This window comes from Tachyglossus aculeatus, chromosome 24, assembly GCF_015852505.1.
Source record: "Tachyglossus aculeatus isolate mTacAcu1 chromosome 24, mTacAcu1.pri, whole genome shotgun sequence".
In the NCBI taxonomy this organism is placed as follows: Eukaryota; Metazoa; Chordata; class Mammalia; order Monotremata; family Tachyglossidae; genus Tachyglossus; species Tachyglossus aculeatus.
The window spans coordinates 24,040,051-24,146,201 of record NC_052089.1 but is presented as its reverse complement, the minus strand read 5'-3'; the positions used below and the strand labels follow the sequence as shown (position 1 = coordinate 24,146,201).

Below are 106,151 nucleotides of genomic sequence, written 5' to 3'. Positions count from 1 at the left end.
GAAGCTCTGTGTGTCAGAAACAACTTACAATACACATGCCCTGGAACAGAAATGACCTGTCAGCAATGACACGCGTGCCACAGGTGACAGATCAGAAATGACACACACACATCACATCTAGGGCCAGAACGACACTCGTTTCAGGACTAACAGACGTGGCGTGGGTGTCATTTCTGGCCCACCCAGCTAAGCAGAAAAGGAACAAGAGGGAATAACAGAGAATGGGGCTTCAAGGCGGGAGAAAGGGACGGGAGGGTGCGGGAAGAGAGGGGCGAGCGGAGGCGAGACCAGGGCTTGGAGGTGGGAGCGAGGGGAGGAAAGAGGCACAGGGACAAAGTAACAAGGGTGAACACACACACACACATCATCATCATCATCAATCGTATTTATTGAGCGCTTACTATGTGCAGAGCACTGTACTAAGCGCTTGGGAAGTCCAAACTGGCAACATACAGAGACAGTCCCTACCCAACAGTGGGTTCACAGTCTAAAAGGGGGAGACCGAGAACAAAACCAAACATACTAACAAAATAAACAGATATGTACAAGTAAAATAAATAAATAGAGTAATAAATACGTACAAACATATATACATATATACAGGTGTTGTGGGGAAGGGAAGGAGGTAAGATGGGGGGGATGGAGAGGGGGACGAAGGGGAGAGGAAGGAAGGGGCTCAGTCCGGGAAGGCCTCCTGGAGGAGGTGAGCTCTCAGCAGGGCCTTGAAGGGAGGAAGAGAGCTAGCTTGGCGGATGGGCAGAGGGAGGGCATTCCAGGCCCGGGGGATGACGTGGGCCGGGGGTCGATGGCGGGACAGGCGAGAACGAGGTACACACACATACAGAATGAGCCACATGTAAAGCAATCTTTAACAGGCAGCACAGTGTCAAAGAAAGGCTACAAGAGCACCTGGAGGAGGCGGCCAGGAGGCTTTGAACACTTACCTTTCATGGGTCTGTCCAGGCAACGTGGCTGCTGCCCTTTCCACGGGAACCAGCCGCAACATGGGAGAAGCGGTTGTTGGGCACAGGGGACGGACGGGCGGGCGGGCAGAGGGAGGGAGGGAATGAGGTCCTCACTGTCCCTCGTTCTCACCTATCCCGCCGTCGACCCCCGGCCCACGTCCTCCCCCTGGCCCGGAATGCCCTCCCTCCGCACATCCGCCAAGCTGGCTCTCTTCCTCCCTTCAAAGCCCTCCTGAGAGCTCACCTCCTCCAGGAGGCCTTCCCACACTGAGCCTTTTTCCTCTCCTCCTCCCTACCTCCTTCCCCTCCCCACAGCACCTGTATATACGTTTGTACAGATTTATTCCTCTATTTATTTTACTTCTACAGATTTCCTATTCTATTTATTTGGTTAATGATGTGCATTTAGCTTTAATTCTATTTGTTCTGGTGACTTGATACCCGTCCACGTGTTTTGTTTTGTTGTCTGTCTCCCCTTTCTAGACTGTGAGCCCGTTGTTGGGTAGGGACCGTCTCTAGATGTTGCCGATTTGGGTAGGGACCATCTCTAGATGTTGCTGATTTGGGAAGGGACCATCTCTAGATGTTGCCGACTTGGACTTCCCAAGCTCTTAGTCCAGTGCTCCGCACACAGTAAGCGCTCAATAAATACAATTGAATGAATGAATTAATGAGTAACAGGCGGTTCATAATAATAATAATAATGATGGCATTTGTTAAGCGCTTACTATGTGCAGAGCACTGTTCTAAGCGCTGGGTTATGCCCGGCCAACAGCAGATAGACCCCCGCCAGGGCTCCGCTTAGCCCAGTGCAGCCGAGTCCTCAGGACCGACCCAGATGACCTCCCGGGTGAGAGGGGCGGCGGACACCTCTAAAGATCAAACTTTGGGGACCTCAGGGGAGAGTTATTTGGGTACCCACCCCACCATTCATTCATTCAATCGTATTTATTGAGCGCTTACTGTGTGCAGAGCACTGTACTAAGCGCTTGGGAAGTCCAAGTTGGCAACATATAGAGACGGTCCCGACCCAACAACGGGCTCACGGTCTAGAAGGGGGAGACGGACAAAAAATCAAAATCACCAGAAATCAACGGTATCGCTTGAGGGCTTACTGTGTGCACAGCACTGTACTAAGCACTTGGCGGACACAATCCCCGCCCACAATGAGCTTACAGTCTAGAGAAGCAGCACGTTTTGGTGGCTAGAGCCCGGGCCTGGGAGCCGGAAGGTTGTGGGTTCTAATCCCGGCTCCGCCACCTGTGTGCTGTGTGACCTCGGGCAAGTCGCTTTCCTTCTCTGGGCCTCAGTTCCCTCCTCTGTAAAATGGGAATTGAGACTGTGAGCCCCACATGGGACAACCTGATCACCTTGTCTCCATCCAGCGCTTAGAACAGTGCTTTGCACATAGGATGCGCTTAACAAATGCCATCATTATTATTATTATTATTATCCACCCTGGCGCTTAGTTCGGTGCCTGGCACACAGTAAGCGCTTAACAAATGCCATCATTACTTACTATTATTAGAGGGGGAGACGGGACAGGGACTGTGCCCAACCTGATTTCTTAGTATCCACCCCAGCGCCTAGTCCAGTGCCTGGCACATAGTAAGCTCTTAATGAAAAAACATTATTATTATCAGAGGGGGAGAAGGGACAGGGACCGTGCCCAACCTGACTTGCTTGTATCCACCCCGGCGCTTAGTTCGGTGCCTGGCACCTAGTAAGCACTTAACAAAAAACATATTATTATTATTATTATTATTAGAGGGGGAGACGGGACAGGGATTGTGCCCAGCCTGACTTGCACCTAGTAAGCACTTAACAAAAAACATATTATTATTATTACTATTATTATTAGAGGGGGAGACGGGACAGGGATTGTGCCCAGCCTGACTTGCACCTAGTAAGAACTTAACAAAAAACATATTATTATTATTATTATTATTATTAGTGGGGGAGACGGGACAGGGATTGTGCCCAGCCTGACTTGCCTGAATGCATCCTAGCGCTTAGTCCAGTGCCTGGCACACAGTAAGTGCTAAACAAATACCATAATTAATTATTATTATCAGAGAGGGAGATGGGACAGGGACTGTGCCCAACCTGACTTGCCTGTATCCATCCCAGCGCTTAGTCCAGTGCCTGGCACATAGTAAGCACTTAACAAAAAACATATTATTATTATTATTATTGGAGGGGGAGACGGGACAGGGACTGGGCCCAACCTGACTTGCTTGTATCCATCCCAGCGCTTAGCCAGTGCCTGGCACCTAGTAAGCACTTAAAATAACCATATTATTATTACTATTATTATTATTATTATTATTATTATAGGGGGAGACAGAACAGGGACTGGGCCCAACCTGACTTGCTTGTATCCATCCCAGCACTTAATCCAGTGCCTGGCACATAGTAAGCACTTAACAAAAAATATATTATTATTATTATTATTATTGTTATTATTATTATTATTACTAGAGGGGGAGACAGGACAGGGACTAGGCCCAACCTGACTTGCCTGCATCCATCCCAGCGCTTAGTCCAATGCCTGGCACCTAGTAAGCACTTAACAAAAAACATATTATTATTATTACTAGAGGGAGAGACGGAACAGGGGCTGTGCCCAGCCTGACTTGCTACCAGCGCTTAGAACAGTGCTTTGCACGTAGTAAGAGTTTAATAAATACCATTATTATTATTTTGTTTTTGTATCCACCCCAACACTTAGTACAGTGCCTGGCACACAGGAAGCGCTTAGGACAGCCCGTAAGTCGGGGTGTGATGAGCAGGAGGAGGACGGCGGGAAGAAGCGGTGTGGCCCAGTGGCAAGAGCCCGGGCCTGGGAGTCAGAGGTCGAGGGTTCGAATCCTGCTCCGCCACCTGTCTGCTGGGTGACTTTGGGCAAGTCACTTCACTTTTTCTAGACATTTTCACTGTTTCTAGACTGTGAGCCCACCGTTGGGTAGGGACCGTCTCTATATGTTGCCAACTTGTACTTCCCAAGCGCTTAGTACAGTGCTCTGCACACAGTAAGCGCTCAATAAATACAATCGATTGACTGATTGATTGATTCCCTTCTCTGGGCCTCAGTTCTCTCTCTGTAAAATGGGGATGAAGACTGTGAGCTCCCCCCCCACCCCCGTCCCCCGGTGGGACAACCTGATCACCTTGTAGCCTCCCCAGGGCTTAGAACAGTGCTTGGCACACACTAAGCACTTAATAAATGCCACTATTATTATTATTATTATTCTCTGAGCTTCAGTTACCTCATCTGTAAAATGGGGATTGACTGTGAGCCCCCCGTGGGACAACCTGATCACCTTGTAACCTCCCCAGCGCTTAGTACAGTGCTTGGCACATAGTAAGCGCTTAATACATGCCATTATTATTATTCCCTAAGCCTCAGTTCCCTCATCTGTCAAATGGGGGATTAAGACTGTGAGCTCCCCGTGGGACAACCTGATCACCTTGTAACCTCCCCAGCGCTTGGTACAGTGCTTGGCACATAGTAAGCGCTTAATAAATGCCATTATTATTATTCTCTGAGCCTCAGTTCCCTCATCTGTAAATGGAGATGAAGACTGTGAGTGCCCCGTGGGACAACCTGATTACCTTGTAACCTCCCCAGCGCTTAGTACAGTTTTTGGCACATAGTAAGCGCTTAATACATGCCATTATTATTATTCTCTGAGCCTCAGTTCCCTCATCTGCCAAATGGGGGATTAAGACGGTGAGCCCCCCGTAGGACAACCTGATCACCTTGTAACCTCCCCAGCGCTTAGTACAGTGCTTGGCACATAGTAAGCGCTTAATAAATGCCATTATTATTCTCTGAGCCTCGGTTCCCTCATCTGTCAAATGGGGATGAAGACTGTGAGCCCCCCGTGGGACAACCTGATCACCTTGTAACCACCCCAGCGCTTACTACAGTGCTTGGCACATAGTAAGCGCTTAATAAATGCCATTTTTATTTTCTGAGCCTCAGTTCCCTCACCTGTAAAATGGGGATGAAGACTGTGAGCCCCCCGTGGGACCACCTGATCACCCTGTAACCTCCCCAGCGCTTAGTACAGTGCTTTGCACATAGTAAGTGCTTAATACATGCCATTATTATTATTATTATTGTTCTCTGAGCCTCAGTTCCCTCATCTGTGAAATGGGGATGAAGACTGTGAGCCCCCCGTGGGACAACCTGATCACCTTGTAATCTCCCCATCGCTTAGTACAGTGCTTGGCACATAGTAAGCGCTTAATAAATGCCATCATTATTATTATTATTATTCTCTAAGCCTCAGTTACCTTATCTGTCAAATGGGGATGAAGACTGCGAGCCCCCCGCGGCGCTTAGTACAGTGCTTGGCATGTAGTAAGCGTTCACGAAATACGACTGAATTACTCACGAGGCCGCTTGTCGTCGTCGTCGACGGCGCCGACCGGAAGTCGGCCCCCCTTCTGCCCCCCTCACGGGCCACGTGACTCCTCCCGCGCCTCCTATTGGCCGTCCCGCGGCCCCGGGGTCTGACGGGAAATGTAGTTTTCGGGCGTGGAGGCGCGCCTCGGGTCCCGCGCCTGCGCACAAACAGCCGCCTCAGTCCCCTCATCTGGAAAATGGGGATGGAGACTGGGAGACCCACGGGGGACAGGGCACGTGCCCAACCCCATTGGCGTGCATTCACCCCAACGCTTAGTACAGTGCTTTGTTATTATTGCTTTGTTTTCTCAGCGCTTAGAACAGTGCTTTGCACATAGTAAGCGCTTAATAAATGCCATTATTATTATTACAGTGCCTGGCACTCAACTTCTCTGGGCCTCAGTTACCTCATCTGTAAAATGGGGCTTAAGACTGTGTGCCCCCCGTGGGACAACCTGATCACCTTGTAACCTCCCTACCGCTTAGAACAGTGCTTTGCACAGAGTAAGCGCTTAATAAATGCCATTATTATTATTACAGTGCCTGGCACTCAACTTCTCTGGGCCTGTTACCTCATCTGTAAAATGGGGATGAAGACTGTGAGCCCCCCGTGGGACAACCTGATCACCTTGTAACCTCCCTACCGCGTAGAACAGTGCTTTGCACAGGGTAAGCGCTTAATAAATGCCATTATTATTATTACAGGGCCTGGCACTTAACTTCTCTGTGCCTCAGTTCCCTCATCTGTAAAATGGGTATGAAGACTGTGAGCCCCCCGTGGGACAACCTGATCACCTTGCACCGTCCCTAGCACTTAGAACAGTACTTTGCACATAGTAAGCGCTTAATAAATGCCATTATTATTATTGCAGGGTCTGGCACTTAACTTCTCTGTGCCTCAGTTCTCTCATCTGTAAAATGGGGATGAAGACTGTGAGCCCCCCGTGGGCCAACCTGATCACCTTGTAACCTCCCCAGAGCCTAGAACAGTGCTTTGCACATAGTAAGTGCTTAATAAATGCCATTATTATTATTATATTAAGCGCCTAACAAAGACAATAATAATAATAATAATAACATTCATTCATTCAATCGTATTTATTGAGCGCTTACTGTGTGCAGAGCACTGTACTAAGCGCTTGGGAAGTACAAGTTGGCAACATATAGAGACAGTACACTAATAATAGCATTCGTTAAGGGCTTACTCAAATAATAATAGTAATAATAATCATAATGATATTTGTTAAGCGCTGCTTGTCAGCTGTGTGACTTTGGGCAAGTCACTTCACTTCTCCGTGCCTCAGTTACCTCATCTGGAAAATGGGGTGAAGACTGAGCCCCCCATGGGATAACCTGATCACTTTGTATGCCCCCAGCACTTAGGACAGTGCTCTTCACATAGCAAGCGCTTAAAATCCAACTTGTACTTCCCAAGCGCTTAGTACAGTGCTCTGCACACACAGTGAGCCCACGTGGGGCTCACAGCCTTAATCCCCATTTTACAGATGAGGGAACTGAGGCCCAGAGAAGCGAAGTGACTTGCCCAAAGTCACACAGCTGACAAGTGGCGGAGCCGGGATTTGAACCCATGCCCGGGCTTTTTCCACTGAGCCGTGCTGCTTCTCTAATTGTTGCCGAACTGTATTTTCCAAGCGCTGTATTTCTCCAAGCACCCAGTGAGTGCTCAATAAATATGATCGACTGAATGAATGAATGATACTTTCCTCCCTCCTTCTTTAAACCGTGAGCCCCAAATGGGACGGGGACTGAGTCCAACTTCAGTAACTGGTATCTAACCGAACACTTAGTACAGGGCTTGGCATCTATTAAGTGCTTAAAGAATAGCAAAATAAAACAACAAAACAGTTGTGCCAGTCGCTGCACCCTCCAGGGTTACCTGGCCACCTCGGGGGCAGAACCCGGCATTCGTTCCAGAGCCCGCAACAACCCTCAGCTCACCGTTGAGGGAAGGATGCGGGGGAGGCGGCAAGCAATTATTTGCAATAAACAATCCTTCTCCGCATTTGTGTTGCCCGTTTCATCTTCAAAACCTGTTGAGAACATTAATTAATCATGACAACAGCCCGAGTTGAAACTGGAGGCAGGGTTTGAGGTATGCAAAGTGGAATTATCAAAATTAAAATCTGGCTGGGACGCGGGGGGGGGAGGGGGCTGGCCGCCTCCTCCTTTCATTCATTCATTCAATCGTATTTATTGAGCGCTTACTGTGTGCAGAGCACTGTACTAAGCGCTTGGGAAGTACAAGTTTTGGCAACATATAGAGATGCCTTGGGCCCGACACCCCGAGGGCTTGTCCCTGATGAACACTGTGGGTGAATAGTCTTCTAGACTGTGAGCCCGCTGTTGGGTAGGGACCGTCTCCATATGTCGCAAACTGGTACCTCCCAAGCACTTAGTACAGCGCTCTGCACACAGTAAGCGCTCAATAAATACGACAATGAATGAATGAGGAGGAAAAAGTTTTTAGAAGGAGACACAGGCCTTCGAGCCCCTGAAAGTAGACCGTGAGGGGGCCCGTGGCCTTCCTCCCTCTCCCTGAACGAAGAAGACACTCTGTTTCAGGGAGTGGTACTTGTCAAACTGTTTATTTGCCATCCACACTATTATAATATTGAATTTACAGAAGAGACGACGGCGGCGCGAGACCCAAAGAAAGGAAAGAGGGAGGGAAGGGATTCTCCCCGGCCGCAGGCCAGCCTCACCGCACGTTGGGATGGACCCTCGCTGGCGGCCACGGGGCCTCGCCCGGGGCCCGGCTCCAGCCGGGAAGGGTGGGCTCCCTCGTGGGAGCCGGGACCATCGTGCAGAGCGTGGTGGTCGGCTGGGAGGAGGCTCCGTCCGGCTCTTCGCTTCCCTTTAGTTTGGACAGGCCGGCACCCCTGCCCCGTCCAGCGAGAGTTCAGTCAGTCGGTGTCGGGGCCGTCCCCGGGCCTGGCCGCGTCCTCCTCTCGGCCCAGAAGTCAATCCCCCCTCCGGATACCGCAAACGACCCTCGGGTTTTTTTGCACGTGGATTTCCCCTCTAACCAAAGCGAACTGTTTTGAGATAGGAACCATGCTCGTAACTGTTTTCGAAAAGTGAATAAAAAGCCGTTCAGTTGGCATTCTAAAATAACCGAGGCGGAAAGAAACCGGTTTCGCTACAGTATTTGGCAGACGCGGGGAAAAGTTCCTCAAGAAGACATAAAACCAGGGCAAAGCGGAATAATTACAGGCACTAACCATGTTTTGCTAGGAAGCTTCAAGTCTATTTACATACATAAATACAATGAACTCTGCCGATGCAACTCCTCTAGTGTATGGAGAAAATCATCTCGGGGACTACCCTCCTCAATACCGACCCGATGAAATCCATCGGCGGCATACCGCACGGGGACTCTGTCTCGACACAAAACGGTACACTTATTCAGAGATTGTCAAAAGGGCTTTCGTAAGGGGAAAATGGGTTGAAACCGCCCTTTCCGGCCCTTCCCCACTGAAGGTCTCCAAAGAGTCGGAAAGAAGGTCCGGGGGAAACAACTATTTCTAGGGTATTTCGATTCCAAGGTGGCGGTTGCCTTGGTGAAACCGTTGGCTTCCTTGTCAGGCGGATCTGAGAGACGCCCTGGGCCGCCCTCTTGCCAATTACGGAGTGGATTGATCTCCTAAAACTTCCCGGGGTCGCCTCTGCCCAGCACGGCAGATTGAAAAGGGTTTTTGGTGTCTCATCCTGGCGGGGGGAGACTAGCCTGAGAAAACCTGGCGCCCCGAGAGTTCTTCACTTACCCGGAGGAGGGCCCGGGAGGTCCAACTGAGGCCCAGCGGCCGCCAGTCCCGGGGATGAGCTACCTGCCGCCACCGCTGTTTGCTCAGGAAGGGAGAGAGGAAGGGAGGAGGGAGACAGGTGGAGAAACACAGAGCCAGGAAATGGCAGAAAGGTAGAGACCCAGAGGAAAACCCTCAGTGTGATTAAGAGTGGTGCAGAGAGGCGGCCAAGAAAAAGAGTGAGCTCATTATTATACTGTACTCTCCCAAGTGCTTAGTACAGTGCTCTGCACACAGTAAGCGCTCAATAATTATGACTAAATTAATGATAAGGAGAGAGCAAAGCGACAATAGAGCTGGAGAGACACAGATGGACAGAAATGCGGAGGGAGAGAGAAACTGCGAGAGAAAGGGAGCAAGGACCAGCACAGAAACACGGCTCAGGAAGCTCAGGGTGAACTGACTCCATAAACGCTTTTGCTCTCTTTCACCTCTGACCACTCCCTGACCACCCGGGAGTTCCCTCGGGTGTCCGCTTTTCATGCTTCGTGAGGGGGCAAAAAGGATTTAAAGGGGGCCGGGGGCCGGGAAGGGACAGGCTTGAGAGCGCACAGTGGCTGAAAAGCAGCCATCTGGGGTCTTGATGCTGACTGGAAATGCTCAAGACTCACCAGGGAGTTGGGCACTGTGAGGTTAGGAGGGGTCTGGCTCAGAGGGCTTTGGGGTATATCACCTTCTCTGCCCCCATTGTTCTCCCAGGGACTGACCACCTCTTTCCCCACCCCTCCACAAACAACCCCAGCCTCCTATTGCTGCCAAAGGAGACTCCTCAGAGGGAAAGGTCTCAAGTCCCCCATCCACTTCAGTTTGGTTTCTTGCGGCCACCCCTCGGTAACCCTGTTTTCCTGGCTGTGGGGCTTGTCTGGGACACTTAGAGGGGCTACTTCCCTGGAAGGGGCCTACCAGATTTGGTCAGACCACGCTTGACCTGCTCAACCTGGGGCTAAACTTGCAAATACCCGTTGAAATTTTCTGCCTGGCCTGAAATCATTCATTTCCTATGGCTGCTGGAGGGAAGGGGAGGGCAGGGGCCATCTGCCACGGGGCACAGGGATCAGAGTGTCAACGCGACACACCCCAACTGGAGTCCTTCTAATGCCACCGCCGCCCACTCTGGGTGAGCAGAACCTGACCAAGAACGAGAGCGGCTTCCATTTATAACTTCCTACCAAAGTGCGACTGCATCTGAGTAAAACAAATAAGCAAAAAAAAAAAATATATATATATGCATATATATATACATATATATAAAAGAAACCTTGAAAAACACGTTGCTTTAAATAAGTCCAGCTGTTTGCTGCCTGCAGCCAAGGACTTTTCTAATTTGAATCCTTAAAAAAAGAACAAAATTATTTTTCCTCAACATCAAACATTGATCTGAAGTCCTGTTTTCCTCCACTCTCGGGTGCCGCCCCTCCTTCCTGCCTCCCGTTCTCAGAGGATCTTTGGATAATGATCCGAGATGGCCGGGCTTGCTCCCGGTCACCCCTGCCGGCCCACGCCACATCCAGCCCGTCCGTTAATCAAACGCGGCCGTCCAACCGCCAGACATCAGACACGATGACGGCGGGTGGCGGTGATGGGAAATACGGGCCTTAGGCAGGCGGCAGGCGAGGATCCCGGGTTTCCCCTCCGGTGTCCCGGGGCCATGGGTTACGCTGGCGCCAAGGAGGTGGGGTGCACAGAAGGGTGGGCTTATCCCGGGGCCAGGGGCCAGGGGAGGGATGGGGAGGAGCAGGTGGGTCCGGCCCTGTCCTCCTGAGGGGAGAGACAACCCACCTCACTACCCTGGAAGGAGCAGGCGGGCGAATATGGCAGGGAAGTGGTCGCCCAGCAACCCCCCCCACCAACCCCACAAGCCCACCGCCTTTTCCCGGCTCTTTCGACGGGACACACTTAACCCCGGCGGCCTCAAAACAGAAAACAACTCAAGCAGGCCTCGATTTCCCCTCTCCCTTGACATCGGTACATTTAAATAAGGAGAGTGGCGACCGGAAGGCCCGTCTACACATCGAGATCCATAAATACGTCGGAGGTCGCCGTGGTAGTACAGTAGTAGAAAGGGACCCGGGTTCCCAGGAAGCGCCCCGGAGCCTCCCCGCCGTTCCCCTCCGTCGCCTCGGCCGCGAGCGGGCGAAGAGCCGGTCCAGCTCCGTCCACCGCCACCCAGATACCGAGACGCCTTCCGCGGTTTCTGAGGTGCCGAGGAGGAGGAGGAGGTGCGGATGACACCGAGGCCGAGCGGGGCGAGTCGCAGCTCCAGAAACCCAGATTCCAGACTCTTCGGAACAGTCGAGTTGGCTAAAATGCTATGGGTCGAGGGAAGAAAACCTTTCTTTTTATTCACAGCATTGCTAAATCAGAAGCATTCACAGTTGCCCCCGGGGGACTCTTCCTCTACTTCTTGGCGGCAACTCCCCGGCCCGGGTGGCGAGGCGGGCCGGCCTAGGCGGCGTCTGGTCCCCTTTTCCCGACGTGAGGGCCCCCGTGGCGGGCCGGGGGGACGGAGGGAGTCTGCTGAAAGAGATGCATCGGCTTCGGGGACCGGCCGGCCGGGTGCCCCGCGCCCCGGCCCTTGGCCGCGTGGGATGGGCTGGGCAGCCGGATTCAATACGGCCGCCACACGGCTTCCTCCAGCCTGGCCGTGCTGCCCATGTTGGTCGGGGAGTTGCTGTGGCTGCCCTCGGCCTCGACCGCGTCGCTCTGGTTGGGGAGGTTGGGGTTGAGGAGGGTGGAACCCGTGGAGGCGTTAGTGCAAGGAGGGAGGATGCGCGGCGGGGAGCGGTCCCCGCCGGACATCACGGAGAACTGGTAGGACCCTGCCGACGTGCCGTAGTAGAGGTGGTAGGACGGCGAGCTGGTCTGGAAGGGGCTTCCTTGCGCCTGGGAGGAGCCCGGGTAGGGCGGGGGCAGGTAGGTGTGGTACCGGGTGGCCGTGGGCATGGCCGACATGCTGATGCCGATCCCCGAGGTGACCGGAGTCGGGGTGTAGGTGAAGGCTCCGGGGTAGTGCACGCGGGGGTCGGAGATGGAGGGCAGCGCGGGAAACTGGCGGTCGATGCCCACGCGGGGATCGCTGAAGGCCGTCAGGTCAGAGGCGGCTGCGGGAAGGCGGGGTGGAGAGACGGAGGGTGCGAGAAAGGAGACCTTTTCAGTCAGGTGACACAAGTCGCTGAGAGTGAGCGAGGGCCCGGTGGGGGGACTGTCTCACCACCCTGCTGGCCCGGACGGTGAAGGACCCTTGCGAGCCCCCTTAATAATAATAATGGCATTTATTAAGCGCTTACTATGTGCAAAGCACTGTTCTAAGCGCTGGGAATGTTATAAAGTGACCCGGTTGTCCCACATGGGGCTCACAGTCTTAATCCTCATTTTGCAGATGAGGTAACTGAGGCCCAGAGAAGTTAAGTGACTTCCCAAAGTCACACAGCTGACAAGTGATGGAGCCGGGATTTGAACCAATGACCTGTGATTCCAAAGCCCGGGCTATTTTCACTGAGCCACGCTGCTTCTCTAATAATAATAATAATAATAATGATGGTATTTGTTAAGTGCTTACTATGTGCAAAGCACTGTTCTAAGCGCTGGGGAGGTTACAAGGTGATCAGGTTGTCCTATGGGGGGCTCACAGTTTTAATTCCCCCTTCTAGACTGTGAGCCCGCTGTTGGGTAGGGACCATCTCTATATGTTGCCAACTTGTACTTCCCAAGTGCTCAGTACAGTGCTCTGCACACAGTAAGCGCTCAATAAATACGATTGAATGAATGAATGAATGAGAGGCGGCGGGGACACTAGGTTCCCCATGGAGCTGATGATCCCTCTGACCCTGTCCCATCCTGGGGTCCGCTCCGGGGTCTGCTCTGGACCCCGGGGCCTCCCGACTCACATTCTGCCCCCCTGCCCGCCTGCCCTGCCTCCTCCTTCCTGCTTCCAGCCCCGCGGATGCCCTGAGTCACGGATGTGGATGTGGACGGACGGGGGTCAAACCCAGTCACAGTCCATCTCACTTTCCGAGTTCCCTCGCGAGCGGATGCTCCTGGCGGAAACTCTCTCCTCAATGTGGCCCTACCCCCCAGCCTCCATCCCCTCACCCCGATCGGGTCTGGATCCTTTCGGCCAGGCCCGCGGGCCTGCAGGCCTGTGGGCCTGGCCTTCCTGGCATGGCCACATTCGAAACACTGTGGAAATGGCAGCAGGCGGGCCCCTCGGAGAGCTGATCCAGTGGGTAGGGGACGGCAGGGGGGCCTTTCCCATAGGAGTTCTCTGCCGGGGGGTTTGCAGCTGAACGCGTCTGGTGGGTTACTCAGGGGGGTGCTCGGCCCAGTGCGCTTTCTGCTAAAACTTTCGGTTGGAAAGGAGTTTGCAACAAAAGAGTCCTATTGCATTTTCACCCCAAAGTCACTGTTTTGTTCCTTGACAGCCTCGCTGGCCGTGAGGGCCCCCTAACTTGGATTTTCTTCCCTGGTCATTTGGATGAAGGCCAGTACTTAATAATAACGGTGGTATTTGTTAAGCGCTTACTATGTGCCGAGCACTGTTCTAAGCGCTGGGGTAGATACAAAGTCATCAGGATGTCCCACATGGGACTCACAGTCTTAATCCCCATTTTTACAGATGAGGTCAACTGAGGCACAGAGAAGCGAAGTGACTTGCCCCAAGTCACACTGCTGATAATTGGCGGAGCCGGGATTAGAATCCACAACCTCCGATTCCCAAGCCCGGGGTCTTATCTCTAAGCCACGCTGCTTCTCGCTACTTATTTTTCTGCTACTTAATTTTCTCCTGGCTCCCGGATGACCAACCGTCCAGGGGGAGAAGCGGGAGGAGCCTGGGCAGGGCTGGTGGCTCCAGGAACCCCGTGGCCACTGTCATCGCAGGCTCTGGGGCAGGGATTCAGTAGAGGGCTGAGCGTACCCCTATTTTGGGGGCAGGAAGCCCAAGTTCTCACCCCAGAGCCAGGTTTGAAGCAAATAAAACTCCCCACTGGAGGTGTGATGGACCAATTCTTCTGTCAACCGGGAGGGAAGAGCCACCCGGGGGATCCGACTGACACCCGACACAAGTCTTTCAAGGGTGGAACCTGGCCTGGGACGCTCCCATTTTTCCGGAGAGCCGGGGGCGGGCTCGGCTCCGACCTCAGCCGCCCCCGCAGGAGGCCGGTTGTGGGGGCCTCATTTTCGAGAGAGGTCCGGGCCTCGTTCTCCTTTAACCCCAAAGGCCCCTATGACACATTACATGGTCGCTTTCTGGGAGGCACCTAGGGCCCTGGGCCAGGACGGGGCCCGGCTCCCTGCCTCTGCTAGTGGCTACCCCAGGCACACTCTGGGCAGTGGGAGGGCGATCCGCCTCTCAGGGAGGGAAACCTGGGGCTGATGAGGGCCGGGGATTTGGGCTGGAAATGCTTCCCAACTGAGGGGGCTTAAAGAATGGGGCACCAGCTGAATCTCCCCTCTAGCAGCTTGGCACGGAGTAGGGGGAAAGATGCCACCCTGCTCTCCTTCCACCCTTCCCCTCCCTCTCCTCTGACCCCACTCAACCTCCTGCCCAGGCTCCCAACCCTCCTCCTGCCCCAAGGGTTAAACACGCTAAGCGGGCAATGGTCCCTATGAAAAGACTTTCTGCAAGGCTCAGATGAGTGCAGTCAGGGCTGGGGACTGAAGGTCCTGGAATGCCCTCCCCTCCGCACAGCCGCCAAGCTAGCTCTCTTCCTCCCTTCAAAGCCCTATTGAGAGCTCACCTCCTCCAGGAGGCCTTCCCAGACCGAGCCCCCTTTTTCCTCTCCTCCTTCCCCTCCCCGCAACACCTGTATATATGTTTGTACAGATTTATTACTCTATTTATTCTACTTGTACATATTTACTATTCTACTTATTTTGTTAATGATGTGCATCTAGCTTTATTTCTATTTATTCTGACGACTTGACACCTGTCCACATGTTTTGTTTTGTTGTCCGTCTCCCCCTTCTAGACTGTGAGCCCGTTGTCGGGTAGGGACCGTCTCTACATGTTGCCGACTTGTACTTCCCAAGCTCTTAGTACAGGGCTCTGCACACAGTAAGCGCTCAATAAATACGATCGAATGAATGAGTGAATGGGGCCATACCACCAGGCAGAGGGAGAGGGAAAGAGGAGGGTGAAAAAGCCTAATCATCTCCCACTGTCTTCAGACTAGGTGGGGAGTCTGCCTGGGAAGGAAAGAGAAAGAAAGAGAGAGAGCGAGCACAAGAAAGAGCAGGCGTGCCCAAGTAGATGGGGTGGTAAACAGATGGATGGATGGGAAGACAGGAAAGCAGTAGGACTGGATTGATGAGAAGAGCTGGCGCCATGTAGAGTTTTTATATCCTGTTGGGAAGGAGTGAGGGACGAGGGCTCCTGTCCCGGCCTCCCCCCGGCTCCCTGCCCTGGCTTGGGGGGCAGAACCCAGAAGAGTAGGACTCTGCGCTTGGTTTCTGAGAGGGAGGCCGGCCAAGCGGAAGGCCGCTGGGGCTTGCTTTCGGTCTCATACGCCCAGGCAGGGCACGCACTATGGGTCACACGCTGTACGAAGCACTGAAGTAGATAACGATCATAAAAATTGTGGTATGCGTTAAGCGCTTACTACATGCCAGGCACTGTACTAAGTGCCGGGGTGAATACAAGCAAATCAGGTTGGACGCAGTCCCTGTCCCATGTGGGGCTCACGGTCTCGATTCCCCTTTCGCAGAGGAGGGGACGGAGGCACAGAGAAGTGAAATGACTTGACCAAGATCCCACAGCGGACAAGTGGTAGAACCAGGATTACATTTCAGGTCCTCCTCATTTCAAGGCCTGTGGTCTATCCACTAGGCCATGCTGCTTCTCTGTCTCAATCGCGTATCAGATGTGTGCGACACGTGGCACGCCCAGGCGAGTCCATTGGGCAGTGCCATGCCCCTCTCTGATGAGTTCACCATGCCCGTACGTATCTCTCCAGACTCCTTGAGCCTGGACCAGTGTCAGTGAGACCCTCAGGAATTGTGCTTTCTGGACTACTAAGCCTCCGCTAAGCCCCTTGAGGCTGGGCTGGGGGCGGGGGGGAGGGGGGGAACCGATATTTCATTCACTCATTCAATCATATTTATTGAGCGCTTACTATGTGCAGAGCACTGTACTAAGCGCTTGGGAAGTACAAGTTGGCAACATATAGAGACGGTCCCTACCCAACAGTGGGCTCACAGTCTAGAAGATATCCGGAGCGAGGGGCTCTAACGCCCATCCCCGAGCTCTAAGTTCCTTTAGTGTCCGTCTCCTCAACTAGATTGGAAGCTCCTTGAGGGCCGGGTTCTAGTCTTCCTACTCTACTGAACTGTCCTTTCCCGGGGGCTTAGTACTGTGCTCGGCTCTCAGTAAGTACCATTGACTGCCTAATTGATTGGTCACTGTGGCAGAGAGTGCCATAGCTAATAATAATAATAATATTTGTTAAGCACTTACTACTTGCCAGGCACTATACTAAGCGTTAGGGTGGATACAAGCTAATCAGGTTGGACGCAGTCCTTGTCCCACCCGGGGGCTCACAGTCCCAATCGCCATTTTACAGGTGAGACAACTGAGGCCCAGAGAAGTGACTTGCCCAAGGCCACACAGCAGACAGGTGGCAGATCCGGGATTAGAACCCATGACCTTCTTACTCCCAGGCTCCCGCTCTCTCTACTACGCCTTGCCGCTTCTCAAATACATTTGTTAGAGAAGCAGCGTGGCTCAGTGGAAAGAGCCCGGGCTTTGGAGTCAAAGGTCGTGGGTTCAAATCCCAGCTCCGTCAATTGTCAGCTGTGTGACTTTGGGCAAGTCACTTCACTTCTCTGTGCCTCAGTGACCTCATCTGTAAAATGGGGAATAAGACTGTGTGAGCCCCACGTGGGACAACCTGATCACTTTGTAACCTCCCCAGCTGTTAGAACAGTGCTTTGCATATAGTAAGCGCTTAACAAATGCCATTAATAATAATAATAATAATAAATACAGAGTCCCTCGAGCCAGAGTCAAACCGGCGACCCAAGGATGTCTAAGAATGGATGACTACAGTCCTCTGCTCTACCAGTATCGCTGCAGCCCAGCCTAGCTTCGGGCCTGATGCCCGTTCTGGGTGGACTGGTGACTCCAACCGCCGTCCCGGGCAAGAGGGGAACGGCCCCCCAAGAGGCTGCGGGGTGAGACTTCACCGTCCCCGTTACACGCGCGCGTCGGTGGAAGTTGCTTACTGGTCAGTCGGCTGGACAACTCGGCGCTCAGAGAGGACATGCCGCTGGGCCGGCCGGGGGAGATGGGCGTCGCGGGATGCACGGGCGGGGACGTGATGGCGCCCAGGTACTGGTACGACTGGTCGTAGGACCACGGCGGGGACGGCTGGATCTGCCTCGTGTCTGCGGGATAGAAGGGACAGTTTGGGCTGGTCAGAAAGGAGCTCTTCCTCCTTCCTCCGCCTCCCCATCACCTCTCCCCCCTGCCCCGCTACCCCGGACTCCGACCAACGCAGAGACTCCACTTCAGGTAGAAACGGGCAAGAGTTACGGAGGCCTCGGGATCGCCTCCCTTCTCGCGTCCCCCTCTGAAACCAAGATGAGAAGGGTGGGCGCATCGTTGCTCATATCCATCATCGCCACGGTAAGTGCTTGCCAAATAATAATAATGGCATTTGTTAAGTGCTATGTGCAAAGCACTGTTCTAAGCACTGGGGAGGATACAAGGTGATCAGGTTGTCCCACATGGGGCTTACAGTCTTAATCCCCGTTTTACAGATAGGTAACTGAGGCATGGAGAAGTGAAGTGACTTGCCCAAAGTTACACAGCTGACAAGTGGCGGAGCTGGGATTTGAACCCATGATCTCTGACTCCCAAGCCCGGGCTCTTTCCACTGAGCCACGCTGCTTCTCCTGCCAAATCAATCAATCAATCAATCAATCAATCGTATTTATTGAGCGCTTACTGTGTGCAGAGCACTGTACTAAGCGCTTGGGAAGTACCAAATGTCACGATGACGATGACTGAAACGAACGCTGATACTGGCACCATACTAAACGCTGTTCTAAGTGCCGGGGTAGACACAAGGTCATCAGGTTGTCCCACGTAGGGTCCGTGGTCTTAATCCCCATTTTACAGATGAGGGACCTGAGGCCCAGACAATTAAAGTGGCTTGCCCGAGGTCACACAGCAGACAAGTGGCAGCGTGAGAAGCAGCGTGGCTCAGTGGAAAGAGCACGGGCTTTGGAGTCAGTGGTCAGGGGTTCAAATTCCAGCTCCACCACTTGTCAGCTGTGTGACTTTGGGCAAGTCACTTAACTTCTCTGGGCCTCAATTACCTATCTGTAAAATGGGGATTAAGACTGTGAGCCCCACTTGGGATGACCTGATCACCTTGTACCCTCCCCAGCGCTTAGAACAGTGCTTTGCACATAGTAAGCGCTTAATAAATGCCATCATTATTAAGTGGCAGAGCCGGGATTCAAACCCACATCCCCTAACTCCAAAGCCCTTGCTCCTGCCTCTAAGTCACGCTGCTTATTATTAACTGGCAGGATACCAATGGCCCTGTTTCCTTTCTGCAGAATAATCCTTTTCTACCACCACTGGTTTGGTCAGATATCTACCTGCGAGTCAATCACCAAGGAAATTTATTGAGCACTTCCTGCGTGCACTAAGCTCTTGGGAAAATGCATCGTAACAGAGATGGTAAGCACGATCCCTGCCCACGAGGAGCTTATAGTATACAGGGGGAGGGAGACGCGAACAAAAATCACAGATGGAGGCAATAGTAGACTATAAGGATATTTACACAACCGTACCGAATGGGAGACGAGATTTACGCACACACGGCACCCAGATATTATTCTTAATTATTTAAAAAGCAAACACAAGAGGTTTTATAATTGTCATAAACCCCCGCAGGCTGTGAATTGCGGTGGAGTTATTCACGTCTTGCTGTTCAGACAGCGCCCAGCCCCGAGATTCCTGCCTCGAACTGCACCGGGGTGTAAAGTCCCGGGCCGCGACGGCGGGCCCTGTCATGTTTTACGGCCGGGAAGAGGCGGTGTGCGGCTTTTCTCAGCCAGCGCGATGCCAGCACTGCATCGTGTTTCCTGGCCTCTGGAAAACCCGCTCTGGGAGCCAGGCCCCGGGGGGAAAGAAAGGCCAAGGACGAAGGCCTGGGGCCTCAGGATCACACATAGAGAAGCAGCGTGGCTCAGTGGAAAGGAGCACGGGCTTTGGAGTCAGACGTCCATATGTTGCCAACTTGTACTTCCCAAGCGCTTAGTACAGTGCTCTGCACACAGTAAGCACTCAATAAATACGATTGGAGGCCTTCCCAGACTGAGCCCCCTCATTCCTCTCCTCCACCTCCCCGCACCTTACCTCCTTCCCTACAGCACCTTTATATATGTATATATGTTTGTACGTATTTATTACTCTATTTATTTACTTTACTTGGACATATTTGTTCTATTTATTTTATTCTGTTAATATGTTTTGTTTTGTTCTCCATCTCTCCCTTCTAGACTGTGAGCCCACTGCTGGGTAGGGACCATCTCTAGATGTTGCCAACTTGGACTTCCCAAGCGCTTAGTACAGTGCTCGGCACACAGTAAGCACTCAATAAATATGATTGACGATGATGATGATGATTGGAGGCCTTCCCAGACTGAGCCCCTTCATTCCTCTCCCCCTCCTCCCCCCCACCTTCCCTCCTTCCCTTCCCCACAGCACCTGTATATATGTATATATGTCTGTACGTATTTATTACTCTATTTACTTATTTTACTTGGACATATTTATTCTATTTATTTTATTCTGTTAATATGTTTTGTTTCATTCTCCGTCTCCCCCTTCTAGACTGTGAGCCCACTGTTGGGTAGGGACCGTCTCAAGATGTTGCCAACTTGGACTTCCCAAGCGCTTAGTACAGTGCTCGGCACACAGTAGGCGCTCAATAAATGCGATTGATTGATTGATTGATTGATTGTGGGCTTGTGGGGCTGGCTATCGCTGGCCACAGATGGCCAGTAGATGGCACGGGTGGACTTCCGTGACTTGACGTCTCTCCTGCTGCAGCTCCGCCATGGTTGAGCCCGGTGGCCCGGCCGGCTTGGCCTTGGCCCAGACAGGGAGGGAATCCTATCTTCTCCCACCCTCCTCCTCCTCCTCCTCCCTCTCTTGGGCTCTGCCTTCCCCAAAACACCCAGACCACCTGGAGGGGTGGAGGGGGGCGAGAGAGGGGCCGCACCGGTTGCCGCTGGAGAATTAACAGGGCCCATCTCGGCTGTAGGACACGGCCCCCCGACAAAATACCCTTCGGCATCCCCGGTTCTTTCCCCTCAATTATCCGGATAGCGGCTTTATCCCTTGGCTCCCGTAGATGCCGAGAAGCAGTTTGGCCTCACAGGGGGCTGGGAGTCAGGAATCCCGGCCCCGCCGCCTGCCTGTTGGGTGACCTTTGATGAGTCACTTCACTGGGACTCTGTTTCCTCATCTGAAAAATGGGAATTACATATCCGTTCTCCCTCCTCCTTAAACCGTGACCCTCGAGCGGGGCTGTTGGGGTGATCTGACCCTCGAGCGGGGCTGTTGGGATGATTTTGTATTAACTCCGGTGTTTAGCACAGAGTGAGCACTTGGCAGACAGGACAATCACTATTATTATTACTGCAGTCCTGCCAAGGAGACAGCAAGGATGGCAGGGGTGAGGTGAGCCCCAGTGTGGCCTCATCTGACTGTGTCCAACCCGATTTGCTTGGGTCCACCCCAGTGTTTAGTACAGTGCCTGGCACATAGCAGGCGCTTAACAGTGTGGCTCAGTGGAAAGAGCACGGGCTTTGGAGTCAGAGATCATGGGTCTTCTGGACTGTGAGCCTGCTGTGGGGTAGGGACCGTCTCTATATGTTGCCAACTTGGACTTCCCAAGCGCTTGGTGCAGTGCTCTGCACACAGTAAGCGCTCAGTCAATATGATTGAATGAACAAATGAATGGGTTCAAGTCCCGACTTCACCAATTGTCAGCTGTGTGACTTTGGGCAAGTCACTTCACTTCTCTGTGCCTCAGTTACCTCATCTGTAAAATGGGGGTTAAGACTGTGAGCCCCCCGTGGGACAACCTGATCAGCTTGTAACCTCCCCAGCGCTTAGAACAGTGCTTTGCAAATAGTAAGCGCTTAATAAATGCCAACATTATTATTATTATTATCTGATATGACTGGGTTGTTTCTAGAGAAGCAGCATGGTTCAGTGGAAAGAGCCCAGGCTTGGGAGTCAGAGATCATGGGTTCTAATCCCAGCTCCGCTGCATGTCTGCTGTGTGACCTTAGGCAAGTCACTTAACTTCTCTGAGCCTGTGACCTCATCTGTAAAATGGGGATGAAGACGGTGAGTACCACATGGGACAACCTGATCACCTTGTATCCCCCCCAGCGCTTAGAAGAGTGCTTCGCACATAGTAAGTGCTTAACAAATGCCATCATCATTATCATCATTTACTCCAGAAGTGGCTGGCAGAGAAGAGACACTTAAATACCACCATTCCTGCTGATTATTTTTAGGTGAGGGAGGTAGAAGTGGATCAGAGATGCCGCCAGTGGGGTTGATCGGGGAAGGCTCCCTGGAGGCGGAGGGCTGGAGCTGTGCCTCTGGGCCAGAAGAGGAGGCCATGGCGTTCAGAGGGAGGAGAGCATCCCCTGCCACTCACAGCCTGGGGGTCTTGAAAGGCCAAAACGGCCCCTCATCCAGACTGGAAGTGACCGGTGCCACTTTTTCTGCCCTAGGGCTGCGAAACTGTGGAAGGACACACACACCTGGGGGCTTTTGGGAGGGGACCCGTGGTCAGGCCTGGTTTACCTGGCAGCAGCCCCCGGGTTGGATGGGACTCGGGAAGCAGAGGCAGGGATGGAGGGCCTGAGGCCCTGAGGGTGCTGGAAGCCCAGACACCCACAGGATGTGAGTCAGAGCCTGGAGCTGTGAGTCACTTTTCTGGGTGATGTCTCAGGGCGGGGGACGGCGGAGCGGGGAGGGAGCTCTCTACCCTCTCCCACTCCTTCCCCTGGAAGTCCCGGGCTCCCCTTGAAAACAAAGGGGATCTCCTCTCTCTCCGCCACCCCCACTTCCCCTCCGGTGGCTCCTGGATGGCTGCAGTGGGGGTGCCCCCTGCCACACTGACGGCACCCGGTTCCCCCAGGGTGGTTCCCTTAAGCACCAGCTGGTCTTCTGGAGAGACTGCAGCCGAGGGAGGCAGTGGGTGCCACGGAGGGGGCGGTGAGTGAGGGCACGGACCCAGAGCAGGACACCCGTGCAGCACCGAAGCAGCGTGGCTCAGTGGAAAGAGCACGGGCTTTGGAGTCAGAGGGCATGGGTTCAAATCCCGGCTCTGCCAACTGTCAGCTGGGTGACTTTGGGCAAGTCACTTCGCTTCTCTGGGCCTCAGTTCCCTCATCTGGAAAATGGGGATGAAGACCGTGAGCCCCACGTGGAACAACCTGATCACCTTGGAAATTCCCATGCGCTTAGAACAGAGCTTTGCACATAGTAAGCGCTTAATAAATGCCATTATTATTATTATTATTATTATTATTATTATTATTATTATTATCGACAGCCAGGCAGGGCAGGGCTGGGGCGTCCTCGCCAGGCCCATCACCTGGACCTCGACAGGAAAAGCGGAACAAAGAGCCCGGGTCACTGCCGGTGGGTCGGCTTCTGTGGGGCAGGAGCCTGGGGGCGTTTTGTGACAAATGCTGAGGCCCCTGAGGATGGGGAGGAAGGGATGAGGCTGGCTGCCCACCTGCACTGAAAGCCGGCCGGGCCAGGCACTCCTCCTGAGGAGATGAGGCCTCCTTATGAGGTCTCCTTATGTCTCTTTGCCCATTCCTCGGCACCTATACCCCATCCCAGCAGGGTCTTAGATCTGGTGCCCACAAAAACCCACTGGTCCAGAGACCCTTGCCCCACCCCACCCCCTCAGCCTGACCCCAGAGAAGGGAGAAAAGAGGGTGTTGAAGATCCCCAAGCTCACTGTGGTCCCGTGAGGGGGTGGCGGGTGGGAGGGCTGAGCCCATTGTTGGGTAGGGACTGTCTCTATATGTTGCCAACTTGTACTTCCCAAGTGCTCAGTACAGTGCTCTGCACACAGTAAGAACTCAATAAATACCATTGATTGATTGATTGATTGAGGGTGGGGCGGCGGACAGGAGGCCTGCCAATCTGAGGCAGAGCTGAAGCATCAGCAGGAACACCAGTGGCGGTCTGCTTGGGGAGGTGGGCGCGGGAGACCGACCAACCCCACTGGCACAGCCCGCTCCAGGCCAGCTGCCCGGGGCCCCGGGAGGAATCGATGTCTCGAAAGGTCCCGGGAGGAAGGGTCACTGCACCGGAACGGGAGTCTGGGCGGGAGAGAGAAGGCTGAGGGGGGTCGGACACGAGTGAAACAGTTATGGCCGATAAGGCCGAGGTGGGCTACGGAGGGATGCCGTTAAGCGTGACGGTGGAAGTCCGTGTGGGCTGCCATCACAGACCATGGGCCTGGAAGTCTGGGGACCTGGGTTCTAATGCGGCATGGTCACTTGCCTGCTGTGTGACCTTGGGCAACTCACACCACTTCCCTGGACCTTAATTTCCTCATCTGTAAAATGGGGCATTCAATATCTTCTCTCCCCCTTTAACTATGAGCCTCCTGTGGGAAAGAGGCTGTACCCCTCCTGATTATCTTGTCTCTTCCCCAGCGCTTAGAGAAGCTGCATGGCTCAGTGGAAAGAGCCCGGGCTTTGGAGTCAGAGGTCATGGGTTCAAATCCCGGCTCTGCCAATTACCAGCTGTGTGACTTTGGGCAAGTCACTTAACTTCTCTGTGCCTCAGTTCCCTCATCTGTAAAATGGGGATTAAGACTGTGAGCCCCCCATGGGACAACTTGATCACCATGTAACCTCCCCAGTGCTTAGAACAGGGCTTTGCACATAGTAAGCGCTTAATAAATGCTATCATTATTATTATTACTAGGCACGTAGTCGGCACTGAACAAACACTGCATTTTCCCCCTCTCTGCCCGGGCCCTGCCTTTTCCATTTCACAGCATGCGCTCCAACACGGATGCTACGTGTAACCGGCGCGTCCCAACCGATGAGGAAACGGGGGGCCCTGCCAAAACTCCCCAACCAGCCTCCCTGCCTGCTGTCTTACTCACGGGGACCTCACAGCCGCACTCTTTGTTTCTCCAGGAGGGCGCCTAGGATTGGTGAAACACTAGAATGGCTTGAAAAGTTCTAGAGTAGTTTGGAGCCCGGCTTCCTCCTCCCCGGCTCCCCTTGGGACCAGACGCTAATGCATCCTGATTGGATTTTGTGCCAGGGACCCTGGAGTTGAGGCATCAGTATGGTGAGCTCAGTTCTGTGGGAAGGCTGTTTAAAAGGGGCAAAAAAGACGAGAAGCAGGCTGACTACAGAGCCCTCTTTGGCCCCTGGACAGAGGAGGAGGAGGCAGAGGAGGAGGAGGAGGAGGAGGAGCAGGAGGAAGAAGAGGAGAAGGAAAACAGCCCAAAACATTCCTGAGATGGAAATCTCCGATCCGTGTTCCCATGTTTGACGCTACCCTCTGAGGGTTGGCCCCAGTCAAGGCAGGGCAGGGAAGTGCCACCTGCCCAATCTACACAAATGATCTGGATAATTGTTTCCTCCCCCCACTGCACCCCAATGCTTTGGCCTCGGCACGCTAAGTCCTACAGGACAACAAGTCCAAAAGAGCCCCAGTGGCCACGTCGATCCGGGGATCGGTTGCCCGTAAAACCCCGCTCCCTTTGTGGCGGGCTGGTTGGCGTTCCGGGAGGCAAGGAGGAAAAACAGCCCTCTCCGGATCTCAGCTCCACCACAGAAGGCAGCAGGGGTCCCAGGGGTCCCAGGGGTCCGGAGTCAGGACACCTGGATTCTCGTCTCAGCTCTACCACTGGCCTGCTGGGCAACCTCGGGCAACTCACTTCTCTCTGGGCCTCAGTTTCCTCTGTAAAATGGGGTGAAGGTAACTGGGCCTTCCTCCCTCTTGGACGGTGTGGCCCGGTGGGGGCTTGGTCGCGTCTCCTGATCTATCTCCCCCGGCGCTGAGTCCCATCCTGGGAATGCCGTTGAGTGCTCCATAAACGGTCCGGGCTTCTCCTACCAGGTGCCAGTCTCCCCCTCGGTGCCGGAGATGGGAGCGGGAATGACAAGGGGCACTTAACTGTGAAAACTGGGATTTCCCAATCAATGCATGCGCTGTTCTAGCAGGTTGGTACATAAGCCGCTCAGATGAAATATAAACCATCGCTCCCCGAGTAAGCAAGCATACGCCTTCTGGGCTGGCGTCATGGCCGCTTTGAAGAACTCGACGGCAGAACCTCTCATTGCCAGTGACACGCCGGAGTCGGGGGAGCTGAGTTTTGCGAAGTGAAGATGCATTGTTCTTTGTCTTGCGAGCTATGACTCACGTTGAACGGCAACAGTTATTTACCCAAGAGCCTCCCCGCCCTCGGCCGGAGAGGAATGTGAAGAAAGTGGGAAATCGAGGGTGTCTTCTTCCCACTCCCGGCTTCCGGGCTTCCCGGTGAAATGGCACAAGGAGAGAGTTTGCAGGCTCTCGCCCCAACCTCTGGGAGGGGAGGGTGGAGGGGAAGGGGAGGATCTATGCAGATGCCTGAAAAAACGGGATTGTCCCGGAGAGGCGGGTCAGCTTTTCCCTGGCTGCTCAGGGGCCCTTGGAACACGCAGTGTCCAGCTGGGACACGCAGTTCACATATTCCAAAATACTGGGGTGGGGGCTTTAGTCCCCTATTTTCATTCATTCATTCATTCAATCGTATTTATTGAGCGCTTACTGTGTGCGGAGCACGGTACTAAGCGCTTCGGAAGTACAAGTTGGCAACAAGTTTACAAGTTCACTTCTCCTGCTCCCTTCATTCTCAGACAGCGAGAGGAGGGAGGGGCTCGATTCTGGAATAGTGTCTCGATGTCCCAATCGACCAACCGACGACATGCGTTGAGTGTTTCCCGTGCGCGGAGCGCTGTACTGAGCACGTGGGACAGTTACACCAGAGTTTCCCGACAGAACAATAGTCAGCGGTGCAATACGAAGACCTCTGCCAGTTTGAATGGGTGCAAATACTATTATTTGAGGGGGACAGACAAAGTGTGTATATGTGTGTGTGTGTGCATGTGTGTGCGTGGGGGGAAGTGACAAAAATAATGTCAAACCAGGCCGGAGTCAGTCCCCAGTCTCCGTTCCCAAACCAAGCTGGGAAGCAGCATTGCCTGGAAGAGAGTACGGACCTGGGACTCAGGAGACCCAGGTTGTAGCCCCCGCTCTGCCATTTGCCTATTTGCCTACCGTGTGACCTTGGGGAAGTCATCATCATCATCATCAATCGTATTTATTGAGCGCTTACTGTGCAGAGCACTGTACTAAGCGCTGGGGATGTACAAGTTGGCAACATATAGAGACAGTCCCTACCCAACAGTGGGCTCACAGTCCAAGAGGTAGTCACAAGGTTTCTGCTGCATAGGGATGGGGCATGGGCCTGGGAGTCACAAGGTTTGCTGCCATTTGTCTGCTGCTTGGGGTTGGGGCATGGGCCTGGGAGTCATCATCATCAATCGTATTTACTGAGCGCTTACTGTGTGCAGAGCACTGTACTAAGCGCTTGGGAAGTACAAGTTGGCAACATATCGAGACAGTGCCTACCCAACAGTGGGCTCACAGTCTAAAAGGTAGTCACAAGGTTTCTGCTGCATAGGGACGGGGCATGGGCCTGGGAGTCACCATCATCAATTGTATTTATTGAGCGCTTACTGTGTGCAGAGCACTGTACTAAGCGCTGGGGAAGTACAAGTTGGCAACATATCGAGACAGTCCTTACCCAACAGTGGGCTCACAGTCTAAGAGGTAGTCACAAGGTTTCTGCTGCATAGGGACGGGGCATGGACCTGGGAGTCACAAGGTATGCTGCCATTTGTCTGCTGCATGGGGTTGGGGCACGGGCCTGGGAGTCATCATCATCAATCGCATTTATTGAGCGCTTACTGTGTGCAGAGCACTGTACTAAGCGCTGGGGAAGTACAAGTTAGCAACATATCGAGACAGTCCCTACCCAACAGTGGGCTCACAGTCTAAAAGGTAGTCACAAGGTTTCTGCTGCATAGGGACGGGGCATGGGCCTGGTAGTCACCATCATCAATTGTATTTATTAAGCGCTTACTGTGTGCAGAGCACTGTACTAAGCGCTGGGGAAGTACAAGTTGGCAACATACAGAGACAGTCCCTACCCAACAGTGGGCTCACAGTCTAAAAGGTAGTCACAAGGTTTCTGCTGCATAGGGTTAGGGCACGGGCCTGGGAGTCACCATCATCAATCGTATTTACTGAGCGCTTACTGTGTGCAGAGCACTGTACTAAGCGCTGGGGAAGTACAAGTTGGCAACATACAGAGACAGTCCCTACCCAACAGTAGGCTCACAGTCTAAGAGGTAGTCACAAGGTTTCTGCTGCATAGGGACGGGGCATGGGCCTGGGAGTCATAAGGTTTGCTGCCATTTGTCTGCTGCATGGGGTTGGGGCACGGGCCTGGGAGTCATCATCATCAATCGTATTTATTGAGCGCTTACTGTGTGCAGAGCACTGTACTAAGCGCTTGGGAAGTACAAGTTGGCAACATATCAAGACAGTCCCTACCCAACGGTGGGCTCACAGTCTAAAAAGTAGTCACAAGGTTTCTGCTGCATAGGGACGGGGCACGGGCCTGGTAGTCACCATCATCAATTGTATTTATTGAGCGCTTACTGTGTGCAGAGCACTGTACTAAGCGCTTGGGAAGTACAAGGTGGCAACATACAGAGACAGTCCCTGCCCAACAGTAGGCTCACAGTCTAAGAGGTAGTCACAAGGTTTCTGCTGCATAGGGACGGGGCATGGACCTGGGAGTCACAAGGTTTGCTGCCATTTGTCTGCTGCTTGGGGTTGGGGCACGGGCCTGGAAGTCGTCATCATCAATCGTATTTATTGAGCGCTTACTGTGTGCAGAGCACTGCACTAAGCGCTGGGGAAGTACAAGTTGGCAACATATAGAGACAGTCCCTACCCAACAGTGGGCTCACAGCCTAAAAGGTAGTCACAAGGTTTCTGCTGCATAGTCACTTCACTTCTCTGGGCTTCAGCTCCCTCATCTGCCAAATGGGGATGAATTTCCTGTTCTCCTCCCCCTTAAACTGTAAGCCCCATTTGGGACAGGGAATGTATCTGATCTGATTAGCCTGTGCCCACCTCAGTGTTTAATAATAATAATAACGATGATGGCATTTGTTAAGCACTTACTATGTGCAGAGCACTGTTCTAGCGCTGGGGGAGATACCAGGTGATCAAGTTGTCCCACGTGGGGCTCACTGTCTTAACCCCCATTTTACAGATGAGATAACTGATGCTCAGAGAAGTTAAGTGACTTGCCCAAGGTCACACAGCAGACATGTGGCGGAGTGGGATTCGAACCCATGACCTTCGACTCCAAAGCCCGTGCTCTTTCCACTGACCCACGCTGCCACGCTAATACAATGCTTGGCACAGAGAAATAACTAAACAAATACCACTCCTATTATTATTCACCAAGAAAGCCAGATCAAGCCCTGACACCAATTCAGAACAGAGGTGGAAATCCTCCCGGGGCCTTTCCAGCTCCATCCGAGACCAGGACAAGAAGTCCAACTAAATGAACCGCTGAGCTTGGGGCTCCTGACTTCGAGCAAGGGTATCACATGCGGGCAGCTTTCCCCGCTTCGCCACGTGAAGGGCTGAACCGGATGGGTTTGAAGGAGTGTTTCCTGGATCCTGGGCTCCCAGGATGGGCCGGGGGGCTTCTGGAAGCCACGGGGTCCCGGGGGCCAAATTCCCCCAGGGTCTGCGGCAGACCCAGTGGACTTGTAAATACAGCCATCCATCCGGCAGGGCACACCGTGGTCTCTGGCTCCTCCCCGGTAGTCACAGGCTGAGAGGTCAGAGTGGCTCATCCAGCGCCCGGAGCTCTGCCGGTCCCCTTCCTACCCCTGCCAGTGAACCACGGGAAGGGGCCTGGGCAGTTGATACCCCCAGATTGGAGAGCAGAACGGACTTTACGGGGGCACCTGAGACACGAGAACTCTCCGACACCCAATGTGAGCTGACGGCCCTCATTCTCCCTGAACTGAATCCGACCCCTGGGCCTGCACAGATGGGACACTTTGTCCCAGTGCCTCAGGATCCCCTTCCCTCCTTGGGGCCCGGAAGCCCATCCTGTGGGATGAGCTCTGAAATGGCCGAAGGGATGTCTGGCTTCATTGTCCACATCACTGGACCCCCGGGACCTTGTGCCCGCAAGGGGCTGCGGAAACTAAATTTCGATACCTTCGCTCTAAGCTAATGAGCCAGCAAATACACCATTCCACCCCAAGCCGAACAAGCTGATAAATTCGTTTCACCCCCTACACCAAATCACACACCCCCACACAAAACTCTACCCCATCACATCACAGCATACCCGAACAAAACCCAACCCGTCTCAATCAACCTGCCTGTCAACTAACTCAACCCAACTCAACCCATCCTATCCAGCCAACTCAAACCACCCACACAATCAACTCAACCCAATTCAATGCACGTTACGGAACCCAACTCAAACCGGCCAACCAACTCATCAACCCGACTCAATCCAACCACGCTGACCTAGTTCAACCCACCCTTTCCACCTACCGAACGCCACCAAACCCAACCCTCCAATCGACCCAACAAAACCCAACCCAATACACCTACAAACTATTCCAACCAGCCCATTTCACTGAGTAAAAAACTTTCCCTTTCTGAGCAGACACTGCGGAAGAAATGTTGGTTCCTGTAAATCCGGTAGTCTTCCTTCTCCTGACCTCGGCCTGTCGAGTCGCCCCCCTGTTCCACAGATGGGACTGAAAACCCCCTCAGATAAACATTTGTGATTGGCTTGGTGTAGCTACGTTTGCTTAAGAGGGAGTGAGTCTCTCAGGCAGAATAACTCTGTTATACTGTATTCTTTTCAGAGTATTTGTTAGGCGCTTACTATATGCAAGACACTGTACTATCACTAGGCTAAATACAAGCTAATCAGGTTGGACACAGTCCATGTCCCACACGGGGCTCACAGTCTTAGTCCCCAATTTACAGAGAGACACGGAGAAGTGAAGTGACTTGTCCAAGGTCACGCAGCAGCAAAGTGGCAAGCTGGGTTTAGAACCCAGGTTCTTCTGGCTCCCAGGCCTGTGCTCTATCCATCAGATCACACTTCGTCTTTTCTCCCAGGTGTTTAGTGCAGTGTTTTGCACACAGTAAGCCACCACTAGATACAACTGATCGATCGACTCCATCCCTGGGTTTTCCCTCTCTCCCTCCCTGCCCCTTCACAGGCTGTTGGCCCAGGTCACCTGAGCCTTCAGATTAATCTGAGGAGGAGATGCCAGACACCACTGAAGCCCAGGCAATTACCCAGGTAAACTTTTGAAGGATTCGAGCCCCGGGGCCAGCGCTGTTTACGAAAGACTAAAAGCACCATTTGTGCTGAGCGCAATCAGTCGCTTCTGAGCGTGCTGTTTTGGGATCCTGCCTGCCGCCGGGCCCAGGGCAGGATCCCTAGGGGAGAGATAAGATCAAACTCCTGTCTGCACCTCACCTCCTCGGGGTCCTCGCTGGCCCATGGAACAAGAAAGTGCAAGTACCGACAAAAGCCCATTATACCGTCGTCTTTTGTGTTCATCAGCACTCTCATTATCGGTTTATTTTGGTCTCCTGGCGAAAACTGAGCCGGAAGAGATCGCTGCTACCTCGGCTCTCCCCAACCTCCCCGCGTGGACGGAAAACATTTCCACCAGATGCCAGCTCCGTCTGCAAACTCAAGTCTCGTCAGCCACTGATTCCTAAGCGCCTTGCAGCCTGGTGGGCTGGTGGGGGCTGGAGAGGGTGAGGGAGGAGAGGTGAGGGTTGGGGAGAGAAGATGGGATGGAGGGAAGCGGGATCAGGAGAGCTTCTAGGGAGAAGAAGACATCCTGGCAGGGAGAAGGGCACTGGAACTAGTGGGGGTGCTTGGGAGATCCAGTTGAGAGGGAAGGGTGGGCATTCCTGGGCATAGAGATGGAAACTGTGGGCCCTGGTCAGGAGTAAGATCCTTGGTTTTCCTCCCTCTTAGACAGTGAATCCCTGTGGGACAGGAAGCATGTCTAATTTTATTATCTTGTCTTGACCCTAGCACTTGACATAGTGCTTGGCACATAGTGAGCGTGGCTTATTGGATGGAGCCCGGGCCTAGGATGAAGAAGGACCCGGGTCCTAATCCCAGTTCTGCCACTTGTCCGCTGTGTGAAGCAAGTCACTTCACTTCTCTGGGCCTCGGTGCCCTCATCTGTAAAATGGAGATTAAGACTGTGAGCCCCACATCGGTCAGGGACTGTGTCCAACTTGATTAGTTTGTATCTACACCGGGGCTTAGTACAGTGCCTGGCATATAGTAAGTGCTTAACAAATACCATTAATTAAAAAAAACCTGATACTATAAATTCTGTCAGTGAAAGCTGAAGGAGCATGGGGAGGGAGATGGGAAGGAAAGAAAGGGAGAGGCAGATTTGGAGCCCCATGGGAGAGCAGGCTGGCAGATCCACGAGAGGACATTGTGGGCAGAGGGAGTAGGAACACCCTCCATCAACACTGTGCTGGAGAAGGATGGACCAGGAGGAAAGAACCAGGAGCAGGACAGACGGATGTCCACCTGAGTCCGAGGATAGGGGAGGTGGGCAGTCAGCGGGGCCCGGAGCCACATGTGGGGCTTAAGGATACGCCGCAATGGCCCTCGGTGATGGGAAAACATGGGCCGAAGCAATGGATGTGGTGTGGGCAGACGCGCAGACATCTGTGGCAACAGCGATGGATGCAGAAGCTTCCACTGGGAAGGACGATGGGTGGTACCAGGGAGGGACTGCGAGCCGAAAGACGGACCCTCATCAAGCTGGAAGCCTCCAGCCCCACGGAGCGGAATGGGCCAGGATGAAGGGATCTTGGGGTCCCCCGGGCCAGGTGGCCGGCCGGCAGCCTGGGAATTATCTATGCCCCTCGCTTCTCCTCCCTGGCCAATGCCTCCCTCTCCTTGCAAGGACTCCCAGGGGAAGGTGGGCAGAAGCAGGGAGCAGAAAGGAAACACTAAACAATCCATTTGCTTGGGAGCCACTCAGTGAGAAGGTTCACTGGGGAAGGAGGCTTAATCCCATGACTACACTGGGGACGGGGGATTTTCTGAGAAGTTTTTCTGGGTGTGGCTTGGTTTCCCCGAGTAGAGGCACATTTGCATATACTGCATTATAAACAAATTTCACTTGGCACTTATCGCAGGTAACAAGACCTCAGGCTAGGTTCAACCCTCAACTGTGGCCCATTCCATCTAAATTCTGCCTAAATCCCCAATCCACAAATCGCTTTGCTCCCCGGATTGTAACCTTTGATCTGCTAAGCACATTTTTCTTCCTGTATGTCTGCTCTATAATAACAATAATAATGATGGTATTTGTTAAGCGCTTACTATGTGCAAAGCACTGTTCTAAGCACTGGGGATGTTACAAGATGATCAGGTTGTCCCATGGAGGGGTTCACAGTTTTAATCCCCATTTGACAGATGAGGTACCTGAGGCACAGAGAAGTTAAGTGACTTGCCCAAAGTCACACAGCTGAGAGTTGTTGGAGCCGAAATTTGAACCCATGACCTCTGACTCCAAAGCCCGTGCTCTTTCCACTGAGCCATGCTGCTTCTCTGCTCTAGTACTATTATTATTATCACTGTTATTACCAACAGTAATTCACTTACTATCTGTTTGAAGCACAGGGATCTGAGAGAGACCCTGAACTACAAGGGACTCACAGCCTAAGCAGGAAGGGGAATGGCTACTGAATCCTCAATTTACAGATAAGGAAACTGAGGTACAGAGAATCAGTCAATCAATAGTATTTATTAAGCGTTTTCTGTGTGCAGAGCACTGTACTAAGCACTTGGAAGAGTACCATAGAACTATATAACGGAGTGGGTAGACACACAAGTGACTTGCCTAAAGCCATGCAGTGACCAGCTGGCGAAGCTGGGATTAGAACTCAGGTCCTCTGACTCTCAGACCTGTGCTCTTTCAACTACATCATGTTGCTTCTACGGCTACAAACTATTCAACTGGCAAGTCTGACCCTACTCGACAAAGTCTGCGAACTCCAGTTTCTCAAAATAGCGGGCAGACCTCCTGGTGAGGGTTGGCTGGGAACAAATGCCTGCGGATCAGGGAAAAAAGTGTGGTCAGAGAGGGAGGGCAGAGATGGGAACTGGTCCTGGGATGAAGCAAGTTTCCTAGGGGGAAGGCCACGCGTGGTCAGGGCCACAACGCTCTATCGGACAGTGACACCAGAGGTTGTTCTCCTCAAGGTCACGGAGAGGCCCACCGACCCCACAAACCTTTCTCTCTGCAGTCCGTCGTGGACTCTTCATCCGCCCATCTGAACCAGTCTCCTCACGGACCTCCCTGCTTCCTGCCTCTCCCCCCCTCCGCTGTGTACTTCAATCTGCTGCCAGATCATTTTTCTCAAAAAAGCGTTCAGTCCATGTCTCCCCACTCCTCAAGAATGTCCAGCAGTTGCCCGTCTACCTCCACATCAAACAGAAACTCCTTAACAGCGGCTTTGAAGCACTCAATCAGCTCTCTCCCTCCTATCGTACCTTGCTGCTTTCCTATTACAACCCAACCCACGCGCTCGTTCCCCGAACGCCAACCTACTTGCCGTTCCTCAGTCTCGTCTGTCTTGCTGCCGATCCTTTGCCCTCACCCTCCCTCTAGCCTGGGAATCACAAGCCTTATTGAAATCCTATCTCCTCCGAGAGACCTTCCCCAACTAAACCCTCATTTCCTCTATTCCCTCTTCCTTCTCTGTCACTTGGGGCTGTATCCTTAATCACTTGATATTCCCCTGGCCAGCAGCCTCAAGGTACGGACGTACCTGTAATTTATTTTATTGGCTGTTTCTCCCTCTAGACTGTCAGCTCCTTATGTGGCCAGTGGACCTGGGCATGGGTCTGGGACTCAGAAAACCTGCTTTCTAATCTGGGCTCCCCTTCTTACCTGCTGGGTGACCTGGGACACATCGCTTAACTTCTGTGGGCCTTAATCTCATCTGGAAAATGGAGATTTAATACCTGTTCTCCCTTCTGTTGAGACTGTAAGCACCATGAGGGACAAGGGCTGTGTGTCCAGCCAAATTGCTTATATTTACCCTGGTGCTTAGAACAGTTCTTGACACAGAGTAAACACTTAACAAATAGCACAATAATTATAGTAATGTCTAACAACTCTGTTAAACTATGCTCTCCCAAGCGCTTAGCAAAGTGCTCCGCACAGAGGAAGCACTCAAAAAAACCAAGACTGATTGATTCTCTCCCCAAAATATCTTTGCTTGATTAACTGATTCTCAAGCCCACCAGCATTTTTGGCCTACGTGATGTCTTGGTGCTTAATAATAATAATAATAATGGCATTTATGAAGTGCTTACTATGTGCAAAGCACTGTTCTAAGCACTGGGGAGGTTACAAGGTGATCAGGTTGTCCCACGTGGGGCTCACACTCTTAATCCCCATTTTACAGATGAGGTAACCGAGGCACAGAGAAGTGAAGTGACTTGCCCAAAGTCACACAGCTGACAAGTGGAGGAGCTGGGATTTGAACCCATGACCTCTGACTCCAAAGCCTGGGCTCTTTCCACTGAGCCATGCTGCTTCTCATAATAATGGCATTTATTAAGCGCTTACTATGTGCAAAGTACTGTTCTAAGCGCTGGGGAGGTTACAAGGTGATCAGGTTGTCCCACGAGGGGCTCACAGTCTTAATCTCCATTTTACAGATGAGGTAACTGAGGACCAGAGAAGTGAAGTTACTTACCCAAAGTCACACAGCTGACAATTGGTGGAGCCGGGATTTGAACCCATGACCTCTAATTCCAGAGCCCGGGCTCTTTCCACTGAACCATGCTGCTTCTCCCTGCTGGGTGAAGAAGTCTTTCCTTTTGGTTTATCTCTAGTCGACCAACCTTTCCATCCAAAGAAACCGGTGGGCCTGGTGTCGGGTGCCTACTCTGTGAACGTCGGGTTGCCCGTTCATTTCTCTGCTCCTCCTGCTTGCTCAGATTCCTCCTCTGCGCCAGCTACGCTGTCCCAACCACCCGCTCCACTTGGGCCTATCCTGCTACTTAGGCACTTTCTCTTCTTAGCCGGACCTTATTTCCTCTCTGGGCTCGTAAACTCCTCCAAGGCAAGCGCCATCTGACTTTATTATGCTCTCCCGAAGGGCTGATTCTAGTGCACTGCCCGCAGTAGGCGTCCAGTACAGTGCTCAACGCAGAGTGGGTTTTCGGGAAAGTGCTCTGTGCACGGCAGGAATCCTGTCCAGTGCTCTTCCACAGGAGGGGCTCAGCAGATGCTGGTAATGTAGCCTAGGGGGAAGCAGGCTTTGGGAATCGAGGGGGCACAAAGGTCCTGACTTTCCCCAGGCTGACTTTTCCTTCCCCTGAAGACACGGGTGATGTAAAACTCTTGGAAGATGATGTTTCAGTGCAGAGGTGGAAAGGGCCTTTTTTTCTCTCCTCCTCCCCATCCTCTCACCCTACCCCCTACCCCTCCCCACAGCACCTGTATATATGTTTGTACAGATTTATTACTCTATTTATTTTACTTGCACATATTTACTATTCTATTTATTTTGTAAATGATGTGCATCTAGCTTTATTTCTATTTATTCTGATGACTTGACACCGGTCCACATGTTTTGCTTTGTTGTCTGTCTCCCGCTTCTGGACTGTGAGCCCGTTGTTGGGCAGGGACCGTCTCTATAGGTTGCCAACTTGTACTTCCCAAGCGCTTAGTGCAGTGCTCTGCACACAGTAAGTGCTCAATAAATACGATTGAATGAATGAAAGGGCTCACACCTCAGCCCAGACCTCTGCCACTCACTACCATCGGTCAGAAGCAGCATGGCATTTCATTCATTCATTCATGACACAGTATAGAGAGTATGGGCCCAGGAGTCAGAAGGTCATGGGTTCTAATCCCGGCTCCGCCACTTGTCCGCTAGGCGACCTTGGACAAGTCACTTCACTTCTCTGCGCCTCAGTAACCTCATCTGTAAAATGGGGATTGAGACTGGGAGCCCCATGTGGGACAATGACTGTGTCCAACCAGATTTGCTTGTATCCACCACAGCGCTTAATACAGTGCTTGGAACTTCTAGACTGTGAGCCCACTGTGGGGTAGGGACCGTCTCTATATGTTGCCAACCTGTACTTCCTAAGCGCTTAATATAGTGTTCTGCACGCAGTAAGCGCTCAACAAATACAATTGAATGAATGAATGAATGGAGCATAGCAGCGTGGTTCAGTGGAAAGAGCACGGGCTTTGGAGTCAGAGGTCATGGGTTCAAATCCTGGCTCCGCCACTTGTCAGCTGTGTGACTTTGGGCAAGTCATTTAACTTCTCTGTGCCTCAGTTACCTCATCTGTAAAATGAGAATTAAGACTTTGAGCCCCACGTGGACAACCTGATCACCTTGTAAGCTCCCCAGTGCTTAGAACAGTGCTTTGCACGTAGTAAGCGCCTAATAAATGCCATTATCATCATCAAGTACTACGATTATTATTATTAATGACGGGGATGGGCCACAGGGACGAGGACGAGGCACATCAACGGGGGCACACGGATGCAGACGGGGGATGGGGGTGACCCGCCCACCCCCTCTCAGTTTCCCGGAGTCTCCCCGGCGGCCCACGGGCTCTGCCCTGAAGCCGGTCTGCATTTCTGTTCCGTCCCCTTTCCCAGAGGGAAGGAGACGCTGTCACTCGGCCCAGCATTTCCCAACAGGCCGAGTTCCTCCGGGCCACCCCCCCCCTCACCCCCCGCCCGCTGCCATGCCCCCACCGTGGAAAACAAGCAGCCAGCCCTGCCTTGGCTGAGATGTTTCTAACAAGGCCCTCATTGTCTCAGACAGGTGTGAGACTGGAATTGATCTGAGGCCAAGAGCACTGAGAGCTGCAAACATGCACCAACCATCCCATAATACCACTGCAGCCAGCCAGAGACTCGACAATTTAAGGCTTAACACACACACACACACACACACACACACACACACACACACACGAGTGCGCGCACGAGCGCACCCCCCACCCCGTCCCCCATAAATCAGAGGAGGATGGGACCAGCCAACCGTCAGCTTCTTGGGCTGATGCCTGCAGACAGTCTGAGCAGATCAGACCTGGCCTGTTTGGGTTATGTGAAACATTTAGGATCTTTTTTTTTTAATATCAAGATGAGAGGCAGGGTGGAGCAGCCAACTCCGGGCCCACTTGGGTCTGCCCTATCTTGTCCGGGCGGCCGTCACGGGCCTGGTCACACTCGGGGAGAGAATTACATCGGGGGTTGGGCCGGGAGGTGGGAGGGGAGGGAACGGCCCAAACGAACGTGGGAATAGCAGGGAACGAGACCCGACGTGACCACCAGCTCCACGGCTTCTCCGACCCTCCCTCGTCTCGGGGAGAACTCACTTCCCACAGCCTCCCTCAGTTCTCGTCCTTCTGGGCCGTGGAGGATGGAGTCCGTCCTAGCAGTCGGAAGGTCAAGGGTTCTAATCCTGGCTCTACCACTTGTCTGCTGGCACATTGTAAGCGCTTAACATATTTGCTAAGCATTCTAAGTGCTATGGAAGACACAAGTTCATCAGGTTGGGCACAGTCCCTGTCCCACACGGGGTCACAGTCTAAGTAATAACTGTGGTGCTTGTAAGCGCTTACTATGTGCCATGTGCTACATTAGATTCCAGTCAATCAGATCCCACATGAAGCTCATAGTCTAAGTACGGGGGAGAATGGGTATTGAATCCATTTGGCAGAGGAGAGAACTGAGGCAAAGATGAGATGCTACAGAAGGGGTTTGAAGTAGAGGAGTCCACTTTGAAGAAATTCCCTTTCCCCCCCTCCCTGTGTCACTCATGCACTTGAGTTGATATCCCTCAAGCAGAGAAGCAGCGTGGCTCAATGGAAAGTGCACGGGCTTGGGGAATCAGAGGTCATGGGTTTAAAACCCAGCTCCCCCAGTTGTCAGTTGTGTGAACTTGGGCAAGTCACTTAACTTCTCTGGGCCTCAGTTCCCTCATCTGTAAAATGGAGATGAAGACTGTGGGACAACCTGATCACCCTGTACCCTCCCCAGCGCTTAGAACAGTGCTTTGCACATAGTAAGTGCTTAACAAATGCCATCGCTATTATTGTTAAGCATTTAGATAGTTATCATGCACTCCCACACCACTTATTTACCTATCTTTATACTTAGTTGCTTCCCCTACTTGTAGTTTATTTTAATGTTTGTCTCCCCTGATAGACTGTACACTCCTTGAATGCCAGGACAGTGTCTACCCTCTATGCTGTACTTTCCCAAAGCCTACTGCATACAGTAAGTGTTCTGCACACATCAGGTGCTCCATCAATACCACTGATCGGCTGACAGATGAACTGACCAAACTGTGTTTGACCCTGGTCCATAGGTCATAGGAACCAAAGGAGGAGAGGGACATTTTTCTGTCCTCCCTTCATACCAGCTCTCCCCTCTCCCTCAGGTGTCAGTCTCTGGGGTCATGAATAAAGGCAATCGATGATAACAATAACAATAATAATAATCAACAATAGTATCTGTTAAGCACTTTGTAAGTGTCAAAACGCTGTTCTAAGCACTGGGGTAGATATAAGCAAATCAGGTTGGATACAATCCGTGTCCCACATGGAGCTCACAGTCTTAATCCTCATTTTATAGATGAGGTAACTGAGGCCCAGGGAAGCCAAGTGAGTGAGTTGCCCATGGTCACACAGAAGACAAGCGGCGGCAGCAGGATTAGAACCCAGGTCCTTCAGACTCCTAGGCCTGTACTGTATCCACTAGGCCATGCTGCTTCCCATATAAAATATTTAGGCAGATTTCCACTCCTACTCAGTTGATCATTCATTCATTCATTCATTCAATCATATTTATTGAGCGCTTACTGTGTGCAGAGCACTGTACTAAGCACTTGGGAAGTATAAGTTTTGGCAACATATAGAGATGGTCCCTACCCAACAGCGGGCTCACAGTCTAGAAGGGGGAGACAGACAACAAAATAAACATATAAACCAAATAAAATAAATAGAATAAATATGTACAAGTAAAATAAATTGAGTAATAAATATGTACAAACATATATACATATTCATTCATTCAGTCGTATTTATTGAGCGCTTACTGTGTGCAGAGCACTGTACTAAGCGCTTGGGAAGTACAAGTTTTGACAACATCTAGAGACGGTCCCTACCCAACAGCGGGCTCACAGTCTAGAAGGGGGAGACAGACAACAAAACAAACATATAAACCAAATAAAATCAATCAATCAATGGTATTCCTTGAGCGCTTATTGTGGGCAGAGCCCTGTTCTGAGCACTTGGGAAGGCACAACAGAGTTGGTAGACAAAGTCCCTGCCCACAGCAAACTCACCGACTCGAGTCTCAGCTGGCTGTGAGCCCGTTGTTGGGTAGGGACCGTCTCCATATGTTGCCAACTTGTACTTCCCAAGTGCTTAGTCCAGTGCTCTGCACACAGTAAGTGCTCAATAAATACGATTAAATGAATGAATGAATGAATGTCTTTCCCAGGGTGGAGGCGAGGAGATCGGGGACAGAGATCTCTGAAGTTCATTTAGGGGTCTCTGGTGCCCTGCCCTCTTCGGTAGCAAGGACAGCCAGCTGCCTCCGGTCCCAGAGCTAACCAACAGCCTCCCTGCCTCCCCTCTGTACCCAGCCCCTTCCTTGTGAAGGGCTGCATGTTCGCAGCTGCAGCCCACGTGTGCACATGAACACATACACCCATGCCACGCACACGCATATATGTTTGGACCAACTCCCCCAATCTCCTTCAGGGCGGGCTGCCGGGACTTCCAGCTGCCCATGGCCTTGAGGAGCCGGGCTCCGGGGGCGAGGCCTGGCATATCGAGCTGGGGCCAGTCAAGAGAACTCACTGCTGGAAGTCACCCAGAGCGGGGGACAGTGGGTTTTTCATTCATTCATTTTTCAGAAGTTTGCTCGGGACCCAACCCAATCCCTCGCCACCCATCCCAGATCAAGGAATTGGACTCTTTACCCTCCCCAGACCACTAATTGTCCCTCCAGCCAGCCCAAACCCGGTCCCTGAGCCTGGAGTGAAGCGCTCTTTCCTTTGGCCCTGACTCTTGGGACCTCAGGGGCAGACACCGGCCAGAGGGGAGGGGATGGCCCCAACTTTGCATGATTCATTCATTCATTCATTCATTCAATCGTATTTATTGAGCGCTTACTGTGTGCAGAGCACTGTACTAAGCGCTTGGGGAGTACAAGTTGGCAACATATAGAGATGGTCCCTACCCAACAACGGGCTCACAGTCTAGAAGGGGGAGACAGACAACAAAACAAAACATGAAGATGGGTGGTAGAAATTTGCCCCCAAAATGCAGAGATGCCCAGGTATGAAAATGGACGAGTTATGCCTATTTAGAAGAGGCAAGGTTTTGGGTCCATATTTAAGGGGCCATAAAAGGGGACACTAAACTCCTCTTCTGGTCCCGGTGTTATTCCCGCCTTAGGGAAGGCAATAAACCTCTCTGGAAAGCAGTGTGGCCAAGTGGATAGAGCGCGAGCTTGGGAGTCAGAAGACCTAGTTTCTAATCCCGGCTCTGCCACGTATCAGCTGCGTGCCTTTGGGCAAGTCCTTTGACTTCTCTGTGCCTAAAATGGGGATCAAACCCTACTCCCTCCCACTCAGACCACGAGTCCCAAGTGGGGCAGGACTGTTTCCGACCTGATTACTGTGTATCTACCTCCGTGATATCGTAATAATCCCTATCCCGGCAAAGAGCTTGCGGCACTTTCTCGTCCCCTGGCTCTTCACACTCCCTTGGGGATGGAGGAAGGGAGGAGCACCAAACTCCACCTTCTTTACAGAGCAGGAAAGTGAGGATCAGAGTGAGTGGTGACCTACCCAAGGTCACATGGCAGAGATGTGGCACAACTCGGTTTTCGCCCCTCCCAGGGGGGTGTTTTTCTCCCCACCGCCCTCTCAATTGCACTGGTGAAGGGGCCTAGGGGGTCTGGGTTGAGGAATTCTCCCTTTCCCCACCCCGCTGGAAGATGGGGCATTCGGCAACTGTGGCCTCTGCCCGGCTCCCAAGCAGGCCAGGCTGGGACAGGAGGCTGTAAAATAAAAGGAAGCCCAGGGAGCAACCTTTCCTGCCTAGGGGAGAGGAAATCTGCGGAGGCAAGTGGGAGGCGGGACCTGGAGTTTCTCTTCCAGGCCTCCCCCGGGGGGCCTCTAACCCACTGCCGAGCACCAGAGAAGGCAAAACGCCGGACGAGCCCGGCCAGAAGCCACTGCCTGGCTTCAGGCCTGACAACTCCAGGGAGGGTAATTAGGACTAATTAGGTACTTGTTAAGCCCTTACTATGTGCCAAGCGCTGTTCTAAGCACTGGAGTAGATACGAGTTTATCTGGTCAGGTCTGGTCCTGTCCTACTCTAAGTGGGAAGGAGAAGAGCTGCCGAAACCCCATTTTCAGATGAGGAACTGAGGCTCAGAGAAGTAAAGCGACTTGCCCAAGGTCACACTGCAGCAGCAGCTGGCACAAGACGGGATTAGAAACCAGGCCCTCACTCTTCCCACTAAGCGACACTGCTCTGCTCTGGGAAGCCTGGTGAAACCCCTGATCCTCTCGCCACAAATGCTGCTTCTGCTTGGCTCCCCAGAGGAAACACCCAACATCCACACACAAAAACACACAACACACCACAGCCTCCACCCATTCCCCTGCACGGAGCTAAAGCTCAGACCCTCGCAAACCTTGGCTTTCCTCTCTTAAAACCTGGCAGACCGGGGCTCGAAAGTCGGATAATTACGGTAGCGGCGGCCCATTACCAACCCGGTGCTGCTGCCGACTGACAGACTTCTGGAAAAGTGAGCTAAATAAACCACTCTCGGGGTAAAAGGGCCAGAGGCAGCGCTGGTACTTGTGCTGACTTTTACAGCTATTTTAATAACTTTGCCATTACATAATTTGCCATCTGATACATGCAAAGGGATGTACTAATGGAGCATGAGTGGTCCCCACATTACAAACAACCCCAGGAGAATTAGTGAGCTAACAGCACGCTCCTTCCCCCAGCGGAGGGCACCTAGGGCAGAGTCAGCCCGGCAGATCATTCCTTCCCTTTGTTCACTTCCTTGCGTCCCCCCTGAGTCGATACGGTAAATCCCTTATATAATCCCTGCGGGTGGGGGCGGAGGGAGCTGGCTATAGAGGGGTGCTTCGTATGGAGGTCTTCAACGGCAGCAAGGCCTGGGCCGCTGGGATCAATGCCTTGTTATGGGGAGGGGGATCCGTGGCGGGAGCTGGCTTGGGCTAGTCCTCCAGGCACCTATCTAAGAGGTGGTTGAAGACAGGACCGGTTTGGGGTGGGGGTGATGGATGGTCTCTTCCATAAGGCCCAACACGGAGACAGAATAGAGACGTCTGCTCTGGAACACCCCCCCTCCGCTCTCCGCGAGAAGGGGCATGGCTCTGGGATTTCCAGGGAGGTGGGACTCACATCTAAAAAACACTCCCCACATTTCAAAGCTCTGTTAGCTCCCGTCCAGCCGCCTGGTGGAATTCAGGGTCGGCTGCTGAGGTGCCTGGAGCTAACCCCCTGGGGCCTGGGCCAGCTGGAAGGGCAAGGGGAGGTCAAAAGATGGGGAGTGCCTGTCAAGAAGCAGTGTGGCCTATTGACGAGAGCACAAGATTGGAAGCCAGAAGACCTCTGTTCTCATCCTGGCTCCGCCACTTGCCTGCTGGGTGACCTTGGACAAGTCACTTAACTCCTCTGGACTTCAGTTTTCTCATCTGTAAAAGCGGGACCCGATGCCTGCTCTCCCTACTCCTTAGCCTCCGAGCCCCATGTGGGACAGGGACCGTCTGATCTGACTGTTTCTAGTACACTGTTTGGCACATAGTAAACGTTTAAGGAACACCACTATTATTAAGGTGGTCTGGTTTGCCACAGGAGGAGAAAAAAGAGTCTGGGAAGCCCTTAAAGGCGTTGGCCGACCATAAACGTTGGGAACAGAGAGAGGATTTGCTTTTTGGAAAAAAAAAGGAACAAAACATATCACACAGCAGTGGCCATATGTCTTTGCAGGCATTCCCCTGTTGCGGAGTCCACCCTGTTCTACGCCGTCATGGAAAACAGGCGTGTTACGATCTAGGACTTTCTGCTGTGACTCGATCTCCCTGTTGGAAGAGCTGACCGAAATCCACCCTCCCCCGGCTCACCACCCCCAAGCCCCAAACCACCCGAGATCTGCCGCGGGGAAATAGAAGTCGTCTGGAAGGAATCAATGTTTGTTTTCAGGGAGCGTCCGCACTTATTTATTTCTTTCTGTTTTATTTACCATGGGTAACTGGATCGTGCCTATCAAAGCATGAAGTGCTCTGCCTGGGGGAGATTATGGGAGAGAAATTCTATGGAAAGAAACTGGATTTGTCAGTAAAAGGCTGAAGGAGATTTTATACCTGGGAGTTTTGCAATAAGCACCTTTAATCTACCCAACAATTGGGCTATTATAATGCTTCAAAGCCCAATGATAAATAACGCCAAAGCGAGTGGGAGCAGGACTTTTAGAGAAAAACGTGAAAAATACCACCGCGGAGGCATCAAACCGTGAGCATCTGTGCCGCGGAGTCTTGCGCAGGTGTTCGTGCTGGGTTGCGGTTCTGGGCCGCCGGCCAGTGGGAGGGGGAGGGAAGGGCCCGGGGAGTGATGGCAGGGGATTTTGTTGCGGGATCAATACCACTGATTGACTGATCGATCTGGCTTGGAGGCTCCCTCGGTCTGAAAGGAGGCCCAAAATACAAGCGGGTGGGAGCAGTGGATGGTTCTCTTTCATAATAATGATAGCATTTGTTAAGCGCTTACTATGTGCAAAGCACTGTCCTAAGCGCTGGGAATTCATTCGTACTTACCGAGCGCTTACTGTGCGCAGGGCACTGTAATAAATGCCCAGTAGAGTGCAACGTACCTGGAACCAGCCAGCCAAGGTGGGGAGACTTGAAATCTCAGGACAAGCCCCCTGCCACCCCCCCCAGTACCACGACGCCCATCAATGACAACTTTCTGCCCCCTTGTGCCTCTCAAAGCCAGCTTTCTGTCCCCCGGTGTCCCCCCCATGCAGGCCATCCGTCCCCCAGAGCCCTCTGCCGCTATCCACCTGACCTCCCCTCACAAGTGCCAGCTTTTGGTTCCCCAAGACCAGTCAGTCCCCTCTGAATGCCAGGTTTTCACCCCCAGTGACCCTTGACACTAGTCTTCACCGGGCCCCTCTTTGCACCTTCAATGCCTTACCAGAGGGAGGATGAATGAATGAACGCCGGCCTCTGCCAAGCCCAGACTGTCCTCAACAGCCTGACCCCAGCCTCCCTCCAGCATTCATTCATTCATTCAATTGTATTTATTAAGCGCTTACTGTGTGCAGAGCACTGTACTAAGCACTTGGGAAGTACAAGTTGGCAACATATAGAGACAGTCCCTACCCAACAACGGGCTCACAGTCTAGAAGGAGGGGGGGAAACACATTCATTTATTCATTCAATAGTATTTATTGAGCGCTTACTGTGTGCAGAGCACTGTACTAAGCACTTGGGTAGTACAAGTTGGCAACATATAGAGACGGTCCCTACCCAACAACAGGTTCACAGTCTAGAAGGGGGGAAAAACACTCTTCTAAGCACTGGGGAGGTTACAAGGTGATCAGGTTCTACCACGGGGGGCTCACGGTCTTAATCCCCATTTTACAGATGACGTAACAGAGGCCCGGAGAAGTGAAGTGACTTGCCCGAACTCACACAGCTGACAACTGGCGGAGCTGGGATTTGAACCCATGACCTCTGACTCCAAAGCCCAGGCTCTTTCCACTGAGCCACGCTGCTTCTCACCCCAGCCTCCGGCCCCCAGTGCCTCCTCCGACCCCAGACTCCCTCTCCCAAACCACCGCCAGATTTGTCTAGAACCTTTTACAGACCCACCCCATTCCTTCTCAACATCCCGAGCGTGGCGGTCCTTATGGACCGTTTCACTCCTGGTGACGTTAGAGGCGCAAACATTGCATCTTCCCCTGGCGGGATGCCATGGAGGTGCTCTCCCCAAGTCCCAGACATGAGATTGGCGGCTGTCAGAGATAGAGAGAGAGAGAGAGAGAGTGTGTGTGTGTGTTTGTGCTCATTTGTCTGTCTGTGGGCACCAGCCAACTGCCAGAGAAGCCTAGCTGGAAGCCCCCGCCCACCTCCCTCAATTCCTTTGGTTGTTTTCACCTTCACCCCCAAGCCTTCCCCGGTGGGAGGGAGGGAAGCCGCGAGAACCTTAGGAGCAGGGCGAGGCTGGGAGAGCGGGGAAGCGCCAGGGCTCGGGAAATCCCCCCCACCAGCTTCCCCATTCTTCAGGGAAAAAGTCATCCTCCTCGTGCTTATCCCAAGCCTCCACTGGGCTGGCACCCCTCGCAGATTTGCTAATAACAGTAATAATCACAGTAGTTGTTCAACGCTTACTATGTATCAAGCACTATGTGTCTACTGGGGCAGACACAGAGACAACAGTGTCAGAAAGAATTCCCAGCTCACACGGGGCTCACGGTCTAGGCAGGAGGGAGAACGGATTGAACCCCCATTTTCCAGGTGAGGCCCAGACGAGTGAATCGACTTGCCCAAGGTCACCCAGCAGGCAGGTGGCAGAGCTGGGATTAGCAGTGCTCTATACGGTCAGCCCGTAATCAACCCTTCTCCTCCTCCTCCTCCTCCTCCAATGGCCCAAGCTCCCCATCTTGGGGGCCTGAGTAACATGCCCACAAACCTTCAGCCTATGGTCCCCCGGCCCCATGCAGATGAGCCGGCCCCAGTTTCTGGGGGGGTTGAAGGCGGCCCAGCCCGGCAGCTCACGGAGAAGAAACCAGTTGAAGCATGTTGCTCTGAGGGGCTCGTCCGGGCACTGCGGGGCCCATCCCAGCCTGACGAGGGAAGGTCAGGTCTGGGGCGATGGGGCCCAACTGGGTATGGGGAGGCCCCCGGGGCCACGGTGGAGGGGCTTGAGGGCAGCAGGTGAGTTGTCTGAGGGCCCTGGCTCATCCTCGCCCCCCGGCTCCCACTTGGATTTCCATACAAAGCGTCCCCGTGGGGGGCACGGAGACCTCGAGAGTGGGCAAACGGTGGCCCCGTCAGTGCCCTCCGCTACACGCCCGGATGCTCTTTGAGGACCAGCCAGCTCCCCAAGCCACAGGGAGCAGTGAGGGCCGGGTGGACCAGAGCTGGGGCTGGGCTCCCCACCCTGACCTGTCGCGTGGCCTAGTGGGAAGAGCACGGGACTGGGAGCCAGGAAATCCGTGTCCTAGTCCTGCTGCATGGTCCGGGCTAGTCACTCCTTGCTGAAGAAGCTTATAAAATGGGGATTCAATACCTGTTCTCCCTCCCCTTTATATCATGAGCCCCATATGGGGCAGGTACTCTGTCCGACTTGATTATATTGAATCTAATCTAGTGCTTAGCACTGTGCTTGGGACATAGTAAGCGCCAAATGAATACGATTATCATCACCATTGGCAGGGCCGCAGGCAGAAACCCCTATCCTAGTGGTTCCCGGTTCAGCCCGAGTCGAGGGTTTACGCATGTGTGTGTGAGTCACAATAGCTATTGTGGAGGGATATGTATGTGTGTGTGCTATTACAGCTATTGTGGAGGGATGTGTAAGTGTGTGTGCGCTATTATAGCTATTGTGAAGGGGTGTGTATGTGTGTTTGTGAGAAGCTGAAATAGTCACTGTAGATACATTTGTGTGAGTGTGTCCTTATAGCTGTAGTGGAGGGGTATGGAGGTGTGTGAGAGAAGCCAGGAGAACTGCTGCAGATCTATTTGTGGGTGTGTGTTGTTTGTGAGAGAGTCATGACAGCAGTTGTGGAGGGATGCGTATGAATGAATTATGATCACTCTGTGTGTGTGTCTTCTATGCACTTTCTAGGTGCCCATTCTGACTTTGCTGTTGAACAGGTGCACAGATGAATCTTGGTGGAGGACAAAGGGAGCATAAAACCCGACGCCAGCGATTTACAGTCTCCCGACACTTGCGGACTTGCCTCTGGGGCACAAACAGCGGCGGGTCTGTTGGGCTCAGAGAACCCGGTCAAAGAGCGGGCCCCTAACATGGCTTAAAACCTCAATGAATAAACCTCACTGCAGCTGCCTGGCCCCACCACCCCCTTCCTCGAGTTAGGCCGCTCCAGCCGGCAGGGACGGTTTGGTGGGATTTTGGGGTGCAGATCTGACTTTTAGGGATAAAGCGGGGAGCTGGGAAGTGGGGTGGGGAGACTGGGACTTACAGCCACCTGAGCTGAAGCAGAAGGCCGGACACTCCGAATTCGTTCGCCACGAAGGATGGTCTCCCAGCTCATCTGTAAACCAGAACGCCCTTTCCTCAGCCCCTTTATGGAGTGCTTTGCGGCTTCCGCCATTTCCCTGCCGCCACAGCGGGAAGGTGGGAACCTTCCATGGGTTTTCACCACCACCAGGATATTTTCTCAAAACTCCCGCAACTCCTGAAATACGGCCCCCGCCCATGGGCTCGGTTCTACACCGAAAATGGCTTCCTCACACCGGACTTGGGAAGCTCTGGCCAGCCGGCCGACGCTCCTGCCTCAGAGAGAGACAGTGACTTTAATAATAATAATAATGATGGCATTTGTTAAGTGCTTACTATGGGCAAAGCACTGTTCTAAGCGCTGAACCTTTTCCCCTTTAACCTTTAACCTTCTCCCTGTTTCAATCCTGAAGGCCGAAAGCCCCAGAGAGGCTCTGATTATGACTGGGGAAAAGGAATTTATTTTAATGTCGGTCCCCACCACTGGATTGTGTCTACCGACTCTATTGTGTTGTACTCTTCCAGGCTCCCAAGAACAGTGCTCTGCACACGGAAAGTGTTCAATAAATAGCACTGATTGACTGCCTGATTGTAAAGTGTCCCTCACACTTAGAACAGAAAAATAATTTGGTCGCTGGATCGCGAAACAGTCGCCCTGGGGTTCTTGCCCATGGCCACATCACACCCGAGAGACTGGCCTCAGTCTGTCTCTGTCTCTGTCTCTCTCTCTCTCTCACACACACACACAAACAAACAAAAAAAGAACAGTTCTTTGGGGAATCCGGAGAGAGCAAACTTCAGGGCTCAGATGGTGGGCAAGTGAGGGGCTGTCGCTGGCACAAGCCCGAAGGGCTCTCTGGGGCCAGTCGTGATACTGTGCTTGGCAGGACAGGTGGGCAGAGCGATGGAGAGGCCTGTTGGCACTCCATCTGGGGACCACTGACTGCAGCAGAACCAATAGCAGGGTCTGAGGACTTTGAGGGCCCGGGGCCTATCTCCCGACCCGATCTACATCAGGTTGACCTCATTTCACAAAACCCATGAGCTCGCTGGGAAATGATGTTTGGGAAACTGCTCAGTCATGGGCCAAACTCGGCCTGGGTGGGGTCCGCACGGACCCCCATCCTCTCCATTCCGGCCTTGGAGAGGATGGCATGCAGGTGGGGAAGGGTGGCCAGCTTCAGTTTCCTCACGAAAATTCATGTCATCCATCTAGAGTCGGTGGAGGGGGGCGGGGGGCGGGCAGTGGGAGGAGGGGCTGGGAAGTGAGATCCAAACCGTCTCATTCCAGTTGGAAGAGTAAGCCGAACTCCCTGAGCGGCTCCGCCTGAGCCGACTCAGGGTAACCACCCCGACTTGAGAAGCATGTGGGAGTTTCAGGGATCTTGGAAGGTGATTCCAGCTCACGCTACACTGTCCCCTGAGAGGCCCCCAGGTTGGGGAGAAGGGTGGGAGGATGGGTGCCCATGAACAGTCTCAAACTCGCATCAGTCCCATTCCCGCAGAACCTCGGGTGCCAAAACCACAAGGCCGGCGGGGCGATGGCCCCACGGCTCCTTGAGCCAGAGTCCAAACTTGGTCATCCCAGCTTGCTGGTGAGACCTGAGAGTTTTCAACCAAAGACCCCAAAATGGCGGCTTCCTGAGGCAGAAGATCCTTGAGGCCTACCCCCATCCGCCTTCAAATCCCTGGTCCCTGAAACTCAAATTGAAGAGTTGGTACCTAGGAAGAGATCCCAGATTCCTCTCCAGAAACTCTGCCAATTTTCCTTGGTGCCCCTGAAGAAAGTTTTTAACTCACTGTGGTATATAAGTCCTTATTATATGTCAAGCACTGTTCTGAGGGCTGGGTATATACAGGTTAAATCAGGTTGGAAGGGGGCACACAGTCTAAAAGTGGGAGGGAGATCATTTTACAGATGAGGAAACTGAGACCCAAAGAAGTTAAGTGACTTGCCCAATGTCACACAGCAGACAAGTGGCGGAGCGGGGATTAGAACCCAGGTCCCGTGACATTTGGGCCCGACCTCCTTCCGCTAGGCCCCACTGCTTACATTTCTCCCCGTCCAGCCCCACCTTCGGTTACGGTAACCATAGTGTGTCACCGTGTCACGTCTGTGGGTGACCCCAGGGGGGACGGTCACCCCTTCACCATCCCCCAAACCCTCCCTGGCCAACAGAGGATGCAGCCCCCACCTCTAGAGGACCCGGGGAACCCCGACCAAGCCCCACAGCTCCGGGCGGGCGAAAGGTGGCCCGTGACCCTCGGGATCTGTTGAGCCAGGATGGGGCGCGGCTCCGGTACTTACCCTGAATCTGACTCTGAGGCTGAGGGTTAAAAGTGGCGGTGGCCGTGTGGTTCAAGGAGACGCGCGGGTTGGGCGTAGGGGCTGGGTGGTGGGGGCTGACTCTCAGGGCTGTGCGCCTCAACTGCTCCAGCTCGCTCAGTCGCTCTGAAAAGGACAAGCTCCCGGCCTTTGTCTGCTCGTCTAGTTTCTGACGATGTCCTATGGGGGGGAGGGAGGGGGCGGGGGGAGAAAGATCAGAAAATCTCACTGACATTGGCAGCCGGAGGATTTCGTTTTTTCCATCTTTTCTTTCTGCCCCCTCCACACCCCCACCACTGCCGCCTCCCCCTGTTTCCAACACTGACCCGCTCCGGGCGGCCAAGGGGCCGGCTGTTTAGAAGGGATGAACCAGAAGCCAACTGGAATCCGGGGCCGAGTGGTGACACCCATCTCTCTTCCTGCAAGCCTGCTGTCCCCAACGTCGGGGGTTTCCACCCTGCCCCGGGGCCCCGCCAGGGCTCTGCAGATCCTAGCTGACCTTCTGCATCCCCCCTACCTTCAGGGACCTCCTGAAGGTCCTTTCCTATCGCTCTCCTCTGCTGCCAATTACCCCATGGGTCCCTCTTGCCTGGAAAAGCTTCCCACGCGTCAGTCTGCCGGTCCTTTCCCGGCCCAGCTCTAGGCCACCCTCTCCAGGAAGCTTTCCCAGATATTCCCACTCTCTAACCCACCATCAAAGCCCATGACAATCCAATTCCCTCAGCCGCTACATGCCTTGTCAGGGCGGAGGGTCGGGCCGGGCCTAGCCCCAGGGAGGATCAGCTAACCATCACATCTTTGTGATGTTCTCTCCCAGGCACTCAGCACAGGGTCTCGCCCTCAGCAGGTGCTCAGTAAATACCACTGATGATGATGATTATGTTTTCATCTTTGTTCTTGGCAGCAGCTGGCCAGGAAGGGGTTCCAAGGAGCTGATTCTACAGCTCCGGATGAGGACTCTCACTGACCAGTCCCTGACTTCGGAGACCCCCTGATGGGGGTGGGGAGAGGGGGACGGGGAGACCCTTCCGATGCCACTGTTCCTCCTTGAGTCACTGCCCTTCCTTCCCAAAACATACTCTTGACTCGACTCTAGTGCTCAGCACAGTCTTGGCATCTTTTAAGTGCTTCACAAATCCCACTACGGCAAGGATTATTATCCCTGTAGGAGGGTGGGGTGTGTGTGTGTGTCACGACACTTCTTCCCAGACCCCCTTATCCCTCAGGTGGGCCGGTGAAGGATGTTCCTGCTGCTCCAGGTTCCACATACCAGCAGCCTGGTGGTGTCTTTGGACTAAGCAGGGAGGAGGCTTGGATCATTCATTTAATTGTATTCACTGAGCGCTTACTGTGTGCAAATCACTTTACTAAGCACTCTAGAGAGTACAACAGAGAGAGTACACGCTGAGAAGCAGCGTGGTTCAGTGGAAAGAGACTTGGCTTTGGAATCAGAGGTCAGGGGTTCAAATCCCGACTCCGCCACTTGTCAGCTGTGTGACTTTGGGCAAGTCACTTCACTTCTCCGGGCCTCAGTTACCTCATCTGTAAAATGGGGATGAAGACTGTGAGCCCCCCGTGGGGCAACCTGATCACCTTGTAACCTCTCCAGTGCTTAGAACAGTGCTTTGCACATAGTAAGTGCTTAATAAATGCCATCACTTACAACAATAAATGGACATATTCCCTGTCTGCAATGAGCTTACAGTCTAGAGGGGGAAGCAGACAATATGCCTAAATAAACCAGCAAATTAATTAATGTCTAAACCCTGAATGAGGAAACCGCTTCCTTTTCTGTTTGGATTTTTTTTATTTCCCTTTCAAGTTTGAGCCAGGCAGAGGAAGGCGAGGGGCCAGAGGAATGGTGAGGAAGAGATAGATTCCTCATCATGCCTATTCCTCAAGGCCAGAGTTGGGTGGGGGAATTTGGCACTGGGCAGCATTATGATAAAAACCTCCCGCCTCTGCAGGGCTTTCCTGGGCTTAGGGGTTTGCTCTCCAGCTGGAGCTCTGCATACTAATTGAGCCTGCAGTGGGGTTGCATCTTCCCCATTCAGGGCGGTTGTGTTCTGACAGCAGAACTGCCCAATTTTGCCCTCTAAATTGTCCTGCTCCCCTACTAAGGTTGGGCCAGTTGAGATTAACCAAAAACTTTCTACCTCAGGGCCCGGCTCCTACCTAACCCTCCGCCAAAGCATCTATGCAGGACATCCTCTACCCAGGATGACTTTCCACACCTTGACATCGAGCCCAGAGGGAGGGGAGAGGGCGAAGATGGGGTTGGGGGAAAGGGGAGGAGGCCCAGTTGCCCGTCCCCGCACTGAACAACACCAATTACTACCATGCATGGACCCAAGCCAAAGACCAGCACAGGACCCCGTCTCTGTAGCCCGGGGTGACAGCCATAAGCAGAAACTCTGAAGCATGTGCTTTAAGCATTTAATCAGCTCTCTCTCCACTTTTCCTTACTCCTCTCCCACTACACCCCAGCCTGCACTCATCTAACCTACTCGGTGTTTCGTTCTCGCCTCTCTCATCACTGACCTCTTCCTCTTCCTTCCCTACAGACTGGCCACTGGTCTCCCCATCTTCAGTGTTCTGTGCTGAGCACGTGCTCAATAAATGCCATTGACTAATTGATTCCAAGCCTTTAGGGAATCACATCTCCTCCAGGAAATCTTTCCTGACTAACCTCTCATCTCCCCACCCTCCCTTCGGCATCATCCATCTCTTGAGTCCCCATCTCCTAAGCATTTAAGATACTCAGGCCACCACACTTAGATACAGATCCTTCTACTCGGTTGTTTCCCCTGCTTGTAAATTATTTTGGCGTCTATCTTGAACTCCTTGAGGGCATTCACTCATTCGTGGCTCAGTGGAAGGAGCCTGGGCTTCGGAGTCAGAGGTCACGGGTTCAAATCCCAGCTTCAGTTGTCAGCTGTGTGACTTTGGGCAAGTCGATTTAACTTCTCTGGGCCTCAGTTCCCTCATCTGGAAAATGGGGATTAAGACAGTGAGCCCCACGTGGGACAACCTGATCACCTTGTATCCCCCCAGCGCTTAGAACAGTGCTTTGCACATAGTAAGCGCTTAATAAATACCATCATCATCATCATAACCTGATCACCTTGTATCACCTTGTATGTACATAGTAAGCACTTAACAAATACCAAAATTATTATTATTATTATTTATTGGGAACTTACTGTGTGCAGAGCACAGTACTAAGTGCTTGGGAGAGTACAATATCACAATAAGCAGTAACTCTAAGTGCTCAGTACAGTGTTCTGCACACAGTAAGCACTCAATAAATATGACTGACTGAATGAATAAACAGACACATTTCCTGCCCACCACAAGCTCTCTCTAGAGGGAGAGATGGACATTAATATAAATAAATGACAGATATGGACATAAGTGCCGTGGGGCTGGGAGGGGGAGATGAATGAAGGGAGCAAGTCAGGGCGACGCAGAAGAGAGTGAGAGAAAAGGACGGTACTTAGCACACAGTAAGCGCTCAATAAATATGACTGACTGAATGAATATTGAACTGGACTCTCCCAAGTGCTTAGTGCAGAATGGTGCACTCAAGAGGGGGTCAATAAATAATGCTGACCTACGGACTGTAAGGACACATGAGCCCCTGTAACTTCTGGTCTGCAAGCTCCCCAGAGTCCCCTATGATTGGAGAAGCAGCGTGGCTCAGTGGAAAGAGCCCGGGCTTTGGAGTCAGAGATCATGGGTTCGAGTCCCAGCTCCGCCACTTGTCTGCTGTGTGACCCCCTTTTAGACTGTGAGCCCACTGTTGGGTAGGGACTGTCTCTATATGTTGCCAACTTGTACTTCCCAAGCGCTTAGTGCAGTGCTCTGCACACAGTAAGCGCTCAATAAATACGATTGATTGACCTTGGGCAAGTCATTTAACTTCTCTGAGCCGCAGTTACCTCATCTGTAAAATGGGGATGAAGACTGTGAGCCCCACGTGGGACAACCTGATCACCTTGTATCCCCCCAGCGCTTAGAACAGTGCCTTGCACGTAGTAAGTGCTTAACAAATGCCATCATTATTATTATTATTAAAGAGCCCGGACTTTGGAGTCAGAAGCCATGGGTTCAAATACCGGCTCCGCCACTTGTCAGCTGTGTGACTTTGGGCAAGTCACTTAACTTCTCTGGGCCTCAGTTCCCTCATCTGTAAAATGGGAATGAAGACTGTGAGCCCCATGTGGGACAACCTGATCACCTTGTAACCTCACCAGCGCTTAGAACAGTGCTTTGCACATAGTAAGTGCTTAATAAATGCTATTATTATTATTATTATTATTAAATCCCCACCCACCCTGGAAGCAGTATAGCATAATGGATAGAGCCTGGGATTGGGAGGCAGAAGGTGGTGAGTTCTAATCCTGACTCCACCACTCGTCTGCTGCATGACCTTGGACAAGTCACTTTACTTCTCTGCTTCAGTTCCCACCCCTGTAAAATGGGGATTGAGACTGTGAGCCCGCCGTGGGACAGGGACAGCGTCCAACCCGATTTACTTGTATCCACCGCAGTGCTTACTCCAGTGGCTGGCACACAGGGAGCGCTTAATAAATACCACAATTATTATCATTGTTAATATTGTGGGACAGGGACTATGTCCAACCCAATTTGCTTGTAATAATAATAATAATAATAATGGTATTTATTAAGCACTTACTATGTGCAAAGCACTGTTCTAAGTGCTGGGGAGTTTACAAGGTGATCAGGTTGTCCCTTGGGGGGCTCACAGTCTTAATCCCCATTTCACAGATGAGGGAACTGAGGCACGGAGAAGCCCAAAGTCGCACAGCTGACAATTGGCGGAGCCGGGATTTGAACCTCTGACTCCAAAGCCCATGCTCTTTCCACTGAGCCACACTGCTTCTGTATCCAGCGCTTATTCCGGTGCTTGGCACATGATAAGCGCTTAACAAATACCACAATTATTATTATTATTATGGGGACAGGGACTGTGTCCAACCTGTTTGCTTGAATCCACCCCAGTGCTTAGTACTGAGCCTGGCACACAGCAAGCGCTTAACAAATACCACAATAATAATAACAATTATTATTATTATTATTGTTATTGTGGGTCAGGGACAGTGTCCAACCCGATTTTCTTCTATCTACTCCATCGCTTAGTACAGTGCCTGGCACATAGTGTGTACTTAACAAATACCACAATTACTATTAGTAGGAGACAGGGACTGTGTCAATGCGATTTGCCTGCATCCACCCCAGCGCTTAGTCCATTGCCTGGTACACAATGAGCACTTAACAAATACCACAATAATGATAACAGTGATGATGGCATTCGTTAAGTGCTTACTATGTGCCAGACACTGGACTAAGTGCTGGAGTGGAGAAGCAGCGTGGCTCAGTGGAAACAGCACAGGCTTTAGAGTCAGAGGTCATGGGTTCAAATTCCGGCTCCACCAACTGTCAGCTGTGTGACTTTGGGCAAATCACTTCACTTCTCTGGGCCTCAGTGCCCTCATCTGGAAAATGGGGATAAAGACAGTGAGCCCCCCGTGGGACCACCTGATCACCTTGTAACCTCCCCAGCGCTTAGAACAGTGCTTTGCACATAGTAAGTGCTTAATAAATGTCATCATTATTTATTATTATTATTACCCACAAACTGAGTTGGACACAGTCCCTGTCCCATGTGGGGCTCACGGTCTATTAGTGTGGCTTAGTGTCAAGAGCCTCGGCTTGGGAGTCAGAGGTCATAGGTTCTAACCCCAGCTCCGCCACTTGTCTGCAGTGTGACCTTAGACAAGTCACTTCACTTCTCTGTGCCTCAGTTCCCTCATCTGTAAAATGGGGATTAAAACTGTGAGCCCCACGTGGAACAACCTGATTACCTTGTATCTACCCCAGTGCTTAGATCAGTGCCTGGCACATAGTAAGCGCTTAACAAATACCATCATCGTTATTATTATTTTTATTCTCTGTGCTTCAGTTCCCTCCTCTGTAAAATAGGGATTGAGACTGTGAGCCCCACATGGGGCAGGGACTGTGTCCTACCTGATTTGCTTATGTCACCCCAGTGCTTAGTACAATTCTTGGCACATAGTAAGTGCTTAACAAATACCATAATTACTATTATTATTATTTATTATGTACAAATCAGTGGTAAACCCTAGGGTAGATAAGGGCTAATCAGAATATATACAATCTCTGTCTCCAGCGGGACTCACCATTATCATTGCTGTTATTAAGTTTACCCTGGACTTTTCATTCATTCATTCATTCAGTTGTCTTTATTACTGTGTGTAGAGCACTGTACTAAGTGCTTGGACAGTACAATACAGCAAGAAAGAGAGACAATCCCTGCCCACAGTGGTCTTACAGCCTGAGGGAGTGGTGGGGGGAACACTGCATGTCCAAGGTCACGCAGTGGACAAGTGCTCAGGGAAGCGGTGTGGCTCAGTGGAAAGAGCACGGGCTTTGGAGTCCGAGGTCGTGGGTTCAAATCCCAGCTCCTCCACTTGTCAGCTGTGTGACTTTGGGCAAGTCACTTAACTTCTCTGGGCCTCAGTTCCCTCATCTGTAAAATGGGGATTAAGACTGTGAGCCCCCTGTGGAACAACCTGATCACCTTGTAAACTCTCCAGTGCTTAGAACAGTGCTTTGCACATGGTAAGCTCTTAATAAATGCCATTATTATTATTATTAAGTGGTAGAACCGGGATTAGAACCCATGTCCTCTGACTCCCAAGCACATGCTCTTTCCATTAAGCCATGCCACTTCTCAAGAGAAGTAAAGTGACTTGCCCAAGGTCAAATAGCAGATAAGTGGTAAACATTGAATAAATATCAGTAGTATTATTCTTCTCCCTTCTCCTAGACCATGAGCCCCAGGTGGGATAGGGCGGTGTCTGATCTGATTTGATCAATCCAATGCTTAGCACATACCATTATTACTATTATTATTCATTCATTTAATCGTATTTATTGAGCACTTACTGTGTGCAGAGCACTGTACTAAGCATTATTGTTGCTAGTACTATTATTATTCCAGAAACAAAAGGGAGATAAGAATAATCTGCCAACGTTTCTTGGAAGCTTTTATTTGAGGAGGGCGGGCTTATTGCTATTATTATCATTATTCCAGAAACAAAAGCATCTGCCAATGCTTCTTAGAGGGTTTTATTCAGGGAGGCTGGATTGTTCTTTGGGAAACCCAAATACTATCTGGTGTTCAATCAATCAATCAATCATATTTATTGAGCACTTACTTTGTGCAGAGCACTGTACTAAGCACTTGGAAAGTACAAGTTGGCAACATATAGTGACAGTCCCTACCCAACAGTGGGCTCACAGTCTAAAAGGGGGAGACAGAGAACAAAACCAAACTTACTAACAAAATAAAATAAATAGAATAGATATGTGTTCAAATGACCCAGTGTGACATAACTTTTGTACCGTAATGGGGAGTTATCTTACTTGATGGTATGTCTTGGGGGGGCAGGGGCGGAATCTATCCAGGCAAATTTAGCACCCCACCTCCCCCCCAGACCCCACCCCTAGCCTTTTGATTCAGTAATCAATCAATCAATCGTATTTATTGAGCGCTTACTGTGTGCAGAGCACTGTACTAAGTGCTTGGGAAGTCCAAGTTGGCAACATATAGAGACGGTCCCTACCCAACAGTGGGCTCACAGTCTAGAAGGGGGAGACAGACAACAAAACAAAATATGTCAACAAAGTCAAATAAATAGAATAGATATGTACAAGTAAAATAAATAAATAAATAGAGTAATAAATATGTACAAACATATATACATATATACAGGTGCTGAGGGGAAGGGAAGGAGGTAAGGCAGTAATGAAACCTAAAGGCGGTCTAATAAAAAAATTACTCATAAAGGAGAAAGGCAGTTTTCTGCCCATGAACATTCCAGGCCAGAGAAGTTATTCGTGTTCGCTAAAGAATAAGACGACAAAATCCTCAGTATTACGAGACTTTATAAAACCTCCCCCAACTTATTTAATCATGGGTGATGTGTTAGCCACAGATCATTCATTCATTCATTCAATCGTATTTACTGAGCGCTTACTGTGTGCAGAGCACTGTACTAAGCGCTTGGGAAGTACAAGTTGGCAACATCTAGAGACGGTCCCTACCCAACAACGGGTTCATAGTCTAGAAGGGGGAAACAGAGAACAAAACAGAACATGTGGACAGGTGTCAAGTTGTCAGAATAAATAGAATCCTCTGTTCACTGACAATAACGAGGTTCTCACTACAGATTTAGACAACCAACAGATTTTTGCTCATCATTTGGTCACTTAGAGGGCAGATCTGGACACATGTATAAACACGCACACAAGTGCATGATACAGCCCCAGCTGGACTCAGGGGAGGAAGCTAACGGGAGGATTTTCCCCCGCTGGATTTTCCACTCCGTTTCCAGAACTCAGAGTCAGGGTCATCAGATCTCCAAATTCACCCTATGATGTGGCAAGTGGCCCTTCTGCCTAGTGGATCAGGTCAAACTATCTTGAGTCCCTGTGTGCTCCCCGCTTCAAATGGGGATGAAGACCGTGAGCCCCACGCAGGGCAGGGACTGTGTCCAACCCGATTTGCTTGTATCCACCCCAGTGCTTAGTACAGTGCCTGGCACATAGTAAGTGTTCAACAAATACCATCATTATCATTCTGCTTCCCCCCTCCACACACCTGGGCTCCTTGAGCATGGATAGAGAAACCCACGTCCCTGGAGAGGAGACCCGTTTTCCCACCCAAGCCCTGTCTTTCCCATTGCTACAGACCACACCGCTACCCCTGCGTCTCACAAACCCGTAATCCTGGTGCTATCAAGCGCTTAGTACACTGCTCTGCACACGGTAAGCGCTCAAGAAACACGATCGAATGACTCCTCGACTCATCTCATTCAATTCACATATTCAATCAGCCTCCAGATGTTGTCAGTTCTTCCCTACATCTCAAGAATATACCCTAATCCCTTCATCCAAACTGCTACCACATTGATCCAAGCATTTATCATATCCCACTTTGAATTCCATTGGCTTCCTCGCTGACCTCTCTGCATCCCGTCTCTCCCCACGCCAGTCCACACTTCACTGAAATCCGGATCATTTCTCTTGAAAAATGTCAAGTCCACGACTCCCCACTCCTAAAGAACCTCCAGTGGCTGCCATCTACCTCCACATCAAACAGAAACTCATTCATTCACTCATTCAATCGTGTTTATTGAGAGCTTACTGTGTGCAGAGCACTGTACTAAGCACTTGGGAAGTACAACTGGGTAACAGATACAGTCCCTACCGAACAACTGGCTCGCAGTCTAGAACTCCTTACCATTGGTTTTAAAGCACTCAATCAGTTGACCTTACCTCATTGATTTTCTACTACAATCCACCTCACAACTTTCTTCTTCTAACACCAATCAATCAATCAATCATACTTATTGAGTGCTTACTGTGTGCAAAGCACTGTACTAAGCACTTGGGAAGTACAAGTCGGCAACACATAGAGACTGTCCCTAGCCAACAGCAGGCTCACAGTCTAGAGGGGGAGACAGAGAACAAAGCCAAACATACTAACAAAAAAAAAATAAATAGAATAGATATGTACAAGATAAATAAATAAACAGAGTAATAAATATATACAAACATATATACATGTTTGCATATACCAATCTGCTCACTGTACCACAGTCTCATTTAACTCACGGCCAACCCCTTTCCCTCATCCTCCTTCGGTCTCGGAACTACGTCCCCCTTTCTATCTGACAGACCACCACTCTCCTCACCTTCAAAGCCTTATTAAAATCACCTTCTCCTTCTCTCTTCTCTCTCACCTAGGCACTTGGGTCTGTTCCCTTTAAGTACTTAATGTTCATCAGTTTATTGTTGTATTGCAATAATAATAATACTGGTATTCGTTAAGCGCTTACTGTGTGCCAAGCACTGTTCTAAGCGCTGGGGGTGGATACAAGGTAACCAGGTTGTCCCGCTTGGGGCTCACAGTCTTCATCCCCATTTTACAGATGAGGTAACTGAGGCACAGAGAAATTAAGTGACTTGCCCCAAGTCACCCAGCTGACAAGTGGCAGAGCCGGGATTAGAACACATGACCTCTGAAATCCCTGCCCCAGGCTCTTTCCACTGAGCCACGCTGCTTCTCATTGTACTCTCCCAAAGTGCTTAGTACAGTGCTCTACACACAGTAAGCACTCAATAAGTATGACTGAATGAATGAATACAGCACTTATGTACATATCCGTAATTTATTTTAATGTCTGTCTCCCCCTTTAGACTGTAAGCTCCTTGTGGGCAGGGAACATGCCTTGCCACTCTTTCTATATTGTACTCTTCCAAGTGCTTAGAACACTGTTCTGCACATAGAAAGTGTTCAATAAATACCAGTGACTATGGAGTCCCTGTGCTCACAGAGTGTGAGCCCCACGTGGGACAGGGGCTGTGTCTCATCTAATTATTTTCTATCTACCCCTGCTTAGAGTACAGTGCTTGGCACATAGTAAGAACTTAACAAATACCACAGAGATTATTACTAATCCATCCACCATTAATCCAAGAAGAGCCATTGGGGTGGGAGGGGAGGGTGGGCCGGGAAAGGAGTCTCCATCACTCAGGCACTACTTATCTTACTCTTTCTAATAATAATAATAATTATTATGGTACTTGTTAAGCACTTACTATGTGCCAATCACTGTTCTAAGCACCGCAGTAGATACAAATTAATCAGGTTGGACACAGTCCCTGTCCCACATGGGGCTCACAGTCTTAATCCCCATTTTACAGATTAGGGAACTGAGGCCCAGAGAAGTGAAGTGACTTGTCCAAGGTCACACATCAGACAAGTGGCGGAGCCGGGATTAGAAACCAGTCCTTCTGACTCTCGGGCCTGTACTCTATCCACTAAGCCATGCTGCTTCTCCCACTCACCTTCACGGAATCAATCAATGAATCAATCGATCGTATTTATGGAGTGTTTACTAAGCACTGAACTAAGAGCTTGGGAGAGTATAACACAACAGTACAACAGATACATCCCAGCCCACAACAAGCTTACAGTCTACCAGAAGCAGCGTGGCTCAGTGGAAAGAGCCCAGGCTTTGGAGTCAGAGGTCATGGGTTCAAATCCCGGCTCCGCCACTTGTCAGCTGTGTGACTTTGGGCAAGTCGTTTCACTTCTCTGGGCCTCAGTTCCCTTATCTAGAAAATGGGGGTGAAGACTGTGAGGCCCCCTTAGGACAACCTGATCACCTTGTAACCTCCCCAGTGCTTAGAACAGTGCTTTGCACATAGTAAGCGCTTAATAAATGCTATCATTATTATACCAGCTAGTGCAAAGAGCCCGGGCTGTATGATCTTGGGCAAGTCACTTTACTACTCTGTATCTCACTTACTTCATCTAAAAATGGGGATTAAGACTGTGAGCCCCAAATGGGACAAGGACCATGTCCAACCTTGCATCTACCTGTATCTACTACTATCTACTGTATCTACCTCAGTGCTTAGAACAGTGCTTGGCACATAGTAGGTGCTAAACAAATACCATAATTATTATTATTATTACCTGAAGGCTTAGTATTGTGCCTGGCACATGGTAAATCCTTAACAAAAACCACTTAAAAACAAAAATCAAAATAAAAAACTAGCAATACTAGTATTTATTACGTACTCACTGGGTGTTAAACACACTTGCGTGCATCAAAACAGAAAGGAGAAGGAAGAACCTTGCAGGAATTTGGAGCCTTCAACCCCCAGCAGCCTCTCTGCTGCCAAAAACTTCCTTTGCTTCTTCGTAGTTTGCATCTTCCCACACACAAACTGCCTCCAGGCTCCCCTTCAGGGACGGCTAGGGGGTAGGACTTCATTACTGGAGACAGAGATGTGGGAAGGAAGGAAGGAGTGGTGTGGAGAGCCAGCTGAAGTGATAGCCCCCGGGGTGCTTGGCCCAAGGCAAAATCAAAAACTATTCCAAGATCCCAGCTTCTCTGCCTCTCCTGTCCCACAAACCCTGTCAGCCTTGAAATTGGAGGGGCTCCGGGCTCGCGGGTCCCCAATTTTACCCATCTGGGAGGTCTGAGTGGGGAGCAAGTAGGCAAACCTCCCCACGGGACAGTCGGAGCTGTCACTGGCTGGCTTGAATCACTGCCAGCCAATGCTGCCAAATTATGTTGTGAACTTGTACTTCCCAAGCGCTTAGTACAGTGCTCTGCATGCAGTAAGCACTCAATAAATACGACTGAATGAATGAATGAACTGCCTAGAGGGACATGGGAGTGAGGGGGAACAGGGAGTAAACTGGAGCCAAGGGGAAGAGCTAAAGGTGACTTCTTCTGGCCCCGTCCCCTGCTCTCCCCTAATCCAATAAGCACTGAGGGTGTCTCCCTGCTTCCGACCCCTGTCCGCCCCTCAATGTGTCCAACGGCAGCCCCCAAGGACACTGGAAACACAGAGGCCCACGATGTCACATGCCATCTTGTACTTCCCAAGCACTTAGTACAGTGCTCTGCACACAGTAACCGCTCAATAAATACGATTGATTGATTGATTCACACCGGACACGCCGCGTAACGTAATGACCTCAGACGCATCATTCTGCGGAAGTCCGCCGGAGACCACCCAATCCTGATCCCTTCGCTTGCTCTAGACCCACTGCATTCTCTTCCAAGTCCCGGGAACTCTGGCGCCACTTCCCAGTCGAAACTCGGTGGGAGTCGAGGCGGAGGGAGTCTGGGCACCGAAAATCATAATTTCACACATAAAGGCATCCGCTGATGGATCCATCCTGCACAGGGGGAAGATGAGCTGGACGCTGGGCTGACCTGGCCCAGAACCAACTGAACAGATGGTCACCTCGGCACAGACAGAGTTGACTCAGAAAAATTCAGCCTTGGGGTCCGGGCTGGAGAGAGAGATGATGTAAGGGGGAACCAGGACCCTGCTCAGTCAAGGTTTCAGAAAGTGCAGTCCTGAGTCTGTCCCAAATCTACTGTGTGACCCTGGGCAAGCCTCTTTCCCTCTCTGGGCCTTGATTGCTCTAGGTGAACAATCCTGGAACCCTCCTTCTCTGTTCTTTCATTCAACTGTATCTTTTAAATGCTTACTGTGTGCAGAGCACTGTACTAAGCACTTGGGAATGTAAAATACAACAATAAACAGTAACATTCCCTGCCCGCAGTGAGCTGACAGTCTGGAGGTGGGGAGACAGACATCAATATAAATAACACACTCTCTCTCCTCAACCCACCAGGCAAACACAGCTCTAACTGGCACAAACCCCAGATTGATATATTCAGGGGCCCCTGTCACTTCCTCCCCCAGCCAGGAATGCCCTCCGGGCTCCTCTTCCCAAAATAACACCTCTCCCCTGTCTCATGTCTGGGGCTACTAGCCCAGGGGCTCTGGGCACGCTGTCAGGGAAGAACTTTGAAAACAGGGGAAGGAATGTAAGTACGTCTTTCCAAATTGGCTCTCTCAGCACAAAATAAAAATAGTCAGGACAAAATCAAAAGAATAAGTCATAATAACTGAGATTTTTGTGACGTGCTTACTCTGTGCCAAGCATCAGGTACTAGAGTATCTCTAAGGCCAGCAGGTTGGACATAGCCCCTGTCTCACATCAGTCTTAGTATGAAGGAGAACTGGGACTGAATTGTGCAGATGAGATCCTAAGTGGCTTGTCCAAGATAAGAAAAATAACAATGATGGTATTTGTTAAGTGCATACTCTGTACCAAGTGCTGGGGTGGATACAAGCAAATGAAGTTGGACACAGTCCCTGTCCCACTTGGGGCTCACAGTCTCGATCCCTTTTTTACAGACGAGGTAACTGAAGCCCAGAGAAGTGAAGTGACTTGCACAGAAGTGGTGGAGCCACGATTAGAACCCAGGTCCTCCGGCTCCCAGGCCTATGCTCTTTCCATTAGGCCTCGCTGCATCTAAATGCCCGGGGCTGGGGGTGTGGAGGTTTGGGGTGGGGCCTGATGGCATTTCTGTCTACCTGGCTGAGGGGTGGTGGAAGAGGGCAGAATGTGGGCAGGTCAGGCCTGCCGCCGGCTCAGGAATGCCAGCACATCTCTGGGACCGGTGACCAGTTTTCCCTTCCTTCCTTCTTGCCCGTGCACCTGGGGCTGACTTATCAGTGACAAACCCGTTCAGGCAAGGGGCCAACTTGCTTTCGGCTTGAGGCCACAAATCGGGGACCAGCCCAGCCCCAAATTGAACCCAGTTTAGTCACCCCTCTTCAATGCTGCCCCTCTTCAAACAGCATCCCGGGGGACAGGTCAGGCGTGGCCTTGGAGGGCCACGGGCCATGTGGACGGCCCTTGAGTTGCTGGGGAAGAAGCCCCTGGGGCCACCCTATTATCGTTCGGCTTAGGGCTTACTTCTGGTCAATCAATCAATCAATCAATCAATCGCATTTATTGAGCGCTTACTGTGTGCAGAGGACTGTACTAAGCACTTGAGAAGTACAAGTTGGCAATGTATAGAGACTGTCCCTACCCAACAGTGGGCTCACAGTCTAGAAGGGGGAAACAGAGAACAAAACAAAACGTATTAACAAAATAAAATAAATAGAATAGATATGTACAAGTAAAATAAATAAATTCAGGTCCCACCCAGACCTGAATCAGACCTCAGATTGCTGGGAAATTAATCTGGAAAAGCTTGGTCAAGGAGGTGGGGTTTAAGGAGGGATTCGAATGTGGGGAGAGTTGTGGTCTGTCCGATATAAGGATGGAGGACATGCCGAGCTGTGGGGGAATGGAGGCGGGTGAGTCGGAAGCAAGGGACCCCTAGAAGGTCGGCTTGGGAGGAGCGAAGACGGAGGGTTGGGGAAAAGCGGGAGAAGAGAGCGAAGAGGGATGGTGGAGCCACATGGGGGAGAGCCTTGAAGCTGTGAGGAGATTTTGTTTGATGCCAAGAGAAGCAGGAAGGCAGCAGAAAGTTTTAAAGAGAGGAGAGATATGGGCTGAGCGATGCTTCAGGAAGTCGATCTGTGGGGTGGCGAGTAGGAGAGATTGGAGCCGGGATTGGCTGGATGCTACAGGATTGGAGCCCAACGAGGACGCTAATGCGATAGTCTAGCCATGACAAAACCGGAACTCACGCTGGTGGGGGCGGGAAGCAGTTCGGGTGGGGAGTAGGGGGAAGATTTGGGAGATGTGTAGGGAAACCCAGAAGGATCGGCAGGGGCCTAGGCATGTGTGTTTTAGAAGACCCCAGCCCAGGTATCAAGTCTCCTTGGGGACCTAGAAGGACTGCGGGACAAAAGTGGATCAGGTGGCAGAAATGTTGAGACGCCTCTCCCGCCCAAGCCCTCTTATCCCAAGCCTCCGCCCAGGGCAACTCTTTCCGCTTGAAAATCTGAGGGCTCCCACTAGAGCCTTGGGAAACTCTGTAGCTTCCCTTCTTGTTTGCTGTGTGATTTTGGGCAAGTCATTTCACCTCCCTCGGCCTCAGTCTCCTCATCTGTAAAATGGGGATTTGGTAGCCATTCTCTCTCCCTCCCTCTTACCATGTGAGTCGCATGTGGAACAGGGACTTTCTCCAACCCAACTGCCTTTTAGCGACCCCAGAGCTAAGCATGGTGCTTAATAAGCATATAGTAAGCGCTTAAAGAATATCACTATTCACATCCTCATCATTCCGGCTGGGCCTTACTTTGAGACTGCTGGTTCACCCCGGGCGGCCCTGCCGAGCCATGTGGAATGATGTGCTCGGAGCTGTTCTCAACGTGTTTTTTCACTCCTGAAACAGTCGCTTCTCTGTGCTGCTACTCTGATGGGCACAAGCATAATTCCAGTTCAATGAAAGCTCATAAATTTCCAGGGGCTCTAACCGCCCCCTCCCACCGCACCACTTCTCTCTCCCTCTTTCACCTCTCCCGCTTCCTTCGTTTCCTCCGCGGCTGCCGAGAACGAGAGATATAGTGAGCTACTGTGGAGTATTTTGAAAGCAAGGCCTCTGAGCGCTTTCCAAACGGCACACACAAGCAGGTTATTCTTTGGCTTGTTTTCTTTGGCTCCAGGTTAGGGACTGAGAATGAGTCAAACAGTATTAACTTTCAATAGGGAAGTGGTGTGGTCAACCCAAACTGTTTGCGGCTAGATCGCGCAGATAGGCAGAGCAGGTAGGCCTCGAACCCGAATGGGAGGGACAGTGGGAGGAGGAAAGGGGATGAGGACTCTTGGGACGCTGGGGCTGGGAGGGGACCCTCCCCTCGGAAAATTTCAGGTGGGGTTGGTGGACACCTGGGGCTACCATGTGGCACTGAAGATTCAGACCAGCCCGCCTCGGGAAAGCCAGTCTGGAGGGGCTCTGTGAGGGGCCGTGGGGATGGGATATTTTTCTTTCCACGTTGCAAGAGGCATGGGGATGTCATCGGGCCCGGCGGCCTGCCCTTCGGATGCCATTCTGGAGGAGAACAAAACTGTTTCTTTCCCTTGGAGTCGTGAGCGGATGTATGGCTGCCTGATACAGTAGTTAAAATATTACTACTACTACTACTACTACTAATAATAAAGTAGTGATATTTGTTAAGGGCTCACTAGGGGCCAAGCACTAAGCACTAGGGTAATAATAATAATTGTGGTGTTTGTTAAGCGCTTACTATGTGCTAGGCAATATACTAAGCACTGGGGTGTATACAAGCAAATCGGGTTGGACACAGTCCCTGTCCCATGTGAGGCTTGCAGTCTCAATCCCCGTTTTACAGATGGGGTAACTGAGGCCCAGAGAAGTGAAGTGACTTGCCCAAGTTCACACAGGCGTAGATACAAGACAATGAGGTCGGACACGGTCCCTGTCCCCCATGGGGCTTACAGTCTAAGCGGGAGAACGGATACGGAATCTCCATTTTACAGATGAGAGAACTGAGGCCCAGAGAAGTTAAGTGACTCATCTGAGGTCAGCCAGGGGGTGGGTAGAGGGAGTGCTGGGTTCAGGAGGGCTAAAGTCTAGCCCTAGATGGCTGGGTGACCTCGGATCAATGGCTAAACCTCTCTGGGCTTCAGTTTTCCTGCCTGAGAAAAGTGGACAGGTGGGGAAGGGAACCTCCTTACCACTCCCTGCCTCCCAGCGAGGCGGTGAAGGAGCGATGAGATCACCAACAGGGACAGGAATAGCCTCGCTATCACACCCACCTTCCTGTCTTGCCTCTGGGCTGCTACTTCTTCACACATGTGGGGGCAGGGGAAACTGAGGCAAATAGGCATCTCCTAACCCCCGCAGCCTGGGGGACCACAACTGAGGCATGCAGACCTGCCTCCCCTTCCCCAGGGCAAACATTCCCAACCCTTTAAGTTCCGGCTGGCCGACTGAGCCCGTCTGGAGACCCGCCCGGCCCTCCCAGATGATTCACCCTTTAACGGTTCTTCTCCTTCCCTGATGCCCCGACATATTTACTCTGCGGCCCAGCGGATTGGCCAAGGGTGTGACTCACCTACCGAACCAACGGGGGTCATTTTCCAAGAACCTGTTCGTGGCAATGTGTCACCGGAGGGGCGGGAATGTGGCCACTGGGGTTTTGGGAGACGAAATCATGGCTACATCTGACCCCCACCCCAGGGGGAAGCTAGGCCGAGGCTTGAGGGGGGTAACATTTCTCCTGGCGGAAGCCTAATTCCCAAATCCCAGCCCAAAAGTGCACAGGGACACCAGAGAGAGAAGGAAAGAGGCGTATGGGCAGGCGCCACGGCCTGGGCCAGGCCCAACCTGGGCAAGGGGGTACAGAGACCCCCGGGTGAGCCCATGGGATGGGCACAGGCCATGCCCCCCCTTCTAGACTGTGAGACCGTTGATGGGTAGGGACCGTCTCCATATGTAGCCAACTTGTACTTTCCAAGTGCTTAGTACAGTGCTGTGCATACAGTAAGCGCTCAATAAATACGATTGAATGAATGAATGCCCCCCACCCCCGAGCATGTCACAGAACAAAAATAAACCCACAGGAGTTGGGGAGAGGGACCAGAGCACCGCGGGGGTTTGGAGTTAGAGCTAGAGTTTAACGGGTAATGGGGGAAACGGTCGTCTCCACAGAGGTAATAATAATGATAATGGTGGCATTTGTTAAGCACTTACTATGTGCAAAGCACTGTTCTAAGCACTGGGGGGGGGATACAAAGTGATCAGGTTGTCCCACGTGGGGCTCACAGTCGTAATCCCCATTTTACCGATGAGGGAACTGAGGCTCAGAGAAGTTAAGTGACTTGCCCAAGGTCACACAGCAGACATGTGGCAGAGCCGTCATTCAAACGCATGACCTCTGACTCCAAAACCCGTGCTCTTTCCACTGAGCCACGCTGCTTCTTCCGCTGCTTGTACCGGAAGGATGGTCGACTCACAGGAAGGCAGTGCAGAAGGATGCAAAGTCAGAAGCAATTTGTCATCATTGGGTGCTTGACTCCCTGGATGACTGATCTGATCCTCACTCCAGGACGGGAGTGCCGGGGGTGGGGCAGGGAGGAGCTCGGAGTAGTTGAGCCAGCCAATTTGGTCAGCTGGGCCAGGATGCCATGTGGATTAATGAAAGAGCCTGGGGCTGGGAGTCAGAGGACCTGGGTTCGAATCCCCCTTCTACCACTTGCCTGCTGCATTCATTCATTCATTCAATCATATGTATTGAGCACTTACTGTGTGTACAGCACTGTATTAAGCGCTTGGGAAGTACAGGTTGGCAACATATAGAGACAGTCCCTACCCAACAACGGGCTCATGGCCCCAGGCAAGTCCCTTCACTTTTCTGGGCCTCAGTTTCCTCACCTTTAAAGGGGGATTTCATTCATTCATTCAATCGTATTTATTGAGCACTTACTGTGTGCAGAGCACTGTACTAAGCGCTTGGGAAGTACAAGTTGGCAACATATAGAGACGGTCCCTATCCAACTTGATACCTCTTCTTTTTTTTATGGTATTTGTTAAGCACTTACTATGTGTCAGGCACTGTACTAGCACTGGGGTAATAATAATAATAATAAGGATGGTATTTGTTAAGCACTTACTATGTGCAAAGCACTGTTCTAAGTGCCGGGGGGGATACAAGGTGATCAGGTTGTCCCACGAGGGGGCTCACAGCCTTAATCCCCATTTTACAGATGAGGGAACTGAGGCCCAGAGAAGTGAAGTGACTTGCCCAAAGTCACACAGCTGACGAGTGGCAGAGCCGGGATTTGAACCCATGACCTCTGACTCCAAAGCCCGTGATCTTTCCACTGAACCATGCTGCTTCTCTAGATACAAGCTTATCAGGTTGGATACAGTCCCTATCCCACATGGGGCTCACAGTCTTATTATCCATTTTCCAGATGAGGTAACTGAGGCCTAGAGGAGTGAAGTGACTTGCCCAACGTCACACGGCAGACGATTGACAGAGCTGGAATTAGAACCCAGGTCCTTCTAACTCCCAGGCCCGTGACCTACCTGCTCGGCCACGCCGTTTTCCCTCCTCCGTTTTAGGCCGGGAGCCCCAGGGGGACAGGGACCATATCCGACCGGATGACCTTGTATCTAACCCAGCGTTTTTATAGCACTTGGCACACAGTGAGCACTTAACAAATGCCACGATTATTATTAGAGAGAAACTCGGCCATCCAGAGGTTCCCGACTCCCCGGATAATGGATTTGCTCCTCACTCCAGGTTAGGGTCAGTGTCCATGGAGGGGGAGGATCCCAGGGAAGGGAGGAGGCGCTGGGTTGGCTGAGGGCTGTCAGAGCAGCACAATTATGCCGGAATCAGAAATGAAAAAAAGCCGATATTTGGACTATATCATGGTTGGGGGGTGAGCACGAGGGTGGAAGAGCATACTGGCAAAGGCCTCTCGAGCAATTCGCCCCTGGGACTGCTTCCGTGACCCTGGTTATTCATTCAATCGTACTTATTGAGTGCTTACTGTGTGCAGAGCACTGTACTAAGCACTTGGGAAGTACAAGTTGGTTAGCTTTGTTCCCAACCGCTGCACAAGGGATGAGTTCTCCTCAGTACTACCCTGGTTCTCCGCCTCCTCCCCACGTTAGCCAGGGGGCTCTCAAGGCTGCCAGAGGAAATGGAAGAAGCTCCCTCCACAGCCCCGGAGAGCTCCGAAGTACGTCAAACATCTTCGGCCCTGTCTGAGCGGTAAATAAAGGACTCTGATAAGCAGTTGTTCGGACCCTGGAATCTGTCCACGATTCTACCCTTCTGTCTCAATCGCTTCCTCAAAACTCCCCCATGGGACTCCTCGGACCTCGCCGACCCGCTGCCTCCAGGAAGCTTTCTTCCCTTCACTTCATCCGCTCTCCTTCAAGCCTGAATACCGAGACCTGATCCACCATATCAGGAGGGGTTTTAATTCTTCTGTTTGTGTATGTACACACACACACTCTCACACACAAGATTAAGTATGAAACACAGAGAGGAAAAGACAAGTGTTCATTTGGGAAATTAGATGTGACAGTATGGCACTTACTCATTTTGTAACTTCCTCCCCTTGGGAGTTCAGGGCTGCAGGCAATCCAAGGAATGCGCTGGTCCTGTTTTCTGATCCTTGGGGCGGTGGGGGAGGGATGAATCACTGCCATTTACTGAGCACCTACAGCGTACAGAGCACTGGACTAAGCTCTTGGAAGCAGCCGATTTCAGGCATTCTATGTGTATATCACGTATGGATATGAGTGTCTACATGCAGATATGTGCAGCACTTAGAACAGTGCTCAGCACTTAGAACAGTGCTTTGCACATAGTTAGCGCTTAATAAATGCATAATAATAATAATAATAATAATGATAATAATGGCATTTAAGTGCTTACTATTTGCCAAGCACTGTTCTAAGCACTGGGGGGATACAAGGTCATCAGGTTGTCTGCCATGGGGATCACAGTCTTAATCCCCATTTTACAGAAGAGGGAACTGAGGCCCAGAGAATAATAATAATAATAATGATGGCATTTGTTAAGTGCTTACTATGTGCCAAGCATTATTATTATTACATACACACACACACACACACACACACACACACACACACATATATATATATATATATATATATATATATATATATCTTCTGTCTCCCACTCTAGACTGTAAGCTCATTATAGGCAGGGAACATGCCTGCTAATTCTCCCAATTGTTTAGTATGGTGCTCTGCACATAGTAAGTGCTCAATAAATAGGATTGTCCGGGCCTTCTGCATTAGACTGGAAGCTCCTTGAGAGCAGAAGCCTGTTCCTCAACACAGAACCCCGCCCTTCCTCCCTCTCCTCTGCCCAAAGTACCAAAGCTCGGCCTTTAGAGTTGCTCAACGCAGACCTGTTGATAAGGACCGGTTGAAGGGAAGAAAAATCGAAGTGACGTTCCCAAGGAGAAAGATCGGAAAAAAGCCCGTTGGGGTGTCCGAGATGAAATGAAAAGGAATGCGTCCAGCCAGCCTGTGGCTACGCCAAATCCATAAATTCCCACTCTCTATCTTTATAGGGGCTGAGGGAGAGTGGATTAACCCAATTTACCTAGCAAAAAAACTTGCTCTTTGAGTCCCAAAAGGCTTTGTACCTTGGCTGGCCTGTCTCGGCCCCAAATATATACCACATAGCAGGTGGGTACCTCGCTAGACTAATTGATTAATAATAAGCGCTTACTACGTGTCCAGCACTGTTCTAAGTGCTGGGGTAGATACAAGTTTATCAAGCCAGATGCAGCTCCTACAGGGGGCTCATAGTCTAAGCAGGAGGGGGAAAGGTATTTATTTCATCCCCATTTTGCCAAGGAGGGAACTGAGGCCCCAAGGAATCAAGTGACTTGCCCAAGGTCACCCAGCGGGCAAGTCAAGATTGGAAGCCAGGTCCTCTGACTCCTAGGCCTCCTAGGGAGTTCTGAATGCAGGTGTGGTCTGTGAAGAAGGGCCAGGGACCGTGTCCAGTACAGTACAGCGCTCCGCACCCAATCAGGGCTGACGGAAAACCAATAAAAACCTCGGGAAAGGCCAAGGGGTGAGCATATCCTACAATGTCAGCAGACTGACACTGGTCGAACGGAACACAGAACCTGACAGATCAGCCTTAAGCTTCAAGCCCTCGTAAATTCCTTCCTGACTCCTCCCCTTCCACTGCACACATTTAAAGAACAAAGTAGCACATTAAAAGAAAAAGAACCGGGGAGAGGGAGGAGGGAAGTAGGAATTTCAAGTTAGGTCCAAAGACCCTGGTACGATAGCTCATAGAACAGAGTGCATATTTCTTCTGCATTTCCTCATTTTTCCTTTTTATGAAGCACAGCTCGTTGCTGTCTGTTACGGCTAATGGCTTTCTCCCAGGAGCAAAGCATCTAGGGTAAACAATCATGTTTTATGAGTCCAAAGTGAGTTTTTCAATGAAAAATGGAAGGCCGACATCTCCCGGTGGAGAAATAGTTTGAAAGTGCAGAATGAATGCTAGGGAGCGTGTTTTTAGTGGCCTTTGGCTTAGTGACAAACTAGAAGGGTACGTTGAACAACAGTCCATGTGTATACCCATGGGATACGTGTACACGTACACACTCTTTCTCTCTCTCTCCCTCTCCCCGTGCTCCCAAGAGGCAACATCAAGGGAGCTCTCCATGGCCTTGCTGGAATGGAGGGTTTGGGAACTTTTACAAGTAAGCTGACCAGACCTGTCCCGGTCGGAACTTTTCCTCAGGGAGACTTTCAGAGGTGAACAACCATCAGACCCAGACTAAGTAAACACAGGCTCAAGGCAGCGCCCGGGAGACCAAGACAACACCACGGTAACCAGGTGACAGCATTTTGTCCGGGAACTCTCCCCAGGTAACTGAAGAAGACCACACCCCTGAAAGACGAAGGGGTGGGGTGCAAGGGGGGGGGGGGTGTAGACGGATTAAACATCCAAAAGGCAAAATAAACCGGTTTTCCCTTACCGAGAGAAAATGCAGTTGAAGTTGGCTACGTCTCAGCTCGCCTCAACTGTCCCTCTCTCCCGATTCTTCCTCCACAGGTCGGGTCAGCTCTGCCACCGGCAAACCGTCCTAAAAAGTCACCTCCTTCCAGGTGCTTTTCCCTGATTCCTCCTCTTCCCTCTCTGTGCATATCACCACCCTAAGCCACCCCCGTGGCTCAGGATGCTGGCCATTGAATTACTCTTGATTTCTCTATTCCCTTGTGCCGTTTTTTATGTCTCTTTTTGCACTTTTAATGAGGGAATATCCACCCACCTATGTCTACTGCCTTCCTGTGAGAAAGAAAACTCTCTGCAGGCAGGGATGGTGCCTCTGACTGATTTTGACTGGTTCAGTACTCTGCACGCAGCAGGCGTTTGCTACGCTGCTGTCAATATTGACCCTGAGATGGTACAGGAAGGGGGTTTGTGACTGCAGGAAGAAATCCACTATGGTATTCTGGCGTGACATTTATGTGGGAAAAGGCGAAACAGGGTGCCACTGTAGGTTCCCGAATGACTCTATCATGGAGAATAGTCTGTGTATATGTATTAAATACACCATCGTTTATATGGCATTCATGTAGATCCATTTTAAGTACTATTTAAATAAGGTTAAAGAAAGCTTCCTACATAATTGAAACGGAAATCTGTGGCCTACTCTGCCGAAGACGTTATGTTGTATATACTTATTCACTGGACCCTTGAATTATTTAGCATTTCTGTGGTTATTTATTTTTTCTATTGATTCTTCTAGTGCTACCCACGCATACCCAAGGTTGCTCGTTATATATTCTGAGAGAAATAAAATGTTTCCACCCCATGTGGGCCGGACACCTGGGCGTCAGGGGTGGGGATTGGGCTTCCGTCGCCGAGGAACCCCATCGCCCCCCGGTCTCCGCCCGGTGCTCAAAACCCGCAGGCTGGGGGTGGGGAGAGGCAGGGTGACTTGCCCAGGATCCCTAAAGCCGGCCCGGGGTCCTGGAACCGTTGGGGATGGATGAATGCGGGCCCACAAAGGCCCGGCCCATGCCACAGCCCGTCAGCTCGGTGGCCGGCAGGACCTTGGGAACCTGGCCTGCCTCTGAATTCTCCCCATCATCGGGGCTGTTGTTCTGGTAGTAATGGTTGCTTACTAATTGGGGGGTTACCATTGGGACTGGGGTTCATTCATTCATTCAATCGCATTTATTGAGTGCTTACTGTGTGCAGAGCACTATACTAAGCGCTTGGAAAGTACAAGTTGGCAACATATAGAGACGGTCCCTACCCAACACCGGCTCACAGTCTAGAAGGGGGTTCTTTTTGGGAGGGCCGGGCCTAGGGTCACGTCAATCTGACGGGAATCACCAGAGCTCTGGCCTTCTCCAGGGGAGGGCCTGGAGACAGCGGGAGGACAAGTGCAGCCGGGCCAAACCAGGATGGGGTCTGCCTCCCTCGGTTCCGGCCGACACGGGGCTGCCGGGCCCGGCGCTGAGGCACGGTTCAGGTGCCGAAGAGGCATCAACAACCAGGATCACGGGGGACGGGGGACTTCCCCGAGAGGCAGTCTTTCCCTCCCCCAGCCTCAGTCCCCTGGAATACAGAGAACTGGGCTCTAGGCCCCTCTGGTGATTTCGGGCCGGGCCCGGCACAAATAACGTGAGGCTGTTTGAACCTGAGGGGAAGGAGCTGTCCTCAGAAATTGTCAATATTTGCTTTATTCACCTTTTGAATTTTTAATTAAATTTCTCCCTGTCCTGGATGCGAGGGAGACTTGACAAAACAGACTTTGGGCTATGACATCACCGGGACCGTCTCTCTCCAGAGGGCCGGGCCTGGTGCCCGGATGGGTCAGGTGGGGACACCCACTCTGCTGCTCGGCTGTTGCCGTTGGGTTGTGCTAATGGTTCTGAGAAGCACTAGGAGAGATTAGGTGTGTGATCCGCTCATCTTGCGACGGCGAGTTCTGCCAAGCTGCTGGGAGCCTTTACTGCTCGGCCCTTACACTCCTCCCTCCCCAACCTCACTTCAACCCTCCGCCTGGGCCTCCACGGCATCCTTCACACAAGAAACAGTCTCTCTGCTCCTCACGGTCAATCCTCATTCCCTTCCTTCCTCCCTCCACCTCGTGGCTCTAGAATGGGGACTCACTGTGAGCAGGGAACCTATCAACTCTTCTATATTGTTCTCTCCCAGATGCCTAGTAGAGTTGAAGGCACACAGTGAGTGCTCAATAAATACCACGGATTGACTGATTAGCTCAAGGCCAAATTCTCCTCTGGGAAGTCTTCCCCGATGTACTCCTCCCAAGCACTTAGTAAAGCGCTCTGCAAATAGTGGACACTCAATAAATACTATCAATTGATGACTGATGCGGGACTGGGATTGTGTTCAAACTGATTATCCTGCATTTTCCCCTGCATTTAGTACAGTACTTGGCATATATAAATGCGTACCAACTGCCACAATGATCATTATTATCACCCCACCTCCTCTCCAACTCCCCAGCGTGACCCGATATTGACTTTCTCCTATTTCCACTTCCCCCTTCTAATTATTCTATGGATTTGTCTGAATTTATGTGGATAATATATACTTGTCTGGTTTATCTCATCTAATGGGCAGTGAGCGACTTGAAAGAAGGGACCATATCTGCTCTCTAACATGGGCTCCAATTCCTCTAGGCGCTCAGAAAATACCTGTTGACTGACTGATGGCAGAATAGTCAGAACATTTTAGTCTCTCAATCGGCATGAAGTGCCGTGTTCCAGCACCAGTTGGAGTGTGAAGTTCCTTGTTAAATGGGGATCAGAGACCTGTTCTCCCTCCCTCTTAGACTGTGAGCCCTATGGGGGACAGAGACTATGTCTCACCTGATGATCTTGTATCTACCCCAGTTCTTAGTACAGTGTTTGGCACTTGGTAAGTGTTTTTTAAATTATTGTTATTATTATTTTTGGCAAAGCATGTGTCTGGGGCTTCTGCTGTACCTTCCCAAGCACTTAATACAGTACATTGTATGCAGTAGGGATTCAATAAATACCATCACTGCTGGTACTATTACTAGTACTTCATATTATTATTATTGCATTTGTAAAGCACTTATTATGTGTCAAGCACTGTTCTAAACACTGGGGTAGATACAAGTTAATCAGGATGGACACCCTCCCTGTCCCACATGAGGGTCACAGTTTTACTAGAAGGGGGAACAGGTATTTAATCCCCATTTTACAGTTGAGGCAACTGAGGCACAAGGAAGTTAAGTAATAATAACAATAATAGTAATAATAATGGTACTTGTTAAGAGCTTACAACGTGCCAGGCACTGCTTTAAGCACTGGGATAGATACAAGGTAATCAGGTTGTCCCAAGTGGGGCTCACAGTCTTAATCCCCATTTTACAGAGGAGGTAACTGAGGCACAGAGAAGTTACGTGACTTGCCCAAGGTCACACAGCAGGCAAGTGGCAGAGCCACCTCCTCTGACTCCCAAACCCATGTTCCTGTCACTAAGCCATGCTGCTTCATTGCAGGGAGAATTATTTCATTTGGAAAAAGGGCCCCTAAAATTTTCCATGTCACCATTCAAGCTTTAGGGGGAAAGTCTCTCTGACACCACATTGATATTACATGGCACAGAGATGTGCTCTCTGTCCTTTCTGAGAACGGGGTTCTCAGAATGGATGCATGAATTTCCTCACATACATAATTTCCCAGAAATCTTTCCTCTACCGTCCTGGGCTGTTGGGGGAGATGAGGCACAGTAAGCAAATGTGGCAGACCCTCTAACTTCTAAGACGGCAGATGGATCTTTCCAGAAGAGCAAGCGGCCCAGACAGATCTGGTGGCCCTGATCCCTGGAGTGGAGCTTTGGGAAATAAATAGCAGGTTGGGGTGGGCTGGGTGAAAGGGACAACCTTGGCTCTCACTTCCATCTCGAAGACGTGCTGAGACCGTCCACTATGTGGCCTAAACTTAACAGTAGGTCAATCCCTACCAACACGGCTGACAGAAAGAGCTAGAGTGGCCCCGGCTCCCAGCTTCGCATCAGCTTGGGGGTTTTCCCTTGGACGCTGGGCTTGTGTGAAATGTGTGTGGATCTATCCCTGGAGAGAGCCAATGGCCCATCTCCGCCGCCTGGCCCCGGCCGTGGCCTCTCCTCCGGCCCCCAAATTCCATTTGGCAAAAATAACTACCCAGGAACCCAGGGGTCCGTGGAGTAAATTCCAGCGGGTGGTTTGAAGCGCCGTTCTCCCCAATTACTGTTTCCTTAAGTTCTAAAGCCGCGGGAGGTACAGCAAACCGTAACACAAGGGCCGTCAGGCACCGTCTAGCAGACATACTTTCTCCTCCCGTCTGCCAACTGCTCAAAGCCGGAGCAGGAGCTGTTGATTTTCCCCAGCCAAGCAGGCCACTTGGGGTCTGAGTGCCACAGGAAGCACTATCAGCCCTGCGGGAGCCGACCTGCCTTTTTTCCGCCCGGGGGCCCGGGCCTGCCCTTCCACGCGCCTCACGCAGCCCGTCGTCGGAACATCCTGTGCCGCTGAACTGGGCCGGCAGCCGAGAGGTGAACCTTTGCGCGCCGAGAGCCTTCGGTGATTGCTCTCTCCCCGGCGCTAGGTTTGAGCACGGCACCCCGCCAGATCAGAACTGGGGTCCAGAACGGCACCCCGGAAACCATCGCTTCCGGAAGGCATGACTTACTTCTGGGCTCTCGAGGTCCGTCCACGGTGATTTTGATGGCTCGGTGGTAGGTGGCTACTTGTGGCGGGTTGGTGAAGACCGTGATGGTCAGGGTGAAGCTCTTTCCTGTGAGCAGAGAGAAAGGTATTGTGGCGTTACTACGGTGACAGCACGCCCTCTGCTTGGGTGGCGGGGTTGGGAGGGGAAGGCGGACCGACCTAGACCACCCGGCTCACTTCCCCAGACGCTGCCAGAGTGGAGGCCCTGAGAAGCAACGTGGCCTAGTGGAAAAGGCACGAGCCTGGGAAGCAGGAGACATGGGTTCTAATCCTGGCTTTACCACTTAGACAAGTCACTTCTCTTCTCTGTGCCTTCACTTCCTCATCTGTAAAATGGGGATTCAGTGCCTCTTCTCCCTCCTAGTTAGACTGTGAGTCCCATGTGGGATGGGCACCACGTTTGACTTGATTATCTTGTTCATTCATTCAATCGTATTTATTGAGTGTTTTCTGTGTGCAGAGCACTGGACTAAGCGCTTGGGAAGTCCAAGTTGGCAACATATAGAGGCGGTCCCTACGCAACAACGGGCTCACAACTGTGGCTATCCCAGCTCTCAGTACAGTGCTTGCCACCTAGGTAGCACTTAACAAATATCATATAATTATTACTATCTGAAAAACATGTATTCAATACCTGGTCTTCCTCCTCCTTAGACGGGGGGCCCCACATGGGAGAGAGACTGTTCTCTAACCTGATTATCTTGTTTATACCCCAGCACTCGGTAAAGTGCTTGCCAAAGAAAAGGCACTTAACAATTACCGCCATAATTCTTCTGGTTTGGTTTGAAGAATTTTTGGCTTTGATTTTTCTATTTAACTCATCGTCCTCTCTCAGACCTTCCAACGGGCGGCTTCAGGGCCTCTCCACCAGATGTGGAGTCGAGCGCTTGTATCTGTGACTTTCAGAGTTCTCCACCTGCAGGCTCACCGCCTCTGCTTTCTCCACCCCCTTAACCGCTCAAGTCCAGACCAACGGGTCCAGCCAACATGCCTTCTTGGGGTGCCCGGTGCCCGGGCCTTTCTCCCCTTTACATCGCCATTCCAGGTCACCTCACTGAACCCACCCACTCTGCAACCCCCTGCACAACCCACGACCCGCTACGTGTTTCTCCACATTTCGATTGATTGGCGGAGAGATAATCCACCTGGCTGTTCTCAATCCCCCGTGGGCACGGGGTCTGGTGTCTAAATTAGACTCCAAGGTGCTTAGCTGAATCTCCGGCCACCTTTTGGGCGTTCAGTTCGGGTTGGTTGATGTGGCTGATGAAAAACTTCCCGTCTGTTGACAGTGGGATGGTGGCAGTCTTCACTACCATCGCATTGCGCAGAACGGAAGTAAGACGAGCGGGATAAAACCTTGGTCACCTCCATCCCATGATTCCTTCACTTAAAAGTATTCTGAGTGCTCCAGTCCTGGGGCCCTAGAAAGATCATCTGTCTCCCCAGACTCTTTCCCCAGACTCCCTGAGCTAGGGGTTGATAGAGAGTAAGAGAGGCCTTTGGAGAGAGGGGCTGCCCAGGAGGAAATCTCCCAGGTTTGAGCTCTCGACCTTTCTCCTCCGTTAGCCGGCGCGGCACCCCGGGAGTCCCGGACTTCCCCAAGGGGCACCTCTCTCCGAGGAAGACTCTGACGGCAGAGTCACGGCCTGGTCCCTCCACTTCCCAGGAAAAATACCGGCTGGCTGACTGGACGTCTCAGTCTGAAATGTCAGGCACCCAGGGAGGCCCGGGCCTGCCGGGCCCTGGTAAAAATAAATAAGTCAATAATATAAATAAGTAAGTGGTCTCGTCGGTCTGAGGTTGAAAAAGGCTGCTGCCCATGGGAGGATGCTCTCTGACCCTCCGGCAGAGATTGGTTGCCGCTGTGGGGGTTTTTCAGGGACGGCCCATGGCTTCGTCCCACGAGGCTGACCGAGTATTTTATCAAGGCCCTAGCTCGGGGTTTGGCTCGGCCGCTGGCAGGAGGCCGGCTCAAGGTGGTAAGCGAGTGCGGCGGCCGCGTCGGGAAGCACCGTCGGGGTGGGGGAGAGAATCGATGAATCTGTCAATCAGTCAGTAATAATTATTTTATTGAGAGTTAAATGGTTGTAGAGCTCTTGGGAGAAGAAAGTAGACTTGATCCCTGCCCTGCCAGAGCTTAAGGCCTACGGGAGGAGCTGAAAATCTACCTTGGATTGTGTTCGTCGTCCCTCTGACTGACAAGGGGTGCCACAGCACCCAAGGCCCTGGGTGGGGAAGGGAAGCCGGGGCAGGATCCTCCAAGGATAGAGCCCGGCACTGGGAGTCAGAAGGACCTGAGTTCTAATCCTGGCTCCCTCACAAGTCTGCTGTGTGACCTTGGGCAAGTTACTTCACTTCTCTGGGCCTCAATTACCTCATCTGTAAAATCGGGATTAAGAGTGTGATCCCAGGTGGGGCAGGGACTGTGTCCAACCTAATTAACAAGTATCTACCCCAGCGCTTAGAACAGTGTTTGGCACAGAGTAAGCACTTAAGTGAAAAGCAGTGTGGCTCACGGGCTTTGGAGTCAGAGTTCATGGGTTCAAATCCCGGCTCCGCCAACTGTCAGCTCTGTGACTCGGGGCAAGTCACTTAACTTCTCTGTGCCTCAGTTACCTCATCTGTAAAATGGGGATTAAAATTGTGTGAGCCCCCCGTGGGACAACCTGATCACCATGTAACCTCCCCAGTGCTTATAACAGTGCTTGGCATATAGTAAGCGTTTAACAAATACCAACATTATTATTACCATTATTATGCAGGTGGGCTCAGGAAGACTTGGATGGATGATGGGGGGAGAGGGGGGAAACGCCTCCCCTCCCCTCAGCCACCTGACCTAATCTTTCCCTGGCAAACACTCCTCACTCCTTCTCATGGGGAAGAAAGCCCGGAGAGAAACAAGTGGGCACAGTGCAGTGTTTTCTACAAAGTAAGAGCCTAATAAATCATTACAACTTCTGCCACAAACTCGCTCAGAAGCAAAGTCAAAAACAGAGCCAAAACAGCGACTGAATAAACAAACCGAGAAGCAGTAAGGCCTAGAAGAAAGAACGCAGGCCTGAGAGTCAGAGGATCTGGGTTCTAATCCCATCTCTGCCACCTGCCTGCTGGGGGACCTTGGGCAAGTTTACTTCAGTTCTCTGAGCCTCAGTTTCCTCTTCTGTAAAATGGGGATTAAATAAATCCTTGCTTGCTCTCTCCCTCAATCTCAGAGAACCCATGTGGGATGGGAACTGTGTCTGACCTGATTATCTTATATAATAATAATGATGGTATTTGTTAAGCCCTTACTATATGCCAGGCACTGTACTAAGTGCTCCATCTACCCCCGTGCTTAGTACAATGCTTGGTCACAGTAAGCCCTTAATAAACATTACATTACTACAACCCAAACTTTCCCAATTTTGCTGCTTGGGTGGAGAGGGGAGGGGGCCAAAGCCTGGGCCCCTGGGCCATCATCCCAATTCTCTCTTCGAACGGGTTTATGGCAAGCCTAAAGCAGGAAACATGCCTACCAATTCTGTTGTATTTACCAACTCCCAAACATTTAGTACATTGCTCTGCACACAATGAGCACTCAATTCATACCATTCACTCATTCAATCATATTTATTGAGTGCTTACCGTGTGCAAAGCACTGTACTAAGTGCTTGGAAGAGGATACTATAACGAATGGACACACTCCTGCCCACAATGAGCTCACAGCCTAGAGGAGGAGATCAACTGATTGACTGACTGATTAAAGAGAGTCACAGCTGCAGAATAAGGGTTACTGCCCTAGCATAAGAGAAGGCACTCAGTGGCTTGCTGCGAAGTTGAAAAGTCGCCTCTGTGAATAATCCCCAAGGCAGATAATCCGTACGGCGCTCTGCATGCACTAAGTGCTCACTGAATACTATTGATTGACTGACTGATTGATAATCAAGAGTTGAGTGGGCAGGACAAGCCACAAGCACCTCGGTACTTGCTTCCACCACTCTCAGACATTTCCACGTCAGCTTCAGGGACCACAAACAGTCCCTGGAATGGGTACAACTCTCGACTTTGTGTGGAGGAACGTATTTTCTCTGGGCCCCGAAAAAACATGGACCATCTTTAATCTCCGCCTGTTCCTCATCCTCCCCCTGCCCAAACTGTCAGCCCCTGAGTTGCTTTTCTGCCCCGTTAGGAGCCGAGGACCGGCTTCTTTTAGGGCAGAAAGGCAGCCCCGCTGAACTGGCTAAGCGGGTCGGCCTCACTGAGACGGGGCCGTTTCCTTCTCCTCGACCTGCTCCACCGCGGGGCCCCTTCCCAGACTCTCCCGGTCCGACGGTGTTCCCTTCTCTAATGACCAACGGTCCTGGTATTTTAAGTGCGTGGGCGTGGAGGTGGAGAGGGCCTCTCCCAACCGCTCTCCTGAGCCCCAAAAGAGGCAGGGTCAAGGGAAAGTAAAGCGAGATGGAATTGCGGGCCTGCGAGACAACTAACCCGGAGGCGGATCTGGATCTGATCTATTTTTTTTAATAATTGAGGTATTTGTTAAGCACTTACTACTTACTACGTGCCAAGGACTGTACTAAGTGCTGGGGTAGAAACAAGACAGCCAGGTCCCATGTAGGGCTCAAAAGCTAGGAAGAAGGGAGAACAGATTCATTCATTCAATTGTATTTATTGAGCACTTACTGTGTGCAGAGCACTGTACTAAGCACTTGGGAAGTACAAGTTGGCAACATATAGCATAGCAACCAGCCATGCGCAGTGGCGAAGATTCATTCATTCACTCAATCATATTTACTGAGTGCTTACTGTGTGCAGAGCACTGTACCAAGCGCTTGGGAAGTACAAGTTGGCAACATGAAGATGAATGGTCATGCCAAGCCTGTGGAACACACTAGCATACACTAAGCCTGCGCTGTGGGCAGTGGGGGCAGAGAAGGAGGTGACCAACATCCTTCCACCCTTTGGGGAGCGCTCACCACGGGGAATAAAATTGGAGCCAGGGTGTGGGACAGGAGGGTCTCTCTCCTGAGGGCTAGGGTTTGGGTATCTTGGGGGGAGAGGGGTGTCCTGCCAGGGCATGAGGATCTGGGGGAGACCAGGTGATGAATTCAGGTCTGTTCACATATATTTGTTCAATTGTATTTACTGAGCACTTACTGTATGCAGAGCACTATACTAAGGGCTTATGGGTGCCGTGGATGGGGAACAAGAGGAGGAATATCTCGGGGTCCCTGATCGTCGGTATCCTATAGGGGAAGCAGCATGGCTCAGTGGAAAGAGCACGGGCTTTGGAGTCAGAGGTCATGGGTTCGAATCCCGGCTCTGCCACTTGTCAGCTGTGTGACTTTGGGCAAGTCATTTAACTTCTCTATGCCTCAGTTACCTCATTTGTAATATGGGGATTTAAGACTGTGAGCCCCCCAGGGGGGCAACCCGATCACCTTGTAACCTCCCCAGCGCTTAGAACAGTGCTTTGCACATAGTAAGTGCTTAATAAATGCTATCATTATTATTATTATTATTAACTGAGTCCATTCATTATCTCCGAAGCTTTCCTTTCCCACAGCCAGCCGGGTGGGATGCCGGGAAAGGCAGGGGAAGGGGCCAGTGCTGGATTCTCCCTCAGAGCTTGTGAAGGTAGTAAAAGCCTTGGGCAATCAGAAATGGGTTTCAGTGGAAAAGCCGAGGTGGGTCTCTGAAGGCCGTGGGAGCTGAGCAGACAAAGGCCCCGCTCTGAAATTCTTTTACACATCTTGGGAAGAGGTGGTGGCTGGAGACCAGGAAGAGAGGCAGCGTGGCTTAGTGGATAGAGCACCAGCCTAGGAGTCAGAAGGACCTGGGTTCTAATCCTGCTCGGCCGTTTGTCTGCTGTGTGATCCTGGGCAAGTCACTTCACTTCTCTGGGACTCGGTTCCCTTATCTGTACAATGGGGATTGAGACTGTGAGCTCCACGTGGGACGGGGACTGTGTCCAACCAGATTTGCTTGTAGCCACTCCAGCGCTTAGTACAGTGGCTGGCACAAAGTAAGAGCTTAACAAATACCATAATAGTAATAATAATGATAGTTATTATTAAGCTGGAAATAAGTTATTATTATTATTATAAGATGGAAAGGCTGATTATGACCATAGGGTGTCCACTGTTTTATTGTTATCTTGGGGGCCCCAAACCTGCTGAGGGTTGGAAGCTGAGCCTGGCGCAGTCCAATTCACCAAAGCTGCATAGCCCAGTTGAAAGCGGGGAGAGTCAGGGCTCCTGGGTTCTAATCTCAGTTCTGCCAACTGCCTACTGTAACCCTGGGCAAGTCACTTCACTTCTCTGGGCCTCAGTTTCCTCATCTGTAAAATGGAAACTAAACGACTGTTCTCCCTCCCAGTTAGACTCCGAGCCCCACCTGGGACAGGGATTGTGTCCAACCTGATTATCTTGTAGCTACCCCGATACTTAGGAGCAGTGCTTGACACATAGCAAGTGCTTAACAAATATAATAATAATGATAATGGGGGCTTGAATGGGGGAAAGGCACCTTTCCCAGGAAGGCCCTGTTTGTACAGATTTATTACTCTATTTTACTTGTACATATTTACTATTCTATTTATTTTATTTTGTTAATATGTTTTGTTTTGCTGTCTGTCTCCCCCTTCTAGACTGTGAGCCCGCTGTTGGGTAGGGACCGTCTCTATATGTTGCCAACTTGTACTTCCCAAGCACTTAGTACAGTGCTCTGCACACAGTAAGTGCTCAATAAATACGATTGATTGATTGATAGCAAGCGCTTAACAAATATGATAATAATGATAATAATACCAACTGACATTGCTATATGTGTGAGCGTTCTGGGGGCATGAATGGGGGAAAGGCACCTGTCCCTGGAAGGCCCTGTTTGTACACTTATTACTCTATTTTACTTGTACATATTTACTATTCTATTTATTTTATTTTGTTAATATGTTTTGTTTTGCTGTCTGTCTCCCCCTTCTAGACTGTGAGCCCTCTGTTGGGTAGGGACCGTCTCTATATGTTGCCAACTTGTACTTCCCAAGCGCTTAGTACAGTGCTCTGCACACAGTAAGCGCTCAATAAATACGATTGAATGAATGAATGAAAATTGTCCAAGGCGAGAATTCCCTTCCTGCCTTCCCTTCCTGGTCTGTCCGCGATCTCAGCCCCGCAGGGCTGCAGGCCATTTGGTGAGGCGAGAGCTAATGCCTCTGCTGAACAAACGGGCAGGTTTATATTTTCTCCGGAAGTTTTCCTTTTACAAACCAAAGCCTCTGTATAAGCGAACTGGAGGGAGCGATCTGGGGCTGTGAGGGCAGAGTGAGGGAGATCCTAATTGGAAAGAGGTTTTATTACAAATAGTTTGCCTCTCAGTGCTGGGCTTCTGGCAGATTTGCAGGCAGGTTATAAGGAGTCCTTGGGGTCATTCGACTTGCTCACAAAACGGTCACTGGCCCTTGACGATTCTCCCCTGAACTCCAGCCTCCCAAAGGCTGGATAACAGATGCCGATGGGTCTGGATGGGACTGATTTTCTTTTTTTCCAAGAAGGCCCAGTTTGCCTGATTTCTTTTCGCCTTGGGTGGGTTTCTTTCAGGGTCTGCACATGACTTTCTTTTTCCTCCTTGGACACTTCCAGGCAGGGGGTAAGGAGCACGGACTCCAGAAGGAGAAGGACAACAGTCCCAACAATCGATCAGGTCAATAGTATTAACGGAGCAGCGGGGCCCAATGGAAAGAGCACAGGCCTGGAAATCCGAGGACCGGGGTTCTCATCCCAGCTCCGCCTTACCTGCTGTGTTATCTTGGGCAAGTCGCTTAACTGCCCCAATCCTCCGTTCTCTCTAGACTTTAATCTCATTGTGGGCAGGAAATTTGTCTGCTTATTGTTGTACGTATTCATTCATTCATTCATTTAATCGTATTGAGCGCTTACTGTGTGCAGAGCACTGTACTAAGCGCTTGGGAAGTACAAGTACTGTACTCTCCTGAGCGCTCAGTACAGTGCTCTGCATGCAGTAAATGCTCAATAAATATGACTGAATGAATGAACGAATCTCTCATCTGTAAAGTGGGGATTCAATTCCTGTTGTCCCTCCCGCTTGGGCTGGGACAGAGACCGCATCCGATCTGCTTATATTGGATCTGCCCCAATGCTTGGTATAGAGTGAGCGCCTAGGAAACCCCACCATTACCATTATTACTGAGCACCTCAATGGGCAGAGGCCTGTACTAAGCCTCTGGGAGAGCAAAACAGAAACCAGAGAACGGGATCCTTGCCCGCAAAGATTTACCATCCAGTGGGAAGAGGTGACAAGCCCGTCACCCTGACCCAACCTGCCCCCGCCCACACTGACTCTGAAGGCCCCACAGTGACCACAAGCGATCGACGCCTCGGTCAACGAGATGGTGTAAAGGAACCGGACAGTACCCAAAAAAGAGGGAAATGATCTACGGTGGGCTCAGGACTCTCCTATCTGCAAAAACCCTGGGGTTGAAGCCCCCCGCCTCCCACGCCGGCCCTACCCATCCCCTCTTATTGCTCGAGAGCCATCCAATAAACATGCACTGAACATTCAGTGCAGCCACCCAGCACATATTACCATACGGCCTTACCCTGAAGCCCCGAAAGGTCTCTTTTGTCTGCACACAGTGACTCAATTAAAGCCACACACACCGCCGGCCCTGTGGCTAGCCACCCATTAATGGACGGTGGGAATCAACCCCCTCGGCCCTCCCGGGGAGAAAGGAAATGTGCTAGGCTCTAGCATTCTTAATGGATGCCTTAAATCTGAAGGTAAAAGCAGGGATTAGCCCAAGTTAAAATATTAACAGGAAATATGCCTGCATCATCTTCTTCGAGGGGAAAAAAAAAGGCCCAGCACCATTTAAGTGGATCTTAAATGAATGGTTCCTTGGTGCCGGGTGGCGCTGGGGAAGGTGGAGGGGACTCGCTTCGGATGGAGCCGTGAAGTGCCCTCACCCAGCTCGGAACGGGGCGGGTGCCCGGGGAGACCGCGATGTCGGTCGAAGAATGAACGGCGGCAGGGCCTGGAGGAAAGAGCACGGGTCTGGAGGTGACAGGAGGTCAGGAGACTTGGGTCCTAATCCTGGCTCTGCCCCCTCCCTGCTGCACAATCTTGGGCATGTTCGCTTAACTTCGCTGTGCCTCAGTTTTCTCATCTGTAAAATGGGGACCTTTTTTACCTGATCTCTCTCCCCTTTAGGCAGTGAGCCCCAGGTGGACCAGGGACTGTGTCTGATCTTGCTCCAGCACTTACAACACTGCTCCAGCCCTTAGAACAGTGCTTTGCACATAGTAAGTGCTTAACAAATGCTATTATTATTATTATTATTATTATGTTGCCAACTTGTACTTCCCAAGTGCTTAGTACAGTGCTCTGCACACAGTAAGCACTCAATAAATAAATACGATTGATTGATTATTATTACCTAACTGTATTTTCTCTACTCCAGCTCTTGGCACATAATAAATGCTTAACAGATATCACAATTATTATTAATTATCATTTGTATATTACCGCACATACATATACACAGAAACACACACACGCACACGTGCTCTACCCGCACTCATATTAATGAATTACATCTCTTGTTCCTCTTCAAGGGAGTCGACAAGTCAACAGTCTTTGGAATCATTCACTCCATTATTAAATTCCGTCATTCATTAAATCCAGGAGGCTAATTTATAAATTTCTGCTAATTACTTGATTTTGACAGTAGATTCACAGTCGTGATCTGTGCGGCGTCCCCCTCCCCACCCCCTGGGAAAAGCCGAGTGACGACCTCTCAGAGAAGAGAGGCACGCACATGCACACATATATACACACACACACAAGCCCATTCACACGCCTTCACGCACACATATTGCAGGCACCCAGAGAGAGAGATCACTAAAAGGCAAAGCGAGCCTCTGAAATTAAGTAATTTCACTGTGTAATTTCACCGTGAGGTTCTCTTTTCCTCGCAAACACCCTCTTGCTGATCTGAACTTGTTTTATGATCACTGAAAACAGGACCCACAGCAGGCAGACACTCAGCTCCTCCCCTCCACCCGCAAATATGAGTTCTTGTTGTTTTGGGTTGCTTGTTGGGGGCACCTACTGCCTCTCCTTAGCTCCTCCCCGTGAAAACAGATTTATTGCTGTTTGACCCAAAGGAGCGGCGGCCCAGCCGACGCTTGGCGGGGATGTCTGTTTACGCCTAAAATGCCCGCTCTTGGAACAGAAAGCTCTAAAAGTCACTCGACCATTATTTCTCTGCTCGCCGCTCCCTAACTGATGGATCTAAAGGGAACCGGCTCTCTCTCCACCCGCAAAATGCACCAAGCTGACCAAGGAGATGAGGGGTAGTGGAAGATTTGAGTCCATTGGTCTCACGGTGATTTCCATACCGAGTTTCTCGATGAGAGGATGGCCTCGGTCAGTCCTGAATTCATTCATTCATTCAATCGTATTTATTGAGCGCTTACTGTGTGCAGAGCACTGTACTAAGCGCTTGGGAAGTACAAGTTGGCAACATAGAGACGGTCCCTACCCAACAGCGGCCTCACAGTCTAGAAGGGGGAGACAGTAATAATAGTAATAGTAATAATAGTATAGTAATAATAATAATAATAGTAATAATACTAATAATACTGACAATGGTGGTATGGGTTAAGCACTTACTATGTGCCAAGCACTCTTTGGGCTTTGGGTAGACATAAAATAATTAGGTCAAACACAGTCCCTGTCCCACATGGGGCTCCAAGTCAAAGTCGGAGGGAGAACAGGTACTGAATCCCCATTTTACAGAAGAGGAAACCAGGGCACAGAAGTGAAGCGATTCGCCCAAGGTCCCCCAACAAGTAGACAGCAGGACTGGAATCGGAACTCGGGTCCTCTGATTCCCAGGCCAGTGCTCTTTCCACAAGGCCACACCACTTCGGGCAACAAAATAAGAAATCGCTTGTCCAGATTCTACTGGGTACCATTTCAGGGCATCACTTCTTTCCCCTTTGGGATCTGCTGTCTGGATTCCCCCAGGAAGACCATCTGAGGTGAATGAGGAGGAGAGACGGACACATCTTCCCGAGCCGTTGGTGCGAGAGCTGGCATGGTTCTATCAGCCAGATCACAGGGGGGATTTTTTTAAAAACCAAAAGCAATTTGCACGAAGTGTAAGTGTGATCTCTCTCCCTGGACTCCATCCAGGGGAGCATGTTTAGGACGCATCTTTCGGAAGCCAGTTGGGACTTGGAATCCCAAGGCAGGCCTCCTTTTCCCTCTCACCCCTCTTGGTCTATTAAGATCTGTCCGCTGGCGTCTGTGGGAAAGAAGGTTGTTGACTACCACCTGCCAGCAAAGAACAATAAAACGGGGAAAAAAGACTTCCAATAGTTCTGCTGTAGAGAAAGCCAACTGGAGTCAAACTGAGCATCATTACACTAGCCTAGTTTGTAAATTTCATAGTTGATCTGATGACTGACGGAGCAACCCAGAGTTTGACACATGCAGCTCACCAAAGAGTCGCGTGACCTAGTAAAAAGAGCACAAGCTTGGGAGACTGAGGACCTGGGTTCTAATCCTTTCTTGGCCGTTTGCCTACTGTGTGACCTTGGGCAAGTCACTTCACTTCTCTGGGCCTTCGTTTCCTCATCTGTAAAATGGGGATTTGCTACATGCTCCCCTCCCTAATTAGATGGTGAGCCTGATAGGGGACAGAACTGCGTCCGACCTGATTATCTTGTATCTGTCGCAGCACCTAGTATAGCGCTTGGCATGTAGGAAGTACTCGACAAATAACACCATCGTTACTATTACTATTATAGGATCTGCTCCGGGATGGGTGACGACATCAAAGAAATTCTGCATTTTTGGAAATCGGGGTTGATGGAGATCCGGTGTCTGTCCCATGACTACTCTAGGGAATCACACACATGAAGCCCCTTCTGCCTCCACAGTAGGCATTTAGCTTTAAAACACTGTCTTCCCATTGGAACCCAGGGCGGGTTTTTCCCTTTCAATGGAATGCTACCGTCCCTAAACTTTCTTAGTACAGTGCTCTGCACATAGTAAGCGCTCAACAAATACGATTGAATGAATGCACGAATGAAGAAAGACTCCTGAAGGGCTTCCCAGAGGATGGAAAACAGAACCCAGAGTCAGGGAAAAAACTCTGTAAATGGGAAACATTTAACGCACCGAGACGCGGAAGGATAGGGAGTTGATAAGTGCGGCAGGTGGGGTGGAGGGAGGAGAAGGAGTCAGGTGAGAGATGGTGATATGGGAGAGTTCTGTGGCATAAATGAATGTGCCTTTTCGAACTCTGGGCGTGAACAAGGTTCCCGGCAGGTGTGAGGCGAGATAAATTTGAAGCCCAATTTCCAAGAAGAAATCCAAGTCCTGCTCCCGACATGGTGCCGGGCGGGAGAAGGTTTAGCCTGAGAAGTGAGGGGCGGGTCCTGGATTCCGCACTGCAGCACTGCGGGAGGCCGCGCCTGTGCCCAGCCCCTTGCCGGCAGCTCGGCCCTTGGCCGGAGATGGCCATCGGCGGGCATTTCCGCTGTGGGCGTCGAACGGCTTTGAACTGGGCCTCCTCTCCTGGTCCCTCCAACCAGTGCTGCCCGATTCTTCTGAGGCCCAGGCTCGTAGAAGAAGGTTCTGGGATAATGGAAAGGTGGGTCGGTTCTCAGGGTAAAAGATCCCTGCCGAGTCTCATCCAACCAGCCAGGCTGAAACCTAGGAACCCTCAAAATGGCGGGCAAGAGCCACCTCAAGGGGCCTCCGGTCCTTCTCGGGGAGCGGATGGTGGAGGGCACAGGAAGCCCAGCGGCCTACCGGTTCTGAAAATGACTGAACAACCTCCTTGGCTAACCCCATGACGCGTTCCGGGAAAGTTTAATCGGTCCAGGCCGCCGAATGTCGCGAAGGCAAACTGAAGCGATTTCCACAGGGCAGCGCAATGCCTCCTTTCTGTGTCTCTCCATGTGGTCGCTTGGCCCTCTCTTGGGCGACCCCCAAAAACCATGGTGACCCTTGCAACTCACAGATTCTAAAGGCCTGTAGCTTTAGACCTGGAATTTGCTTTTTTTTTTTTCAAGTTTGGCCTCCCTCTCCCCTGGCAGAAAGAGAGCGCCCACTGGGTCTGGCTTCCTCAGAGCTGCGGCCTCCGCTCTGTCCCCGAGAACCACCCTCAGGCCCAAGGAGGTGAAACTTTGTCTGGCCGGGAGAGAACTAACCGATATCTGAATGAAAACAAAATGGGAACAGGAGTGAACTAATTGGGAGAGGGCCACGATCGGACCAGGAGGCTTGGAGGCACTAACATCTTAAACTACAGTTTTGGGGGAGAGCTCAGCAAAGGCCTTCGAAAAGCCAGACGGGCAGGTTTTCCCAGTCTCCTGTTGAACTTGAGGTGAGGAGCCGTGATCCTGGCTGCCGGCCAGTGCCCAGATTGGTGTTGTAGGGCAGAGGGAGAGGGAGAGAAAGAGAGGGAGAGGGAGAGGGAAAGACCAAGACCAAGAGAAGAAGAGAAAGAGAGAAAACCAAGCTCAATGCCTGACTGGGTCTATGGGGCTCTGCTCTTCCAAACTGTTAGCATTCAGTGAGGGAAAAAAATGCTCTCCGTCTCCAAAGCGGAACCCCAGACAGGCCTTCTCTCAAACCCAACCAAGACTGACAGAAGGGCAAAATTGACCTGATCCTGGGAGAATTTCCCCTCCTCCCCTGGCTCTGTGGCGGGCCCATGTTAATTGCATGTTTTGGTGCACACAGTGGAAAAAGATCAGCACGTGAAACCGTAGATAGTTTTAAGATCCCTTAATAGGAGGTAATGATACTTTAAAAGGAATGGGATTCGGGCCGGAGAAAGAATTACGACTAATTGTTAAAATTAGCGAGAATCGTCTCCTCTCCCAGTAATGGAAGCAAATTGCCAGCATTCCGGCGGGCAAAATCTGAAATTCTACTTGACACGGATTGAAGGAAAGGGAGAAATTGCCATGAATTGTCCCAGCTGAAAGCCCTTTCTCACTCTGCGGCGGCAGTGATTAGAAATCACTTAGGGCACAAAGAGCCCAGTGACCGTAACTGACTCAAATGCTCAATTAGGGGCTCGTCCAGATGATGGGCCTCTCGCGGTCACAGGTGGGAAAGCTGAGCCAGCTCCAACACAAACACTCCGCCCGGCAGAGACGGAGTTTCGATTCGTCTTCCTGTTCCGAGGTGCCCAGGAAGCCCTGCCTACTGATAGGGCGAGCTCCCTGGGCTGTAGGCACCCGGAGAAACAGCCACGGCATGGCAAAAATCACGCACTCAAAGGCAAACAAATTCACACCTTTGGAAAACAGCTCTCGCTGTCGTATGGGCCACCCACTCAAAACAGGGCTCGCCAACGGGCCAGAGGTGATTAGATCTGTGAGACTGAAAATGAAGCGGGCAAAGTTTCCAAATTATCTCATTATTTGTCATCCCCCCCAAAAAAAACCAGGCAAATCTCCAAAAATAACCCAGTTTATAAGATCGTGCCGGCGGTAGGAGCAACTTAAGCGCTTCTGGAGGCTGTTTTTTGGATGAAAAGTGCCTCCCTGTTAAAGCGTAAACAGGGATCGGGCCAGACAAAATCTCCCTGGAAAAACTACCTCTCTTCCTCGGATCTCAAATCCCAACCTTAAAAATCACCAGGAAGATAACCATCATTGGGCTGTGCTCGCCTGGTCTGGTGAGGAAATAAACTGTAAACTCTTTTTTTTCCCTTTTATGAGCTTCTCCACCACTTTGCCAGCTATTCATCTGAAGTCTTCAAATGTTTTCTAAATACATATCTCTGAATCATAATGCAAATTCCATTTACTGAAAGGTGGGGACCTTCCATATAACAAGTGAACATGTTTAATGACTGATACCTTTCTACATTACAGCTTCACTCATGCGTTCAAGAAATTGATGTCATTTTGTCTGCATTACCCTGTTATTATCCCTAGTACGATGAATCTCAGGGTGTTTTTTTTTTCCAACCTTGCCATTTTGCAGGTGTCCCAAACTGCTAAGATTGAAAAAAATCAATGTACAACAAAAAATTCTCCTATCTGAGAATTCTTATTTAATTAACGACAGAGCAGGCCTTTGGGTTCTACCTGCATATTCTTTGTAAATAACGGCTAGCAGCATCTTATTTATTCAATTCCTTGTGCAGTTTTTGATCATGTTTGTTTGTTTCTCAAAATGTGAACAAAACCTGGCCCCTGAAGTGCCTTTCATAAGCACTTCAGGTCTCAAGAAGTGTATTCCAGCCTCAGACCACAAAAGTGAAACTTCCCTAATCTGTCGTACCACCCTCTTAAATGGACAGCCTTTCCCTATACGCCAGTGTTTTAAAAATCAGGAGACATCTAAATCAAGAGAGAAATACAGTGCATAGAGAAAAATGTGAAAGGCTGACAGGACCACCTCCCTTCTAAAAAAACAAAAGAACTAACCAGCCCTAAACACCCCCAAACCCAAAAGCTTCTCCCTTGCTCACTGGATACCATCTACCCTGATACGGAGTAAATTCAAGCTGCTGTACTGTACTACACAAACAACACTGTCCTTTCGCGGCTTCGATCTTCTATCCTGCTTTGGACCGTGAGGCTCACTAAAATTAAAGAAAATACTGGGTTCACCCACTGTGAGTCAGTCTGAGGGACCCACGGCAAGCCCTGCACCCAGATGGGTCAGAGCCACATTGGCATTAATCACAGTGCCTAAATTTGGGCCCGTAGTCCTCACCGTCGAAGCAGAAAAGATCCAGGATGGGCCACATGGGACCGTTTTTGAGAAATGATGCTGCCTTGATCCCACAGCCCAGATATTTCCTACACTCTCCACGATTAAGCACACCTGCTCCCAGGAGGAACTGGGAGTCCCAAGCCAAGCTTGCCGCAAAATTGCAGATGAAAATTCTCCCAGGAACGGCCTCCAATTGACCGGATTCTAATTTCAAATAGAAATTAAATCACCTAGTCATGTCCTGAAATATCCCATCTGTCCTTTGACATTCTTAAACCCATTCTCAAACCCAACTTCCCGAGTGCCGCAAACAGGTAAAATACCATTTCAGCTCTTGAAACAACAAAGCCAGAAAAGACCCATACCCTCCCAGGTTCCGTGGGCCTGGAAATCAGGAGGTGGTCTGAACAGCTAGTCACTCTGGAGGTCAGTGAAATATCTGGTCAGCAAAAACACATATTTCTTCATCCACACAGACAGTTACAGCCATGGAGATGCATGCACGTACCTCTTCCGCTCCGACCCACAAATCTGAGGTCGTTGAATCTTGCGACTTGATTCTTCATGGCTGCCGTTGCGTTTCTCAGTTCTGCGGAGTAATTTTCATCATTCCCGGCCATTACGGTGACCAAAGTCCCGTCGGGAACATCTCCCAAAGCCACCACCTAAAACGAGTGGGGTGAAAAAAGGAAGGACGAAAGAAGCTTTGGTCAGTTTTAGTGGTGGACTCTCTCTGCCACTGTTACGTGGTTAACTTTCTAAATTTAAGCGTGGGTCGAGATTTCTACTTTTCAAAGAAAGAGCCATCACTGCTTACTTCCAGACCAGCCCTGTCAAGAGCCAAATAGCTGTTCGAGGGGCACGGCACTTTTGAATTCATCTTTCAGGGTTCAAAGGGATTCCCAAGTGGGACGCCCACCCACATGGAACTATCCACCGGAAACAACCCGGAGAGTCAAATAGATAAGATTTTGGATGCCAGATCGAAAGGCAGGTTGCAAATGCCCCAGAATCATCTGACTGCTAGTCTACGAATGATCATCTGCACAAGAGGACTTCATTTATATCAAATTTTCGCTTTAATGGACTTCTGAGATCTCTGAATTTCCCTCTGCTAATCTGAATTTCTGTGCTGCGACACTGATTCAGTTTAGTTTAGGGGCCCCAACAAACCTTTTTTGTGGGGGAGATGTTTTTAAGGACAATTTCACATTACAATGGGGAACCACAATGATGATTCTGTTCATTATTATTTTTAGGCTGAAGGAGACCCTCAAGATTACTGAGCAAGTTACAGAGGTGACTAGGTGCAAATTTGGAGATCAACCGCAAATAGGCGTTTGTACTTATATTACCACTTACTTAAAATAATAAAATGAAAAAAAGCTTATGGCTTTCATCTCTCACTCGGTACCGTGGAAATTGAATTCTGGTTAAAGTTGGAACAGGAACGGGTAATGTTACTCTCTCTCTCTCCCTCTGCAAACTCTATGTCTTTCTAGCCCATGAAATGCAAACGGCGGAGAATGTCTCGCTCGCTCCAAGTTCTGCAACACCTGAAACTCCCTGGCTTTTAGCTGTTCGGTGCCATCACCCCAACAGATAGTGTTCAGATTCAATGTGGTCTTGCGGACTTTGAGTTTCTCGACCATCTTACTGACTTTTAAACTGCCTTGGGGAAATTCATCTTGTCACCCTCTCCTGTCCTCTGCTGGCCTAGAGTTTTAAGAGGTTTTGCCTAAGTGACCAAAACGTTCTGACCACATTGAAATTTTGTTCATTTACGGATGGTTTTGAGGGCTGGCCTGCTTCCATTCCCTGATACTGCTCTCCCTTTGCCAGTGGTGGGGTGAAGCAGAAGGTGGGCAGCTGGCCCTGAAACCTGCCGGGGTTTTCCTCTAGTCTTCATTCAGTCATTCAACCATATTTACTGAGCGCTTACTGTGTGCAGAGCACTGTAATAATAATAATAATGATGGCATTTATTAAGCACTTACTACGTGCAAAGCACTGTTCCAAGAGCTGGGGAGGTTACACGGTGACCAGGTTGTCCCACGGGGGGCTCAAAGTCTTCATCCCCATTCTACAGATGAGGGAACTGGGGCCCAGAGAAGTGAAGTGACTTGCCCAAAGTCACACGGCTGACAATTGGCGGAGCTGGGATTTGAACCCATGACCTCTGACTCCAAGGCCTGGGCTCTTTTCCACTGAGCCACGCTGCTTCACCGTACTAAGCGCTTGGAAAGTCCAAGTTCGCAACATCTAGAGATGGTCCCTACCCAACAACGGGCTCACAGTCTAGAAGGGGGAGACAGACAGCAAATGGCTATTTTATTTTTATTTTATTCTTTTTTGCTTTCCCTCTGAATTGTCAGGTGAAGGAGCCCTGAACCCCAACAATCCGGCATTAGCTTTGCTCTCTGGTTTTACCCGACCAGGGGCTGAACTTTTGACTGACTTTTTCGGCTGAGATTCTTCAAGGGGATTTTCCCTCATTTCGATTCTCATTCAGTATCGGACTCTGGATCGCCACAAATCTCCATCCACCTCCTTTCTCTTCACGTCCTTCTCTGATGGTTCCTGTTGTCTTCAAGATGGCGGCTTGTCTCCCCGCCCCATTAAATCATAACTGACTCAACCCTGCAGTTAAAGGGTACTGGGAAAATCTGGCTCCTCAGTAGCAAACTCTTCACCTGTTTCAAGTTGATAAACATCCTCTCCCAGCCCCGACCACTGGATTTACTGTACCCTAAACAATGTGAGCATCTTTCTCTTCCTCTTATCTCTTCCCCCACTGTCCCCACCCTCAGCTCTACCCCATACAAGAATTGGGTCTTCTGTTTGCTGTTTAAAATCCTAAAAAATTTGTAGCTGCTGATTTCTCCGGTTCCTTTTTAAAGACCTTTTGGTATTCTGTCACCTTCTCACATTAGGGCTCCCTCTGTTTAGGCCTCCGAGGCTCTTCCCAAAAGCCTCTATCACATTTAATTTTGAACAGCCAACCTAGCTCTCTTCCTCCCTTCAAAGCCCTACTGAGAGCTCCCCTCCTCCAGGAAGCCTTCCCAGACTGAGCCCCCTTTTTTCCTCTCCTCCTCCTCATCCCCCCTGCCCTACCTCCTTTCCCTCCCCACAGCACCTGTGTATATGTTTATACAGATTTATTACTCTGTTTATTTTACTTGTACATATTTACTATTCTATTTATTTTCTTAATGATGTGCATCTAGCTTTATTTCTATTTGTTCTGACAACTTGACAACTTGACACCTGTCCACATGTTTTGTTTTGTTGTCTGTCTCCCCCTTCTAGACTGTGAGCCTGTTGTTGGGTAAGGACCGTCTCTATATGTTGCCAACTTGTACTTCCCAAGCGCTTAGTACAGTGCTCTGCACACAGTAAGTGCTCAATAAATATGATTGAATGAATGGACAGCAATGAGACAAGCCCTTTGTTTCCACAAACTATCCCAGCCTGTCTGTTTCCTTGCTCAGTAGTTTCGCTCACAGGGAATGGTTATTTGAAAATGTTTCTTTTGGCGGCTCTGTGTTGGTTCTGCTGGATCTCTTCTGAATTTTCTTGATTTTTCATTGGTTTCACTTCCCCATATTTAGCTTAGCTCATAATGTTGATATGCCCTCTCTGAGTATAGACTGCAGATTGGCTTCCTTCTCCCCTTCTCTCTATGCTGACCCGAGCTTCCTTATTTGGTTCACAGGATTTAGTCAATACACTGCGCCTGGGTCAACTAACAAGTTTTTCAGGGTGAAGAGCGCGTTGTTGGCGCTCGGATTTATTATCATCATTATTCTTATTGTTATTTTAAAATACGATCCACGACATGTGGTCTGGATCACCTTCGCAACAGATTTCCCCCTCAAATGCCTCGTCTCTGTGTTTTTCTTTTTTTTTTCCATTCATCCCAACAGTGGGGTCTTTGGCAATTTGGCTGTCCAAATGGACCATGGCATCCTCACCCCGCCTAGGAAATGCAGAACAAAGACATCGTTTGGAGCGAAAGAATTCGAAGCGTTTGGACTGAGGTTCGGACTGTTCCGGGGGAGGGCCTCGTGTACGCCCGAGGTTTCGGGGCCCACACGAATCCAAGTCAATATTATTCCCAGAATTTGGAACGGGCCACTCGAGCTCTCGTATATGCAAGCGTGCAGGTTAAAAGGTTTTTTAAATACAACTTTTTCCTTCCAATACCCCGTGGGCACGATTGCCAACAGAGGCAATTTGAAAAAGAAGAATGAAAGAGTTTCTAACTTTACAAAGAAAAAGAGAGAAACTGGATTGAAAAGCCATAAACAATAGGTACAGAAATACAAACATTTACATTATGAAGCAGACTAAACAGACAAGAAGGGACTTGCTGGCTAGCGATATCTTGTAATTCTTTTTTTTTCCTAACTGCTGTGTTTTTAAAGAAATATCAGTGAACTAGACAGAAAATCAACCCTCCCGTAGTCAGCCGGAGGGCCCAAAGCTGCTCTCACTAGCCCAAGCACAGCTCCAAACTAGCCTCTTAAATAAACCGTCATTACGCCTAAACCCCAGTTACAATTCATTTAGTTTCAATCCCTTAATTTTCCAGCATTTCAAAAGACGGCCGTGGAGTGGAACTCTGAATCCAACTCATCAGGCTTTCTAAGAGGCAAGGCTGGTGATGTTGGCCAACACAAACCACAACAGCTCCTTGCCGCTCAAAGATCTACGCAGTTTTGGATTCGCACTCATGGCCTGTCCTGTTAAAAATCTGCCTTGGGATGGGCTGGGAATTTTCTCTCAACGAAGCTCGGATGGTGTGAAAGGGCTCGGGTCTCTTAAAGGCCAGCTTCGAACACAGTCCAAGTTCAGAAGCCTTTTCCAAAAGTCTTTTTTGGGAGCTGACGGACGCTGGGGTGGGCTGGGGGAGGTGGGAATCAATCAATCAATCAATCGTATTTATTGAGCGCTTACTGTGTGCAGAGCACTGTACTAAGCGCTTGGGAAGTACAAGTTGGCAACATATACAGACAGTCCCTACCCAACAGTGGGCTCACAGTCTAAAAATGAGGAAATGAGGAAAGGGGTCTGGGTTGGACTTTTCCTGATAGCCACCCCCTTTTCGCCCTCGATGGGGTTTCTGGAGACAGCTTTGGGGTCCTGGGGGAGGGAATGGGGGGGACACCCCTTTTCCCACCCCGTGTTGTTTCCAGGTTGGGCCTCTCCTGGCTCCTGGGCGGTGGGCTGGCTCTGCCCCTCCGCCTCCTTTCGTTTCCGTGAAACGAATCGGTGGCCCGCCTGATTTCGGGACCCCGGGGGGCAGGAAGGGGGAGGAGGGGACCCAAACTTCAGGGTCACCCCGACACCCCCCGGACCCCCGTCCCCAGCCCAAGAGGAACCGAAATCACTGCGGGGCGAAAACGGGCCTGGAAAGCAAGAGCTCTTCCTCGCCCCCTTTTATCTTTTAATTTTTGCATTTTTCCCTTTCCTTCTTCCTTTCCCTTTGGTGGCGACGCCCGGGGATGGGGGAGACGCCCTCGGAGGTCCGGGGCGAGGGAAGGGGTGAACCCAGGGGGTCCGACCCTCCAGCTGATGCCCCCCTCCTAATTCCCTTTCTTCCTAGCTCCAAGGAGCTAAGGGAGCAGATTCCCTCTCCAGGGAAGACCCTGGGAAGACTTGGGGATGCCCCCCAAAGCTCGGGAGGGAGGGCCCGTCTCCCGTGCCCAGCATCCCTGGCACCGGTGCCCGGCTTGGTCCAAGGGGGTGGCAAGGGGAGGCTCAGCCCTGGAGGGGTGGGATGGCAGGGGGGGATTGTTGCATCTGCTCCCGGCATAAACCCGATGTGGGCAGGGATTGTCTCTCTTTCTTGCTCTATTGTACTTTCCAAGCGCTCAGTACAGTGCTCTGCACACAGTAAGCGCTCAATAAACACGACTGAATGAAGGAAATACGATTGAACGGATGACTGAAATGATTAAGACCCGCTCCGGGGGAGACCCCTGATCTCCTCCGCCCGGAGCTCAGGATGATGGCGATTATGGTATTTGTTAAGCGCTTACTATATGTGCCAGGCACTGTACTAAGAGCCGGGGTGGATCCGAGCAAATCGGGTTGGACCCAATCCCTGTCCCACGTGGGGCTCGCAGTCTCCATCCCCATTTTGCAGATGAGGACACCGAGGCCCAGAGAGGTGAAGTGACTGGCCCAGGGTCGCGCAGCAGACAAGTGGCGGAGGCGGGATTAGAACCCATGACCTTCTGATTCCCAGGTCCGGGCTCTGTCCGCTACGCCAGGCTGGATATTAAGGGACCCCGGGAAAGAGCCCGGGCTTTGGAGTCCGAGGTCATGGGTTCAAATCCAGACTCCGCCACTTGTCAGCTGTGTGACTTTGGGCAAGTCACTTCACTTCTCTGGGCCTCAGTTCCCTCATCTGGAAAATGGGGATTAAGACTGTGAGCCCCCCGTGGGACAACCTCATCACCTTATAACCTCCCCGGAGCTTAGAACAGTGCTTTGCACATAGTAAGCTCTTAATAAACGCTATTATTATTATTATTATATTATCCCCCTATCCTCCCATTCCCTGGAGAGGGGATTCTCCGGGATGTTCCCTAAATAAGAAGAATGATGGTATTTGTTAAGCGCTTACTATGTGCCAAGCGCTCACGCCGGCCCAGTCCCGGAAAAGCAGGAGTCCTAGACAGGAATTTGGGGAGGGGAGAGGGGGAATTTTGTGGCTGCCACTGCGTTATAGGGAGGTTGGATAAGGGGGAAGGGGGATTTGGGGAGAATGGGGAAACTGACGGGCTGGAGGCAGTTACTTCACTTAATTAAACTTGGGTTTTAATTAACCTCTCCCAGGCCCAAAAAGCTTCACTCCAACTCATCTGTATCTGCCCAATTCGCGGCCGCTGTTTCTGACTCCCAAGCGCTCAGTACAGTGCTCTGCGCGTGGGAAAGCGCTCAGTAATAATAATAATAATAGTAATGATAATGATGGTATTTGTTACGCGCTTACTATGTGCCAGGCACTGTATTAAGCTCTGGGGCGGATCCAAGCAAATCGGGTTGGACACAGTCCCCGTCCCCATGTGGGGCGTACAGGCTCCATCCCCATTTTACAGATGAGGCCACTGAGGCCCAGAGGAGTAAAGTGACTGGCCCAAGGTCACACAGCAGACAAATAAGTGGCGGAGCCGGGGTCAGAACCGTGAGCCCCACGTGGGACGGGGATTATGTCCAAGTGGCTTGGATCCACCCCAGCGCTTAGTACAGTGCCTGGCACCTAGGAAGCGCTTCCCAAACACTGCCATCACCATCACTCATTCAATCGTATTTATTGAGCGCTTACTGTGCGCAGAACACTGTACTAGGCGCTTGGAAAGTACAATTGGGCAACAGATAGAGACAATTACAGTCTAAAGAAGGGAGGAGACGGACAATAAAACCAAACAAGTGGAAGGGCATCAGCCGGATGGGCGGATTGTCTCTCGGACCGCCTGTCTTTTTGGGTCCCTTTTTCCTCCTACTCCTGGGTCTTTGACCATCTCAGCGCCCCTTCTCTCTTCCCACAGCGTGGCTCAGTGGAAGAGAGTCAGAGGACATGGGTTCAAATCCCGGCTCTGCCACCTGTCTGCTGTGTGACCCTGGGCAAGCCACTCAACTTCTCCGTGCCTCAGTTACCTCTTCTGTAAAATGGGGCTTAAAATTGTGAGCCCCACGTGGGACAACCTGATTACCTTGTATCTTCCTCACCGCTTGGAACAGTGCTCAGCACATAGTAAGCGCTTAATAAGATAATAATAATTATAATAATACCCCGGCCTCCAGCTCTCCCCCTGCAGAACTTGATCCCCGGGGGGGGGGGGTGTTTGGGGAGGAAACAAATGCACAAATAAACAAACAAATGCTTAAAAAAGCAGCATGGCTTAGTGGCAGGAGCCCGGGCTTGGTTGTCAGAGGTCGTGGGTTCTAATTCCTCCTCCACCACTTAGCTATGTGACTTTGGGCAAGTCACTTCACTTCTCTGGGCCTCGGTGACCTCATCTGGAAAACGGGGATTAAGACTGTGAGCCCCACTCGGGTCAACCTGTATCTACCCCAGCGTTTAGAACAGCGCTTGGCACAGAGTAAGCGCTTAACAAATACCACTATCATTATTATTGTTATTACTATTATTACCTCATCTGTAAAATGGGGATGAAGATTGTGAGCCCCACGCGGGGCAACCTGATGACCTTGTATCTACCCCAGCGCTCAGAACAGCGCTTGGCACAGAGTAAGCACTTAACAAATGCCACCACTATTATTATTATTATTATTACCTCATCTGTAAAATAGGGATGAAGATTGTGAGCCCCACGTGGGACAACCTGATCACCTTGTATCTACCCCAGCGCTTAGAACAGCGCTTGGCACAGAGTAAGCACTTAACAAACACCACTATTATTATTATTATTATTATTACCTCATCTGTAAAATGGGGATGAAGACTGTGAGCCCCACGCGGGACAACCTGATCACTTTGTATCAACCCCAGGGCTTAGAACAGCGCTTGGCACAGAGTAAGCACTTAACAAATACCACCACTATTATTATTATTATTATTATTATTATTACCTCATCTGTAAAATAGGGATGAAGATTGTGAGCCCCACGTGGGACAACCTGATCACCTTGTATCTACCCCAGCGCTTAGAACAGCGCTTGGCACAGAGTAAGCACTTAACAAACACCACTATTATTATTATTATTATTACCTCATCTGTAAAATGGGGATGAAGACTGTGAGCCCCACGCGGGACAACCTGATCACTTTGTATCAACCCCAGGGCTTAGAACAGCGCTTGGCACAGAGTAAGCACTTGAGAAATACCACCACTAATATTATTATTATTACCCCATCTGTAAAATAGGGATGAAGATTGTGAGCCCCACGCGGGACAACCTGATCACCTTGTATCTACCCCAGCGCTTAGCACCGAGTAAGCACTTAAGAAATACCACCACTATTATTATTAATTACTTCATCTGTAAAATGGGGGTGAAGGACTTAAGCACTTAAGAAATACCACCAATATTATTATTATTATTACCTCATCTGTAAAATAGGGATGAAGATTGTGAGCCCCATGCGGGACAACCTGATCACCTTCTATCAACTCTAGCGCTTAGAACAGCGCTTGGCACAGAGGAAACACTTAAAGAGATACCACCACCGTTATTATTATTTATTGTTATTATTACCTCATCTGTAAAATGGGGATGAAGACTGTGAGCCCCACGTGGGCCAGCCTGACGACCTTGTATCTACCCCAGCGCTTGGCACAGAGTAAGGGCTGGAGAAATACCATTATTATTATTATTATTAAAAAGGAGGGGCGATCGAGTGGCCTACCTTGAAGGCGATGGGCAAGGTTTTGTTGCACCTCCAGTGGGTGGGTAGCACGGAGCAGAGGAAGTTGGGGCTGTCGGTGCGGACCAGCTCTCCCGGGTGGTCGGCCAGCACGTCGACCATGGTCCGGTCGGCGTTCCTCAGTTTCCCCACCAGGGTGGCACCGCCGCCGTCCTGCCCCGCCAGCGGGAGCGTCTCGCTCATCTTGCCCGGGCTCAGCGTGGTGGAGGGCGGCGTGAAGCGGCGGCTGGTCCCGGTATCTACGGGGATACGCATCACAACAGGCCTTTTGAGTGAAAACTCTCCCGACAGAAGCCTCTGTCTTCGGGGAAAACGGGGAAAACGGGGAAAACTCGGTCCCCGGAGGGGCGACGAAGGCCGGGCCGTGGCGACCGGTCCTGTCCTGTTGGCACACCAACATGAAACGCCTGCGGGGAGGAGGAGGAGGAGGAGGAGGAGCAGGAGGAAGAGGCTAAGTGGAGGTCTCTAAAGCCGGGCCCGGGAAAGGAGAAGGAAGAAAAAAAGTTTTGATCACTTCGCTCCAACCCTCGGCCTTTCGACGCGCAGCGTTGGGGAAGCCAAACCCCTCTTCGTTCCGTTTGCTTTGAAGTTTCTCGATTCGGGATTTGGTGTTTTTTATACTTCCCCGAGGCCCACAACTCCCCCGAGCTACCTGAAATATTTATACCGGGCGGAATCTGCACGGAGCACCCAAAAACCTGCCTCTAACACACATACACACAGGCCCGGGCACACCGTCTCGGGATTTCCAGTGGTTTAATCGCCTCTCAGTTTTTTCCAGGTGATTTTCCTAAAGTCCCAGTAGAACACAAAATACATCAGGCTCTTCCATACGCGGAGCCGCTTTCCCCACGGAAGACGGTGTTCAGACCTCAAAGGCAACGTCCAAACCGAGCCTCCCGAAGGTCAGCACTATACGTGCACGAATGCATAGGCACACATAGGCTAGACTTCATCAAATATTTACAGTATAATCTTGGGAGAACTTAAACACAACAGAAATCCATTAATGGTCGCTGCCGGATACGTATTATTGTGTGTGTGTGTGTATGTGTGTTTTTTTTTAAATAGCCTTGAAAATCAGCTGCAGTAATCGGACCCGTCTAAGAGGACTGGTCATCATCTTCCGAAGAACTTCTCGCAGGCACGGAAAACTCAACCGGAGTTTGGGGGAAGAAGTCGCTGCCGTTTGGCTCCCCAGGCCGGTGATGGACGAGCGCTCAGGCCCCCCAACTTGAGAGCTTGGCTTTAGGGGGACGTTGGTTCAGAGTGGGGGTTCCTGTGTGGTTTTTAGGTGTGTGCTACGGCAGCCACACAAGCGTACACAAACATACACGGACACACACGCGAAGGCAAGCCGACAGTCCTCCCCGGCAATATCTGAGACGGGTCTTCCTCCAATTCGGCCCGCAGCTGGGGGACTGTTTAACCGCCCATCTAGACGGAGCCAGAAATGTCTTAAACCGCGGCAGGTGGAGACGGGGGCTTTTCGGCGTCAAAGAAAAGCTCCGCCACCCGGGAGGCCAGCACAGGCCCCGGGCTGCAGCCACCCTAGCATCTCCTCCGGCAGAAGGTTGTCAAAAACCTCCCACGCGTCGGCCCAAAAAACAACAACGACAACAACAACGACAAAAGTTGGCAGCCAGGAGCGAAGTGAACAGATCCGGCCCGGAAGACAGTTCGTTAAAACGGAAAAAAAAAGCCAGTGATGTGGTCGTTGGGCTGCCTCCCCCCCGCCCCCCCCACCCCCTACAAGCAGCCCAGTGGAAGGGAGATGAGTCGTAGGAATAAAAGGAAGAGATGGAGAGGATGTCTATTATTTTTTTTTCCCCCAAAAGTCTTGCAATTCTGTCCGGTTGTGAGGAGGAGTCCGGTGGAGGAAGGACGGTTTGGGGGCCGGTTTGGAGGCTGCCGGTCCTGCCCGCGCCTTCTGGCTTCTATGAATGAGATTGACTGGAAATGAAATTGGCTTTTACAGTAAGGAGTCCGGAGGAATGGCATTCCCCGACCTCATTTGCATAAGGAGGGGGGAGACGCCGGCCAATCAGCGGCCTCGGCGGGCCTGCCCCGACCTCATTTGCATACGGAGGGGGGGAGACGCCGGCCAATCAGCGGCCTTCCCCGACCTCATTTGCAAAGGGAGGGGGGGGAGGACGCCGGCCAATCAGCGGCCTCGGCGGGCCTGCCCCGACCTCATTTACATAAGGGGGGACGCCGGCCTATCATTGGCCTCGAAGGGCCTGCCCCGACCTCATTTGCATAAGGAGGGGGGAGGCGCCGGCCAATCAGCGGCCTCGGCGGGCCTGCCCCGGCTTCATTTGCATAAGGGGGGGACGCCGGCCAATCAGCGGCCTCGGCGGGGCGCGCGCCTGGAGCGGCTCGCGCTACCGTCCGGCCGAGCTCCCGTAATGTGGCGGTGAGAAGCCGCGGCCGCCGCGACGCCCGCACCCTTACGTACACTTAGAGACATACGCACGCATACACTTAAATATTATTAATAATAATAATAATAATAATGATGATGATGGCATTTATTAAGCGCTTACTATGTGCAGAGCACTGTTTTAAGCGCTGGGGAGGTTACAAGGTGATCAGGTTGTCCCACGGGGGGGCTCACAGTCTTCATCCCCATTTTTTACAGATGAGGTCACTGAGGCCCAGAGAAGTGAATAATAATAATAATAATAATAATAATAATAATAATAATAATAATTGGCATTTGTTAAGCGCTTACTATCTGCAAAGTACTGTTCTAAGCGCTGGGGAGGATACAGGGTGATCAGGTTGTCCCATGTGGGGCTCATAGTCTTCATCCCCATTTTACAGATGAAATAACTGAGACCCAGAGAATAATAATAATAATAATAATAATTTTGGTATTTGTTAAGCGCTTACTATGTGCAAAGCACTGTTCTAAGCGCTGGGGAGGATACAAGGTGATCAGGTTGTCCCACGGGGGGCTCACAGTCTTAATCCCCATTTTACAGATGAGGTAACTGAGGCCCAGAGAAGGTAAGTGACTTGCCCAAAGTCGCACAGCTGACAATTGGAGGAGTCGGGATTTGAACCCATGACCTCTGACTCCAAAGCCTGTGCTCTTTCCACTGAGCCACACTGACTTGCCCAGAGTCACACAGCTGACGAGTGGTGGAGCCGGGATTTGAACCCACGACCTCCGACTCCAAAGCCCGGGCTCTTTCCACTGAGCCACGCTGCTTTTTAGAGGAGTCGTGGGTTCAAATCCCGCCTCCGCCCATTCGTTCATTCATCCATT

The 106,151-nt window shown here is 51.1% G+C and overlaps 1 protein-coding gene across 2 annotated transcripts; it reads right to left on the bottom strand.

Moving 5' to 3' along the window:
• Positions 1-11,507: 11,507 nt before the first annotated feature.
• RUNX1 (RUNX family transcription factor 1) lies at positions 11,508-104,574 on the bottom strand. 2 transcript variants are annotated; one of them, XM_038766211.1, is made up of 7 exons: positions 102,860-104,574; positions 93,986-94,142; positions 77,687-77,791; positions 50,052-50,249; positions 47,712-47,777; positions 17,424-17,585; positions 11,508-12,304 (listed from the first exon to the last, which is right to left on the bottom strand). In XM_038766211.1, the coding sequence occupies exons 1-7, from the start codon at positions 103,130-103,132 to the stop codon at positions 11,811-11,813; spliced, it is 1,455 nt and encodes a 484-aa protein (XP_038622139.1). In that variant the 5' UTR covers positions 103,133-104,574; the 3' UTR covers positions 11,508-11,810. The 2 variants fall into 2 exon arrangements, with proteins under 2 accessions (XP_038622139.1, XP_038622140.1); XM_038766212.1 differs by lacking the exon at positions 47,712-47,777.
• Positions 104,575-106,151: the final 1,577 nt, after the last annotated feature.

Bases quoted from the DNA above. Each gene is read 5' to 3' on its own strand.
- RUNX1 (XM_038766211.1), bottom strand. From the start codon at position 103,132: ATGCGTATCCCCGTAGATACCGGGACCAGCCGCCGCTTCACGCCGCCC. The intron at 94,143-102,859 runs GTAGGCCACTCG...CACTCGTTTTAG, and splicing joins CCTTGCCCATCGCCTTCAAG to GTGGTGGCTTTGGGAGATGT. The intron at 17,586-47,711 runs GTGGCTGTAAGT...TCTATCCCGCAG, and splicing joins GGCCTTCTGCTTCAGCTCAG to ACACGAGGCAGATCCAGCCG.